At 27.8% G+C, this 112,157-nt stretch overlaps 4 protein-coding genes across 12 annotated transcripts in view; 1 reads left to right on the top strand and 3 right to left on the bottom strand.

Annotated features, from left to right (window-relative positions):
- LOC107448001 (uncoupling protein Bmcp mitochondrial) overlaps positions 1 to 4,162 on the bottom strand; it is a 43,678-nt gene extending 39,516 nt beyond the window's left edge. The window contains exon 1 of the mRNA XM_043054763.2: positions 4,041 to 4,162. The gene's annotated coding sequence lies outside the window, so the exon portion shown is untranslated. The remainder of the gene's footprint in view (positions 1 to 4,040) is intronic.
- A 6,446-nt stretch (positions 4,163 to 10,608) lies between these two features.
- Positions 10,609 to 55,053, bottom strand: LOC107445693 (Importin 9). The gene is made up of 25 exons (XM_016060163.3): positions 54,684 to 55,053; positions 53,847 to 53,995; positions 52,327 to 52,528; positions 50,243 to 50,331; positions 47,305 to 47,391; positions 45,700 to 45,819; positions 41,669 to 41,769; positions 41,412 to 41,470; positions 40,106 to 40,257; positions 39,924 to 40,022; positions 38,501 to 38,598; positions 36,936 to 37,075; positions 34,436 to 34,514; positions 32,794 to 32,874; positions 31,739 to 31,886; positions 30,371 to 30,449; positions 28,448 to 28,596; positions 26,144 to 26,272; positions 25,616 to 25,717; positions 21,956 to 22,129; positions 20,654 to 20,820; positions 20,433 to 20,566; positions 17,984 to 18,096; positions 13,304 to 13,397; positions 10,609 to 11,124 (listed from the first exon to the last, which is right to left on the bottom strand). Exons 1-25 carry the CDS (start codon positions 54,811 to 54,813, stop codon positions 10,928 to 10,930), a joined length of 3,072 nt encoding a protein of 1,023 aa, XP_015915649.1. The 5' UTR covers positions 54,814 to 55,053; the 3' UTR covers positions 10,609 to 10,927.
- Positions 55,054 to 62,921: 7,868 nt separating this feature from the next.
- LOC107445692 (Protein phosphatase Slingshot) lies at positions 62,922 to 83,099 on the top strand. The gene is made up of 11 exons (XM_043054727.2): positions 62,922 to 63,034; positions 64,037 to 64,215; positions 65,658 to 65,723; positions 67,282 to 67,416; positions 67,614 to 67,673; positions 67,789 to 67,882; positions 67,981 to 68,156; positions 70,061 to 70,207; positions 70,973 to 71,173; positions 72,987 to 73,219; positions 75,779 to 83,099. The coding sequence occupies exons 1-11, from the start codon at positions 62,996 to 62,998 to the stop codon at positions 77,983 to 77,985; spliced, it is 3,537 nt and encodes a 1,178-aa protein (XP_042910661.1). The 5' UTR covers positions 62,922 to 62,995; the 3' UTR covers positions 77,986 to 83,099.
- Positions 83,100 to 87,046: 3,947 nt separating this feature from the next.
- On the bottom strand, positions 87,047 to 104,102 carry LOC107448161 (5-aminolevulinate synthase). 9 transcript variants are annotated; one of them, XM_043054698.2, is made up of 12 exons: positions 103,859 to 104,062; positions 101,609 to 101,782; positions 100,748 to 100,783; positions 100,367 to 100,435; positions 99,778 to 99,885; positions 97,775 to 97,982; positions 95,257 to 95,621; positions 94,229 to 94,393; positions 92,390 to 92,529; positions 91,474 to 91,602; positions 89,271 to 89,495; positions 87,047 to 87,211 (listed from the first exon to the last, which is right to left on the bottom strand). In XM_043054698.2, the coding sequence occupies exons 1-12, from the start codon at positions 103,884 to 103,886 to the stop codon at positions 87,110 to 87,112; spliced, it is 1,749 nt and encodes a 582-aa protein (XP_042910632.1). In that variant the 5' UTR covers positions 103,887 to 104,062; the 3' UTR covers positions 87,047 to 87,109. The 9 variants fall into 9 exon arrangements, with proteins under 9 accessions (XP_042910632.1, XP_071037245.1, XP_071037246.1 ...); XM_071181144.1 differs by having other exon boundaries at positions 103,779 to 104,053; XM_043054695.2 differs by lacking the exon at positions 87,047 to 87,211 and adding an exon at positions 87,743 to 87,907.
- Between the last annotated feature and the right edge of the window lie 8,055 nt (positions 104,103 to 112,157).

Genomic DNA, 112,157 nt, shown 5'->3' with positions numbered 1-112,157 from the left:
CTAAATTTTAAAAAAATTATTAGCGTATTTTAAAAATAAAGAATAAATATTATTCTGTATTCAAAACCGTTTTTTTTAAATTAAAAATCATATATACATAAAAAAATATTATAGTATTAAATCAAAAATTTTTAGTGGCTCTTTAAAAGCGGAAAATTTTGTAAAATTGCAACTTTTGGCTCTTTCATTTCAAAAGGTTGCCGACCCCTGCACTAGGCCATTTAAATTTTTGGGGCCCTTAGATGAAATTTTTTTTCATATATTGTTTATTTATTGAAATATAAAAGTATCTATATATCTTTTCATTTAAGAAAGCATATTTAAAATAAAAATAAATAATAATAAATTAAATTTTACTTTATTTTATTAAGTTAGAACTAAAAACTAATCACAACATTTTAAAAAATCATTGTTTTGCTTAATTTTTTAAAATTTATTGTCAAAAAATCCATTTTTAAGGGGGCCCCTAATCGTTGGGGGCCCCAGGCCATGGCCTAGTCCGGCCTAATGGGTAATCAGGCCCTGAAACAGCTATATAAAATTGCACAATTACATAAAGCGGGGTCGAACTAGGAGTTTGAGATCCAGGGGGCACTTGAATGAGGGGCCCCTTGAAAGAACGAAGTGTCCTCAATTTTTTGTTGTTGTTGTAGTTGTAGTTCATTTACGTCGCACTAGAGTTTCACAATGGGCTATTGGCGACGGTCTGGGAAACATCCCTTAGGATGACCCGAAGACATGCCATCACAATTTTGGTCCTCTGCAGAGGGGATGGCACCCCCGCTTCAGTAGCCCGACGACCTGCACGCGAAGTCGAGCACTTTACGGTAGAACAGTTTAACGAGGACCCATACCGCACACCCTCGGTCCCTACGCAGACTGATCCAAGTGGTCTCCCACCCGCACACTTGACTCCGGTGATCTGCTGGGAACCGTGTCTTAACGATCAGCCCACTGCGGGACCTCAATTTTTTGGAAATGGTAATAATACGTTATTGATTTCGCTTAGTAATTTCATTTACAAAATTTATAAGAAATTTTAAACATTCTTTAATGAGACTTAACATTCTTCTTTGTTTTCAAAATAACTGCCTTTTACCCCCTGGACTCCATGTGGTGTGAGAAAATTGAATAATAGTTGTAAAATATTGTGCTTTTTCCATTCAAGTTTGACTTAAACCTTTTTTTGAAATTTAATCTGATTAGTTAAGCAGTTTCCTAGGGGTACGTAAATGCTGAGAAACACTGAGATAATTCCTCAATTTCCTATCTTTTTTCTCTTCCTTTTTGAAAAGGCGATAATTACATTGATATTGGCTAAAAGAATCAAGTGAGGCAAGATTTAGAACTACAAGATAAATTTCGTTTCACTAAATTTGATTAAAGATTATAAAATCTGTTAATTTTAAAGTTTTTTCTTAAAAATACATTGGGGGGGGGGATAATTCGATTTGTAGTGTGCTTACGCCAATGGATTACGCAAAATTGACTGCGATTATTCAAATTTTTTAAGGAGTTTAAGCTAATCAATTTTTCTTAAATTAGCGCTGATAAAGCTGTATAAATTTTATAATATATTCATATTTTTTTTCTGTTTAATATTAAATTATTTAAAAAAGAAGATTGCACTAGAGCTACACAATGGGCTATTGGCGACGGTCTGGGAAACATCCCTGAGGTAGATCCGAATTTGATCCTCTGCAGGGAGGATGGCTCTCTTGCTTTGGAAGCTCGACGACCTGCGCTCGAAGTCGAGCAGCACTTTACGGTAGAACAGTTTAATGAGGATCGATCAAGCGCAGTCTCGGTCCCTAAGCAGACTGATCAAATTAGCCACCCACCCACTTACTAACAGTAATGCTTGATTCCGGTGTTTTCCTGGGAACCGTCTTTACGATAAGTCCACTGCTTGACGATATTGTGATTAAAAACAGTGCACGTTAACTGAAACTTGTCGAATCTCTTAGAGGACCCCTAAGTGGGCTTTGTGCCAAGAACCGCGAGATCTAAAAATGGCGTCCTGCTTCTGAAAACTTCTGTAAAATATACACTTTGCAAAAATAAATTTTAAGCGGGACTATATATACGGAGTCATAAAAGTATGAAAAGAAATTTATGAAAATGCAATTATGATTATGAAAAGAAAACTATGAACAGGCAGCTCGAGAAGAGACATTGTAAATCAAATTTTCATCTTACGTAACGTAATCTAACAATGTGTTTAAGGAAATGAAGCGTTGTTCTTAAACTTTATTGACTCTTTAAAGGCTTTTGATAGTATTGATAGAGAATGTTTGTGTTACATCTTAAGATTCTATAGTATACCGGGCAAGATTATTAATATAATCTAAGATCTGTACTATGGAAGTAGTGCGCAAGTACTTGTGTCCTAGAAATTTGACATAAAACTGGAGGTTTCTGTGGGACTATTTTACCAAGTCGGTCATTTATCACCACTCTAGACTGGCTTTCGAGGACTAGAATGAATGACGGAAACACACACATAAGACGAGACTTCAATAGTTGCTTTGAGGAGTTCGCTAAAAATGTAGTTTTAGTGTCATCAAGATTTAAAAATCTCCAAGAAAAACTACAAAGACCTAGTAACAACTACTAAGTAAATTGACCTAAAAATAAATGATTTGATTTGTTTTGCTAATTTACGTCGCACTAGAGCTGCACAATGGGCTATTGGCGACGGTCTGGGGAACATCCTTGAGGATGATCCGAAGACATGCCATCACAATTTTGATCCTCCAGAGAGGCGATGGCACCCCCTCTTTGGTAGCCCGATGACCTGCAAGCGAAGTCGAGCACTTTACGGAAGAACATTTTAACTAGGATCAATACCGCACACCCTTGATCCCTACGCAGACTGATCCCAACTGCTCACCCACCCGCACACTGACCGCAGCCAGTAATGCTTGACTTCGGTGATACAAGAGTCCAAAGGGAGGAATTAAACAAGCGCAAAATTATTTGTCGATTCAAAGGAAATTGAAAGACAACGTTGGAGCAATTGTTTAGTACTCATGGTGGTAAGGACGAGGACATTAAGAGCACTCCTAAGTGGGCTTTCAGAATGCTTTTCAATAAATGGGCATCACAATGATTGAATATGAAATTAATAATGCATATATTCAATGCAACAGTGAAATCTGTTCTGTTATGCTTCAGGGAAAATTGGAAACTATCGAAGCAGCAAGAAAACAAAACCCTTAAAAAACATGTCTACGAAAATTGCCTTTGAAACAATGGATTACAAATTAATGCTTAAGAAATTAGCATTAATTCCAAATTACAAATTAATGTTTAAGAAAAAAATTGAAAATCTACTGGCCGAACAAAATAAGCAACAATGATATATAAAAAAAAGAGACGATGGAACTGGATTGGAAATTAAGAAAACATGCCAAGAGATCGCATTGACCTGGTCACCAGATGGAAAGAGGAGGAGAGGTAGGTCGAGAACAAATATGGCGAAATATGGTGAGAGAAACCAATTTAATCGACTGAGTTAGCCAAAGACACAGTAAACAGGAGATGAAGGGAAGACATTAGGGCCTTATTCGCTTTATAATTTAAAAAAAAATATTCAGTTTTACTGCAATGCATTGAATCAAATTTGCAATATAATTGCAAAAATACAGAAGTTTTTTTCTATTGTTTTATAGAAGACAAACTAGGCTTAAATGATAAGAAATGAATTATAATGAATTTGAAGATTATTTTGCTAGTCTTCTGATATTGCATTATAATTTTGTAGGAAAGAATTTTAAAATTTTCTTTTAGTTTTAAAATGCGGGATTTAGAACACAGTCGAAAATGAATCATTTGCTCTAACGTAGTACACAACATATAAAAAATTGTTTTTCTATGAAGTTAATATTGATGATTGACTCATCAAAAAAAATATTTTTTCTTTGAAATGGGAACTTAGCGAACAGTATAATTTAGTGATCTTGTGGAAAACCACAATTACTCTAGCACACGCTGCAATAGATTATCAAAAAAATTAAGGAGTCAACATTTTTACTTACTTTCACTTCTCCAGAGCAATCAAGAATTTCTAAATTTTTTCATTGATTCCGAGTTTGATGAAACGGAAAGTCTCCATTAAAGGAATTTCTAGCTTCGATTGACTACTACCTTAGGAAATCCATTATGGATAACACGTGAAACCCATTTGATCAAAAAATGACTGCATTTAATGAAGTTGACGCGCCGCCTTTTTTCTTTAAAACAAGAGAATCATACATCAGCAAACCATTCTTTTGGTTGCAAAATGAGTTAATAACAGTGAGAGAGAATTTTCAAGGTCATCTCATTTAGTAATCTCTAAAAAACACGTCATCAGATTTTTTAAATGGCCACTTTATTATTACTTTTTTTTAAAAAAAGAATAACATTAATTTATAGTTAAAATATAAAATAGACAGAATTCGTTTTCTCACTGCGTTACCATTGTAAAATGGCGGGGTATTTATTTATGGTTTGTAAACTATAATAGCTTTGGGGAAAAGATTGTTTTAATTTCTCAGTTCCAATTTATTATTATAGGGGGTAGTTAAAGTTTTATAATACTCATTTTTATAATAAACATTTTTAGACTAAAAAATGTGTTAGATCTTTTTCTAGCCTTTATTTTTTTTAAAAATTTTAAAACTAATTAGATCGCATAAATATATGTTTTTAGACCAACTTTTAATAAATTTAAAATACTTATGTTCAGTCTCATGGTTTCGTTTATAATTATTAGATTTGAANTCAAAAATAAATTTATATTGTAAGGACTAATATGCTTTCGCTATTGTAAGGACTAATATGCTTTTATATATTTGTTGTAATTATTTATATGTAGTGGTGGTCAAACTGATTTAAAATTATTATTATAATTCAAAAAGTTTAGTGAAATAACATGAATTTCTCTAGCACTTTAAATATTAAAATAAAATCTTCCGGAAAAACCGGAAGAGTTGGCAGCTATGTAATACTCATTTTTATAATAAACATTTTTACACTGAAAAATGTGTTTGATCCTTTTTTTTTAGCTTTTCCTTTTCTAAAAATTTTAAAACTGAATAGATTGCATAAATATATGTTTTTAGACCAACTTTTAATAAATTTAAAATACTTATGTTCAGTTCCATGGTTTCGTTTATAATTATTAGATTTGAATGCGTCGTATTTTTTTTTGCAAAGTTCAGGCATTTTCGCAAAAGAAATATATTTTTCACTTGATAAAAATAAAAATGACTCACTAAATAAAAATGACTTATAGGTTGTTATTTTAATACTTTATAAGACTTCCAATAAATATACTTTGTATATTAACTTCAAGTGCAAAGAAAATTTCGCGCAATTCCTATGATGTATTATTAAAACTGCCAATTTTTATAATCATAAGTCATATATTTAACAAATATAATAGTTGAAAATTAAAAACTTTAGGGTAGTTTCCACAAAGGAGAAATCTTCTGAAACTACCATAAAAGGGATGTCTAATGAACATGAGTGTTTTTTCCTTTAAGATATTTACTCTTGAAAGGAAAAACAATAGAAGAAATCTTGTAAAGACATTTTTAAATACGATTACAGCATGATTTCATAAAGTAAATTTTGGGAAACTGGCATGGCGCTGATAATTCAGTCACTAATACAGACGCTTTAATCAGAGTTTTCAGGATACACAATATAAATTTTTAGAAACTAATAAAAAAAGTAATCAATCCCGTCAAATCTATAATATAATCAAAGTAATCATATTTTGTTTACAATTGTAATCTTAATTACCTTTAGTTAAGATGATTACATGTGAGGATACATAATTATTGATGGATACATACATTATATCATAATCTTCGATAAATATTTGATAATATTTAGCCAAGTTTTTTACCCTTGCAAGAAAAAAATTATAATAATTGTAGCTTTGCGATCATCGTACAGAATGAAATTATGTTTCGAAAATTACAATCTGCAATAATAAAATAAATCGATTTAATAAACATTTCAGTTTTAACATTACAGATTTTTTTTAAAAAATTCTACGTATTTTAAGAAATTATCATTATATCATTGCAACACAATTAAAATGGCGATAAAGCGTTATTTACTTTAATGAAAAAATACATCGCAATAAAAATTATATAATAATAATAAATGTTTAAATAATAATAAATGTTTAATAATAATAGTTCAAGTTTAAATAATAATAAATGTTTAAAAAAAAAACATGCAAAAGGCCTCTATTGAGGAACACCGACATAACAGTATTTAAGATCTTGACGAAATAAAAATGCCGGGGACAAAAATACCAATCATCTCATTTTTAAATGCAAAAAGTATATGCTTACCAAAGAATAATAAAGCTGGAAAAAAAATATGGGGCGAAAAAGTAGGTTTTAAGTAAGGAAAATTTAAAGAAAATACTTATAACTATATACTGAGAAATTTTTCCTCCCAACTAATTAAAGCAATCGATATTTTAAGTGGCGATAAAAGACTAAAAATCGAACTTTTTCTGAAGTTTTCGTTTAGACGATGGGGTTGATGGCGGATTTAAATTATGCACTAATTTTAAGAGAAAAATTACAAAATTTGCATGAAATCATCTTTATACTTTCTGAGCAATAAAATTTAAAATAAGCCGTAACGAGCCTCGATGACTCAGGTGATAGAGCATTCGCCTTCCAATGAGGTGACCGGGTTCGAATCCCAGCGAAGGCTTGCACCAACCACAGTGTTGACGTGAAATATTCTCAGTGGTAGACGGATCGTGGGTTAGAGTCCCTTTGCCGTCAGGCTTACCGTGGTCTTCCTCTCCATGTAACGCAAATACGGATCAGTTCCATCAAAAAGTCCTCAACGAAGGCAAATTTCTCCCAATACTTGATCCAGGAGTTACCTTGTCTTCTTAATATGGTTCAAAATTCCAAGGCTACGGAGTAAAACATTAGTAGTCGTAAATCCAAAATTGGGTCAGCTGTTTAACGACGGTTATAAAATAAGTCGTATCGAGCCGCACTCGTTGCTGTCGGAAATTTTCCTCTCTTTGTTAAAATACCAGACGTGTCTGGTAGCTCCCGGTTCGCACCGATCACTATGTCGATGTAAATTATCCTTGATGGTAGGCGGACCATGGGTTAGAGCCCCCTTACCTTCGAGTTAACCGTGGGAGGTTTCTCTCCCCGGGCAACGGAAATGCGGTTTAGTTCCTTAAAAAAAGTCCTCCACAAAGGCTAATTGTTCCAATACTTCATCTAGGAGTTTCCTTATCTTCTGAGTCAAAATTACAAGGCTATGGAAGTTCAACATTGATAGTCGTGAACTGAAAATTGGGTCAACTTCTCAAAGCCGGATATGAAATATAGGTTTAGGTTCATGATTCATATCTTAATAATCGTGATCTAAAAAAAAGAGGGGGGGGGGAGGATCGGCTGCGCTAAGCTGATTATAAAATATAATAAAAAAAAAGTCTTATTAAATTTATATTTCTCAAAAACTAATCGATCAATTAGGCTTAATTTTTTTTTAAATAAACATTTTAATACATACTACAAAAATTTGTGCAGCATTGATAATTTTTTTGTTTGGCCTAATGAGTTTCGATAAATACATATGAACTAAAAGGAACATGCAATTAATGGCAGGAAATCGTGATAAAAAATAAAAAAAAAGCGATATCAGATTATGAGTTTTATAGTCTTCATCATTTTATTTCACACATTTAGAAATAGAGTGTTTGTAGTCTCTAAGCTATCTGAGACTACAAAACCCGAGGGGCTAGTACAGATAGTTGCACAACTTAACGTACTTTTTGCGTGTTCTTTGGCACCCAAAGTATCTCTATCCAGTTCTTGAAAATAAAGCTTGCTTCTTCCTAACCAGATTTTCCCAATATCTTGAGCTTACCTAAAATCGAATGCTGAAGAATAAGTCAAGATCTCCCTTTTGCTGATTTTCCTTCTGGGGCTCATGAAAGCATAATAGATGTTTTTCATTGGGCATTCTAAGAACAAAACCAAGCCAACTGTACCTCAATTTTATGATCTCTTCCTTTATAGTCAGCTTTTTTTTCCAAGAGATTTTCATTTAATATCGCCAGAAAATTAAAAAAAATATACATTAAGCATTTGTTTTGATAAGTTTTCAATTTTTTCTGTTTTCATGTTTCTGCATCTTGTAGTGGCACTGCTCTGAAAATAGCTTTGTAAATCGATATTTTTGCTTTATTTCAATATTTGGTTTTCTCCAAAATTTATTTAGCCTTTTATAAGAGGTTCTTGCTTCAGTTATTCTTTGTTTTATTATGTATTCACTAAAATCGCCATTTTTATCCACAAAGGAATTCAAGATAGCAAAATGATGCCATGATATTTATTTCTTGATTTTCAATTTTAGATCTGTCATTTTTATTTGATAAAATCTAATTACTTTAGTTTTTTTTTGTCCATATATAAATCTACACAATTTGAATAACAGTCAGTTAAGAAAAAGGTTTAACAACCTAACCTCGTAAAAATAATTTGTTACAAAATCAAAAGGAGAATTTTCTGGACTTACTGGGCTACAACATGGTAAAGAATGTTAAGGATTTGAGAACTGGGTCATGGAATTAAAATTCTATCATTTGTGAATCATTAATTATTATTTATTTTTTGATAAACTCCAGAAAGGGTGGATTCTTAGCATGGAAAAAGATTGCGACATAATGAAAGATAAAAAAGATGCAAAAGAAGAGACTAAGAGTTTAAAAAATTTTCAGAATCAGATACATCTTCTGTGCATCAGTTAACAAGAGCCTGATTATCTTTTGTGCAGGCAGAATAATTTGTCAAAAACAACCATAATTATTCTTTGAATCAATACATAAAATTGATAAATAAAAAAACAGAAATAATTTATATCCCCATTTAAAGATGTTTTTTCTTGAATTTTTTTTCAAAAAAGGGAAAGTACAATATGCATTTTTTTAATAATACAGTAAAACTTGTGTAAGTTGACCACTTGTGGTGCATTGTTTTAGTGGTCAACTTATAGAGGGGGTGGGTCATTGTTTACTTTTTCGCTTCCTATATCATGTTGCTATATATTAAATTTTTTTTTTTACTTGACTTAAAAATTTTATTCAGAAAATATGCAAATGAATATCTTAAGAAATGTGTTTAAACCTGAATGAACTTCTATTTGATACATATAATTCTAATATTTAAGTATTTTTTAAAAAAGAAATTATTTCACTAGTTATGCATGTGAAGTGTTTAATAAATATAATTTCTTAAAATATCAGAACACGAAAACATGTAATTTGAAAACTTTGACAAAATAAAATTATTTGAACACTTTGAAATCTATTTACTACACTTAAGGATCAAAGACCATAAAAAAAGGATCAACGCATATTTCAGAGCATTCATTTATTCAAATGCTCACTATTGCAACTGGAAGAGCAACTTTTCAACTAACACACCTGTTTTCAATTAACGGATGAAAGAAATGGTCAAAAGCTGACCCCTTACAGTTTACCCTGATGGTCAACTCACAAATGGGTTTAGATTAGCTTTTTACACTATTTCACCAAACAAGTGAAATTTTAACATACATTGCAAGAATGACAGAAAATTTTTTGAATTTTTTTTTTATTCTGGTCAACTTATGAGGGTTTTAGAATAGAATTTCATAATACTCCTAGACAAAATTGACTTATTTCAGTGGTCAACATACAAGATAGACAGGTGGTCAAGCTACAAAAGGTTTTGCTTCTTTATATTATATGGGAAAAATTCCGTTCTTGATAATTGAGGTCAACTTATGCAGGTGCCCAACTTACAAGGGTGGTCAACTTGACAGGTTTCACTGTATCTTATTTTTTCATTGTCAGCACATTATAGCTCCTGCGCAAAATAGTTCTACATTGTTTTAAATATTTTAAAAGAAATAAGATGATTTCAACACATCTTAGCACTAGCAGTGTTCGAATAGTTAGGTTAAAATCGGGAAAACCTTAAAGTCGAAAAGAAACAGACAGAAAAGCGATACTTTCTTGAAAATTTGCAAATATGCCATTTTTGATTATCGGTAAATAACTGGGTATCAATATCATACACAAATATGTGACCTGGAATTAACTACATTCTAACCTACTTTTTTTTTTAAATTTCTGAAAAAAACTATATATTAACATTTTTATAAACTATTCAAAAAAAAATTTCCTCCATTATTTAAACATACTAATGTCAAAAAAATTTATTTTGGGTTAATGAACTACAGAGTAAGTAGACCTTTAATGACTAACTGATGAACTACTGATAACTTCTAACATAATTATCAGTTCATTATTCATTCAGTGATATTGATAGACTTAACAATTTAGTTAATACAAAAGAAAAGGATCCTTGATCATAATTTTAAAAACTTCAAAGCAATGCTTATCTTTGTTGACTTTTTACTTCCTTCTTATTTTTATCATTTAGATGAAAATATAATTAAGTTTAAAACTACACGCAAACAACAAACAAATGATTCCAGAGGACTACTTAATAACTCATATCCATAATTATGGGATGTGAATAATTCGACATTTGTCAAACAAACAAACTAAGCATAAACATGTATAGAAATATTTATTTATTGTACTTAAATATATTCAAATTTCTATTTATTAAAGATTTTTCAAAAACATGAGCCTTAATTAAACATAACACAAGTCTATTTAACAAAATAAAAATTTATAACAAAACTGAGAAAAACATTAACTGTTGACATTTAAATACTTTTTGATTCTGTTGATAAAACCAGGAAGTAATGAATCAAGTTCTGTTAATAAGATTCAAAATGCAGATGAAAAAATAGTTTATCTTTAGTATTGTTGACACAAATATATGTACAGACACAGATTAAGACATTTTCAATTGGAATCACATATTCAAGAGGTTTTTTCCCTGATATCTTGAAGTTCCCTCAGTTCCATAGGCTGTAGATGTGCACAGAACATACTGAAGCAAGGGTGCTGAGATAGCTGCTGGAGGTAATTTGTGAGGTACGTTGTCATGTCTATGTTATAGAGGGGGTCATTTAATATGTCGGGGTCATCTTCCAAATCTGCATTCTTATATGAATTTTCTGAAAAAGTAAATAGGTATTAGAAAACCTTTTGAAGTAGTATACTATAACTTAAATTATGAATAAAAGTAAATATATATTTCTTAAAATACTTCAATATGTTGTCTTTTTTTAAACGGAAAATTCACTTTAGGTAAAGGCTTAATTTAAGATTTAATTCACTCACTTTAGATTTAATTTTGTCTTATAGCACTCCGACTAAATATATTTTATTACATGCAAGTAAGGTGAGAATATAAACATAGTTATTGCAACCGATTACTTTAAATCCACTCAATTACATTGAATGTAATTAACAAAAGTAAGACTTATTAACAATGAGAATTCATTAACTGTGAGCTGACTACTTACAGAATAAGTTTTTAAATCTTTTTGCTTTTAGAACTACAACTGTTGAAAAGTAGCTTTTCAGGGGTATAAAAAAGCAAAGAGAATGAGAACATTCATAGCAATTTTGATTTCAAAAACTAAATTTTTTTTTTTTTTAACGAAAGTTGCTATTTCTAGTTAATAGCAGATTTAATTTTTCCTAAGCTCAAAATATTTGTTTTCACACATGTTCTAATAGAATTATTATAGAATAACCCTTGGGTTCAGAATATAACAAATAACTTACATAAGTGGGAATTGTAAAAATAAAAAGATAAATTATATTAGGACACTATCTTCATAAAATTAGGATACTTGACAATTTTTAAAGCATTTATGTTATAAATTTCAAAAAAATGAAACTTTTTTTTTTCAATGCCGCCCTTTTTTAGAATGACCCACCTGCACCATAAAATAAAACTCATTTTTATTAATTTAACATACGAAATCAAACGCATATTTAAACTTTGATTAATATATTTAGCAGAATTGTACTAAAAGATACAAAGTCATTCAAAGAAAAAGTGTTTATTTAAACATTATCCTGACTTCAAAATTCAATGTTTGTTTGTAGCCATTCAGTGTTAGTAGAATATTAACTGAAGTATTTTCAGTATTCTTTTTTCTTTCTAATAAAGGTAAACTTTTTACAAGAAATCTTTCATAATACTAATAAGAATAAAAACTAAAAAAATGGAAGTATTTGTTACAGTTCAACTGTTCTTGCTTATTGCTACATTCTGAAAACTTTTCATTAATTGAGAGCATTGAAGACTGACTGCTTATTGTTAATAACCAGTTTACCAGTTATATGTTAAATAAATTGCATTAAAGTTGGATTTTATTTTATATTTACTATTTTTTATATTTATTATATATTTAATTTATAATTACCATATATATTTTTTTCATAACATGCTACAGCAGTTTTGAAATAAAAAAGTGCAGTAGCATAAAACAGAAACGTTTTTTCAAACTATGAATAAAACATTTATTACACATTAAACTATAAAAAAACAATTAAAAACATTAATATATAAATTAAAATATTAAATTTTTTTTTTAAAAAAATATTTAATTTTAAGTCATATGCCTCCTCTAGGAACTGTTTTTATTATTTAGTGCACCTTGAATTGAAATTATTTATTGCTAGATTACTAATTTGATGATATAATATGGTTTAAAATCATAATTTGGTTTGTTACTTATTATTATTTTATTTCACTAATTTTGAATTTCAGTAAACATTAAAAAAATTAATTTGTGAATGATTCTTCAGTTAACCAGGAAAATCGAATTCATGAAAATTTTATTATTACTTTATAAATTAGAACTAGAGAGAAAATCAATTCAAATTTTTACAACAACTGATCTTTATGATTTATGTTTGATTGCACCGTAAATAGTAAACTAATATGACACCCTAGTCCCCAATAAAAAATAACACAATAAGAAAATTTAACAGTTATTAGTTATTTTTTCTTATACTATAATTCAAGAGTCTTAAAAATTTAAAATAACAAATCAGGTAACACAGATGATTTCAACAATCACTTTTCACACCATCACTTTTGTATAATTTGTGTATGGTCCCATGTTTAACATATTTTCTTCTTTCACTTAATTAAATAGTTAATTATATTCATATCAGACTTTAATGGACATCCGCTCCTCTCTATCACACGTCAATTTTTGTTTGTCATCAAAATAAAAGCTATTGAAATTTGGCAATAATTATTAAAACTTTTTTTTGTAAAGAATTATATTTAATAACCGAGTTTTGATGTGTATAGTCACTGTGAAAAATTACCAATATAGTCAGAAACTATTCCGGATGAAGATTCACTTTCAAGAAAACTTGAGCTTTCACCACTGTTTTCACATCCATCATCAATATCTCCCTCCTGTGAAAAAAAAAATCATTGCAAACATTCTTACATTAAAACCATCTAATTGCAAAAAAAGTTTCAATATATTCCATAAAAACATTTTATCATAAGTTGCTGGTTTTTGTGACAGTTTTATTCAAAATAAAGTAAAATGCATAAAAATATGGAGATATGTACACAGAAGTTTAATTGAAATTAAAGAGATCTTTAAACAAGAATGCAGGAGCTAAAAAAACCTTCAAATATAAAAACTTGTAACTACTTTTTTTTATCAATTAGTTACAATTTATATATATTATTTTTAAATGTGCAATTAGTAAAACACTTATAAGATGATTATAGATTATACTGAATTGATAAAAATGTGATTACAAATATAAATAAATGAAAGAGATTCTCTATTATTTTTTATTTTGAATCATTATAAAGACTCAATGTAAAAATTACAAAGCTGGGAAATTTATATTTTATATATATATATAATAAACGGCCTTCCATCCATATGTGCAGGCTCTGACTTTTAAATAAGTCACCCTATGAATGATAGAAATGTGTATTCTATAAAATTATGTAAGGAAGTATGAATGAAGGATAAAGTCTATAAACGCATTTTTAATTCCCTTTTCTCCATTTTTGGGTTTTAATAATTTAATTTCCGAATTTTTACTAATTCTTCTCATCGATGGCAGCACTAATATTTTACTTACTTAAAAGTTTTTCTACATCGATCAAATATATATTTTTATTTATTTTATTCGATTCAAGCTATAAGCACCACTTAAAATATTTACCTCTTCGCTAATTTCACTAACTGTTTACTTATTATACTTTTAAATCTAAAACCGCATTTTACTACACGCCGTTAAGTTTGATTACTTTTATTTCATAATTTTTCAACTATATGTTTTTTGCGATATCGACACATATAAAGAATAATTTTTATCTTAGGATAATTATTCTTTATTCAGAAATATCGCATTTATAGCAATAGATGTGTCTTGATAACGACTATTGTTTTTACCATTCTTGTTTCTCTACAGTTTAGTTTTATATTTTATTCATGTTTTTCATGTTAATTTGTGCTTATATATATATATATATATATATATATATATGTAATATCTGAAATACTAGCTTAATAAAATTTAAAGACTTGATATGAACTATGCTTGCAGTTGAACTTTTTCGTCAAAAGTAAACTGGTATATGATTCATCAGTATATAACCTATTTCTCTGATTCATGAATTTTTAATTTTAATTATTTAAAAATTGAATGATCAAAGGTGTGAACTTTTTTGTCAAAAGTAAACTGGTATATGATTCATTAGTATATAACCTATTTCTCTGATTCATGAATTCTTAATTTTAATTATTTAAAAATTGAATGATCAAAGGTGTATAAAATAATTAGAAAAAATCTAATTCATGAAACATTTGTTAAAAATATAATAAATATAAAGAATTCTGCAATTTAAAAAAAAAAAATCTCAGTTAATTGCTATAATTGTTAATTGACTGACTTTTTTATACAAAATGATAGAATACTAGAAATTACGAAAATCAAGTTTAATAATAAGCCTCCGACACTTTGTAAAATAAGAAAATTTACCAGTAAACCTCTGTTTTTTAAGTATTGCAATTAAACCTTTTCTTTATTGAATCAAATTAAAAAAAGAAGAAAATTTCAAAGTAAATATGCGCTTGGGGGTTCGATTGCCACAGACCCTAAATAGAAATTAGTGATTGATTCTGAAGTTCAATAATTGTAGTTCTAATTTATAAATATATATGGTGGCCATGTGAATGATTGGAAAAAGTTTACACACTCCCAGAGAAAATCACAGAAGAAGGAATACAAAATAAACTTTTGAGGAGAAATTTTGGTAAATTTATGTTTGGCTTTCTGATAATCTAAAATTTGGGATGTGTCTTGATTAATGGACAATTACAGCACATCATAAATTTTTTTATTTTCATACCTAACTTATTGGAAATTCTCCCCGGAAACCGAAAATGTGATTGTTTTTTGCGGCAAATGTTAATTTATTTAGTTATTAAACATTTAAATTGCCCCAAAAGGCCTCCGTAAGTGATGCAATCAAAAACAGCCACATGATTGGTTATGACGTCAAATGTGCCGAAGGGAAACGTGCCGTCTTCATCCGCTAAGGCTATTTCAATGCTCTTTTAGTTTTGATATCACGTATATCGTATGAACATCCTTTGTAAATTATCAGTAAAAACTTTGTGAATTAAATTTACGGTTCTGAGAGGGTGTGCAAAATGAAAGAAAGATTTTAAAACTTCAAACGTTGTTATTTATCATTAAAATATCTGAAGAAATGATTATGTAGCTCTTTACAGCGAATCAAAATTTTTTTTCGGCTGAAATCAGTGGTGTTAAAGTTCATAGAAAATACAATTTTATTCCATTTACTTTTAAATTAAAATAATGCTTCATTACAACCTAATTACTTAATTAAAATAAGTCGCTGAATAGATAGAAATTTCATACATTTTGATATAGGATGGATGATTTTATAATTCGTTATTGCATTAAAACAAATCAGTATTTTCATAAATCTAGTCCATTGAAAAATATCAGTCCATCATCGTTACAATCTATGTGCTAATGATCAAAAATTGAAATAATGTAATTTAATGTTGCTTCTTTAATTTATTTATTTATTACTAGAGTTGAAGGATTTTCTTTTTAAATAAATATTTACTAATGCAGTTTGTGTTATCTTTTTTTTTTGTTTCACTATGTATTAAATATTTAAATACACACTAACGCTTATATTTATTATTCCTAGCTTAAATAGGAATTCCGTTACAGTTCGAAATTATTTTTATTTTTAAATTTTAATTCCTTTTTCTGCAATATAGTATTAATAAAGTATGATTATTGTTAATTTCCCTCCCTATTTTTGAAATCTATTTGTCAGTGCTTGCAATGAAGAATTCTAAAATAGTAAAATTAATACATTATACATTTTTAATTAAAAAAAAATAATAAAACAGTTTTAAAAAAATCTCAGGTTATGCATACGGTATAGCCGAAAACGTATCAACACTTTCAAGAATCTAGTCCATTGAAACATATCTGACCATCATCATCACCATAATCTAGTTATACTTAAAATTTCACTTAATTTCTCATTTATCCATATCTAATTAACTTATTTATCCACAAAATTTCAGCGAATATCATTAAGCTGGAAGTTTTTGTTTCACTAAAGCTAGAGAAGAAAAATAAAAAATTAACTTATACAAAATGGAAAGAAATTCTAATGCACATTCTTTATTATTTATTAAATAATTAAAAAATAAACAGTAATGTTGATATTTTTTCTCAATATTTTTATTCTTTGAGTAAATAGGAACTTTGCTATGGCGAAAAATTATTTTTATATGCATTTATAAAATTTTATTCCTATTTCTGCAATAAAGAACTAAATAAATGCATATGCTTGATTTCAAATACTCTTATAACATAGATTAAGGCAATTAAAGTAAAGTTAATAAAATCTGCAGGAATATATATATATATATAAATTTAAAGTTTTACTGGGATCACAAGAGGCTACTGCTAAGAATACAATTACATGCTTTGAATTCACGCTAGAATAAATAGATAAAAATTATCAATAACTTAAGCTGTCCTACATTTTAAAATCTAAAACTATTTATTCTACATAAGAAATTGATCCAACATTTCTTTCACTTAAGATGAAAATAAATCTTCCAAATGAACTTGAAGTATACATTAAAATTAAGATTATAGTTTAAAAATGAAAAAACGAAGTTATTTTGTATTTATAACGCATCATTTATAAGCAATACCATGCACTTTTTTTATTGAACTAAAAAATCTTAAATATTCCGAGCTACAAAATTTCGTCAAGTATTAACAATGTTTCAGTGGGTACCACTGAAATTTAACATTATAAAAATACGTTATATCAAATCCACATTTTTATTAAGCGATATTAAGGCGCAATTTTTTATACAGATAGCTTTAGACCATCTAAAATGGTTGGATTTAATTAGAAAATATAAACGAAAGCAAGAACGTATTGGTTTTCACAGCACAGCTATTGTAAGTGAACGGCAGATGGACACGTGTGACGTCAGCTCGTGAATAATCACGTGACTCCCCGTTTCAGGCGAAAACGAAAGTAAGCGTTTTTTGATTGAAAATAACTAAATAAATAGCCTTCTTAGAAAAGTAATAATATGTTTTCTGGGAGTTCTGAGGGATTCTGAATGCATTAAAATTAAAAAAAAAAAATTGATTGTAATTGTCCATTCAAGATTACGGAGAAAAGGCAAGAGTTAAGGAGCCTTTTCAGAAATTCAGAAGAGTTGGTATGTTTCTTGAAAAATTCACTACAAAAAATATTAATTACTCACTACTTTTTTGTTTTGAAATTTAATTTGTCAAATTATTTCATGAAGTTAACACTAAAATACAAGATTCATTGTCTGTTAATTAATTTTTATTTGGTAATTAACTTTTAACATTAACATTTAACTTTTTAACACTAGTTGGTAAATTTTAAATATTTTTTTCACTTAGTTAAAATTATAAACTTACATCGGAAGATACTTCATCTGAGCCATATTGTAGAACAGATGATGAAGTATATTCTTCCAATAACAATTTCAGAATCTTCACAGGAAGAGGTATAGTTGTCCACTGTTCAGGAGCTGAAATTTGAAAAAAGCATTTAAGTTAATCAAATATAAAATACAGAAATCTAATAAAAAAATATCTATTCTATACAAATTTTGGAGAAAAGACATTTTGAATTGAAATTAGAATTGGTAAAACGTATACTTTTTCAAACGCTTTGTATGTATAATAACATTAAGTTTGACGCTTTTTGCCGAAATTAATTAGTCATAATTTTTATATTTCGGCCATAATTAGCCGAATTCTGAAATATAGCTTTTCACCGTTGATAAATTAGAATTTATCAATAAAATACCTGTTTACAAAATTGTGCAAAATTTACTATTGAACATTTCTCTATAACTTGCAATTTAATTTCGTTTTCTCTTTATATCTTATTGACCTCACCCTTACACACTTCCCAAGAAAAAATCAGTTTCCACTTCAACAGAGGAGTGGGTATTACAGTGAGCCTTATGTCATGAAAAATGTTATACACACTTATTTCTAAATCTGCCAGCAATGCTCACTAGTATTTAAGAGTTTTTTTTAAAAAAAATTTTTGTTTCACAATAATAGTAATTTATTGCACGCGCGTCAAGTACCACAGGTACGCCATTTCTGAATTAGAACATCCTTGCATGTGAGAAAGGTACTCTATTTCAATAAATTCACGGCTTTTATAGTACAGTACGGAACCGATTATCCGGAACGATCGGGACCATCGCTATTCCGGATAACTGATTTTTTCGGTTTTCTGAATCGCTACAAAAGGCCATTTTTTTTACTGATAAACCCAACTAAAAAAAAAATATATATATTCGGAAATAGTCTTAAAAAGAGGAAAAAACGATGAAGTAATATACTAATGATTATTTCCAAATGATGGTAAGGTAAACATCTTTTAAAAAAGAAAGAAAAATCAAAAAATCTTATGAGGAAAAAAAACATTTTTTAAAAAAAATGGCGGGAAAATTTATCGAATTTCGTTCCGGTTTTTTGGTTTTCTGATTTCCGGATAACGGGTTCTGTACTGTATTAATAAATAAGCAGTAAAAAATTTAATAGTATATTATCTTGTTACATATTTTTGTTATAATAAATAGAAAATTATTTTAAATATATTTTAATTCAAAAATGCATTTATAACTGCCATTAGTTACCAACAGCAGTTCTTAATAAATAAAAAAATACCATACATTAGTATGTATTTTATTTGGTTTGTTTCATTAATGAAAGACTACTTATTATTCCTTGATTAAAAAAATGTATATTGTTTTTATAATTAGTAACATATCTTATGAATATAATTAGTATTACATTATAATTCTAGTATTTAGTAAGGCAAAATCTTATAATGATGAGATGATGTATTGTTGTTAACATGAACATCAAATTGAAGTACAACTGATTAAATTATCAACTAACGAATCTCAATGGCTCAATAAATAGAAGTTAATTTACAAATAAGTAATATAGTATAAAATGTTAAAAATATATTAAATTAAAATGTCATACTGTGAACAAAAGCCTGGTAGGTTATCAACAAATGAAGTACAACTGATTAAACTAACTGGCAAACTTGAATATGTATTTAATTTGATGTAAAATAGAAGAAATATATTGAAAATAAAATTTTGGTATTATTAACTAAATCCTGGTAGGTTTTTAAGGCATGGATCACATTTGCCAACACTGATGAAAATTATTAAAATTTTGAGGAAAAATATGATACAGCTTAAGTCCAGTCATCTGGATCATTTTGTTGCTATAAAAGGTGGACAATAAGAACAATGGAATTGCAATGAATTACGCAACATTTATTGGCTAGATTCAAAAAGCGTACACTAACAAGGTGATTTGTAATGACAGCCCTTAATATACATTTTTACATTCTTTGTCTAAAAATTATAAATATTAGAGAATACACACACATATATAAAGAAAATAATATATAATATATAAAGAAAATAAAACCCCACACTATTGAATAAGATGGGGTGAAAAACACCAAAACCATTTTAAGCGCTTGATGAAACTTGGTGTTTTTAATAATTATCTGAAAACTATTATTAGAACTCTAACAGTCACCTTCCTACGGAATGATTCATTAAATAGTCATAGCATTTTTGCTTTCTGTTTGTTTAACTATTAATTTTAAACTCCTAATGTGCTTATTTTCTGTATTTAATTTTTGACAAGGATTTTAAAAATATACATCAATGGCAATCATAATAGACCACACTGCATAAAAATGTGCCCTATTTTTTTTTTTACTATTTGAATTGATTGCAGATCTGAATTAATATGAATTAAGGAGTTTTATTAGTGTTAATAATTCAGGTGTAAATAACTTATAATTAAAAATTACTTTGACGAGTCTTAGCTCGAGTTTTAACTCCTTCACTTGAATCATGTATCTGGTCTCCTTTAACTTGAATGTTAAGAATTCTTTGGTCATTATTTTTTAAGGCATGTTGCAACACCAAGGACAGGGAAACTGCACTAAAATAAAGAAAATAAAAAGTAATGAGTATTGCCATCTTTGCAGTTTATTTAAAAAGAGTATCATAAACAATAAACACCAATCACCTGACTTTTTTTTCATAAGCTCCAAAGAATAATGAAAAACACTGACACCAAACATCGAGAACAAATTCTAAAGCAGACTGACCAGTTGGACCAGGTATGCTACTGAGAAATTCTAATGTTGGCTCAATTTGTTTACTAATTAGTTGGGCAAATACCATAATTAAGCTCTGTAAAAAACACAATAAATTAATTTTACTACAGCTTAAAAGAATAATATTACAAATAATAATAAAACATAACTAAGATTTGCTACATTAATTTAATTTAAAGGGAATTTACTAAAATACTTTTATAGGCAAGAAATATTGCTTAGGATCATTTTGAAGTTACTATTCAATTAATTTTCCGATCTACAAATATAATAATTTAATCAAGCAAAAAATTAGTGGCTGTATTCTTCGACGGTGGTACTTTTTTAAAATTAAATAAGAAAATGGGAAGAAAAAAAAACAAACATAAGTTATTATAAATAAAGAACAATTAACAGGTAAATTCTGCTTATTATACAAAAATAGAATTATAATGATCAAACAATTTTTTAAATTCTTTTTTCTTGATTATCATTATGCTTTTAATTTGGATTCAACATTTTTTTTGCACATTATTTGTTACACAAAAATTACATATTATTACATTCTTTTTTGAAATAAGAATCATAAATATTAACATTATATTTCCAAATATACACTGAATTTTATTTCAATTTAAACAAATCTGTTTTTCGTTGACATGTTCTTGTTAAGGATTTTTATGATTAAGTTTCGACTAATAGAAAAATAGTTTAGTATAAAGTTTCGACTAAATAATAGAAAAAAAATCTACAGATAAAATAAAATCTCTATTTTAACAAAATAAATCAGCAGGATAGCACTATAAATGTTTTAATTGATCCTAATTAAAGTTCTTGCAGATAAATAATTATATAGGAGAACCATTAACATACAACCAGCGATACTTTAGAGTATGAAAAATAAAATAAATTATTAATATAAAATGCTACAAAAATAAGTTTTTTAAGAAAGATAATTTATTGACGCCTTTAAAGAAATGTTGAATATTGTTTTAGTGGTTCATAGTTACTTTATTTCAATGTTTCTATGATATGAGGGGCTCAGTTTATCAAATACATAATAGTTAATTCAGGGTGAGAATTTTTTTAAAAACAATACTTTTATAATTCAACAATTCTTAAAGGATAAATTTATTATGAGTGTTATGAAGTTTGGATGCTTTAAAATTCTTTAAGATACAAAATCTACAGAAAAGAAAAATTTTAACTTTCTGTTACTGTTTAGTCATTACCTGGTGAACACTTAAAGCTTCAGATTTTTGCATTTTGCTAAGTACAGCACGTAATAATGATTCACTTTTCTCTCCAATGATGGTTCCTGCTTTTAAAATCAGGAGTGAAATTAGTTTACCGATAAATGCTGAGGCACACTCTGGAGTTTTAGGATCAAGTAACAATTGAACAACCTAAGGGGTAACACAAATAGTTATAAACCTAAAATATATGAAATTATTAAATAGAATTAATATTATGAATGAAAATAAAAAAAAGCCACAGTTTAATTAACAACGTTTTAATTTTGAGCTATTTATACTTCACAGGTAAAAAAAGAATTGTCTAAGAAAAAATAGATAATTTTTTTTTCTTTTAAAAAAAAATTACCAGTTTGGTGGTCATTGGATTATCATTTTTTTTTAAAAAATATTAAAATATTAGATCATAAACATTTTCTCAAAAATGTGGATATTTTCTTTATATTGACATTTTGCAGTATTTTTATAGATGGCATAGAGGAAGCTGGACGAAAAGAGACAAAAATTAATCAAATAGTAACAAAGTATTGTTACCAACTTAGAATAGTAATTAAAATAACACAGTTCTTGAAAAACAGTAAATTGGTAGTTTAGCAACATTTTGAATTGGTGGATAATATACAGTGAGCAAAAAAAAAAAAAAANAAAAAAAAAAAAAAAAAAAAAAAAAAAAAAAAAAAAAAAAAAAAAAAAAAAAAAAAAAAAAAAAATATGCTGAATAATTTTTAATGTGACAAATGTACTAGATATACCACTTTTTTAAAATTCGATTTCTCCAGAATTATTCAATCAATTTTATTTACATTTTGTATTTTGTCACATAAAATTACATTCTTTAAAATCATGTAAAAATTTTTTTTCAACTATCATTTAATAAAATAATAACAATTATTAAAATTTATTTTTTCCGCTAGAATTATCTTTGGATAAACGAATTTTATAATTTAATAAAAAATTTTTTGAATTCACTTAAAAAGTTCTCGAGGCATGACGAAATACACAACAAGAAAAATGAATTTTTCCTGTTGCGTATGAAAAATAATTAATTTTAAAATTAATATTTCTCAGATTGCGTTATATTGAAGGAGAGTCCGAAATCCAAAAACCATTGAAAAATAATGGCATGTCTATTCATAGAAAGTATGCTTTTGCGCCTAATTTTATTTGCACAAATTAATTGGTATATTTAAAGTTCATTATTATTTGGTAATGACAAGCACATTGGTATATTAAGGTAAGGCAAACCATCCAGTTTCAGTTCTAGAACGTGACAATCCTATATTAGATCAAAAGTCATTCAGAGTGCTTCGTTTCTTTTTCGAGCACTGTACTATTAACTATTTTTCACTTCCTATTTCTGGCATATAATTTTGGGAAAAGACATTTTTTACTAAGTGCATAATGAGATACAATTTGAACAGAATCCACTGTTTAGTGAATTCTGTTATATATAAATAAGTTTTATTCCACTAAACTCAATGTAAATATATNATATGTATATATATATACACATATATATATACATATATATACATATATATACATATACATATATATACAAATACATATATATACATATATATATGTAATGTTAAAACAATTATATATTAAATATAATCCATAAATAGAGCATTTATCTAACACGCAAATGTTTAAAAACCTTTCCCACAAGAAAGTAATAATATTGATCTAATTATCTCAAAAAATGTGAGGATGTGGCTTTAGTAGCTTGGGAAATTGATCAGTCCCACGCTACTGAGACCTATTAACATTTAAATATATTGTCCAGAAAGATATAAAAACCCTCTTTCCAAGGTCAAATGTGCTATTCTCTTCCTATCCACCAGCATGCAAGGTTGTGATTCTGGGGCTCTGGCCCTTACTTTAATAAAATTATATTATGATTCCTGAATTTTCCTGTATCTTTTTCAAGAAGCACTGGCCACACTACGAACTTACAATGTTTAGGCTTTCAAAGCGTAACAAATAAGTCGTCAGTGATAGTTTCCTGTCGCGAAAAATTATTATTGAAAACTGAAAATGCTATTTAATTTAATAATGGAATACATCTTTTGATAATCGACTTTCGCTTCTAAAATGATTCGTAACCTTGGATTAGAAATTCGAATGCGTGGGTGTGTTGAAGAGGAGCGAGGAAAGTAATTTCTCTCTTTATTATTTTTTTCCTTCTCGCTTTAATCACCGATTAGAACTTTATTTTAATGACTTTGGAATTAAGAAACAGAAAAATTAAACGAATAATGTCTGATTCTGAAGAAAAACAGGTGGACGCTCCAGCACGCGTTAATATTTCTCCGTGTGAGGATAAAAATAATTTCTCCAACTGGATCAAGTATTTCAATAAAAAATGTGAAATCCTACATTTGATATATATATATATATATATATATATCAAATGTAACATNTATATATATATATATACGGTGCTAGAAAACAAAAGTGATGAAAGAAAACTATCATAGCAAAAACAAAAAATAGTAGCTGATTTTTTTTTCTATTTTCCCTGACCAATCCCGCATATATAAATAATTTTCAATCTTCAGTACTAAAAAGTGTGGAGGGAAGGGTTAATAAATAAAAAAAAATATAAATGGTTGTAAAATAGCTATATATAGTTTCTATCCTTAATTTTATCTTCACATAGTTTCAAAATTAAAAACTGGATGACTTACAATATTGTCAAACTTTCTGTAAATTATTTAATTGGAAGAATTAACGTTTCAAAAGACGCTTTTTATATGTCTTTTAAAAAGAATTTTTATGCTCAAAATTTTGATTGGTCAGACTGGGTGAGCTATCGTCCCTCAGTCCAGCCCTTAATAATCCTTACAGAAATTCTTGATGTGAGGAGAATGAATCTCCTCATGCTTTAAAGAGACCTTTATTTCATGATTTTAAAATATGGCCATATTTTTTGTAATAAGATTTACAATATAATAAATAAATTTTTCTTAAATGACTTTTTGGGATAAATATCCCTCCTTCATTAGTAACGGAAATGCATTTGCCATGGTCAATTGTTCAAAAATACTGCAATGAAATTTACTTTCACTTAAAATTGGAGTAGTCATAACATCAATTGTTCCATGAGAAATTCTTTCATTTTGTTGAAGTTAGGACCAAACTTTGTGTATATATATATACAGTAGGGAACCGATTATCCGGAACGGTCGGGACCATCGCTATTCCGGATAACTGATTTTTCCGGCTTTCTGAATCGCTACAAAAAGCCGTTTTTTTTATTGTTAAACCCAACTAAAAAAAAATTTTTTTTGGAAATAATCTTAAAAATAAGAAAAAACAATGAAGTAATACACTAATGATTATTTCCAAAATGATGGCAAGGTTAACATCTTTAAAAAAAGAAAGAAAAATCATAAAATCTTATGAGGAAAAATTATTATTATTTTTTTTAAAAAAATGGCGAGAAAATGTTCCGAATTTTGTTACGGTTTTCTGATTTCCGGATAACGGGTTCTGTACTGTGTGTGTATGTATATATATATATATAATGTTTTTTTTTTGGCAAATTTTTAGTTGAAGAAGTATTATTTTTTTTGCATCACTTTATGATACACAATGAAAGCCGAATTATATACACAAAAAAACAATAATTACCCTAATAATATAATCTAAACCAGTTACTCCATTTTCATCTTGCCAAGATGTAACTTGCTCAAGTGCCACAGAAACAAAAGCTCTTAAGCATTCACCACCATTCTGAAATAAGAATTTCGAGTGTAACCTCCATAAATGCAAAAAATAATTCTTCAACAAATGAAAAAATTTTTTAATACTGCTTCTATACATTAATATCAATATCACCATGTCAAAATTGACCCTTTAAGATTGAGGGTTTATTAAAAAAAATTAATCAATTGTAGTGATAATATTCATATTACAAACTATGCTTTTTTGTCCCCCTTCTTTCTAATAGCAGGGGCCATCTTTATTTTCAACATTACAAACAGTGCCATTGGAAGAATTAGGATTGTGCAGCAAATATACTCATTTTAAATAGTGTTTTTTCTAAAAATTATTTTCAAACAAAGAATGGCAGAATTTTAATTACAGCAGATTTATAATAAAACTGAGATCATGCACCTTTCTAAAGCACATTATTTCATATTTGAAAGAACAACATACCTGAAGTATACTGTTATCATCAGTGTGCATAATGCAATGGATAGCTGCAGGAAAAGCATGAGAAATGAGTTGTGCAGGTACAGGCTGTGGACTATTTCGAACAACTGTATATAAAACATCCAGGGATGCCTGTAATAGATTTGGTTTATTAGACACACTAATTTCAACTAAATAAAACAATTATTAATAGAAAAAAATGACACGAAAGTGGTAAGAAATCGGAAGGACATTTAACTCAAAGAGTATTTAATGGATTATATTCAAGGCAAAAATGTTTCATAAGTCAATAATTTTTCAATTATATATATATATATATGCTTTAAGTTAAAATTCTAAAACATAACATAAGAAATAGAAAATGCAAATGATTCAGATAGTTTATGAATTAATTTCAGAACAAGAGTTATAAGGTGATACAGATCTGTTAATTGATCAAAACATGCATATACATTTTAGTTGATCAAGAAAATGCTGAGATCAACTAGCTATGTGATGAAGATTATGTTACTATTTTTGACAGATATTCAATTTAAAAACACTTCTGTCATAGAGGTGATTGAAAATTAGATATGGCAACAATTTGTAGTCTTTTATTTCTTCTTTCAAATTTAAATCTGTGGCAGCATTAATATTCATTTGGAGAGTTATCAATTCATTGTTATCGAAGTAAGCAAAAAATATACTGTAGAACAGAGATCCCCAATTTTTTTTTCACCTACAAAACACTAAATGATAAAGCTTCTACTGGCAGAACCCCCAATTTATAAATTTACCAAAGAAAACAAAATTATTTTGGATATCTTTAATTTTTTTAATCATTTTATCAATAATAATTTTAAAAAAACCAGTAATAGTTTTATCAATAATAGTTATGTCAGAGAGTGTAATTCACAGGTCAGGAGTCTCATCTAGTCTAGTTCAGAATTATTTTTTATTTGATGCATGTCTAAGCTATAAATGAACTGGCTGAATTGAAATATAGTGAAAACGAAAAAGAGGTGTTATTAACATTGAAATGGTTATCAGAAATTTGTATTCTATATTGCCGAACTCAGTTATATATTTTGATTTGAAAAGTTATTAGAAATACAAACATTTTTTATATTATGTCTTTTACAAAATTTTTTATTCATTGCAGTTAGAAAATTTGTCTGCATTTTTAAAAATTTAGCTATTTTTTTTCTCTATAGGCATTTCATAAAAATAATTGAAATATAGTATAAATAATGGCTTATTGATTGGATATAAATATAATTACAGCTTTCAAAAATCATTAGTAGTAAAAAAAAAAAATTCTAACTCTCAGAACATATATACTTTTCCATGGAATTCTAAGGTTCCACAGAACAGCTTTTGGAAACCACTGCTACAGAACACACAGCTTTAAAAAGAACAGTTTGGAAAACTTTCAATTAATTACTGTTTAATGAAGTATATATTATGTGATGTTTATTTTGATGAAAAGTAATTTATTTGCCATGAGCTACAAGAAAATAAAAAATAATAAAAATTTAAAGAAATATTTAACTAACGCCAAATGTCCATATCATGAATTTCAATCACACAAATTCTTTGATATCATGAAAAATTCTACATTTTCTACACATTTACTATGTTACTAATAGAAGAAAAAAAATCTCTTTTAGTAGAATACTACCATCAAAACACTTGATACTTTTAATTGAAATACTTTTAATAAAAATGAAATACTTTTAATAAAAAAAATTGTTCTTCTCCTTAAGTTCTGAAGAATTTAAAAATTTTTTTGAACTCCCATTTCTTTGAAACTTTTCTTAATAATTTTATAACATATATCTTGATGCTAAAAGAGATACTGCTATGCTTGGAAAGAAATTGCCTAAATCACTCATTCCTACAGAAGCAGATAAATAAGATATGTGTGCATAGATAAGAATGGCCAGCCAGAATTTAGGGAAAAACTTGCTACTAGTTTAATAAACACAAAAGAAACTGACAATTATTAGGAAGTTGATATTGAGGACAATATTGTAGAATGTGGTGATTGGGGACAACAAGAAATATTAAAAGAGGTTACAACATTGGGAAAATAAAAATTACAAAATGATGATTAAAATATTCAAATCTTGATGCTGTGAGGTTTAATATTACAAATTTTTATGGATTCTTTTCCAATACTTAATATCAAGGTTTGCCTGTATTTGATACATATGCATAAATATTGTGAACATATATTCAAAACCTTCAACTAACTGAAATTATAAATTGGATAAAAAAATAAAAAGCAAAAGACAATAAAACAAGATCTAAACAATAAGTACATACTGCTTGCAATCCTGAAGGAACTTTATTTGGTTGAGCTTGTAAAATTGAGACTAAAGTAGGTATCAAACGCTGTTGCAGAGGAGCAATCGTATTAGGACACTTGCATAGGTTGGTAAAAATGTCTTGAGCAATTGTAATTAAAACAGGATCTAAATAAAATTGACTCATTAAAAAGTAACACAAATATTTAAAACACATCTACACTTTCGAACAAAAGTTAGTAACTATCAGACACACATCAATGCCCAAATCACAATTTTGTAAATAATATTTTGCATATTAATAATTGTATGTCGAGACTGGAAAATTGTCAATTAAAAAAAAAATTAAGAATAAATTTTTATTTTGGAAAAGCTCGAAATATTTTAAGAAATTTAGACACACAAGTAAATTACAAATAAATAAATAAAACAGAACTACCCAAGAATCAAAGGAAAAAAAGTATTCTTATAATTGCATTTGCTCGATATTTGCTGAATGCAAATGACTGGATTAATTAATAAATTAACAAACAATTTTCTTCAGAACATTGTGTAAAACTACTTTCTAGTCGGATTGTAAATGAAAAGAGACTAGTTTACCAACCAAATCCTTGATAATGTAATCATGATGAGATGTGTCATTAAAGATTTTAGTACCTAAACAAGGACATTAAAATTCAGTACTAAAGATACTAGCCAGACTAAAATTTTTACTCTCCATAGTTTTACATTCATGAAAGGTAAGAACATTATTAAAATGTTAACAGATGTATTATGAAGAAATTTTTGGCGACCTAAACCCTAGAAGAATGTATAAACTTGAAAATTAAGCCGTATTTATAGCAATAATATTGAACTAAAATAATGCTGTCTCAATATTCAAGGTTTCTGCTTTAAAAAGCAATGATTTCACAGTAAAAAATGAGTAATTCTGCTTTCTTATTCTATAGTAAGGCATGACAATGTGAACATAAATAGGTAAATTTAAATTAATAGTTTTATTGGGAGACTTACAAGGCAGCATTAACTTGAGACTTACTTGCCAACTATAAACATTTGATTGCCAATAGCGAGTGGAAATACCTTCCATAAACATTGGAAGAATAATTTCTACAAGTAAATGATATATGAAAGGGAAAAAGATAAACTTATTTTTGAAAACTTTTTATAGAAGTGCTCCTCCCTAATTTTAATACATTAAAAACACAAAGTAGATATCCTTATAATAATATAAAAAATTCTACATCACAATAATAACATAAGTCTCATTATACAGAGTTATTAAAGATAAATAAGACTCAATTTAATTTTTTTTTTACAAAATATAAATTGGATATAAACATTCTACATACTGAGGGAACAAGGATGGTCCAATGTTTTGCTTACCACCAATTAGTAACAGCTGCATTAAAGTCACAGGTGCTTAGTGTGGGATGAGTTTAGTTGCTGTTGAGGCATACAAAACATTTGAAACCTATGCTAAAATCTTCAAAACTTAAACTTTTCCTCAGTATGTAGTTTGTTTAATTCATTCAATAAAATAAATTGAGTTCATCATTTTGAAAAACCTACATTTCTATTGTACTATTATAATACAAATTATTATTACGGTATAAAATTGAATATTTTTTTTCCTTATTAGCTTTATGTTTTAAGTTTTTCATTACGTGGATGAATTAAATGGTTTATTTAGTGAAAACAACCATCTTTCATGCCATGATTAAATAGGCAAAACTTTATATTATCAGAAGCAATTTAAAGATTATAGAACTCAAGAGTTTATAAGCAAGTTCAATATTTAAGTCCACTATGGATCAAAATAGTGATTGTTTTTAAAGAAGTTAAAAGATATATAAGCCTTTGAAATGAACAAGAAAAATAACTAGTAACATTTGAAAAGTAATAAGTTACTAAGTAATGTGAGAAATGCAGAAATACTCACCACTATTGTGCTTTAAAAATACAGCAATAGCTATAGGAGAGACTTTATTTTCCACTTGAGCAGTAAAGTTATTGTCAATCTGAGGTTGGAGAAAAAAGAAAACTTAAGCATCTTGATTTAAATAAGCCCGAGACATTTGGAAATGAAATAGTTCATACTAAGCAAACTTTTTTGTTTGATATATTAACAGAAAATAGTAAAGATTTATTAAGTTTTTCAAACAGAAATCTCACATTAAGGAAATGTTGGTACTATTACATTCAAGTGTTATTAAAATTCACAGGAATGAAGTAACAATTGTATGAAACTTAGGTTACACACTGATTAATAATGTAAATACAACCTGATTAATATGAATGATTTTTTATAGCTCAATTGCCTAATATTTCCGTACTTAAATTTGATTTTGTCTTCGTTCAGAAGTCATTTATATGAATAAAATTCTAATAACATTTATTTATGCAAGAAACCTTTTATAATACTGAGAAAATTTGTCTTTCAATGATTTAGCTACACTTAACATTTTTATTTATAGATCTGTATCTTTGTAATTGTAGTACACATTATCCAAGAAATCATTTGGATAATTTGAGTTACATTTACACACAATGTAAAATTAGTAAATAGTAAACATCATTATTAATCAGTTAACATAAAATCAAGATCTAATGAGCAATAAAAATGCATTGAAATCTCTGCTTTTCTGAGATTGATTAAGATTTATATAATAAATTTTTAGTAAGTAAATTTAGACATAGACAATTTGGTTTCAGTATCATCATTATTTCAAGTAAAATACGTTTGAAATCATTCTTATTTATTTATTTCTAAAAAATAACTTTAGGCTTGTATACGTAAAGATACAGTGATAAAAAGATGGATACAATCAATGCTTTGATATTATAGTACATTGTATGTGAAACATCTTGACTTTTCTTTAAATAGAAGAATAAAAAGCCTCCTAAGTTTTAACCCTAGATATGTGGTTGTGATCAATGTGACAAAGAGAGGCAAAAATATCTCTTTTATTTTGAAATAAAATAACTCGAACAACCAATGTCAGCATAAATAACATTTTCATATCAAAATATTCATAAAACATTTGCAAAATTTAATATCTTCTGCACTATTCTTCATTAAACAAACTTTGTATGGAATGTAGTATGCACATTGAAAATTTTTTGAAAAAGATTACTGCAACAGAGGCAGACACTAGATCTAGACACTAGATTTGTAAAAAAAATCTAGAGCCGGTAGATTTTTTTAAAATTCAAAACAATTTTACTTTCTAATTATAATAAAAAAAACAAAGCCAAATTCTTAATCACATTAAAAAAATTGCGCAAATTAAAATAAATCATATCTTACAGCTGTGACTATTGCTATGGCTTCTAATACTAAGGCCAATACTTCCGATTGAAATTGGACAGCCATGGAAATGAGCCCATCCACTATTCTTGGTAAGTACGGCAACAGGATATGAACATGTTTTGTAGTACTAAGATGATCACAATACCTAAATTTAATTTTAAAAAAACTAATTATTCAATATGTAGAATTAGTAAATAAATTATAAAAAATTGAAACTCTTACATAAATAGACAGAATTAGAATATTTATTTAGTTGATGGAAAAATTCCCCACACCTAAAATATGTTTCGAAGCTAGAATGTGGAAAATTCAATAATTTTTCAGAAAGCAATTATATAACAAACTCTTAAATACTTTTGGGGGGGGGAGCAAGAAAATTTTAAATAAAAATTTACCCTTAAAAAAAAAAAATTTACACAATAAAAATATAGTCATCCAAATCTTAAACACACAGAATTGTTTGAAAAATAAAGACATTTCAGCATAATAAGATAAGAAATGAAGATCTTGGTAAGACAACTATTGAGTAGAAGATATACGGAAGATGAAACTAAACTGGTCATGTCTCAAGAAAATCTAGAATGAATATCTAAGAAAATCAGGAGAAGGAAATAAAAAACGAATAAAATTAAGATAATGGAAGATTTTAAAATATTAGGCTGACTAGATTATAGAATGCTAATTTTGCTTAAAAGCTTGAGAAATCTTAAGTTGATTTTGTGGAATGTTTTCATTTAAGACTTTTGATGGTTTAAACAAAATTTGAAAAATCTCAAAATAAATTTTTTTTAACTGTCATGAAAAAAATATTGACCATGCACAATAGAGTACACCTATTAGTAATCAATAAGCCCCACACCTCAAGCACTTTTTACATAGCTCCAATACAAATTATAATCAGATATTTTTAGTTATAGGCCTTCTACAAAGGAGGATGAAGTCAATATTTATCAACAGGTAATATCCATTATGGAAGATTGCTAAACAAATTAAATAAATAATGTGATCAATTTTGAAATGTAATATATATATGAATGGGACAAAAAACATACCCAGCTACAGTTCTAACAGCTGATACTCGCACTACAGGAAGTTGTGTAGGAGAAAGACCAAGAATTGTTGCTTCTAAGAATCTGCAATAAAATGAAATTGTAATTGGCGTTTTAACAATGAACTATGCAAAATTTAAAGTTTGTTGTGATTAATCACTGAATAAAAATGTGCTATGTAAGTATACTTTAGTATTATAATTTTACAAAACTTCATAAATTCTTAACAAGTTAAAATTTCTCATTTTTCTCTACATTAAACTTTAATTAAATTAATGAAAAGGTTAGATTCCGAAATTTATGATTTGATTCTGGCATGAATGGAGAATAATTAAATTCAATTATAAATATTAGATGACAAATCGGATCTAACTTTGTAAAAGTTAAAACAAGATAAATCCTAATAAACTTTTATTTGCATAGATGAACAGCAAAAAAGATAAAATTTGAAAAGTGTAAACTATTAGAGTAAAGTCATCCAACACTACCTACATCAATGGGAAAGACTATTCAAAACCATTAGAGGATATTGTGCCCTTCGATATGACACACCCATATAACTAAAAACTTGAAGAAAAAAAGTTAAATAAATGGTTAAAAAGAAGAATTATGACATTCACAAGAAAAATGCATATTTTGTCTGTAACCTAGAAAACTATACATTTTAGATACACTGTGAAAAGGTACCAGTGCAACTATTTTCTGTAGCAGTAGATTAAAAATGATTGGCACTCGTTAGATGTTTTGTAACAGTAAGGATGTCTCAATTATATGATTTAATATGCCTAAAGAGTCTTTGGTAGTTTAAGAGGCTGGCCAAATAAATCCCATAGCGTAATTTCCAGGCTATAGAATTGATTTTTGAAATCTAGAAATATTTACCGAATATTAGGACAAGATTATATGTTGGCAATAACACTATGAATGGCAGGGCACCTTAAGAAAGCTACTGGTAGCAGAGTTTTGACTCAAACTGTTTCAAACTGATTACACTATATGTTTGTATAGAGATCTATTGTTTTCATTTAGTTGACAAAGAAAACAGGCATAGGAGCATCTCAATGTGTTCTAAAAGGAAAGTTCCATTTTAATGTACAACCTAACAATAATAAACTGCAGAGTATGTGGTACATGAAATAACTCTGCTATATTATGAATCTGGATGAAAATGTCTGGTGATTTAGCAATTTAGGGATGAGATTTACAGACCTATTGTGGTCATTAACTCTGCAGCAATCTTTGAAGAATGGACGCTAGGCCACATTGTACTCAGCTAGTAGAATTTACTTTTTTTGATGAATGAATTCTTCAATTAAATTGGCCAATGTTTCCCAGAAATGAATCTAATAAAGCATGTTTGCAACATTCTAATGAGAATACCCTTTGATAACCTCATTCATTTTATGTTTTGTAGAATTTGCTTTCAGGGGAAATAACCCTCAATGATACTCAATTTTATTAAAGAAATCACATTTTTTGTTTGCATAATATGTTTAAATTATGCATTTTAGCTTACTAACACACATAATTCATAGTTTATACACATAATTATAATATTTAATTCTTTTGAGCACTACACAAAACTAAATATTTAAAAAAAAATTTCAAATCTTTATTTTTTCTTTAAGCAATATAAAAATTGTACCTTTTTACTAATTCTTCATTCATGACTGTAGGAAAGCGACTTGCAAACCATAAGCATCTTCCATACAGAAAAGGTGATGCTGAAACATATATACACATTTAAAAATTCCTCTAAATGGAAAACAAAATACATTTGCAGAGGACAGAAATAGATTTTGTTTAAATATTTAACAATTTCAACTTCAAACTACTACATACTTTAAAAAAATATGGCTGTTTTAGTACAGAGGTTCATGTTGTTATGATTTCTATGAGTCAGTTACAAATATTTACGCCAGGTTATTTTATGCGTCTTAATTTTTTACCTCCCTGTGATATTTAATAATTCTCTTTCCCATTTTTACTTATTACAGATTAAATTGTACAAATCACAATTAGATAGTGTGACATTAGGTCACAGCCTAATTTATAAATATCCTTTTTTTTAATCAATAATACTAATTCTTTTAATTTTGTAATACATTCTTTTATTTCATCATCTTTCTTTAGCCCCTTAAGCGGTAGCGCATTTTGGACATTCTCCCCCTAAAATCCCTTACCAGCTCCTTAAAAGAGCCCCTTTATTTCGAGAAGTTTCCACCCTTTTTTTTCTGAGAATTCCACGGGTCGTCGGCGTCTTTCATCTCCGCGTGTTTGTTGTGTTTCTCAACCGTAACTTTTAACACATAATCAATTTTTCGTCTCAACTCGTGATTTTTAGGTAATTTAACTTTAACTTGCACAACATGCACTACAACTTCAATTTTAAGTTTTTGTATCTTATAAAAAGGAAGAGCGCGAAAGACGGATAGTTTTTCGATAATTTGATGTCATAGAATTTGCTGCCCTCCGCTTAACGGAGTTTTAACATTTTTTGCTCCCACCTCCCTAAGGTGGAGAAGCTTTTTTTTCTCGAAGATGGCTTCTCTGCGCCATCTTCATTTGATGTTGGGTTTTGTTCGCTGAAAATATCCCATCCTCGTCGCCAGAACTCTCCTGATAAATTCTCCAGCTTTTTAAAGGATGACCCGCTGACCAACTACCGTCAGGGATGGAAATCCCCCGCAGTCATTTGTAACTCCTGTTCCAGTCATCACTAGTTCCACATCCTTGGCATGAGCCATTCCTAAAATGATGTCGTGCCTCAACATGATGATGTGTCTAGTTTGTTTTTTCCTCCAATAAAACAATAGTGATTTTTTTTCAAAAAGAACTGGACTGATTCCTTTTTCACTAGCCAAAAAGTTTTTGTTTGTTTCATCCTAAACTCATCTCCAATCCAGGACTGGATATCTTTTTATGAATAAAAAGGTATGTGTTTTGAATATACTTGTTGTCTTCTAGAACTGTTTTTTTGAAGAAGAAGAATTACTATTTTTCTGGGTTAGCCAAACTTCGTAAAATGTACAACTAACTATGTTTCACCCGGCCATTATTTTTTTAGTTTTTCTCTTTCTAAATTGTTATTTTTTTTGCAACTTTTTCATTCTTTCTATACCCAACCTTAACAGGGCAGATAGTATAGTTTAGTTGAAGATATTTACCTCACAAAACTGACACATGTATTATAACAGTTTTTATAGATTATATAATTTTAAAAAAAAATCTGCAGAACAAGTAAATAAACAACAATTTCAGACAACTGATTTTGTTGTTTATTTAATACATGGATTAATAACTATTTGTTTATTTAATACTGAACTTAATACATGGATTAATATTTATGATAAATTGATTTTCAAATTCTTATAAACTTATACATATAATATATCTGACTCTCTATATTGTAAGAAGCTTTAATACAGTTTTTATTGCCTCTTTAAGATAAACTGACATTTATGAAATTGGCTTTATTAAAGCAAATGCATATGTGCATGATGGCAAATTATTTTTCATTAGGCATGATTCAAAGTCAGATTTCATTGATATTGATGGTTTATTGAGAGAAATAATAAGGGGTTTACATGTATGTAAATTATCACTTGATGTGAAAAATGAAATAAACTAATATAAAAAAGCTGTATGAGTATAAAAGATACATAAAACTAATATATGATAATTTACCGTTGCCAGTATGTAAAATAATATACTGTTTAATAAACATTAGAATTATACCCATTTAGCCTTATGTTAATTAAAATAAAAGTATTTTTAATATATATTAAATATATGAATACAAATAATAAAGAAAGACTTGTTTTATCAATAGCAATTAATAATTTTTTGTTTTGTTTTCTGATCTAAATTAATTTATTTTGTATCTCTCTATACATAAAAGTGAAAGTTTGTCTGTATGCACTCTAATAAATCAAGAATGGGAGAGTTATTCACATGCAATACTTGAAAAACCTGCTTTTTGATTGTTTTGACATGTGTGGTTATTACTATTTAAATATTACTTAATAATAAAAATTAACAAAATGTCACAAAATTTCTACACAAAATTTCTAATTTCTAAGATTTTGTAAAAAATCAGTAATGAGATACTTGAAAGTAAATTAAACAAAGTAAGATATCATTACCAGATGAGTTCAGATCTTCAACTACAACAGAATGTAAAAAACCAGCTAAATCAAAAGGTAAACTGTTCTGCTCCATACCAGAAGAAAATGCTTCAGATAAACTACCAATTGCAAGCATGCATGATTCATGCACTTTCCACCTAAAACAGATACATTGATATTAAAATTTCAGTTTATTTAATTGTTTCATATCAATCAACTTTAGTAAAAATAACATGAAATCATATTACAGGGATGAGAGTAGTCAGATAGTAAAAAAGAGGAAATCNTTAGTAAAAATAACATGAAATCATATTACTTATTCTATTCAAGAGCACAGTTGCTAACAAGTTGAGAAGATATTTCTCTTAAAACAAATTACACATACTTAAAAAATAATGATACAGAATGAAAAAAGGAATTTTTTAGAATGCATTCTTAACAGTTAATATTAGTAACAATTATACAAATTATTAAAATATTCTAAATAAATTTTTCATTGGAATTTAAAAATCTAGTACTTACTTCAGGGAGAATTTTTTTTTTTTTTTTTTTGAAGCTGAGAAAATAAATAAAATCATGAGCAAGTCGCTAATAAATAAGGAAGGTACACGAAAATATTTGATTTAAGATTAATATTTGAAATTTGATTAAGAAAATATTTGATTAAGATTATAAAATATACAACAGAATATTTAGTTTAAATGATATATTTTAGACAGAGTTTTATTGTCTATCACAAACTTAGCGTATCATCACTAATATATTTTTCTAGACTTCTAGAATAGCATAATTCAATAAATTAAGGTATCTATGAAAACAAGTTAAGCATTTATTTTAATACATACAACAGCATATCCATAGGATATTTCATCAGGTAAACAAAATTCTTATGAATTCTTTTCCCCCCCTTCAATCTACCCCTCATGTTTATAAATTAAATGCTTAGTTGACCTTTGGTGAAGTTATCTTTCTCCTAACAAAAGAAAATTTCTTCTATTTTTATGAATCTTGCAGCAAACTTCGAAGAATATGTGTATTTGTTTATAAAACTAAGGCCCAGATTTTGTTGAAATTAGCATTTTTGTAAATTTTTTCTTTTAGATATTTTTTATTTTATTTGCAAGGCTTTTTCCTCCGTTTTTTATTATGCTCATGAATCACTATGTTTCTCTTTTTTTGTTATTTTAGCACATAACATTTATTTCAAACTTGAATAAATGCAAAACATGTATTGCATCAGTTTACATATTTTGACCTGAATGAAAGTAATTCTAGATAGGAAAACATTGTTTTAGTTTTACTTTATTTAAATCAGGGATTTTTACAATTTTAATGGCATCTATAGGAATTTTTTAAGTCATTAAAATTCAGGCTCTAATAATGACAAGCTTGCTATAACAACAGTATGATTTGTTATTTAAAATTGTTATAATGTACTTTTACTGAATTTTGCTGAAATAATTTTAACAGCACAAAAATAAGCAAATTAACAATAGCATTTCTTCTTCAATGAAATAGCAAAAAGAGTGAGTAAAAACGATTATCAATTTTATTTCATAATTCAAACGGAATATTTTACTCACCAATAAGGATTTGCATTCTTATTTGTTTCTTGTATATGACGTGTAACAGCTGCACATAAGCTTTTAACTGTTTCTCCTTCAAATTCCACACCCAACAACTAATTGAAGAAAGTTGTATGAATTTTTAATACATTTTACGTGCATTCATAAAACACTTCAATTTGGTGATTAATAATTTATTTTGATTAACAAAAAAAAAAATTTTTTTAATAATTTACAATAGTAAATAACAAGAATTTATAATGTTAGATAGGTCTTGAGAGAGAAACATTATAGTTTTTTAAAGACTTACTCTTAAATTAGCTTCTAATTAGACTAAATTAGCTTCATTCAGAACACCATTAGAATAATCAAAGAGTCTATAAGCAGAATGCAGATATTTCAACTTGTAGTTTTAAAATTGGACCGAAATTTAGTAAAAGAAATTAAAATAGGTGTTCAAAATTTTGATTAGGAAAGATTTTAGAATGCGATAAAATGAATTTTTCTTTGTCTTTCTCTGATAAAAACTATCTTTATTTTAATGTAAATTTTGAGCTCTATAAAAATAAGCTTTCATTTGAACCCTCATTGTCATGTCATAAGCCAAGTAAGCTCAGAATTTCTTACTCAATAGCTTACATCATAGATTAAATCATTGGGAAATACTTATTTGTTTATAAAATAGTTAATTAAATTCATAAAAATTCAGAGGTTAACCTCGAGATTTTGAAACTAACACAAATATTAAGATAATTAAGTTAAAAATTATTATTTATTGTAAAATTCTTAAATCATTAGATACTTATTCACCACCACTTTTACTAAGTGGTTCAAACATAAAAATTTAGCATAAAAATTTTAAGACTTAAGGATTATAAGGGGTGATTGTGACACAAAATGAAAAAACCCTGAAAATTTTATGTGCAAAAACATAATAACAATATATCAATTTATATACCCTATTCATATCTAATATAATTTATTGAACTAAGATTTATAATTAAATTACCTACTAATAAATAATGTCACACTTTTAAGGTAACTAATTTAAGAAAAAACTTAGTTATTACAAGAATCGCGATATTGGGTTGAAACTCGTGTGAATAATATAATGAATTTAAGAATGTGGAAATACAAATCGGGATGCATGCAATTTAGATCCCTTGAATACAAATAGCATCATTGGATTTTTAAATCATGTGAACACGAATCGAGATGTACAATTTTTAAATCTTGTGAGTATGGATAGCGATATTAGTGGATTCAGTGGCAGTTTTAAATATTAAAAACTAAGAGGAGAGTATCTGATAAATCTTCCCTCTTTACACAAACATCAAAAGCATGTCCAGGAATATGAGGTAAAGATAACAGAACTTTATCTAACATTGTGTCATATGCCTGACTCAAAGGACCAGCTAGATCTAAATTAACAATATCTTACCAACAACAAATCTTGAGCAGAAATTCTGACAGAATATGCAAAAGAATCCTCATCTTCATCTTCAACAAATTGATCTGGACTGTTGTTCCAAATTTTTATCTAGTTTGATTAAAACTAATATTAATTTATGCTTTAGTAAGAATACAATTAGCAGGCATTTAAAATATATTTCTAAATCTAACCTGTTCTTCTGTAATCTGCATGTATAATAAAATGTAGTAAAGTAGATCAGCTAAGCTATCTCTAATACATTTTCTATACTTTTTGCCTTCAACCAGAGTTATAATGAAATCAAATATACCAAAAACAAAATTTTCAAAACCAAGAACTTCACCTGAAATCAAAATATAAAAACACCACATCTATAACTAGGAGTTTTTTAATGGAATGAATGTTCTGTATCATGAAAAAATAATAATAGAATAATATAAAATTAGAACTGAACGCATCAACCTTAATGTTGAATTTTCATTAAATGGGAGACTTGATATGTTAATAACACTAAATGGTAAGAATACAAACAATACTGGATTTAAACAAATTTTAATCAACAAAATTTTATCTTTGCGTTTTGACTAATCATATTAGCGAATGTTGTTCTTTTAATGTATCAAGCTACTGATATCTCATATGCTTATTTTTGATTTCTGAATATTTTTTTTAGATTTAGAATTCCAAAGTGGAAACATTTAGAAAAATTACAAAGCTAAGCTCAAAATAAATACACAAAAGATGGGAGACTATTTTAATGCTAAGCAAGTGACACACTTATTTCACTTAAGTTTTTGGTTCGTCACATGCTTTATCCAAAAGCCTGAAAATAGAGTAAGACTAGGACAACACACTAACTGCAAGGAGTGCATACTTGAGACCCACATGATTGTGTATAAATTAAAACTGTAGACACTTCATAGGAAAGAAAAAAGTTCACCTCAATGGGAAACAGTTCTTTTCATATAAAGCAATTAATTATAAATTTCTGTACAAGAAACACTGAAGTTTCTAATATGGTCAAGGGGACAATCTCCATGACTGCCCTTGTCAGGGGCTAGAGATTTAGTGGATGATTAGCAAAACATAACCTTTCACCTGAAGAGAATCTGCCTCCCAGGAATGCTGAATTCCTGTCAGTGTCTCCACGATGACGACAACTAAGAAATAGCTTTCTTTTTCGAAGAGGACTCTCCAGCAGTAACTAGGTGTTGCCAATGACATTAGAATCTCTAGCAAACAATCTTACCTAGATTCTGAAATTTACATTGGAATTGCCAGCAGATAATCCTACATGAATCTTGCCATTCACACCAGAATCTCCAGTAATAAAGACCATGACCATTTTATTTTTAAGAATTCAATCATATGATTCAATTTTTAAAAGATATCATACAGTTAATATGATCAAGTATATTGCTTGACTATATTATATTATTATAAATTAATTTTGAATAATACTTTCAAAACATAAAATTATAAAGAAAAATTAATTACCATCAGAGTCAACAGGATTGTCTGCTTCTTCAGAATCATTAACCACTGTTTGCAAGTATCTTAAAATCAAGTTAAAGGATTGAAAAAAAAATAGAATAAAAATTTCAATATTATATACAAATAGCAGCTAATATTTTAAAAAGAAAATATTTATAAAAATTGAAAATATATAAAAATTGAAAATTTTAATAAATTCTTTTTTTCTTTTAAGATCTATAGCTACAGTCTATATTTTTTGTGAGAAAAAAAAAGGATACATGTTAGCGCCCTGAGTTAAAGAGTCCCATAATGGTGGCAATATGTGAGGTAGGTAAGAAACCATCTGTTTGGGAAAATACTTTACTAAACTTCTTAAGGCCTGTAAAAGACAAACATTTTAATTCATTATTGTTAGGGTAATAATGAGGTAAATCAGTTAATTATTCAGGGTTGCCACAGTAAAAATGAACAAAAATAGTTGCCTTTAGTAGCCTCAAGCATGAAAATAGTTGCCTGTACAGGAACTATAAATTTATCAAAAATAGTAGCCAAATAACTAAAATTATAGCTTGATTGTCAAATACTATTATTAGGACTGGGTGATGCCTGAAATTTTAAATTGTGATACATCGTCAGTTAGACGTCACGATATAGTGATGTATCGCAATTTAGCATATGTTCAAAAATTACCTATGGGAAATCTTTAAATCAATCAAAAATAAATAAAAAGGAATAAATCTAGTACAAAAGAAAATATTAATTCTAAACTTATTCTACTATGACATCAATATCATTGTTTAATTTTTTCAATTAAATTAATAAAGAAGTCGAAGTATAAGCAAACCCAAGCTTTATTTCATTTTTCTTAAATTAAAAATGATTTAAGATTTAGTGGTTTAAAAATAATAATACTGTAACAAATTATTTTACAAACATGCATTAAAAATTAAAAGAAGAAAAAAAAACGAAAGTGGAAAACAAACCAAAAAAATGTTCACTTCAGAAGAAATTTTTTTAAATTTTTATTATTTGTTGAAAAAAAAACATGCTTTTGAAACATCATTAGACCCTTTTTTATTTACTAATTTAAAATAATAAAAAGTAGTATTAATTAATGATCAAATTCTGTACTTAATAAATGTAAAAATATTTTTACTTATTTATTATTATTTTCATTTTTGAAAATAAAATTGACTAAAGATTTATTTGTTTAAAAACGATACTGACTATCGAACAAATTATAAAACAAACAAGTATTGAAAGAATTTCAATAAAAAAATACTTTAAGTACTAATGTTAAATTATTAAAAACGTCAAAACATTACTAAACCTTTTATTTAATTTAAAAAAAATTTGTTTTAACTAATAGCCAAATTTTTTTAAAACTTTGTTTTCATTTTCTCAAAAATAAAAGCAAATTAAATAAAGGTAAGCTTTGTTTTAATTTTTTTTTATAATTAAAAACGACTAAACATTTATTGGTAGAAAAACAATCAAATTATTATACTTAACTACATTTAATAAATTTAAAAAAACTAACTTTTTATAATAAAGTTAAATACAAAATACCCCTATTAAATTGTATCACTTAAAATAAAACACAATAATTGAAAAAATCAATGATTTGATCTATTGAGTTCAGAACGAAAATTTAAGATAACAGCGATTGTGCAGCAATCGCAAAGTAACAGTAGGTCTACTAAAAATAATTGACAAGAATCGTTAAACCCAGACAGAAAAAAAATGGTATGAAATAATGCAGAACGAAACGATCGCTGCAAAAGTCTCACTGAAAATAATTTACAAGAGACCCGACAATTATTTCCAACGGAATCAAAAGGCACAACAATCGCAAAATGACTTAAGTCCTATTGAAAATAATCTTCAAAAAACGCAAAATCCCGAAGACAAAAATGGACATAAAGAAACTATGCATTGAGTTCTATATTACAACGCTGATCCTCGCACGAAACCAGGAGTTCTGATTCAATTTGGTCTTCGTTATTCAACATCATCTTAATAGCAAAATGCTATCTACATCTCTTCAGATAGACGAAATCAAAATAGTCTTTCTTAGCCTAGTCAAGGATCCTTGCATTTTAAATCGTTAAACCACGATTGTAATCTAATTCCGGCGGCTTAGATCAGATTTCTGATGAATCGCCTAAAACGAAAGTCACTACATCAGCCTACTGTTATATGCGTTAAATCGATATTTCGCAATACATCGATTTATCGCCCAGTCCTAATTACGCTCCAATTAAAAAAAAGTTTTGTACAAATATAAAAGGTATACATATTAGAAACTAGGTACCTAAATAAAAGTAGAATTCCAATTATGAATGTTAATAGAAGGAAAAAACAATTAAAAATAGCAAAACTGCCCCTCAGAGAGAACATATAACAAGTACTTTATTAAATTCAATGGAAATTTAATTTTTTTGGCTCTTTGGACATAAATGATTGTATAAAAGTTTGCTATCTTTTATTAACGTTCCGAAAAGTAACTTTCATTTTTGAGAAAAAACTTCGCCAAGAGTGAAAAAAATCTCCTAATAGTCGCCTATTCCTGAAAATAGTTGTTTTTTTTTTTTTGCCTTTAAAGTTTGATTTCTTTTATTAACGTTCAGAAAAGTAACGTTCATTTTTGTGAAAAAACTTCACCAAGAGTAAAAAAAGTCTCCTAATAGTCGCCTGTTCCTGAAAATAGTTGCCTTTTTAGCCTTTACAGGTAAAAAAAGTCGGCATAGTCGCCTAAGGCCGAAAATATTAGCAAATAGTTGCATTTTAGTAGCCTGTGGCAACCCTGATTATTAGACGTACATTGCACAAAATAAAAACAATAAATAGCAATAGAATTTTTTTATTTTTATTATGAAAATTTTAAAGTAAAGAATAATACTATAATTCAATAAATTATTCAGAAACACTTTTAAGAAGGAAGTTAATGGAAGTTAAGTTAATTTCAATAAGAATTTATCACATAAAAATGAGTACAATTTTTTTTCTTGTACCATAATCTTGTGAATTCTCAAGCAGCTATTGCAAATAAGTTCATATGCTTATCAACTGTAAATAAATAGATCATAAATAATAATACAGGTTAACATCTGTTTGAAGCTTAGAAGTGATAGAGACTTAGCAATCTCAAGGTATGACCATGAAACTTTGTATAAAAATGTATGCAATGCTATTAGATATTTTTTTTTTCTCTAGCGGCAGGTACTGAGCTTTTCGTTCTTCACCTCGGAAGATGTTGGAAGTGTTGCTCATTTAACGTTACCCAGTGGGCACCTGTGAACCTAAGTTACAGAGGCGGGCAACATTATTCACGCCACACTGCCACAAAAATCCGTTCATAGTGTGGGCCACTTTCACACATCACACACAACGGAGGACAACACATATAGAGAAACATCCATGACCAGAGCGGGATTCAAACCCGAAGCCATTGGTTTCGCAGTCAGGCACGCTAACTGCTCGGCCGGCACTATTAGATAGTAAATTAGTTGGTAGAAAATAATTCAGAATTTCAGAGCTTCTTTTATATGCACGCTAAGTCCAATAAGTAACACGAAGAAAAATGGGAAAAAAACAGGTACACTCATTTTGATTTCATGATTAAATATTAATGTTTTAATAAAAATCCTAATAGTTTTAAAATTCATAAATATAATGATTAATCAGTACGCACAATAATTTAAATTACATAAAAACATTTTTTTTTTCTCAATAAAGATAAATTTTTTAAAGATATATTTTCTACATTCCCACAGTTATTTATGCAAATCAAAAGTTTTTTTGCACATAATTTTAAAATTCCTTTATTTAAATGCAATGTCATAAATGTAATAGTTGCTTATTATTTCTTTTTAAAATTATGATCTAACACAACATTTCTGAATTGAAATGCTTTTTCATTGCAATTAATAGAAATCACATGTTGAACAGGATCGAAGAAATCATTCCTACTACAGAAAACACTCTTTAAAATTTCATTGCCCAGATACTAGATGACTGTTTCAACTTGAATCTTGTACACAAAGTTTGATTTGGTATTCATTACAAATTCCTAACTTTAAGGTACATTCATTAAGATTTGAAGTTTGTTTGATATTAGCACTTGACAAAACACAAGAAAGGTTTAATTAGTCATTCACTTGCATGCAATATCAGCTGAAAGTTAAGTCACAATGAACACACTGAGTGAAGCAGATATTACACAGTTAAAAAGTCTCAAAGCTGATAAATTAATAAAGTTAAAAAATACAATTTCCAACATTTATATTTTATTCCTTTTCCAACCTACATTCAAAATATCTTTCTTTAAGCCACTATCTGACGTTTGACCATCCGGTATCTTTAAGGCACTTACTAAGGCTTCAGAAAACTTCGGTAAAATAGGATATAGCAAGTCTTTGGGTGCCGACTGAAAATAAAAGTTAAAATAATTGCAGGCATGGTAGTTTGCTTCAAATTTATAAATATCAATAAATGTGACACAGTTAACTAAGTTGTAAGTTTTTAATAAGGATATATTTAGACTATTTAAGAGGCTTAGACAGAAGTTATAGAATGAAAATATAAAGTGGAAATTTACTGTATCTTAATTGCTTAACATATTCTTTTAACATTTCTTAATGTTACATAAACATAGATAAAATTCATTTTCACAAAAACATTTAATCAAGAAAACTGAAATTAACTAACTTAAGTATAAATAAATTCTAAATAGAACATTAGTATATATACAGTATCAAAGTTTTGCCAATGCCATATTTGCAGTATAACTCTATCAGAGGCTTCCTTATAAATACAGAAATACCGCAAATGCTCGAACATATTTTCTGATAATGTTAATCTAATCATCATATTGAAATATATTTTTTTTACAACAATTGCTTTCCCTCCCAGAAACACAAAATTATTTTTATTCAGGCAAGGCAAAATGCCATACAAAATTTTTTTCTGATACCTCTATTTTTGTGATTTTAATTGGCAGGCATAATTGTTTCAAAATACAGAATACAAAAGAAAGATGTTCAATACGATCACATCCAGCACGGGATAAATTACTAGAATAGCATCTTACATTGGTCAGAAATCAGCAGCAAATGTGTTAAAAGAAATATACAAAGCTATTTGAGTGAGTTTAGTCCAATTTGTATAGATTACCGAAAGTAAGAAGTCAAGATGATAACATTCCAGAAGAAATTAATTTTGTGTGATAGAAATAATGCAAAAATGACAGTATAAAAGTTTAAATATTGAGAATTGTGACTGCTTAGATCTTAATACCTTTAAAGATGTAAGATCTTGCACCATATTTTAGAGAAAAAAATTTTTTTTTGGACACTATTTATACATCTTCTTTAAAAACAATTACAAAACATCTAAAACAAGTTTTCAAAGGGTGACTTAGGAATAAAAATACTACTTATGAATAAAATAAATAAATAAAACAGTCATCTTTTAAAAGCAGTGACTGTAGTATTTAATTTGTACTTGCAATATATTTGATAACTAATAAATTTATAGCTTTGTAATTAATAACTTTCTTTTGAAATTGAGTTATAGTAAAGTCAGAATATTTTTAAGTCCATCTTTTAACTCACACAGACTGCTTAAGTTAGAAACTAAGAGCTCCCACAAAATCACAATACATCAAAAACAAGATTTAAAAATTTATTTTCATTTAGAATGTTATTCCTAAAATTTAAAGATTGTTAGTTGCAAAATAGCTGTTTTACTTTGAAATGTTTTTATCTGAATTATTATGTAAGAAAAAAATGTTAGGAGGGAAAAAATTTAATAGAAAAAAAATGTTTTGACAAATCAAACTCTTCGTGAATGAGAAAAAATCATTTAGAACTCAGTTTATGTTCTTTGTTAAAAAGAAATTTTTTTTGCTTACTTTGTTATAAGGTGCCATTGCAGCTATCAATTCTGTACAAGTTGAAAATATTTCAACAGCTCGTCCTCTTGTCCTAATACCATATTTCTTAAAAGAAAAATAAATAAATATTTTAATTTTTTTCTTTTTTTCAACTTTGAGATAAAAATGTACAAATTATTTACATTAAAATTATATTAAAAAATACCAAAAAACTTAACAACACATTTGCATTGCAAAAAAATTAGTACTTTTGTTCATTAACAAAATTAAGGTGATTTTTTTCAGTTGACTAGTAAACCTAGCATTACAAATTCAAACTAGAATAAAATTTCCCAAAGTTAATAATTCAATATTTATAATCAATTATAAAATCTAATTTTAAACATCTCATAAATCACTAGAAAAATAACCGAAAAATTAAATAAACAACTTAAATATTTTTTAAATAATTGTGAATGTTAAATAATTTCTGTACCTTGTACAGAACAGAGTCTATACACAAATAATTAGGGCATTTGGTTTAACATTATAACATTGCCTAACTTAACACAATATTACTTTCATTGATATCATTTTAACAAATTGGAAAATGATGAACAGAATTAGATTTTTAAAATAAGATAGGTTAAAAATTTATACCTTTGTTCACAAACGAATACATAATAAAATAGTTTAGTACAAGTTTTTCGTTAAAAGAGGCGTACTCAAATTAAAAGTTTTACTCATACACTGAGCTTCATAAGTTAAGGTATAACCAGTTTCCTCAGCCTAATTAAAAAATTATCAAACATCAGAATTGAATTCAATTTATTTTGAGAACAATAGTCTTTAACTAACACAACAATATGAGGTTGCACATTATCACTCAGAAGGAAGTTAATACCAATAACAGCAACATATTATATTAACATTTGAAATAAAGATCTCATTCTGATATCTCAAACAAGTCAAGAATTCCTCCATGGCAACATATGCAAGTTAATATGACTACCTAGAGCAGGGGTCGCCAAACTTTTTTGATTATCGACCCCCATATAATTTTTCGAAATCTCCATCGACCCCCGCAAAAGTAATTTTCTGTTAATTAAAATAAAACTCTATTAGATACTGTGTTTGTACATTTATTTTATGATTTTAAACATTTATTAAAGTAATAGTACATTGTGTAACAATAGTTTTATGAAAAATATATTAATATTGAAATTTAAATACCTTATTATTAAATAATAAGTAATTATGCATAAGTAGATATAATAAGTAAAGTAACTAAAGATTTACTGCTTCTTGATCAATGAGATGGGTGTGCCTGGTGTTTTTTTGCAAGGTTCGCTATATTGGGTTCAAAATTGGTCAATTTTAATTTTCGTCAAAATTGGTCAATTTTGTAATTTTCGTAAAAAAATACAAAGTGTGCTATAGTTTTGTCGCGGGCTGTACTAATCCATATCATTAATGCTTACCTTCTTTTTTGTGCATTGATAATTAAAATTGATATCTAAACCAAACGAATGGTTTTATCGAAACAATAACTAATTATCCAAAACTATAAAAGTTTTAATGATGACACTGCAAATATTCAACACAGTTTGCAAAGATAGTTGAAACTGAGTATGATATTTGCATTTGTAACGCCAATGCTCGTCACACGTGACATTTGGACAGGCGCACATATCATATGACTTATAAACTGCGCTGAGTTCGTGCCACTACGGGGGTGGTACGTACATACTCGTTTCACCCCAATATATATACGTTTATTAATTTATGTTTTATTAAGAAACTGATATTGAGTCATTTATAAAAAAAAATCACAAATTTTACATACTTAATTAGGCATGTGTGATTTGCGTATTGAGAACTGTTTCTTTTTTCGACCCACAATTGACCCTTCCGATTCGGATCGACCCCCATTCGCCCCCCTGTCTCAGATCGACCCCTGCTTTTGTTAAATAGACCCTTGGGGGTCTATATAGACCACTTTGGCGACCTCTGACCTAGAGAGATCTCTGCCCAACCCAAGTCTTGGTAACTGATTTTTTTCAACAATGTTGGATTGGTTACATCAGATTTCTTGTTTTATTAAAATCAGTTAAGCATCCTGAAACACTTTACAAAGTGAACTTGGTGAAGAGTATAGAAACCCACTGTTGTCTGTTCCAGAAAACATGAAATTGAGATATTCATTGTTTCTGATGTGACAAAATGATCTACAGCAAGCTGATGCACAGTAATTTTCTTTTTTGCACCCAAAGATCTGCAAAATGGTATCAAACAGGTGCTGCAACTCATGTTTAGCAAGAAACATGTCTTTTAGAAACTGTATCATCAAATCGAAACCCGCTAACATTGGACCATACTGCGTGATACAGGGAAAGGTCTAGTCACATCAGCTTGCATCAACTCCATTTCCATCCATCTAAACAATTTCACCCAGACATTGTTAAACCTTTTTAGATATTTTCCACAAAACTATCAATAATTGAATAAACAATCATTCGTAAAATTTACTGACAAAATTAAGATTTTTCCCCTCATTCTTATAAAAGTGCCTATTTAAAAAAATAAAAGGCTATCTTATTTGCAAAAAATTGTCTTAAAATAACAATACTATTATTCATATAAACTATGAATTTTCTCATGAGTGCCATTTTTTAGTGAGATTCGAAAACCTTGTTGTATCTTTACTTTTGGAGGGCAATGTATCTGTAGTAAACTGGAGAACTCTGCCCTTGTCTCACTAACGGTTGCTAACCTTTAAAAATAAGTTATGCAACAACACTTTTATTTATCTAATTTAATTAAGATAAAACATTTTTATTATAAAACAAAATAAGCAGTTAAGAAAAATAAAAAACAGGCATAAAAATATTTCATTCAACCAACATGCGATACTAATTTTGCTATTAACTGTAAAAATGTATAATATTTGGTTTCATTAGTATGATTAAGTACATACTTGGTCTTGCAAAAAGATTTTAAGCATTTCAGGTAATATGATTGGAGCAAACTGTGGCATTTGTGAATCAGAAACCTCATTAGAAATTTCTGAAATGAGAAGTTTAATATATTAAATGATATAATATTTTGCTTGTGAAATTGAAAAAAAAAACACTCATTAAAAATGTATGAGCAGCAATTTTTATTTGAATGAATGATTAAATAAAATTAATTAGAAACAGTTTTTCATAATAAATATTCAGAAGTGACATACGCATAATGGACTTCTTTTAAAAACTATAACTTTTTTTGTCACAAAAAAAATTGGACAATAATAATGTCTTTATTTTACAAAAAAGACGAATAAACAATCACAAAACTTTTGGAATATTATTAAAGGTTTGCTGTTCACACTATTTATACTTTAGCATAAGAATAAAAAATCATTACAAAGACAAAAATTATAAGTAGATTAACAAAGCATTAATAGAAGAACACTTTTACTTACAAAGTTAAAAATAAACATATATTATTTTTAAATTACAAATCTTTTTGGAAACTTTGGGTAAAAATATACTCAGTATACAGGTTTACAGGTATTCAAATAAATGTATACAGGTATTCAAATAAATGATATAATATTTTGCTTGTGAAATTGAAAAAAAAACACTCATTAAAAATGTATGGGCAGCAATTTTTATTTAATTTTTACTTGAACAATGATCAACTGACATTACTTATCAAAACTCAGGTGTTGTTTACTTAAGAGGTTTTTGTTTATACACGTTCCGGTAGTTGCACAATGATTCGTCAGGAGCAGAATGGTTGCAATCTATGTAATGGGTAAGAAATTAACTTACTTTTACTTTTCCTAGTAATTCTTAATAGTTAGTATTAAACATTTAGCTGTTTGCATGAATGTTATGTAAATTAGATTAAAGGATAAAAATTACAAGATACAGCTGGGTACCTCTTTCTTGGCAGATCCGTTTGATGAAAGAGGGCCTTTAGTTCTTAGCTATTACATCGTTACTTATACGCTCCCACTTTGCTCTACTCTGTCATTCTGATATGATGCAATGCTTTGTGCAGCGACAGAGAGCATTGGCAGTGATCTGATCAATGAACTCTGGTAACCATGATGCTGTGCAGGCTGATGTATTTTTAGTTCCAATGGGTGTTACAGTTGCCTGCTAACAGTTGGATCACTATACTGTGCACGGAACATTTATCTGTGCTGTGCCATTGTGAACTATGACTGTCGGTAAGTTTGTATCAAGACAATTGCTATCTACTATGTGTTAAATTTCACTTTTCCACATCTCCTGGCATAACTGTATGTGTGGTTTATCACAAAAACATCAATATGCACATACATACAAAGAAGCTTCACAAATTCTTTCGTATAAGACATGAACTTCCTTTTTTCTTGGGTTTTCCTTATCCCCTCCCTCACTTTTATTCCCATATTTTTTGCTGAATCTTATTTCCTAATTCGATTAGTTAATCCTCTTTATCCTAGTTGTAACTCATTTCTAATCCCTACTATATTTTTTTGCTATTTTAGAACATACCAAAACAATCGTACATCTGTTTGAGTGACATTTTTGCATTTTATATGCTGTTTTTACTATATTGATTATATAGTTAATTTCTAAGAGATTAATATTTTGTGATATTTCATCCTGATACTGACAGTTGAACCAAAATTATTAAAAGAAAATAATCTAAATTATTTTTGACATTAAATTTTTTAAAGTATACTATTAAACAATATTTTTTCAGGTTTGGAAAATTCTGCGGTATGATGTGATTTGAAATTTGAAACCATGCACTGAAAAATAAAAATAAATTAATTTGGTATCAACCTAAAACTTTAAAATAGAGTAAATGGAAAATAAAATCAATACAAATGACATACAATTACAAACTATTTTAAATATAAAATGATATAATGCAACGATGATGAATGCTGATGTAATAAGAAATTTAAAACCACACATTAAAATAATAAGCAAACGAAGTAGAACAAGAGACTAACAAAATGAGTAAAAAGGACAATATGCAATCAGAAACTATTTTAAAATATTATAAATTGTTTACCTTTCAAAACTCTCATAGCACCATGCACAGCACAGCTATTTTCACTGATTAAACTCTGAACAAGTATATTAAACAATTCGGGCCAATCTTCAGGCCAATCCCATTGAGCTACAGCTGATATAGCATATGCAACACTAGATCGTAATTTACTGATTGATTCTTGTAAGCCCATGGGAAGCATAGCACGGATGGCTGCTTTAGCCTAGTAGAAATAAAGAATTTAATTTTAAAACATAGTTTGAGAAAAATCATTATGAAAAGTAATTTAATTGTAAAAGATTAGCTTTATATTAGGGGGAAATGTTTAGAAAAATTTATCTTTAAAAATTTAATTATAAGTGTTACATCTTAAAAATAATTTATCATATAAGAAAAGTGTATTAAATGAAATGCAATACTAATAAAGATTTAAAACATTTTGTTTGGATTGGATACTGAAATACAAACTGAATATTAAATTGCTATTCATTAATTTTTAATGTATTAAAATTTTGAAATTCTGCTATTAATAAGAAAAGTTCAAACTATTGATTTCTTGATCATATTAACATTAATACTTGTCTTAGAAAAAAGCTTGAAGTTATTAGGAAATTATGAACTTTTACTTTATTATAAAATAGAGTGAAAAAATTTTGTTTTACTTTATTAATCATAAAAAATTTAACAGGGTGCGTAGCCAAATCTTTGAATCAAAAATAAGCACTTTTTAAAAACTTTTCAAGCACTTTACAAAAATTTTTAAGCACTCAAAAAATTCATATTCAATCAATGATATTATTGAAAAACAAAAACTTTTTATAAAGAGTTTTAGCGTTAAAAAAAACCCAAAAAGAAACGGACGTAAATCAAAACAATCAGACTTTCTCACATCACCGAGTGAATTCAACTTCACCCTGAACTCAGAACAAAAGTACCCTTACCCCCTACGTCAAAAAAGTGTTAGAAGTAAAATAAAATAAACAAGAATAAAATTAAATTAAAAAGAAAAACATTTCATAAGGATCTGATATTCTCGATCCGAATTGCAGCACTCGGGTATCGGTTTTAAGTGTGCGCGCATGCGCAAGTCATAATGTGGGTACGACATGATGTCCGCGTGAATGATTACGTAGCAAACACCCCATTTTTCGTGAAATGCATGGGATCCACCAGATATCACTGAAGAAGAAAAAAAATTTTGTGGAAAAAAAGCACTTTTTAAAAACACCAGCTGAAAAAAGCACCTTTAAAAGCTTTTAAAAACGAAATCCCCAAAAAAGCACCTTTAAGCACTTTTTACAAACGCTACGCACCCTGTTTAACTAGGCAAAAAAAAAAAACAAAAAAAAATTAAATTTGTTACTGGTAAGGTGAAATTTTTGACTCTATTATCAATCTTTTGTTATCATAACATCATCAATCTATTGATAATGTTCTTACCATTAAACAAATTGGTGCTCTGATTTAAAAGTTTTTAATTTATGAAAATATAAATTTAAATGATTATTTTGAATGTATGTATATTAAATATTTGTACTTACTTCAGGAGTAGTTTCAGGTGCTCTAAATTTATCAGTATGTGGGCTCCAATGACATTCCACATATTGTTTAAGAAGAACAGAGGCAAGTTGTCTAATTGCAAGAGGACCTTGAGCATCAAGCATCAGCTCAGTCAGATGCACAGGAAACTCTAGGAAGAAGAAAAAAACATAATTTTCATAATAATTCAATTGTTCTTAAAATGAAATAAGTACACGAAATATGATAACATACACACATAATTAGAATATTAGCAGAATAAAATGTGAAAAAAATAATAAGCTTATAAAATTAGATGCACATAAAATTATGGTTTTATGAAATTAAATATGCAGAAAATTCTGTTAGCTTATAATATGAAAGAAAAAATTGCGCAGTAAAATTCAATTGTTAGTCTTGTAATTGAGTCTCTAATTATTGGAGACAAGAATGTATCTAGAGACATAATAAAATTGAAAAATTTATGAATTTAATCCGATTCATGAAAGGGTATGATATAATATATTTTAATCAGATATTCATAAATAAACCTTAAAATAAGGCAAAATACATTTATAAACAAAATAACTAACAACTCATCTATAAAATGAAAATTTCCTCACTAGTGTGAGCATATAATAATTTGATACTGTGTGAAACTAAACAATTTTTATTTTTGAAAATTTACCGCATGTTAATTGATTATTCAATTTTCGAAAGCATAAAAAATTACAGAACATAAACATTTAATACACATTTCTAAATTTGTAAACAAACACATTTCCCGCTCTTTTTATAATCAAATAGGCACACTAATATTAAACAACATGATTCAAATTAAAATGCATCCTTCAATTTACCATCTGTAACTTCTAAAACGTTGATTTGCTGTTCAGCATTAATTCTAACATCATGCACTGGAGATAAAATAGAAGATAATGTTTCAAAAAGTGCATCTTTTAAGGTTCTGCTAACATCTTGAGAAGCCATCTTCACATAAACATACAATATGAAAAGGCATGTAGAGTAGAGGGAGCTGAGAGAATGGGAGTGCTTTAAAAAGTAGAGCTATCGTAATCTGACTGAAACTTTCCAACTTTTCCGATTAGTTGGGTTTGAGAAGTAAGTTAAACTGATTTTCCATTTACGAACGTACGATTTCAGTGCATCACATTTTACATTTATGAAGAGCACCTCGTTATTTGACAGACGAATTTTCATGCGGAGTTGCAGTTAAAAACTTGGACTTTTTTTAAGTTGAAAATATGTTTAAAAAATTAGAAACAGTACTCTTAAAAATTATAATTATGCTGAAAAATTCCCATATTTGACATATTTTAAATTGTTTAATGAGTTGTGGTTATTTTAGATCCTGCAAAAATCAACGTGTAATCACCATTAAACACGCAAAACCAAAACCGAAACAGACTTCTGTCAATCGATTGATGTTTCTTTGGATTAAGAATTATCATATTATTAATTAATATCTCTCTTTTGATCCATAACTGATAGTTTTTTGAATTTTTTTGTAAAAAGCTTTTATAAGGAGATGATTTCAGAACAATTAAAATTTTCTACTCCTGATTCCTGAAATGGAAACAGGGAAAACGGAAGTAACCATAAGAGCTACATATGCGCATGCGTTACTTCTGTTTTGGAATAGCTGCTATAATGGATGTGCTGGGTGGATGACAAATATAACAACATAAACAAAGTAGTATTTGGCATTGTGATATGGGCCTTACTAGTTTGCGATTTTGCTATGGGTTACTGAAGTATACATGATCTATAAAAATACTTAAAATTTTTTTGATTATGGCTTTAGTAACTGTTCAAAGGTCACCGTGTGGAAGCAACTCAAACTCTAAACATGAAAGTCTATCAGCTGTAAGTTATGGATCTAAATTTACTTTGTATATTTATCAGTCTTTAAATTTTTTTAAAACTAGCATTTTTAATAATTGCATATTACTTTTGATATTATAGAATTGAATCAGTTATTGCTGTGAGTTTTTTGTAGTTTATATTTAGTTGCATTTATTATATATTTATCAGTTTGTTAGACGTAGTTTCTATTGTTAAATTCTTCACGCATTTTCTTTCGTTGTTTTAATACTGCGATCGTATGAAGGTACTTTAAGATAATTTAAATATCATAGATTTATTTATAGGATTTAGACTGAATTTCTTGTAACAAAAGTACATTATTTATTGATAATGCTTAACTTTATTTATCACAACTGTGCATCTTAACTTTATTAACATATTTACACGAGCTTTTGCTGAAAAAGTATGCATGTTTAAATACTTCTAGTTCTTTATTATTTTTTAATTTTTTTTAAGCAAGCTTAATTACTCCATTTGAGGGAAATGTTCCCCAAAACAGGCAATTTTTTCGTAAATCAAATTTGCTCTGCTCCAATTCATTCTCTCTTTGGAGGATCTATCTTCTACAGGTAAGTATGGACCCTAAATACGCAAGTTATCTTTACTCATCCTTTTTTTTGTTGTATTTTTTGAGGAATATTGGAACTTGATCTAAAATAATCGGCAAGTTTAGCTAACAACCTGGCAGTGTAACATGAGAAACTGAGTTAAGACATCACATAAGATGACAAATAAATGATAATTCATACCATTGCATGTTTACACTAACTAAACTTGCCCAGTTGCTTGGCCTTGAAGAAATTAAAGAAGTATAAACAGTAAATAAACATTTAGCAATCTTTCCATATTGTGATTCGTAACGCAATCTACAATCGCTAAGGCGCCCAGTGGATTTTAAGCTTGCAGACTTCTTCAAAAAACTTGATGATGTTTGCTTTGCTTGGGGGTGACTAGGAGTTGAACACTTTAAGTGCTCTCTCCCCCCTTTTTTTTCTTAAGTTTCTTGCGGGCTGCTGCCTGGAAATTGCCAAGGCCTGGCCAGGGTGTGTGGCGTTTTTAACAAGTGCTTAATTTTTTTTTCCGGAGATTTTTCCTATACCATGTTGATTTTCGCTACGAATTATGCAAAAAGACGCAGTTCCATTCAACGTTTTCACAATTAATTCAAAATCTACTTCATCGTAATGTCAGTCCGTAGCGTATGAAAACGCCATTCATTTCACATGATTCAAAATTTCATGATTTTTGACAGTTCTCAGAAACAAAAGTTTTTTTTCTGACATAACGGTTAAAACAAGATAAAACCGTCAATTGTCAAAAAGTTTCCAACCTTGCCTGGTTATATTATTTTAAAGTGCTTAAAAATATTTTTTTTTGAGTGCTTGAAAAGTGCTTAAATGGTGCTTATTTTTTGTTGAATAATTTGGCTATGCACCCTGCTATCGATTATTCTGCCAAGAACATTCTACGGAAATCTTCCCAAATACTGCAGCTATTAAAGAAATAAGTTGGTTTGCTTAATAGTTTATCGCAATCGCAGATGGAATTGTAATTTTAGTCAACATATCCTAGTAAACAAATACACAATCTAATGTTTAAGCAGCTGTAAAAATAATTAAAAGATGTAATAGATCCACCTCCTTTTTTCGAGTGACTATTTTGTTTTAGAATGTGTGTTTAGAACGCAGACTATTACCTACTGATTATAGACTAGAAATTTTTTGAGAAGTCCGATGGCTGAGCGGTAGCGCTTCGTACTGTCGTACCACAGGTCCCTGGTTCGATCCTCGGGCCAGGCAAGGTTGACTCAGCCTTTCATCCCTTCAGTGGGTCAATAAATGAGTACCAAGCATGCTTGGGAACTAAACACTGGCGGTTCCGCCTTCGGCTGACCACCTGACCGGAACATCTGCTCCTGCACCCTAGAGCCCAAGGTCAAGAAAACTGAGATGGGCACAGTAGGCCTTGGCCCTCTAGGACTGTCACGCCACTGAGTTTAGTTATGAAATTTTTTGAAGATGCAAGGAAGAAAAAAAAAGCCCAACTGTAATAGCTATTGATGTGATCAATGACACTGAATAACCACTCAAGATGGGAAGTCGAGTGGCTTTGTAACTACAACAGATATTTCCATATGGGTACATGGTTAAGCCAACTACAATGGTAAAGGCATTAAATGATTTATATGCTTGCAAAATTTTTACAGAATTTCTAATAGATTTTATTTCATAGAATTTTTCTTTTATACAAAGGAAAATAACTGAGCCTACCACATATAACTTCATAAACAAGGTGACAATACTTAAGGCATAAAATAAAATGAGGTTTGACTCTTTTTCTGTTTGACTTCTTTTTAACTAGAAATGGATAAAAATGTCTCCCATTTTATCTTTTTTGAAATTATATTGTTCACTTAAATAGTAGAAAAATTAAAGTCTTTAAAAAAATTGTCTTAATAATGGAAAGCTGGTGGCAATTTTCAGCTCATTTTAAACATAAAAGTTTTAAATATTTAATATTAGTATTTAAAAATTGTAATATTGAGGGGGATTTAAAAATTTAATATTTGATTTCTCATAGAATGTCAGACTCGTTATGTCATTCTTTTACCGAGTACTAGTTCCCTTCCAGAGAGTAACAATTTTACTTTTATAGTTTGCTCAATTTTATAATTTTTTTTAATTAACTTATGTGGTATTGCTCGAAAGTTGTCAAAATTTGGTTGATAAATGGACAAATTTTGGCTTAGACAATTATGCTTTAACCTGTTATCTCTTTGTAAAACACTATATATTCTTTGGAAATTTCTGTATGCATGAACAGTACCAAAAATAATATAATATTCATTATATGTCTCTAAACTCTATGTTCAAATCAACCTAGTTTATTCAAACAGTGCATTTTTTCTGTAAACTTTGTGTAATTTTTTAGTAACTTGCTTTTTAGTGGGTATTTTATTTGCATTAAAAATAGGCTAAATTAATTGATAAGTTAATGCTGCATTAAACCAAAAATGAGTTTTTTAAATACAGTTTCAAATGTTCCACATAGTTCTGATAGTATGAAATCATTGATCTAATTGCAATTTTTTCTGATTAATAGGGCAATTTAAAACACATTGAGTATATACCTTCAACCTGAATCTGTTCGTTTTTTGACCTAGAAAAATTTACGTGTTGTGAATAACCCATATCAAAATAATTGATCAGTTTTTATGACAATCAGGCTGTGGCACATAAGGAACTTAATAAAGTAAAAGCATCTAAGCTAACTCAATAAATTTGAAAGGTAAAATTCATAGCCTTCCTAAGAAAGCCGCAATATACTTTTTTCTATTTAAATTTGTGTGAACAGTTTTATTTGGCCATTTCAATTTGCCGAATAGGTACTGATACCAAAGCATCTCTATTACAGCTAACATTTTTTCAACCTTGTATTAATAGTAACATGTTTAAACTTCTTGGTGTGCATGCTGATAATTTTAAAGCACAATTAAATAAATTTTTAAATGCATTTTACATTTTTATATAGTAAATAAGTTCCCTCAAGTTTTTTTCTAATTTTACAGGATTGCATTGATGGATGTAATATTAGTGAAGAAGAAAAGGAGACAAAGGATAAGAAAGGGTAATTAAATCTTTTTTAAAAATGCAATTAAATACTTATCCTCATATCTCCCCAGCCACCCAGGTAGAATGGTGGATTAAGTCTTCCACTATCCTGGCTTGGGCCAAAGTTTGATTCTGCAACTATGAAAAAACACATCTACAGGTTTGCAGATGTGCTTTTTCTGATCAGTTGGATTCCTTCGATTGTGTCTGAGTGGGGCTCATAATTTACTCTAATGGAATCTCCAGAAGTTTCAGAGACAAAAAAGTACAGGCATGGTTTTATACTGTAGAGGCTGGCTGGTTAGCACCAATTACCTAAGCTGTGGTAGTGATGTGCACACACTTTACAGTGTTGTTTTTACATTGCCATTAAGGATAAGACCCAGGCTTTAATCAATACCTTATTAGTGTAGCTCTACTGTAACGTTAACAATGAAACCATTTCTTCACTGTGATAAATTTGGTATACTATTCTAATATCCCTTTTAATTAATTACTTATTATTAAATATATATATGAATTTTATTTCTTTAAAGTTGATTTTATTTGATAAAGAAATGAGATTAGTTCTTTATTTACATTCTAAATTGTGTAAAAATTTTTTCATAATGTTATTTATTTATTTATTTTTTTCCCCGAATGCACTTAAACTCTTTAAGTTGAAAAGATGTTTTGTATAAATTTTTTGTTAAAAAGATTGTTAAAATAACCTTCTGTAATGTGCTTGCATTATATTGGGAATATTTTTCTAACTATTATATGAAATTTTTTGTATTTAAATATACTGTAATAAATGTGACCTATAGAAATTGTGTTACAGCCTAACTTTTTATGCATGCTTTATAATATCTGTTTGTCTCGGTCTGTTCATTGAGATTATTATAAATTTTAAATTCTATACACTGTTTCGAGTTTTCCATGAATTAAAAATTTTTATTAAATTAATAGTCATATCCAGTGTATCTATATTTTTTTTTCAGTGTTTGCTACTTATATCTTTTAAATGAGGGTAACTTATAAATTTTTTCATTACAATTTTTGCATCAATTAACTTGTTGAATTTTTTAAATATGGTTAACGTTGGTAAAATTGAAATAAAAAAGTAGTTTGCAGCTCAATTTGAGTTAGGAATAAAATTAATTTTTTTTATGGTTTTTGCCATTTAGTCGTAGGTAAATGAAACCAGACTTTTTATTTGTTGTGTTGTCAGTTATGTACAACTTTAGCCTAAAGCAAACCAGTATGCTATGTAGTAGATTAACTTCATCTCCCTCTGAACTTTAAGTTTGGCTATAATATTTTAAGGGTTAATATAATCAAGAGTTTTCTTTTTGTGCTTGAATTTTGAGAAATTTTTTTTATAAAAGCTATTTAAGTCTCTAAATTATTTTCTGAAAATATGTACCTACTGAAAGAAATGAAATATAATTGTAAAACTCTGTTGTAAATGTATAAAATACGAATAAATTAATCAGAGTTATTCTTATTAAAAATGTAATGGTGATAAATCTCTATTTAAATATACTAAATTTCAATAATTTATTATTATTATTATTTTTTTTTTTTGTAAAACCAAAAGAAACTTGAAGCAAAATATTAAATTTAAACTCAATGTGATAATTTCGTTGGCACTTGTTTATGATGTTTATAATTAAATATTAAGATATTAAACATGAAAATAATCAAAATGAGTAATCGAGTATTATTGTTATTAGATTTTATTTCGCCAATTGAACTTTTTATAAATGGTTATATTTCTTTTTATGTAAGGGGTGCGATTAAGAATTGACAATACAGTATTATTTTACAATTGAAAATTATAGAGCAATTAAAATTTTTAATCAGCTTTTTTTATTGTAGAATTTTTCCTTCCTTCTTACTCTTATTATTGTTTTAAAGTTCATATTTAAGGATTTTTCATTAGTTAAAATCCGAAATTCTATTTGATTGAAAAATTTAAAAAGAGGAAATGATGTTTTAAGATTTGTTTAGACAATGATTTTAAAATAAGGAGATTATTTTAAATTAAAATGTCCGATTAATTTAAAAATTCTACAAAGTATACTGTATGGTATAATTTATTAAGGAAATCGATAGTATTAAATTTTATACGATTTTTGTTTTATTTTAATGAGTTTATCTGACACTTCATTTTATATATTTTGAAATTTCATTTAAATTTATATGTTTAATAAATTTCGTTACATAATTACATGCTTTTTATAATTTATTTTTTATACTATTCAATTAAAAAAATGAATTCTGAAATAAATACACACTTTTACCGTATCTTTTTTTTAAATTTGTTATTATTGAAATTCNTTTCGTAAAAAAATACAAAGTGTGCTATAGTTTTGTCGCGGGCTGTACTAATCCATATTATTAATGCTTACCTTCTTTTTTGTGCATTGATAATTAAAATTGATATCTAAACCAAACGAATGGTTTTATCGAAACAATAACTAATTATCCAAAATTATAAAAGTTTTAATAATGACACAGCAAATATTCAACACAGTTTGCAAAGATAGCTGAAACTGCGTATGTTATTTGCATTTGTAACGTCATTGCTCGTCACACGTGACATTTGGACAAGCACACATATGCATATGACTTATAAACCGCGCTGAGTTCGTGCCACTGCGCGTTGGTACGTAAATACTTCTTTCACTCCTATAAATATACGTTTACATTGAGTTTATGTTTTGTATAATATAATAATTAATAATATAATAATAATTTTATGTTTTGTAAAGAAACTGACATTGAGTCAATTATAAAGAAAAATTCACAAATTTTACATACTTAATTAGGTATGTGTGATTTGCGTATTGAGAACTGTTTTTTTTTCCCGACCCACAATCAACCCTTCCGATTCGGATCGATCCCCCATTCGCCCCCCTGTCTCAGATCGACCCCCGTTTTTGTTAAATAGACCCCCTGGAGGTCTATATAGACCGCTTTAGAGAGTCCAAACTTTTGTGTACAGAGCCAACGAGCCAATTCACTCTGTTGTTTTCCTTGCTTTAACAGCTCCAAAATAGTAGATATTTTGTTTGGCATTGTAAAAAAGCAAATAAATGGACAAATAAAATAAATAAGATAAATAAAACAAAAATTTGTCAACTAAGAGATTATAAAATATCTTACTTATAAATTGATAGACAAGAGAAAACGATCACACAAATTGAAAACAATTAGTTTTCTATTTTATGATGCAATAACTTTGTATAAGTTTTTTATCTATGCTTTGTACTATTGCTTTTTTTTCCATTACAAGGTTCATTTTAAAGGAGAAAACTTTTTTAATAATTTAAAAAATTATTTTGGAAACAAATTTATAACTATTTATATCTATCAAAACAGTCTAGTTAGTGATTTTTTATTTGTGTAATATTTGTTAAGCAGCCTTTCATCTCTTCAGTGGGACGATAAATGAGTACCAAGCATGCTTGGGTTGGGAACTAAACACTGGGGGTTCAGCATTCGGCTAACCACCTGCTGGAACATCTGCTCCTGCACCCCAGAGCCCAAGGTCAAGAAAACTGAAATGGGCGCAGAAGGCCTGGGCTCTTTATGGGCTGTTGCACCACTGAGTTTAGTAATATTTGTTAAGTGTTTAAATCTTTCTCTTTTTATATTTAGCCTGTGATATCCAGCAACATTTGCAGTCAATGCTGTACTTACTTCACCCTGATGATATTTTAAAAATGGTAAGTATTTTCTCCACTCTTTAGGTTTTGGTATCAGATCATGAATTAGTAGAATGAGATAAACTGAATTGGAATTACTAAATAGTAAAGATGTTTCATGGATTGATTTCTTTAGAGAGTAAATACTACTAATTCAGTTCTTTTAGTCATTTGTTTGGCATATTTTCCGGTTTTAAATTAAGCCCAGTGGTCAGAACAAGTGATAAAACTAATAAAACAACACTATAAACAACATATATTACTTAAAAAAAATTGTGTAATTAATTTTGAGATGCAAAAAACAAGTATTTTGTAATGATAATTTCCAATTATTTCTAACGTTTAGTAAAAAAACAAAGTTCAAATGCAACTAATTTTTTAAATCTGATTGGTGCAATTCTTGCTTGAGATAACAGCAGAACATATTTTCTTGTATAACTAACTCTTTGTGTACGTTGGTTCTTAGATGATGTTAAAGAGCTTTAGACAATTATAAAAAAATCATAAATATTTAATAGTTTTCTAGCATCTCTTGAATTAATATTTCCTGTCAATAAGGCCAATTTTGTTTGCTAAAAGAAAAAAAAATCATTAAAAAAAATGGTGTTGAATAAAAAATTGGCTTTTATACACAAAAATTAGGTATTTCTAAATTTTCTGTGATTAAAAAAAGCCTATTATTTCTCTAAACGATTTTTTTGGGAGGGAATATTTTTCAAATTTTGATGAGAGTGCACTGAATCGTCTAGTAAAATACATTTCCTAAAAAAAGAATTAAGTGGTGAATATATTACAAAAGTAGCTTGTAATCACTACATGTTAAAAAGCTGTTGTTGCTGTTAACTACATTTGCAATAAAATAGTAGTAGTTAACTACAATGAATTGAATTTCAGCAATGAATCTATCAATCAAAACCTTCAGTTCATTTGTTTTCTTTATTTTAAAAACATAGACAAATTTGTATTATTTTATGAAGTTATAATTAGTATGTTTTTTTTTTACATTCCTTTTCTTTCTTTCAGGCTGTCAAATTGGAAAGTATGCACTGTGGTCGAACTCGATATTTAGTTGTAGTATATCACACTGGGAAATATCAAATGGAAGAAAGTTGTTTGTTGGGTATCGACTGCAACAAAGATACAACTATTGGTTTAGTACTTCCTTTTTGGGCTGATACTCGTATAACTTTGGATGGGGATGGGTTAGTTTTGATTTTCATTTTTTATGTAGTGATTTAAATTTTTGTAATCACTGACATTATATTTTACTATCATAGTTAATAAATGTTTTAAATAGTAAATAACTAATCTTTATGCATCATGTTTAAGTACATAATCGGGTATTTTTATTCCCTCATGTATTTTTAATTTTTGAACACAAATTTCTTTTTTGAAAATACTTTTATTGACAAATAGTTATTCTACATATGTACAACAAAAATGATATTTAAAATGGTGGATTTTCAAATCTGTCCCTATATACATTCAAGCTTGTTATTGTTTAAACAAAGTTCATCATAAATTTTGATACTGATATTTTTTGATTTCTGAAAATCAATTTGGTTCCATTGTTTGTAAACTTATAAATGTAATCATCAGAGATGATAGTGCTCCAGAAAAAATCTGGATTTCCGAATTTTTCGCTAACCGCGATCCGGAAATCCAAGGTCCAGAAGTTTTAAGAGATCATCCATCACATTTATGTATTAAAATTCTTGTATATTTTATTTAAAAATATTAGAACTAGAATTTATGTTTGGCATCTCTTTTATTTGGAAATTTTTTTTTTCTGGTAGAATAATAAATGTAATTAGAGATAAAAGTAAACTTATACATAATTATTCATTTAAATTATACTGCATATAATTTATTAAGAATTTCATGTTTTGAAAATATCAATGATTTCAATTTATAAGGACATTAATTTTTTGAGATGAGTCATTAATGATTTTATTCAAGACATTTTCAGGATTTTTGAGTTGGGCTCACAATCACCCCTGAATCATTGAAATTTAGTTTGTATTTACGCAAGCGATTTTGTTTTCCTTCAGTTTTTATGGACTTAAGCGATCCTTTAAAAAATACTTCTTTATAAATACTATTGAAATTGATTTAAGTATTCTACTGTGTACAGTACTATTGTGTCTTGGTTGCAGTTATGCTGTCATAAATATGTTTTTACATATTTTCTTTTCTATTTGTGAGAAATATTAGTTACAGATAGTCAAAACTTATCCATCAGAGCAAATTTTTATATCTTCAGTTTAATTATAAAAATAATAGACTTATTATTTATTGAAAAGTTAGCAATACACCATAATTATTGTAGCATAAGTATTTAACTGTTTACGTTTTTTATATTATGTTGTACGTTATTATTTATATATTTTTTTATATTATGCAAGTTGCATTTTATTTTTGTTACCTTTATTAAAGCTGTAAGTACTATTAATGCAAAGAGATGGCTTTACTAGTCCAAAATGATGTGCACATTGAATCTATTAAACTTGATGCATATCTTTTTAAAACAAATTTGTAAGTGTTATGCTTGTCCTATAAAAAAAAATTTTTTTTTTTAGTGACTTACTCTGGTTTTCAATATATTATGTTAATAACTGATGTGTTTATGTAATTTTTCCTTTAGAGGTTTTAGTGTCACTTCCAGTGGTAGGCATCATATATTTAAACCTGTTTCTGTTCAAGCTATGTGGTAAGTTTCTAAATTTTTTTTCTTCAAATTATTCTCTGGTATTTTGGAAAGTTTAATATTTCATTATTACTTTTTACTTTCTATGTTTTAATTGAAACCTATTTTACATTTTTAAAAATTTTTATTGAATTGTAATTAATATTTTATTACCAATTAATAATTTTTAGCATTTTATCAAAATCATCTAAACTGTCTTTTTTCTCCTATTATATTTTTATTTTGATCACATTTATTTATTTATTTATATTATATACGCTATCTTATCTTATTTTATGAAATAAATCAAAAAATTTCTTGAGAAAGGAAATTTTTTGTGTGCAACTTTTTGTAAAGTTTGTTAACTGAGAGACCATCAAACTTACGGTGTTTAAATCTTTTATTTTACAATTAGAAATTACATTTTTTAAAATGATTTAAAAATTTCTCAACCTTTCAATTCCAATTTGTTTTGACTTTTATTAAGTATATTAATGAAAAATGATAAATAATTATTAAAAATCCTTTAATTATCTTTGGATAAAAAAATTTAAGTTTAGTTGAAATAGATAATAATTAAGTGAGTAAAAAAAATTGATTTTGTTTCTTGCCTTTTTTTTTCCCTCTAACCAGTTTAGATTTTTTTTAAATTTTTTTTTTCAAAAAATTTTTAATGCTGCTATTTTTTTTGTATGAACTATTTTTGTTCCCCCACTTTTATCTTAACAATTTTGATAAATGTATGTATGTTGTTGGTATACAGAGTGATATGGACTTTAGATTTTTGATGTTAAACTATTAAAACAATTAGGTATAAGTGTTAATAATTAAAAAAAAAAATTCTGTTTCTCTTATACATGTTTTTTTCTTTCTTCACCAATGACAATATCAGTCTTTTTATTAATCTTAACTTTTGTAAACAACTATAAATTTTTTTTTATAGTTATATATTCTTATAAACTTTTGATTAATTAAGCCAGTGTACTTTTTTACTAAAATAAGGTAATATAGAAAACTCAGATTTTTGGTTATGTGGTGTTTGCTGATTTCTGACCATTCTATATTGTCGAGATATTATTATAGTAACGTATAAAAATGTTTTATATGTTATATAAATTTGTTTACGAAGTTTGTTATTATTAGTACTTCATTAAGGTTCCTATTTTGTTCTCTCTATTCAAATTCTAAAGCATGACAAATTTTCTTTTTCAATGTTTTTTGCAAAGTGATTAATTTTTTTAAAAGTCAAATCATTTGAATTGACACCCCGAAAAATGCCGAGTTTACATTTTATTTTTCTAACATACTGTCTATAATTATTAAAAGTATTCCAACTTACACTTTTATGCTTTTTTTATATCGAATCTGATTTATATTTTTATTAAATATAAACATTGTTGGAATTCTTTTTAAGCCTGAATTTTTCCTTAAACTTATCTGAAAAGTTTAGGGGAAATTTTTTTTTCTTTTTTAGTATGAATCCTATTTATTTTATTTTTTATTTGTTTTCTCCCTTGAACTGAATTTATCTTTTAAAATGTTTTCTTCATCATATAATTTAGCATAACATTAATCTTCACAGGTCTGCTCTCCAAACTCTCCATAAGGCAAGTTCTCAAGCAAGAGAGTGCAATTATTTTAAAATTGGAGGAACTCATCAATGGATTGAATATTATGAGAAGAAAATTAGCTCTGACAGATCATGTCTGAATGAATGGTAAATTTATATTTCACTTTAACTTTAATTTTTGTATCTAAATTTTAGGGTGCTTAGATACATTTTCATTCTAATATTTTAAATTTATTGTAAAACATGACTAAATAAATTATAAATTTTTATTTAATTTTTACTTCTATTTTTATGTCTAAATTTTTTCCCAAATATGTTTCATACATAAACCTTTGTTTTTCTAGGCATGCAATGGATGATATTGTGTATAGAAGGCCTCCTTCACCTGATACTTTACGTTTACAGTAAGTATTTTAAACCAGCGTTTATGAATCTCAATGTGATTAAATAGCATATTTTAGTTTTTCTGTGCTTAAACTTTTTGTTGCTTTTATTAATTATTGTATCACTTATATTCAGACCTACGGAACGAGAAGAAACCGAAAGACATATACGAACTAAACTGAAGGAGTTAATGATGTCAGTGGATTTAGATGAAGTTACCAGCAAATATGTGAGTTTTTTTTAAAAATTCTTTTCCACCAACAATAGTATACTTTCTTTTTTGTGTGAAAAATTTATTTTGAAATTGAATTTAAAATTATGTTCCAGATACGAACACGTCTCGAAGAAATATTGGACATGGATCTTAAAGAATATAAATCATTCATTGATCAAGAAATGCTTACTATTCTTGGACAAATGGATGCTCCAACAGAAATATTTAAATATTTATATCTCGGATCTGAATGGAATGCATCTAATTTAGAAGAATTAGTTGTAAATGGGTGAGTGTTAAGTATTGATCTGTGATACAATAAGTTGCGCTTTTTTTTTAAAATTACAATGCACAATAGAGAAAAAGTAATAATTTATAATCTTATAATTTGAGAATTAGATTTTTATGTGTTAAACTGAAAAAATAAAGATTTGACAAAGCGTTACAGTTTACCTTAACTCAAATGCATACACACACTTGTGCATATGCAGTGCATGTGCTAGAAGTTCCCTATAAATGGTAATATCACTAAGGGGGTTTAAAATTAGAGCATGTTGATGTAACTTATAACAAACGCTTTTCAAAATATCAATTGAATACTTTGCCACTTTTTCCATAGTAAGCCAAATTTCTCCCAAAAAAGTGACGACATTTTTGAGAAAAATTAGGTTAAATGAAACTTAAAAAGGTTGAATGAAACAGTTTACACTAACTTGTAGAAATGTTTGTGTTTTTAATTTCCTAAATGTGAGAAAATGTCTTTTAGAATGGAAAATTACCAATTTTTAAGCATTTAATTTCTGGGTTATTTTAGTGTTTGCGCAGACAATAGAAGTCCTACCACAACCTTAACCTCTACTGGAATAAGTGATACTCATGGTAACACACATTAATATGATAATTGAAAAGCTTAGGATAAAAAGTTTCTAAGTCGCCTTTTTGAAAGAAATTGAGATTTTTCAAGGAAAGATATTATTTTAGTTTTATTTACTAACTTTTGACAACTCTTTAAATTTAATAGAAGTCAAAAAAGTAACCTTAGTATGCCTTTCTTTTGGTAGCAAATTAAAATGCCAAGAATGTGAATTTTATGAAGCAAACATTTTAAATGAGTATTAGGTATTCATAGATTTGCAAATAAAAAGTAAAAGTATGGCATAAACTTAGTTTATGATTTTGTTTTATTTTTTTAACTGGCATTGAACAGCTGACCTAATTCTGAGTTTATGACTATCAATGTTCAACCCCATAGCCTTGTTTTTTTGAACCCAACTCAACCAGAAGACAATGAAGCATTGGAAAAAACTAGCTTTCGTGGAGAACTTTGTGATAAAACTAACCTGCATTTATGTTACACGGAGAGGAAAATCAAAAGAACCTCCCACTGTTTGCCTAAATGCTAGGGAATTCTAAACCATGATCTGTCTACCACTGAGGATATTTTATGACAGCATGGTGGTTGTTGTGAGCTATGGGCAGAATTCGTTTTAACTGGCCGATGTTTGGATTCAAACCTGGGTCAGCTTATATGAATGAACGTGAATGTTCTATCCCATGAGCCACCACGACTTTTTAAATTATGATTGATAACTTACAAACATTAAATCTAATTTGTTCAAATTACAGTATACTACTTTATTTCACTGAGCTGCATTGCACCATGAAGAGGCATAAATATTTTTAGCAAAATAATTTCATTAAAATTTGTTTACTAGTGTTAAAAATTCTGAACTATTTTGCTATTCGGCTTATTAAAATTAATTTATTTCAAACTGTTATGAAAAATAGAATAACAGGAATCTTTTTTATTTAATTTTGAATGTCGTAAATAACTGTATTTTTAGTTAAAAAAGAGTAATATAACAAATGCTTCTTACAAACCATCATAATTATTATTGCACAAAGAAGATGTGTATATTCAAAAATAAAATTTCCCTCAAACTTGTTTGTTAATTCTTCTGTATTTTTTTTTATATATTATCTAGCTTTAAATTATAAGCATTAATTTATTTAAATATACTATGTCAAGTAAGGTTTGTAATGAAAATTGTTTTATTATTATTGTTATGTATGAAGAATAATTCTTTAGTTTTGAAAGATTAGTATTTTTTTAACAAATGCTGATCAAAAACTATTATATTTATTTAATTGCATCTGTATATCTTTAATTGTTATTCTTTTTTTTAATTTCAGAATTGGGCATATTTTAAATGTGACACGAGAAATTGATAATTTCTTTCCTGGCATGTTTGATTATCAAAATATCAGAGTTTACGATGATGAATCCACTGAAATATTGCACTATTGGGATAAAACATATCGTTATATTCAAAGAGCTAAGTAAGATATTTTTCTGTACAAAAGCTTTTTAAAAAAATTACATTAAAAAAAAAACAACACCATTTTTTAGAAATTGAAACTAAAATCTCTTCTTTTTTTATACCTATCTTTTTTTATTATATTACCTTTTTCTTAATGAATTATTATCATGCTGAATATTATGTTACTTGAATATTGGGGAGTTATTTTAACTATCTGTGTATTAAATTAAATAAGGTTTTTAAACACTTTTGAGTCAAGTTGAATTTTCATTAACAATGAAATGCTTTTTTTTTTAAAAAAAATCCCAGATATGGTCGGAATAATATATTTTTATCTAGGCTTTTTAACATTAATCCAACTATGCGTGAAAAATTTTCCTGTTAAACCTGAGCTCTTGTTAAATCGGGGCTCATAATGACTGAGTTTGATTATATATTTTATTAGTTGAATAATTGTACATTTATTTCAAGTTTTACTCATAATAGTAGGAAGTAAAATCAGTTTGATTTTTTCATTTTAGCATCATTTTATTGAACATAACAACAATGAATGTGGAATTTTTAAAAAAAAAAATTCTGCATTATTTTTAAGGACTGGAGAAAATAAACATGCAAAGATTTTACTTAAGTTCCTCATAAATAGAAAATTATATAGGAATCATTTAAGTTAAATTATTAATCTTAAATGTATAATTTATTGATTTTGAAAATATTTGTATTGAATGAGACAAAATATTTCAATTTATAATATCGAATTAATTTGCTTTTAATCTATTTATTACAGGAATGAAGGTTCCAAAGTCTTAGTACACTGCAAAATGGGGATTAGTCGTTCTGCATCCGTTGTGATAGCCTATGTAATGAAGGCCTATGATTGGGATTTGCAGAGAGCCCTTGACTTTGTGAAAACAAAAAGAGGATGCATAAAACCAAACTCTGGCTTTTTAAAACAACTTGAAATTTATCAAGGAATATTAGATGCAAGGTAAATCATCCTACCTTATTGATATTAATTATTTTTGTTTAGGCTTAGAAAAAGAATGTACTTTGTATTATAACAGTGAGAATATACAAAAAAAAAAAAAAAAAAAAAAAAAAAAACAATGGACATAACACATCCAATTTTCATTATTAAAGGAAGTAACAGTAGTGGGTGCATCATCCTTTTAATATGAAGAAGTCTTCAAAATCCCCTCATATTTTAGAAAAATTAAAAGAATTTCTTGAATCTTGCTTTTTTTAAATTCAAATAGGGATTTTATTTATTTATTTATTTTTTTTTACGAAAATCAAAACAGATGTCTTTTTTCAGATGTTAACAGACGGAAGGGAAAGAAAAGATTTCTGCATTAGTAAAAATTAAGAGAACTGTGTATAAGCTTTTTATATCCGTCACTCTCTCTCTAAAATATGATTCAATACTTAAGTCGCTCATGATGCTAAGTAGTTTTCATTTGGCAATTCAAATACAAGATTACTTTGGTTTTATTACAAATATTATAGTCTTCGTAATTTGGATTTGTTGTTAAAATTTCATTTGTAGTGAATATCTATACTGACTGAAATTCTACTACTAAATAAATAAGGAACTAACAGGGATAAATATTCTGATACACAGTTAACTAAAAAGACTAGTACCCAGTTAATGGATTAATGGAATCAATTTATATAAATATGATTTATCAAACTTTGAATAAGGGAAAAGAAGTTCAGTAATAAATTTCACCACAATTTCGATTGTTGAGTAATAGAAGTTTGACTATGTCTGTGTATATGTATAAAAAAAATCAGTTTTTCTTTTTAAAAGTTTAAAACTGACAGAGAAATTTTAATTTTTCTGAGTTAACAACTAGGTTAACTGATTTGTATTTAAATTCATTAATTGGCTAGTGAGTTTGAAACTAAATTTAACTTGTTTGAGTATAATAGGCTACCCGAAAGTGTAAAAAATCCACTGTGGCATGTAAGTTTAATCTATGCATAAGTAAATTTTGATTTAACTTCATATATGTTTAAAATTAGTTGCACACTGAAAACTCATAAAAAATTAAAATATACTTAATGCTTACAATAAAGAGTGTTGGAAATTAAAATTTTTACAATTCATATGTGTAAAAATATTCAGTAATTGGATTCCCTGATTGTTCCAACTGCAATTGTAATACTTGCATTAAATTAAGATTATGTATACAGTGGCTTGTTGGGAGGTTGTTGTGCTTTCTTGCACTCCCGTGTTTTTGTCAAAACTTGTCCCCAGTTCATAGCAGAGTTTAATACAGATTTTAGCCTGATATTCAGGCAGTGGATAAGTACTATTTTAATATCTCCTTATTATTTGAAAATTCTCATGGTTTAAGTATTTAATGCTATATCTTACTTGTTCGATGTATTGTGTGTATATTTATCTTAAATTACTGTTCTCAGAGCAACTCTTTTTAGCAAATGTAAACAGTAATAATTTTACAGTAATATGTAATAAATATAATTTTTTTTAAATATTAATAGCTCAATGCAAGATTCAATAACTTTTCTTTTTGGAGATTGTATATGAAATAATTAAGATGCGGAACTTCTTTCTTAGATTTTTGTCACACTTTTTGCATCTGTTTATCGAATTCAATGATAAGAAAAGATCTGGTCGAAGAATTGTTTTGATTAAATTAGTGCTATTTCATTACTATGAAAAATTTAAATTTTCATTCTTTTTTAATAAATTTTTATGCCATAAAAACTTTTTTTTAAATGAAAGATTTTGTTTAAACTTGCTGCATATTTGATATTTTTAAATTGTTTCATAGTAAACAACGCCACAACAGTTTATGGCGTTCCAAGTCGGAAACAAATCTCAAAATCTCCGGAAAACCAAAGAAGAAAACTGACGATAGGAAACAGAAGCTCCCAGAGAAAAGTGAATCACTCCATCATCTAACTATCAGTAATAGTTTATCATCTAGGCCTAAATCTTGGTCTCCAAGTGAAGCTGTGGCGGACATGCTATTTCCTCCTCAAAACAAAGGACTGACAGATATTTGTAGGTATTTTAGCTATTCAAAAGCAATATATACTTTAAAAAATCTGAATTGTATGGTAGAATTAATCAGCACATTCCTTTGTTTTCTAAACGTCTGATAATATCAATGTATTGGATAGTAATTTTATGTAGGTAATAGAAAAACATATTTGTGTTTATAATTATTTTTTAACTTGTATCAATGATTAGGTTATTTAATGGTTATTTAATAGTTTTGTACTTAATGTGCTGATAAGAAATAAATTATCAAAAATTTGTTCTGTAATTTTGAATTTCTACTCACTGAACCTCAAAAAGTCACTTATAAATCAGGCTGAACTTCTTTTCAATAAGTAGTATTTTTTATTTAGAAATAATCTATACATAATTTTTTTTTATACTTCTGTTGTTAAGATATAAATTGTTGAAGTTGAAAGTTGAGTTAACTCATTTTTAAAGAATCACAAAAATTTTGCCAAATGAGTCCAGTTGGAAGAATCACATTTAAGATGCCTAAAAAAATTTGATTTCTTTGACATTCTCAAATTTTAATTGGAAATTCTTCTAAGAGCTCTAATTAAGCAAATAATTTGTAATCTTGAAAAAGTTGCTTGTAAGACCAATCAAGTCACTAACTTATTATTTAAAACAAGCACTTTTTTAAATTTAATCTTTTAATTTCCATAACATTATTAATTAAAATCCTACTTATTTCAAATTTTAGCTTAGATATAGATTAACATAATTTAAAAGTTCTGTTTATTTTGAGCTGAAAACTTTAATCTTTTACTTGATATTTTGACAAAGCGCTCTCAACAGAGCTAATCTTTTCAGGGTCTAGGACCCCATATAATTTGATAAAAGCTATTTATTCTTGTATCTTTTTACTATTCTTAAAGTTTTCTTTAGTATTATTTAAGTCGTCTTCTCATAAAAACTCTACTTGTAAATTCATTTATACTTCATAAAGATATTTTTAGTTTGATTTCATGTGAGAGTGAAAGTATGCTAGAACACTCATAGTTAAAGCAATATCATTGAAATTAAAACCTTATTTAAACTAAGCAGGGGTAATCCATTGTAATGCAAGTTACACATGAATCACCTAACCATTTATGAAGCATCTCAAATGCAACAATTAAATATAACTGTGATTAGGAAAAAAACTTAACTAATCTATATTTCTATCTATGAAAATTAAATTAACAGTTTATCCAATTCATTTTTTTTTTTTGGAATTTAATTAATTATATATTTGTAGTAAAATAAATCAAGATAATAAAGATATAAGCCATGATGCAGTATGTGATTAATTAAAAATCACATTCAAATAACATATTTAGAGCTTAATTGTTTAAAATTCTTATTGAATTGAATAAACTTATTCAATTAAAAAATATGTCTTTGTATTGACTAATTATTTACAGTTAAAAGGTGCAGTTGCCCTTTTGTTACCTAAACAAAAAAACATATGTTCGTATTAGATATGTCTTACTCATTAGATATGTCTTACTCATGTATTAGATATGTATTACTATTGCCATGCTCATGGTAATGAAAATAATAGTAATTAGCTGTTCTCAATTAAAAAAATTAATTAATTATATCTACTGATTGATTAAAAAATTGTTATACTGTTTCAGTCTAATTTTAATTTATATTTCAGGATATTTCTATTATAAATGGTAAGTTAAGCTTTATGTGACGCTGTTAAGTTATTAGTATTGATTTACGATTAAGTGCATTTTATGTTAGTAGTTAATCCTGCTAATAGGATCAGTTGATTTTTTGGGGATCAATGAACAGTCTAGCATTTGTTTACACCGTTGTGTTCTTTTGAATAGATGGTTCATTTAGACGTTTAAGTATTCTAGTATAACAAGCAAAGAAAAGAAGAAAAAAAGCTTGATAACTTTTGATATAATATTTTAAAGGCAGACTTTAAATATGCTCATTAATTAGTAAAGGCAACGTATAAAGATTCAAAATTAGACATAAAATTTTTTTAAAAAAAACTAATCACATTAAAAAAAAACTAATCACAACTTCTTTGATTTAATTATTTTGCTTGCTGACTTTTAAAGTATGGTAAGTTGCTGATATTTTGAGGAAAAGGTTGTACTAATTTAATCAGAAGTCTGATTGGTGGTTTGTGCCTATTCATGTTATTTTTGCAGTTTGCAATTTTCCCTGTATTGTCAAAACTATTTGTGTAAATCAAAAATTTTTTTGCACCCATCACCGCATTTAAGTTTTCTAAGTATACATTTATGGACCCATAAATTAATAATTAATTTTATTTAATTTATCTTAATCCTTTAAAATTATATAGCAAATAAGTTAGTTGGTTTCAAATTAATGCCTTTTTTTCTATCTTGTTTAGCTTCAAAAATGTTTCTTTCAACTTTTATCAAAATTTATTATAAGTTACTGTTTTCAGATGCAATTTTTTGCTAAGTTTTAGATAAAAACTAGTTTTTGAAGCAAAAACGAATTCTATGATATCTTTTTGTATCTTATAACTCATAATTATTATATTAGTATGATATTTTCTTTTAATTTCATTATTTCTTTTTACAGATTCTAAAATTAAAAAAGTAAATGAAGGGAGCAAAAGTACAGAAGTTCTAAGTTCTGATCCATCTTTACCTAGAGTTTCATCGATTAAAGATAGAATAAATGAACTAGAATTACAAGTTACATCTGATAAGTTAACTAAGCAGGAAGTGAAATCACCCACATCTCAGAGTAGATCTGGTCTTGTTTTCAATCTTGCCAATCAATTTGAGTCAGGATCTAAACCTTCATCTCCAGTCGATGAAGGATTATTTATGAAGCCGCTCTCTGGTGAGGAAATAGTTCAGCCTGTTTTGTCACAAACTAAACCTCCTATTTGTAAGCATCATGCTGTACTTGTAAAGCCTTCAATGTGGTCAGATGATGGAAAATCAGTGCCGGAATGTCCTGCTTTGTCTCCTAATTTATCTCGAACTGAAAAATATTCTGAAATAAATCTTCCTCAAATTCCTAGCAGTATAAATAGTAGTTTATTAATTGGCCTTGGAGATAATTTTGCGCAAGATGTGCAATCAAGCGGGAGATCTCAACACTCTTTCAAAACTAGTCATTCTTGTAATGCAACTGTCCCATCACCACCCAGTATAAATAGTCAGTGTAAAGAAATTTTCAACACAAATTTGCATAACTCTTCAACTAGCCAAATTATTCCAAAGTCAATTACTGGTGAAGAATTATCTCCTGCTAATATTAGTGATAGAAATACTAAATCAATCAGTGCTCCTAGAATGAAAAACTCAATTACTGAACTAGTAGCAACAGGTAAAAGTCCTCAAAAAAATTTTGATGGTTTGTCTCCTGAAAAATCACCTATTTGTCATTCAATTAGTGAAACTGTGAATTATTGTGATAGTTTAAGCTTTCGGAATACGAGAAATTATTTTTATGATAAAGAAGATATTCCTTTTACTCCTGGTAAGGTCTTGAGAACGAAGCGGCAGATCGAGGAAAAGAATTTAACTCGGACGACGTCTTTCGACAGTGGTTTTCCATATCGAGCACGCTCTAATCCGTCCACGCCACCTGAATCTGATGTGGGTGTCGGTAAATTGATTCGAAGGTCGCACAGTCTGAGAAGTGACTGCAGACCTGCTATGCCTTTTTCTGGCAAATGGTATCCCCTTCCTGCTTTAGCTTCAAATGCCCCTTTTACAATTAAGAAAAACAATGCTATAAGTCCACAGAATAGTGCAATCAATCTTAGTGTCAGTACCCCTTCAGTTGTAGAGGCTGTAAACAGAGTTATCTGTGGAACTCAAGAAGTCTTGTCCAGTGCCATTCATTTCATGCCTTCAGAAAGGAAAGTGTCTTCCATGCATTCAAGTTCAGATTCAGACTTTGAATTTGGAAGTGCTACATCTCTTCCAGAAGTGGAAGCTAACGATTCCACTTTTGGGAGTCCCCCGGTGCAACGTGAAAGTCCAATACCTGGATTAGTGCGTCTGCAGTGCGAACTTCTTGAAAATAAAAACATGAAAACTGTCAAAGATAAGTGTGGTAGTGAGCAAATGAGAGTTAAGAAAGATGTGTCAAAAGTATCCTTAGAACAGGGATGCTCTCTAGTCATTTCCGAATCATCAAAACCAGATGACATCAAGGAAAGCGGCATAGTTAAGCGACTTAAACAAGAACTTGAAGCCAAATCCGTTTCTGAACACAGCAAAAGGGAAAGAAATTCTCTTTCCGAGGTAGAGGGTCTTGAGCAATATGAGAGTAGGCTTGCAATGGGTAGTTTACAACCTATTGAGCGACAAACCTCTGCTCCCAACATGGACTCTTCCTTTGAAAATCAGCCACCTAGACTGCGTCCACGATTGTCTTCCTCTGTCGGTAACAAAGCAACATTCGAGGATCAAAAAGCTCCTCCCACTCCTCACAGAAAAACAAGCTTGGACCTCAGTTTTGTACAAAAAAGATTCCCGCTCAATGTAAAACTTAATTCTCAGTCAACCTTGCCTATGATAAAGCCAAATTCTAGAACTACATTTAGATCAGACTCTAAAACATTATGTGAACAATTGGTTGATGATCAATCTGTACCTTCTATAAGGTTAGCTGCCAAATCAAGTACAGGTTATATTGCAGCAGAAATTCCTCCTCCGCCGCCAATATGCTTGCCTAGAAAAATGCGAAAACAACAAGGGAGCACACATCCTTTAACTAAATTAATAAAACCGAGGCATCCTAATCCACTATATAACACAATGTAAAAAAAAGTAAATTAAAAGCATATTTTTGTATATGATATTATAAAATTTTGCTAAATTGATTAGTATATAGTTTAAATTAATTTTTTTTTAAAAATTGTTAAAAGTATTGTAAATCTTATTATTCGCAATTTCAAACATTTTTCATGGCTGCTTAATACAGCAGAATAATTTTTTTTTTTTAAATTTCCTCTAAGTCTTTTTTCCCTTTAGAAATGTATGAATTAGATACAATTTATATTTTTAATATAATCTGTTTATCTCCTTCATAGTCTTTTTGTTCCCCTTGAAAGATATATATTTAATTTAATCTGGATCGTAGTATGCTGAAGGGTCACTTCGAAAATTTTTTATTTCTTCAATGTTAACCCCTGGAAAATTTTATGAATGTAATTTTCTTATTTTTTAAATAACATATTAATATTTTTATTTCATCTTATTCATGGAAATGTGATTTAAGGAAACTAATTACTAATTTTTATTGTTGTAACTATGTTTAAAAATTCTAAAAGTTCAAATTTTAAAAAACGTCTTACAACCTTAAAATTTAAATTTTGATAAATAAAATCAATCAAACACATTTCAATGGATAAATTGAATCAAAAATTGTTTCAAAAGTATTATAATGTTATTTAACAAATAAGGAAATAGTGTTCTTTTCCATATGTTTAAATGGAGATCCTAATCTGTTTGAAGGGGATCTTAAAAGAAGCAGGATAATATATTTCAACTTCCTTAGAATAATTTTTTCCCCTAGAAAAAAATATACCTGGATCAAGTATTGGTAAAGTAATTTATTTTCTTTCTTTCTTTCTTTTCTTTTTTCTTTCTTTTTAGTTATGGAATACAATCTGAAATAATCTTTTTTCAGAGTATTTGTAGCTTTTTTTAAGTAGTTTACACTTGAATTTGTGATGAAAGTTAATGTATATGGCTGCGAATATTTTTCAATTGGTAAGGAAATATTTTTTTTTCATCCTAAATTTTTATTAAAAATCAAATGTGTTTGAAATTTTGCAAAAATAATCTAATAATTATTTTACAGCAAAATGTTGGATATTATTTTTGTTTTCGTTTCATTCTCCAGTTAGATTAAATTACTTTTAATTCTTTATCTGAAATTCAATTATGTAACATTTTAGTAAAATCATATGTTTTCGATGTGAGATGAATTTTTCTTAAATGCTCTTTTTCGGATAAAAAAGAAATGCTACTGTCTACACATAAAGAATTATATGAATCCTATTTCTAGATTTATGAAGTTACAAATAAATATTTTGACGTATTTTTAGTTTTAATTTATTCGTCGAAATGTGTTCTGTCGAACCTAATTATTACATTTTAAAGTTGAGACTGGTTTAAAACCTTTTTTGAAACTATTATAAAGAAAAAATTTCAAAAATACCTGCAACTGTGAAATTTAAATTATGAAAAATTTACTTTGAAAGTTAAATAACTTTAAAATATATTAAATGGACACAGTAATGTTTCAATGAATAAAATCAAATTAAAAATATTGATAAGTATTAGTTACTTAAAAATAAAGAAATTGCATTACAATTATTCTCCATTGGTTAACATGGAGGAAGTAGAATTATTTTTTGTCTAATGGATACTGATAATATAAGATTATTGTTTAGAATTGTTTTATAAAATGAATTATTTTTATACAATGCTGGGAAATAATGTATAATTACAATTTTTAAAATGCATGCCAGTGACCTAAGAGTTGTAAATATTTGATAATGCTTTGTCTTTATTAATTAAACTCCCTTTTTCATTTTATTATTATAAAATAAATATTAAAAAGCTAAAACATTTAACTAAAAACTGTTGATTTCTTACAGAGAGATTTGGCTGATACAGAATTTTCACCTTTATCATATTATAGCATGTATTTAGAAAAGTCGGGTTTTGAATCACTTAAGTGCTTTGTTGGTCTGAATCATCATTAGGACATTGATTCAAGTCAGTGATTATCTCTTGATTTGAATCAGAGGGTTCTAATAAATGAAATAAATTGACTAAGATCAATTTCAAACTGAATGAACAGGTATTGATTTGAATCATAGTATGTTTATTTGGAGCAATGAATTTAATTACTTTCTTTCTATTCATTCTGACAGTAATTTGAATTGCTGTATATTTGGATCCATTGATTTGAAAGAAATATGTTGATCAATGTATTCAAATTGCTTGCTTTCACGATTTATTTTATTGTAGTCACTTAGGTGATCCATTTTACCCGATTCTAGTATTTAATTGAATCAGAAGACTTAAAATCATGATATAATCTAATGAAAATAACCTTAGTTTTACATATTTTGATTCAACAATCAATAAATCTTGAGTCAGCAGCTATTTCATGCAATTTATCTAATAAAACTCAAAGGTATTGTCTACAATTATCAAGGCATTTTCCCCCATCACTTCGGGAAACAAAATTAATAAACTGACAATTTCTTATCTGTCATCTTTTATCATCTCTTGCATGGTAAGTACCTAGCAAGTTAAAATCGTGAGAATTATTTTTGTCACACCAGCAACTTGATTTCAGTCCCATCTCTAAATTGCATAATTAAGGTTTAATGACTTCTGTCTCACGATTTATTGATTGTATATAATATATTTTATATTTCTGACTGAAATTCTACATAAGTATTGAAATTTTTTATATTTTATTAATATGAGATGCCAGGTCTTAATATGACTTTTTCTAATTATGTTTAGTGTTAATTCTAGAAGTATGTTTATTTTTGTTTTCATTAAGAACAAAACTTAATTACTGAAGTTAGCAATAGATATTTATCGTATTCTTTGATCTATGTTGAAAATATTATTTATTTCTGTTAATAAAGGGAGATTCTTTATAAGGATTTTGCTTTACATCAAATATTTAATATAATTTGTTTGTATTGTGAAATATTTGATTTGTTTATAAATATTTTCTCAGACTCAATTAATGCTGCATGATATAAAAGAGCTGTGACCTCTATGCTGTTTGTTAGTTTCTTTTTTTCCGGTCTCTATATTATATTGTAAATATATTAAGTTATGGAATTAGCTCTCACAAAGAGCTTTTTTTTTCTAATTTAAGTGTGGATGGTTTCTGTAGCGCACAGTTATTTATAGTTGTATTTTATAAAGTGCCTTTGTGTCGATAAAGTGATCTTGAATTGTAATTTATAAGTATCAAAGTTAATTTTGACTGCTTTTCTTAAAGTTATAAATGTTTCAATATAGAATGTTCTTTCCATATTTGTAAACATATCTGAACTGCTAAAAAATAGAAGTTATGTTTTTAATAATTTTTGTTATAATCATGAAAATGAAGGATTCATTTGATCTATGTTATTTAAAATAAAATTTAAATGAGATATTGCTATTTCATTAATCCTTCATAAAGTTAATTGCGCTAATCATTTAAAAAAATTCTTTACAATATTTCATAACTCTGCCTGTGGAATGTTACATGGACTTATATTCGATGCCACAGTAAACCTGTTAAGAGAATCTAAATGTAGTGATACTGTACATTGCAAATGATGTGATATAATACAATTATTTAGCTTCAAAAATAGACTTTTCTTTTTAAGGAAAAAAATTGTTATGTGGTGGAAAAAAGCCTCAAAAATATTACTATAAGTGAGATATAATCTTCGAAAGTCATGTATAGCCTCCAAAAATTGTTTTTTAAAAAAAAGGTCATTTTAGGTACAGTTACCATGCTGAGCATGGCATCAAAGTAGAAATACTGTACTTTTTAATTTTTCTTCTAATTATCTCTATCATATACACTATTTCTATTTTCGCATCAAAATTTTGGATTTATGTTCGCAATCTATTTATTCTTTTCCTCATATTGTTTGTTCTCAAAATAAGCTATTTAAGAAATCAATAAATGAGAAGGAAATAAAAATGTATAATTTTCTGTAAGCCTTTGGAAATCAGAAATATAATCTCATGAAGTTTAAAAATCAGTTACTAAGTTCATCAACAGAACAATTATAAAATGTTTTCAATGTAACAATCATTTGTAAAAACAATCTAAGACTGCCTGGCCAAAATTAACAGATGCTAGTGCAAATATTTCATTTGGACATACATCATTAAACATTGTCCATAGTCTAAGTCAGCGGTGCCATCTGTTGACAAACTTTTTAACTAATTTTGAAACTTGGCAAGAATAAATTTCTTGCTCCCTAAACACTATGCAGCAAACTGTAGGTTTCTATTTCCTTCTGCTTTTCTCTGGGACACCCTGTAGATATTATATTTTGGATTGGAACTTAGAGGAAAAAAAGAACTGATGTGTCTTCAATGACAATTGACGGGCTTGGTGGAAGGCGGTTCCAAGAAACATTCTAAAAAAAAGAGCAAAATTTTGGGTTTAAAAACTTATGGTCAGCTGTATATATTGAACTTAAATTTTCTCTGCCTGGTTAATAAATGATGTAGTTTGTTATGTGGAAAATTTATTTTGTTGATAACTTTCTGCTATGGCTATATTTTATGTAGCTGATGTTTGGCAAGTCCATTTAGATACAACTCAATACCCTTTTCCACTACAAATCTAAATTTAAAAAAAAAAAACTGTAATTTCCTAAATTTTGACTATTATACTACAGAGAATTGGGATTTTCAATATATTAATTAAATCAAGAATTTAATTTACTGAAGAATTTTGATAGTTTCTATTTGGATTAAAATATTTTTCAATTTTGCGAGATTTTTTTCTTGGTCCATCTCCACCCCATTTTTATGAAAAGTAACTTTATGAAATATAATAAAACTTTATTGGTGGACAAATTTCATATATATAATTTATGAATGCATCAATTAAACAAAAATGTTATTTTTAATGTACTATTTATTTTTAATCCTTTAGGGAAAAAAAATGTTCAGCTTCATACTTGATCATAGTAATTATTTTATTTTTTTACAAGTTAGTTTTAATTTGAATTTTAAAGAAATCCTATTAGTGTGATGTACAGAATTGCTTGCTTTTGTGTGGTCAATTTTATGACTACCTTAATGTTTTGTTGTATGCAATTGAGAGATTATTTAAAAGCAGTTGTAATTAAAATGTATGAAGATTCAAAAAAAAGTGTTCATTATTTCTTTCTGACTTGTACATTATTTAATTCTAATTTGTCACATCCCATTATCTGACTTCAACATTTATTTTAACCCCATTTCCGAACTTTTAGCCGCAAGCTTACCTACATCAAAAGAATCTGTTACTGCCACGTTATTCAAAGAGTAGGGCGTAGTAGGAAAACTTTCGTACTATTTCATCCAGGGGATCAACGTTTGGAGGGTAAAAGATAATGAAAAAAATCTTTCCTTTTATCTCTCTCTCAACTCATGGTTCGATGACTGTTTTCTAATGATTCATTCCAATTTAGATGAAAACTTAATATGATTGAAAAAAATATAAAATAAAGCAAAATTCCTGGCATTTTCGTGTGCTAAATTTATTGCTTCTCTTCAATGAAAGATTTAAATCAGAGTTGGGAATAAAGATATTTTTGGGAATCGGCCAGGGGGGAAAATGGCCAAATTAATTTATTCTAAGACTTTAAAAAAGAGTGTAATGAAGTTGGAAAAAAATGCAGGTCTTATTTTAAGACTGAGATAACTCTAAAACAATTTCAATGTCGAATAAAAATTTTATTCAATGTGTAGTGGATAGTTTCTCATTTTTGCTAACCTTTTAATTTTAAAATACACTTTTGACCATAAAGTAAGGATAATTCAGAATCATACGGAATTTGAACTCTTAAAGTATAAATTTCACCTGTAGAATTATCACACACACCTTCTAGAACATTGTGCAAATCCACCAGATGACGCTGATAGTAAGTTATAGTGATGAAAGTATAAGAAAGGGGTATATAATAAATGATGGGAAAGAAGCAAAATTTTTCACAAGCGTTTTGTAAGTTCCTCAGTACCATAAGCGAATGCCACAAAGGACGCATGTGGAAGATTTTTTAAGTGGTAGAATTATCAGCCGCTTAGAGGCTTACTCAGGTGGAAATATTCGAAGAACTTGGATTTGCCCCTCTCTAGGCTTTGGCAACGATTTTAAGAAGATGGAAATATCAGTAAACGTTACAGTACAGGTCTCCCTCGGATAGATAAAAATGTGTTCAGACAGATTTGCATGTTAAAAGTAGAACAATGACAGGCCAAATTTATCGGGACGTCATTCTGGGAAAACATCTTCGTTTGTTTAGGAGTACCATGGAAGCAGAATTTGTGTTTATGGATGACAGCCAGCCTTCACAAAGCAAACATCGTAAATAAATGCCTTCAAACTGAGAATATCACCTGTATAGAATGGCCAACATTCTCACTTGACTTAAATCCGACAGAACTTGCCTGAGACATGCTTAGTTAACGAGTTGCAGCTCATCACAACTCTTGCANAAACAACAATTCCACCATGAACAGTATGTTGCCGTATTTCGAGATTAGAGGGTCATGTAAGATAACAAAAATTGAAAATGGATCACGAACATTAATGGGGAAAAAGGGCCGTCCGCGCGGACGTTGGATTCGAGAAGCTTGTTGTCCGCGGGGAATCTTTGACCGCCGAGGACGGGCTGTTTTTCGAGCCCTGTGCTGTGGTGTTGTGCAGACTGCATTTTATCGAAGATATAATATATTAATCATCATACTAACCATATAATATGAAGTTTTTATGAAGGAGGATGTTGTTACATATGCCACTTGCCAATACAGCCAGCCTGCTTGAAATCAAGCAAATTTTAAAAGCAGAGGATACGCTTCAGTGTCGCCATCTATGGCCAAGAATACGATTTTGCCACACACGTACGTCACAACCCGTTTCACAGAGAGGAGTCATTCACTCATCTTTCTTCCACCCGCAGATTTGACCTGAACGAGAGAACGATCAATAATTCAGTACCCTCAGAGATATTGATTTGTTATAGGAACTTGGACTTAGTGACCGCGACAGATTTCTACGTGCACCATTTCATACATGGGGATTCTTCGACTGGCAGGATTCGAACTCCCGTTCTCACGAACACGAGTACAGCGTTCTACCAACCAGACTAACTCGATGCATATGAAATAAGGTTCAAAAATTTTAGTTTTTATGAATGGTATCATACATACACCAACTTTGTTTTGTTTATTAAATGGGCTTATAAATAAGTCACACTTGTTTTGTTTCTTAATCTTTATTAGCTGGAGCTGGCATTATTCTTAATTTATGGACATGAGTGTAACTCAGAAGAATAAACATATGTTATTTATTCTTTACTAAAGTTATTTTATGTCTTAACTTCGTCAGACTAGCCTAGAACCAACGAATAGTGCTTAGAAACAAGGAAATTTTGTCTACCTTCTTATATTTTTCACAACGCATACCATTATTGAAAAAGCAGCTTATCATTGTTTTATAACGAACCCTTTAAATGTAAAGCAAAGCAGATGTAAATGAAACTGCACTTTTAAAAGTTCCTTGCAATCAAGTTCGAACTGCAATGTGCTAACTCTGAGAAGTGATACTATCGTTTCTAATAATTCACAGTTGAAAATACTTGTCTAATTATGATGAAAATATTCCTATTTTTCTTGTACGTGATATGTTGCAGGTGAGAGAAATTCTTATATTTATAAATTTTTAAAGACAACTGCTTGAAATAATTTGTGGGTCAGTTAAAACTTTAAAGTAGGCAAAGCTGTCCTGTGAACCGTAGTTCGCCCATACTCAATTTAAACGACATCTTATGGCTCAAAGCTGAACAGTGTTGCGTGAATTTGAAAAATATCTGATCGACAGTCTAATCATTTTTTAAACTGTGTCTTTTGTTATTCTAAGAGTTTGAGAGAGTCTCTAATTCTTGAAGTCAGATTTATAAAGTTGATAAAATATGTCGGTGAAAAACGATTATATGGACGATGTCTTTCTGTATAGGGTAAACTAACCAGTGAAGGAACACTTAAGCTTGCCTTTTAAAATATCATATTAATTTCAAAATTCGTAATTTTAGTTAAATGACAGGGTCAACATATTTGTTACTAATTGCAAATTATGCAAAAAAATGGTAAAGAACTTACATAATATTGTTTTAAAGGTTCAAATAACAAGTAGTAAGAAGACCAAGTGAAGGAACAACTCTTACCAGTGAATGAACACATAATTTTGGTTATTTTTTAATGCTCTTTATGAATTTATAAGCCATACAAATGTTTAAAAACAAGCCTATTCTTGAAATTATAACATATAAATACTTGGAAAATGTTAACTTTTTTTTTGTAATCATGAATTGAAAATTAAAGTGTCAACATATTAACACATACTGTTCATTCACTGGGAAATCTATGCCCAGTAAAGGAACATGCCTGTTCCCTCACTGGTTAGAAGTTGTTTTTCGTATCTTTAACATACTTTTGATGCAGAACATCACTAAAGGTACATGATAATTAAAGTTTATCTCTTATTTTCATTAACTTAGAAAAAAACCCAGTAAAGGAACACTTGTTCCTAAACTGGTTTTTCATCGTTTGGCGATCCAGTGAATAAACACCCCCTTATCTCAGTACTTTATTATGCTATGATGGTTAAAAAAAAATGTAACTTCAATAACTATATTTTGAATTCTCTTTTTCACAGTGAGAAAAATAAAACTATTACATGCAATTAATTACACTTCAAACATATAAATACAAACACTCACCTTATATAATTTTTTCAAAGAAACAAGGTGTTGCAGGGATAATAAAAAATTCAAAAAATTTTCCAGAGAAGTCTATTTGACCAGGTAATCCAGAACATTGCTAGATGACTTCCTATTGTTTGGCAGTAAGCTATTGTTACCAATCAATCTAAAGAAAAACTTTCAAATTCTTATTTTTAATCAATATATATGAAGTGTTCCTTCACTGGTTGGTTTACCCTACCTTAATACGTAAATAAACGAGTCCCAAAAACGATCAATAGAAAACCCAAAAATAAAGACTTAGTGCATTTCTTACTTGTGATTGTAGGGGATGATAAAATTTAAAAAGACAAAGTAGACACAACTAAGTCATAAAATCTATTTATTTATATATATCTCATTTTTCAACAATATATAAAATGTATATTTTAATGGACTGCAATTTGAGGACATTCGCCCAATCCTCCGCAAGGATAGACTCTTGATTCCATGGCTTCAAAATAAAGAGGCTTCTTGCAATAGTCACACTCCTAAAAAACAAAAAAAAATTTTAAATATTTTTAGAGAATTTAAAAGAAAAAAAATGAGCAACAATACAGAATTACATTTTCTGTTAAAATAACAGAAAATAAAGAAAGAGTAAGTAGAAAATAATTACATCTCTCTCTATACATAAAAGCGAAAGTCAGTCTGTATGTATGATCGTTAATACTTCGAGATCGGGAGCACTGATTTGGATTGTGTTTTTTTTCAAAATGGGGTAATTTGTAAACAATCACCACTTTCCAAGGTCATTAAGTTCGATTGCAAGAGCAATATCGAAAATACGAAATTCCATTGTTNGCTATTGTTACCAATCAATCTAAAGAAAAACTTTCAAATTCTTATTTTTAATCAATATATATGAAGTGTTCCTTCACTGGTTGGTTTACCCTACCTTAATACGTAAATAAACGAGTCCCAAAAACGATCAATAGAAAACCCAAAAATAAAGACTTAGTGCATTTCTTACTTGTGATTGTAGGGGATGATAAAATTTAAAAAGACAAAGTAGACGCAACTAAGTCATAAAATCTATTTATTTATATATATCTCATTTTTCAACAATATATAAAATGTATATTTTAATGGACTGCAATTTGAGGACATTCACCCAATCCTCCGCAAGGATAGACTCTTGATTCCATGGCTTCAAAGTAAAGAGGCTTCTTGCAATAGTCACACTCCTAAAAAACAAAAAACAAAATTTAAAATATTTTTAGAGAATTTAAAAGAAAAAAAAAATGAGCAACGATAAATAATTATATTTTCTGTTAAAATAACAGAAAATAAAGAAAGAGTAAGTAGAAAATAATTACACCTCTCTCTATATATGAAAGTGAAAATCAGTCTGTATGTATGTTCGTTAATAACTCGAGATTGGGGAGCACTGATTTGAATTGTGTTTTTTTTTTTCAAATTTAGCAAATTCTAATGGGGTAATTTGTAAACAATTACCACTTTCCGGTGTCATTAAGTTCGATCGCAAGAGCAATATCAAAAATACGAAATTCCATTGTTAAAAACCACCATTACAGATTAAATTTTCCTTACTATCTTTTGAATTACTTTACCAATTGACAAGTCGTTTTTTTGTTACAGATGGCGCTAATATTTTATGGATTATTTTGCTATATTTTCAATCCCTCCATGTGAAATTATTAGCATGAAATATTGAAAGTTGTTGTTGTAGTTAATTTACGTCACACTAGAGCTGCACAATGGGCTATTGGCGACGGTCTGGGAAGCATCCCTGAGGATGATCCGAAGACATACCATCACAATTTTGATCCTCTGCAGAGGGGATGGCACCCCGCTTCGGTAATTCGACACCTGCACATGAAGTCGAGCACTTTACGGTAGAACAGTTTAAAAAGGACCCATACCGCACATCCTTGGTCCCTACGCAGACTGATACAAGTGGTCACCCACCCGCACGCTGACCGCAGCCAGTGATGCTTGACTTCGGTGATCTGCTGGGAAAGGTGTCTTATCGATCAGTCCACTGCGGGACGAAATATTTAAAAAAAAATTCCTACATTTTATTTTTTGGACTTCCCTAGTAGAATTTTTTAAAATTTTTTAATGCTGATGGCCAAAACTTAAAAAGTCAGGAAAAAACTTAAACCGGAATATTCAACCTTACTCTTTGTTTTTTATTTATGCTAGCTTTATTTTTTGAACAGATATTGTTGTTTAGCAGTTATCTATGTGCAATGTATGGGCAAACTCTAGTTATTATAAGACTGAATTAAATATAAGAAGTAGCCATATAAAAAGTAGTTGAACCATTCAACCATGCCTTAAAACTATTAAAAAAATATTACTTTTTCGAAAGAGTTGTTCAAACTAATAAATAAGGGAATACATGAAAAGTAATTTTAAAAATATTCAAGATCACTATTATAATTTTAAAATGTCCATTTTGTTTACAATTTGAAAAATGAGTAAAGTTTTATCTTATATTTTTATAATTTATTGGAAGCAGTTTTTCTGTTATTTCCTCTTACTTATAAATAACCATATAATATAAAACAATTTTATTCTTACCTGGCTACAGAAATCATGACGTAATTCCAATCCTACGTATTTCCAAGTGTCAACTAAATCGGCCACAAACCTGTCCATTAAATCAACAGTATGGAAAGGAGTTGGGGCGATTCTAAGTTTCTCCTCACCCACAGGAACAGTGGGATGGTTTATAGCCTGAACATAATGACCATATCTTTCAATTAAGTCATTACTAACTTTAGTTGAAAAATAAGGATTTCCTACCTGAAAAAAAAACAAAACAATAATTTGATATACAGTTAATAATTGCAAAAATTAATGCCTTATTTGAAACTTGATAAAACACTGTCATGCCATTATCAGCATTGCATATTTTTCCACTTTTTAATTCCTTTAATAAAATATGTTGCATTCTTAACTATGCAGCAGTTCCAAAAATGGGAAAATGTAGAAGATCGTTTCTAATCTATAAAAATACAAAATTAACATATTTTATATTTCAATAATAATTTTTATTTAAAACTTTTTTAATAAAATTTTTTTAAATTTCAATTTTATAGACATAGAAAAGGTGTAAAAGATGTGATATATGTAAAAAGTAACAATGATGTAAAACTATGTTAGGAAAAAATAGTAAGGAATGCAACAAACGATAATGACAAAATAAATAAAATTTTTGCTCAGAATGAATAACCATCTCAATTATTTTTTTTTACATGTATGCCAACAATGAATTATAAGTAATGCTTTTGTTATTAAAAATTTACTATTTTTATGACATTTTAGGTAGTATACATATATAATGTAATAAAAATATGAAATATGAAAAAGCTTAACAATTTTGTCATTCAAAGGTAAATAAAGATTATTTTGCATAATACAGTTTTTATTTACACTTTTATGTTTCATAATTTTAAAGAATAAAAAAGAATTTTGTTGATAATTATTATTATAATAAGTATATTTTTCACTTTTAATTATATTACTCATTCATTATTCATTTGTAATAAATCTGAAGAAAAAATATTTGTTTATAAATGTTTGTTTAAACAATGTTAAACGCAACACTTCAACAAATATTAACAATGCTTTTTAAAATATTACTTTTTATAATCGTATTGAATCAGTTAATTTTATTCTACACATAATAACTATTTAATTTAGAACATTCAGTAACACAACATGTAATGAACATGTCAGAGTAACTGATAATTTTTTTATACGATGCATTTTTATATGAAAAAAATAATTACTAAACACAGTTTTTATTAATCATAATTGCAAAGAGAAAGAAAATATTCAGTAATACAACTAGTTACTACTACAAACAAATTATATATACATGTAAATATTAACAAATATAATTTATGAAAGTCTCACAAAGATTATTTTTAAAACAGGGATTTTGACAAAATTGCTAAACAATTACTAGAAATAAGATGTTATTAACAAACTGAAAAAAATATTCAGAAAAAATATAAGGAACCATTTAAAAAGGCAAATTATATTTTTCTGTAATCTACAAAAATTTTCAGTAACCAAAATTAAATTCAGTAAAATCAGCAATTCTTAGCATCCTTGTATCTGAATAAAGTATAATACAGTACAGAACCCGTTATCCGGAAATCGGAAAACCAAAAAACCGGATCAAAATTCGACAAATTTTCCCGCCATTTAAAAAAAAAAATTTATTTTTTTTTCCTCATAAGATTTTAGGATTCTTCTTTCTTTTTTGAAAGATGTTTACCTTACCATCATTTTGGAAATAATCTTTAGTGTATTACTTCATTGTTTTTTCTTCTTTGTAAGATTATTTGCAAAAATATTTTTTTTAGTTGGGTATAACAATAAAAAAAAACGGCTTTCTGTAGCGATTCAGAAAACCGGAAAATTCAGTTATCCGCAATAGGATGGTCCCGATCGTTCCGGATAATCGGTTCCCTACTGTATTATATTTTTCTAGTACATAGTATAGGATATATCCCATTTAATAATATATAACCTAGAAAATCTTGTGAAAAAGGAGCAGGGCATATGTAAAAATTCTTAAAAACAGCTAAAAATATTCAACATTGTATTACATTTTATAATATTGACATTAAGTGATTCAAGTGTTTTGACATTAAAACAAACTATATAATTTTTAACATTGTCTAATAAAATATACCCTTATTTTCAGTGAAGTAAAACAAAAGCAAGTGCTGAAAATTAAAAAAAAGTCTAAAAACAAAAAATTAATTACATGAACTGGAATTATATGGCTAGGGCAGTGCACAACAGGAATTCCGGCTTTCTGCAAAGATGTCCGAAGATATTTAACATTTTCTTGATGTTTTACCCGCAACAATCTACCTTCATCACTTCTCAGTATCTGAAATAAAAATTAATAATAGATTTAAAATACAAACTCTAAAACAATATAAAATTAATACAAACAGAAAATAATACATAATACTTAATTTTCCTTGTTAAATCAGCTAAAAATTATTTCCCATCGTTTTACAGACATTTCATTTAACAAAAATTACTATTAAAAACTATTAAAAAAGCAAAAGAGCATTAGACAAAAATTATATTACAACCTTGATACCCTTAATCTTTAATAACAATTTTGATACCGAATAAAATTTTGTTAAATCTTTGAAATTGTATATGAATATTAAGCAATTCCAATGCAAAAATTTTTTAGGAGTTCAAAGTTCACATAAAAGGTGCACAACCTATTGCCTAGCAGCCAAATGTGGCTCTTGAAGGATTTATATGGAATTTCCTGATTTTTGGCAAAAAAATAGTTTAAGAATTACTCAACAATTTTAGTAAAAATTTTTAAATATTTTTTTAATAACATCTGACAAAATCTAAAATTATAACAAAGAAATTTAAACTTTATTAACAAATTTAGTTAAATTGCATAATCAGAAATAGGGGTTGGACCCATACATCAGGATATAAGGTAATTAAATTTTGTTTAATTGATATACAGAGGACTAGGATTATATAAAAGACTTTTATATTGTCACAGCCACAAAAGCCTAATTATTTAAATTATTGGTCTTTTTCTCAAAAAGGTTATGCACCACTAGTTTGCATGACAAAAAATTGTAAGAGTTTCAGATCTGTTATATTGCGTTTTAAAATGTTTGCTTTGTATAACTTACCTTTATAGCTGCTAAGGATCCCCGTAAAACTGTAATAGGCAAAGAAGTTGTAAAAATAAAACCTGCAGCATAACTTCGAATCATATCAACAATATTTGCAGAGCCTGCAATATAACCACCAATGTTTCCAAATGCTTTTCCTATAAATATAAGCAAAAATATTATGGTTTTCTTAGATTAAGAAAGCAGTTTAAAACACAGAAAATAGATATATTATTGTGCAATAAAGAAAGACATCTCATATTACTCTCATGAGAGTTACATAAAACATGTCTCTCAGTTCAATAAATAAATATAGTAGAAATAATAGTAATTACGTACATAAGACCTTAAAAAAACTTTTTGTAATGTACAACTACATGAAATTAATCACTTTACGTGAGTTAATAGTTAATGCTTTGTTAGTTGGTGAAGTGGGTTGCTTTAGTTTTGCTAAGGAAATCCATAAGTTTTGTTGTTAATCCGTTTATTCATGACCATCATTACTTGATACATGCTATGCTATCTGTGTAAGAAAATATAATGTAGTAGTGCAAATGGAATTGAAATAAAGTCTTACAAAGCTTGCAAAGGAATATGAATGAATACACGAACTGCTGGTTGTTAAATACTGCTTTTTACAAGTAAATAATTTTTTTTTTTAAAAAAAGAGCAGCAGTATTATATGGTGCAAAATTAGTAGTTAATGTTAAAATATCATTATATTCATTTGATAAAAAAAAACTTTCATTAAATTTAAAGCACGGTTATTTAAGAAAACCTTCTAGTTTCCGACTAAATTGATGAAATTAGATTCAAAACTTTTGAAATGTTACCACTGTAATCAAAATATTTAGATTTTCCAAGTAAGTCTGGTCCTAACTAGTATTTCAGATAATCAAGGTGGGTTCTCCTGTGATTTTGTCTGTTCCCCCATTTCAGATGTATAAATTAATAAAAATACTGTTCAATTTCATGGAAAAAATTTTGGGAACTGATGTTATTCGTAAATATACAAAATGTCTATAGAAAAATTCAATAAATTAACTGTCTGATTATGATAAATTGATGTTCTGAAAATGTTATTTTCACACAAATGGAAAATAATTCAGAACTATCTCTTGTCAGTTGTTTTCAAAACTATGCAGAGCTATAGTATAATTTTAAAACTATTTGTTCTTTAAACTCAATAAACATTTTACCAAATCTGTTTACCTTTTTAATATTATTAATAAAAAAAAATAATATACATATATTTTGCATACTAATTAAAAACTTATCTAAAAAAAGATTGCTTTTTAAATGAAGTAGTACATTCCTAAAAATAACCAGTACAACTACAAAATATGAAATGCATTATTTTTTTCCCAACAGAATTGATAAAATTTTATTCAGTGTAAACTACAACCATCTCAATTTTAATTAACTTTATAATTTTCCTAAATGTAAAAACTAAATCAATTATGGATGGTAATATAATAATAAATAAAGAAATATTAAATAATCTAGTGATACAGTTTGTCAAAAAATAAAAATCTATAGATCCCCCCTAAAATATATTTCTTCTATCACACACTTTATAAAATTATTTCTTAGTCTAAGCTCCTGAACATAAAACTTAACTTATAAGATATACCTTTTAACTGTCAAATTTAAGCCCAAGAAATAATAAAAATTTTATTAATTTGTATATAATTGTAATCTAGAAGATCAAAAACAAGTTTTCCACAAGTGTTACTAATTTTATTTAATTTTTTTATCAATTTGTTTTATTTGTTCTTATTTCCACTTTGAAAAAAAATGAACTCTTTACTTTCAATGAACTATTTTAAGTTCAAGGAAAAAAAGTGACATACTAACCTAGAGTTCCACTAATTATATCCATTTTATGAAGTACACCCTCTTTTTCCCCAATGCCAGCACCATTTTGACCATATAATCCAACAGCATGCACTTCATCAACATATGTTAAAGCTCCATATTTGTGAGCAATATCACATAACTTTTCTAAAGGACAAACAGCACCTGAACATAAAATAAAAAAAATATGTACATAAATAAAAATATAGCAGTGCAAAAGTAAATGACTACATTATTAATAAGTTTAGATGAAAGCTAGTAAGTTTAGAAGAATTATTTAAATTATTCTCTGTTTAGAATAACAGAGAATATGTACAATTTTGTATTATTTACAGGAAGATAATTTGATATAATGATTGATTGAATGCTATAAAATGAAATAACTGTTTAATAAGACGAACTATAGCAGTAGGTCAATAAGGAAGATAAAGTATTTTAAGCAAATTTCCACACAAAGGCATGATGATATTTTGTTGAAATTTGTTTTTGGAGTATGAAAATAAACATTCTATTTTACTTTTCCAGATTAAATGCATTATTGATTTTGTGTTCAAACATGTGAGTTAAAAAGTTATCATTCAAATACGCAGTTCAAAATTCACTTAATATTTTATTTCAAATATCAGAATTTCAAAAAAATTATATAAAAATCTGCAAAAGTAATTGATGCAAAACTGATCTGCAAATTCTTCAGAAAATTACAACAGATAATATGAAAATAGTTGTACTTTATAAAAAAAAAAGTAAATGTACTTTTTTTTAAATTTTTCATAAAATATTAACTTTTATTTGTTTAAAATTTGTACCATTTATTTATAATTAACCATTAAACAATTTCATCGATCAAATTTAGTTTAATTTATTTCAGCTAGTTTCCTCAACTTTTTTTATGTGTCCTCGAGGAAATAGGTTTCTTTTAAACAAAATGAAAACCTTGAAGGTAATATGGATATGGATCAAGGCAGAATGGTTAAGTATTAATAAGGTGATTTATCAGAATTATTCGAATAAATTATTCGCGAACATACCTGTCATGGAATGAACTGTTTCAAATGCAACAATCTTGGGAATATTAGGATCAATAGTCTTTAGCGTTCTCTCCAAATCTTCAGGATCATTATGCTTGAATATGTGTTTAGGAACACCACTGTCTCTAATACCCTGAATCATAGATGCATGATTGCCTTCATCACTAATTAATTGGCAGTTTGGCAAATGTTTAGCTAAAGTATAAAGCGTTGAATGGTTGGCAACATAGCATGAAGTAAAAATTAGAGCTGCTTCCTTTTGGTGTAAAGATGCCAACTCTTTCTCCAACTCTTCATGGGATGTAGAATTACCAGAAATATTTCTTGTACCCCCACTACCAGCTCCATGGTCAATAACTGCATCACTAAAAGAAGAACAGAAAAGTTCTAATCGAAATGTTTTTTAATTAAATAAAAATTCAGTGATAAAAATTCACTATTATATTATATATTCCCCTTATATTTATTATATATTATATTATACTATTATATTATAAAAATTCACTAGTTTTTGGTGCATTAAAAAAATGTGAAACCTCTCTATTATGAGAAAAAACACTTTTTCAAACGAAAAACTTGGATAAAATTAACGGACTTTATCACCAGCAATTAAAATTAAGAACGCATGTGATAATTTATGTTTAAAATTCCTTTTATAATAAATGCAGCAATAATTTTAATATATAAAAATTTAGCTTTTTTATTCAGTGAAAAATACATGTAGCATGATAGTGTAACACTGGATAGTGTTTTGTTCTATTCTTACCTTCTTTGCAGATTTTTTTTATAATTAAGATTTATAAAATAAATAATAGATAATAATTTACAAGATGAAGGTGTATCAATTGCAATTTTAATTTTTTCTAGTGCTTATGTATTTAAAACCTGTTTTGAGTTGTGTAAGTATTTCAAAAGGTGATTTTCTATTTAACGAATTTTCCATATAATGAACTTTTTTTCGGGATTTAGCGACTACATTAAAAAGAGGTCCAACTGTATATATATNTATATATATAAGAACCTTAAGTTATTTGCATCACTTTTCTTACAAGATTATTGTAATTAAAAAAGCATATTTAAGAGAAAAATATTTTTTATTTCTTTTTAACAGTAAAAATTTTTACTTTGATCTCTTTTTAATGTTTTATATTCTAAGCATACAATAAAACTCCAGCTCAAAAGGAAAATAAACTAAAGAAGGCTATAATAATAAAGAATATAAATAAAAAATCTTCACAGTTAACATAAACAATGTGTTGCATTATTTAGTTTAAAAATTATTATTAAAGTTTAAAACTATTTTAAAATATTGAGTTAAAGTTTTTTTTATAGGAAATAATTATTGATTAAAGTCTCAAAGAATAAAAAGAAAAATCTTTCTTATTGTAACCACATATGAAAAAGTGATGTGAATAGTATTTGTTTGTTATCGGATGAGGAAATCTTCATAAGCCTTCAGAAAGTTAGGAATAATTTAATGAACTTGAAATATGAATTTTACATAGGAGTTCCTTCACCCTTTTTAAAAAATTAGGTACGTAAGGACACACATATTAGGGGTAAAGTTAGCTCACACCAATAATCTGCAATATATGTAATTATACAGCAAAAATAACAAAATTTATAAATCAATTTTAATAGATTTCTAACAGAATTTTTTAAAATCAAATTTAAACAGAATTTTTTTTAACACAATCTATTTTTAATTTAATAGAAAAATGCCATCAATGGGGAAAGTCTATTCAAAATTTCATTGCGTAATATCTGAAGAAAAAACCAGTTTCTACATCCAGAAAAAAAAAAGAGAAGCAATGAAACCGAATAACAACAGAAACTGGGGCAACTGCTTAAAGGGATTCCAATCTTGTGAAAGTAACTGATAATTAGGTTACAAATATTGATTGCTTTCATAATTGTGAGAAGTTCTATCAGTGATTAAACCATTTTGTGTTTTATTTCATACATTTTAGGGCATTTTTCAATTAAATTGATACTTTATTATTATAAATTTATCGTCATACTTTCGAATGAACTAAAAATAAATAATTAAATTTTTCAAGTTATATTTTTTAATTTAATTTATTTAGTTTAAAATATTGTGAGGTAATTCCATTGCCAATTAAGCTCAGCATATAACACATAAAAATTAATTCATGTTTTAATTTTTTTTTAAAAAATAAAGATTTGTACGTGTCTGAAATATCATTGCAGCAAATGTGTAAGAATAAAAATAGCTCAGTTCATGTTTCTATGCATATAAAAAAAAACTTTAGTATAACAAATTATAATGCTGAATTTACCACAAATGGTAAATTCATTTGTGTTCCCTGTGATAGTAAATTACAATGTGATAATTTTAAAAAAACATTATAAAACCAAAATTTTATTTAAGAATTAAAATATTTTTATTATTAAGTAATCTTTTATAGCTCTGGTTACAAATATATATATTTAAGAATTTCTAGAAAAATTTAACTATCAGGATCAACATTTAACAATAAAAAAAAATCAAACTTACATAACAGCTTTCCTAACAGTTGGATGACTACTCATCCCGAGATAGTCATTGCTGCACCAAACGATTATCTCTTTTTTAGAATCTGTGTATTCATTAGCACATGGAAAATTGTTGGCTAAGCGATTAACCTTTTTAAAAATCCGATAAGAATGGTTTTCTTTTTTCTTTGCAATTTTTTCAAGAAAGAAGTCTTCATATTGAAAGTGATCTAAAAAGAAAAAAATTCAAACTATATGCTAAAAGTGAGATGAACAAAAATTTAAGATTTTTCATAACAGCAGTATTAGAAGAAAGAAACAGAAACAGTGGGAAAATGTGAAAAATAATGGTCATAAAAGAAAAGGCATGACTTTTCATAAAAATTATTTTAAATTCCTTAATTTTTTATTTAGCAAACAAAATTTGATTTGTTGATATAGATCAAGTGCCTTTAAAATTAAAGTAGCTCTATGAAATATGATAAAGTTACTCTTGTATAAAAATAATAGACAATTAAGTAATCTTGAATAAATATTAAACTTAATTAAGGGAATAATCATTAAATTGGAGATGAAATATGATGAACATCCTTATAGGACGGATTCAAAGATATTGAAGTCGTATAATTTATTTGTTTACACTTTGCATGTCCATTTTTAATTGATGAATATACATCTATATGCAGAGAAAATGTTCTAAAAAGCTAATATTATGAACACGTCGCAAAACAATAAAATTTAATAATCAATATTAATAATTTATTTTAAACTGAACTTTGCAATTAATTTTAAGTCTCTATAGTTTTCAGGAGGAAGTAGAAAATATAAAAATAAACTTTTTAAATGAATTCTATTNCCCCCCCCCCCTTTTTTTTTGGATGATTCTAATTTTTCATACAACTGAACTTAAAATATTATGTAAAATTTGATCCTAAGGCAGTGTTTCTAAAGAAAACAAAAATGAGATCTTCTTTGTATTGCATTCACTATTGATTGGTCATCTGAAGCTTATCTTTAAGTCTAATATTAGTTGAAAAATTATAACAAATTTAAAAAAGAAATAACATCTGTTGCTCTCACGTGGGCCCTAGGGGGAAAAAAGAACTAGAGGAGGAGGAAAGCTTACTTTACATCATGCAATATTAAATGAGTAAAAGAACTTAGGGATTTCTTGATGGGAACAGTCTAGGTCTGTTGTTAAGGAAAGAATTAGATAGAGAAATGTGTAAAAGATACATCAAGGATAGGTAAAGTAAAAAATTTTACAAAAAAAAAANAAAAAAAAAAAAAAAAAAAAAAAAAAAAAAAAAAAAAAAAAAAAATCAGAAACCTCCATAAAATTTGAAATTTCAGCTAACTTGATTTTAACATGCTAGACAAACAAAAATAAAACTTTGAAACACAAAAGGGTGCAAGAAAAATTAGTAAAGAATGAAGGCATCCGCTAGCCTAGAAGTGGATGGTTATGTTTTTATTGCTGAACAGACAGTTAACAATAAAACAGGACAGACTATTTGGCAATAAAAGAGAAGTAGAAAATACAAGAGAAGCACTGACTTGGTGTGCCTGAAGCTATAGTCAGAAACAATTAAAATTATCTCCCATTTTTCAAAACTGATGAATAATTAATTCCAAAAGTGATGAATAATTACGCTAGTAAATAATGTCTGATTAAATAAAATAAAAATTCAGCAGTATTCTTAGATACATAAAATTTAGTACTATTCTTAGGTGAGATTTATTTATGTGTTAAATTTTTAATTGCATATTTAATCTTCATAATTATCTCTTCTATTTGAGGTAATATATAAAATGCAAATTATTAGATATTTTGAATCTTTTCCTTGACAATTTAACTTGAAATTATACAAGTTTGAAAGCAGTGTTAAATTCTCCGACATTGTGATGACTTGTGAAATAAATTATAGTATATAATAACTACAAAATCAGAGAACAGTAGTTTTTTTCAAACTGCAAAGGAATACAAAACTAAGGAACAATGAAGTAGAAAACCAGAAAGTTTACCAGAAAGTTTCTCTTTCTTTCCCGAACTGATAGCATCATCAATGCTTACAGCTTTCACAGTAGGCTTTTCATTCTCCATAAAAGGACATTTGCTCACGGGAAATTTTTCTAAAAAGAATGAAAACAAATAAGTGTTAAACACTTCAGTAGAAAACTTAAACGGTTTTATAACCGTCGTGGAACAGCCAAACACTGTTCAACTCTGCAGCCTTGTAATTTTTAATCCAATCCAGAAGACAAGGGAACTCCTGGATTAAGTATTGGGAGAAATTTTCCTTAGTGGAGGACTTTTTGTTGGAACTAATTTGCATTTCCGTTATGAGGAGAGGAAGACTGCAAAAACCTCCCACAGTTAGTCTGACGGCAAGGGGATTTAAACCCATGATCCGTCGACCACAGAGAATAGTTTACGTCAGCACTAAGTTCGGTGCAAGTTGGGGGCAGAATTCGAATTTCAGCCACCACTGGAATTCGAACCGGGCCACCTTGTTAGGAGACGAGAGCTCTATCTTCTGAGCCACCACAACTCAACTTAAATGATTTCAAATGATTACTACTACTACTTACTAATTCATTTAAAAATACTCACTTTTGATCTCTTCTGCTACTTGAGGAGGCGGCACAATTTTTGACTGTAGTTCATCTAATAGCGAAGTTCCTACATGAATAATTGTGGAAAAAACAATATAATGTTTAAATTTACGATATATATTTCTAAAATACAAAAAAGGATACTAAATTTCCTCATTAATGTGAAAAGTAAATGATAAACAGAAATTTTTGATAATTAATTAAAAATTCATTAATGAAAATCTAACTAAATCTTTAAAAAAGAAATGTGTTTTTTTTTTTGTTAGTCGGCACAAATAATTTCAGCTATTTTTTTCATTTAATTTTTTTATTTATTTTAAGACATTAAAAAATATATATATAATAAAAAAAATTTAATAAAATAGTTGAATTTACTTACGCTTGGCCAACCAAAAAGTACCGAAATGTAAATTCCCTGAAAAAACTTCATTTATTGAGTCTTAAGTAAGGTGGTTTACAGTTATAAAAATTAAAGAATGGATAATGTATCAATTTCACACTGAACTCTTCAACTGTATATATAAAGAAAATTATATAGATATAATTAAACTAAAACATATTTAAAACAGAATAATAATAATGTAATTTATAAATCATCAAAATAAATTATTACTTTTCTTCATAAAACTGTGCTGTACAGTTTGACACAATTTTAGAGACTTGAGTAAAATNGGGGGGAAGAGGGATTATGCATGCATTTTTAATTTTTAAAAACCCTTGAACTATATTTGTTGTGAACATGTTAACGAAAATTCTCCTTATAAAATAACATTGCTGAAAAAATTTAAACCTTCTGATCCCTTGATTTGCAGCTCTACATTTTATAATTTTGCTGTTTTAACTTTAGTGTTTTTTTCTAATGAACATGAAAAAAATTATAAAATTTCCTATGTTTTTCTTAAAATTAATATTTGGTTGGATAATAAGGATCACACAGTTGTCATTAAAAGCAATACCTCAGATTTAACAGATTTTTTCCAATAACACATTAAAATTTTTTAAATCTTTATTTAAAGAAAAAAGTAGGCTTTAAATATAATTAGATAGAGAAATGTTATAACACACATTTCTTTTTTTTTATTCAATAAATTTAAATAAACAGTAATAAATTATAAAAATATAATACATACTTTCATTGTATTGACAAAAATTAAATTAATTAATATTAATCAATATTCAAATTAGTTTTCACTTTAAAAATATGCAAAATTACGTAGCATAGCAATGAATTACTTAATACCTTCAAAGCCTGTACCATCAGAGTTGGAAGCAGATGCATAATGTCGCATAAAAGGACATTTATCCCCATACATTTTCATTATCGAAGCTCCATAGTTTTTCAAATATAAGGGGCTCAACCCAGAAAGAAATGGGCAGTTCCGTACAGACACATTAGCAAGATGGCGAACACTCCCTAAAATTTAAAATTGATTTCAAAAGATTAATTTAATAAATTGAAGTTTTAATCAAGAATAACAGCAAGGAAAAACTATATACTTATAAGTTTAAAGTTTAACACACAAAGAATGTGGGTATTTTTCCATTTCGGTGGCACATGTAAATGTAACTATTTCATTTATAAATTTCTATTTCTTAAAAAAATAGCCTTCCTAAAAAATAAATTGAATTTACTTGTGCCTGATGACTTTGGATTGGCATCTCTATAGCCTATGCTGCAGATTTGGAAAAGTACCAAAATGTGAAATTAAAATTCATAGTAGATTATTAAAAAGGAAAAATCTTTCATATATATTTAAGCATAAAAAAGAAAATAAACCTATCTATGATTTTAATTAGAGTAATAGTTTCTTATAAAAGAAAAGATGATCTACAAAAATAAATAAAATAAAATTACAAATATAAAGACTTTTTCTTATAGGAAAATAAGCAAAAATAGTAAGAAAAAAATTATTTATTTTAATTGTATTTTTTTTATCTAAGTAAAATTATCTTCACACTTATCAAGAAAAATAATCTTTATAATTTTAAACTTTTTAAACACAACATGTATATATTGTATAACAACTAAAAGAGGAAGGTTTTTAATAAATTTAGGTATAGAAAAAATTTACAGCTTTTTTTAAACAATCTTAACAGACAATGCAAATAAATAAAGAATTCTTTTTAGACTTGTAAAATGTAGTAATTATCTAAGAGTATAAACCTATAATACTTTTCTATTAAAGCTAAGTGTGCAAGATGAGAAGATGTTCAATAAATTAACACCACATTTTGAAGGAAAAAAAAGTTTCAAAATTTAAATTTATTTACAGCTAAAGGCATCTGTTCAGTAGCAAACTAATAAAAAAAAGTTGAAAACAAGCTTATTTTCCAAGCAACAGACAAAATTCATTAAACCATATCGTAAAGATGAGTGTTAATTGCGGATAAATAATAAAAAAGAAAAATAAGATTTCTTTGCAAAAATTACAGAAATATTAAAATATTTCAAATCAGATTGATATGTCCAATTATTACATTAATGAAATCAAAAATTGAATTGGTTTTAAAAGGCAGTCTTACATCAATTATCACGCTAAAGGGTTTAATGCCATTCCTTCACTCTTCTGTTCCATTTAATCATATTTTTAGAGTTATTAAGCATTTTTCTTCGCATTTAAAAAATTAAATACAAAACAATATCTTTATTGGTAACTCAGTTAGTAAAGTTTCGAAAAGATTTAGATAAAAATACAAAGTAATAATACACATCTTTTAAAACATTAATGATGGCAAGCAATCAGTAACTATCTGAGAAACTAATCAACAATATTATTCAATTCATAATTAAACTTTAAGTTGTGCAATAAGTTAACAGTGTATTCATGATTAAAAAGGAACAACAGTATCATTCAATTCATAATTAAACTTTTAGTCATGCAATAAGTTAAGACTGTACTTTGAAAAAGGTAAATAGTTTCAAATTTTAACAACATTTTGATAGTTAATTCTTACTATGTGCCATATCTTCAAAAACAGATTAATAAAAGAAAAGTAGAAAACAAGTTTATTTTCCACGTCACAAGTTTAGTTTCCACGTTTCTAAACAATTTTGCAAGGTAGATTATAAAATTGACTACTGCTATATAAAAAATATGATAAAAAAGGGAGATTTTGATATGAAAATAAAAAAAATTTAACTCTAAAATCTTGAAAATGATTTTTTGTTCAATCACTAACAAGGAAATGAATTTCAATCAAATATTAAGATAGGAAAAGGAAGTTTCAAATCAATTTTCCTGCTTACGGCTTTCCTACCATTCCTCCATCCTTCTATTCCATTTATTCCCGTTTAGCTCATTGATGTATTTAAGATATATTATTAAATCTATAATCATAATTATAAATGAAAATATGAATTTAAAATTTACATACAGCATAGAAATGATTATGAAAATGATAATACTGACTCATTATTAATTGAAATCAACAGTTGTCTCAATAATAATAAAATTCAATCAGATAATCAAGTTTGAAACATATGTTTTACCCGCATTCAGCACAGTGGCAGTAGACATTCTTTAGAATTAAAGGGTTTAAATATTAGAAGAAAGTGAAATATTAAAATAGAGCAATATCCTTATTGGCTGATACTCCTTCTTCATAAACGATATGAGATAAAGTCAAAAAAACTTGTTTAGGTTACGCAACTAGGTCTTTGTTTACGTCATTGGGCCCTCACCTTGAAGCAATTGGTGAACTAAGGGTGAACTACTTTTACGTCTCAAATTCGTATCGACAGAGGGCGGTACGTGTCCACCCTTTTTACTAAAAAAGGATAAAAGTTGTCCTGAAGGATAAAAGGAAAAGAAACCTGTAATGTAGGTTTCGTTTTCAACCAAGAAGTTTTCGCTTTTGATTGGGCTTAGTCCGTTTAAATTTCGAATTCCGTAGCAGATGTTAAAAAGAAATAATTTTTGTGAATTAAATGTATCAGAAAAGTTATTTATTTACCTATTTATTTAAATAAATTTGGCTTGGATTCAGTTATTTTAAAGGCATTACAAAGGTTGAAATAAATAAATAAAATTAGCGAGAAAAAACATTATAAGAAGATGCTTCAAATTTGCTCTTAATAATTTTATTTTATTTATAGAATAACTATGATGTTGTTTAGTTCAGCCAGACAAGTAAGGTCCATGCGGTTGAACAACGGAGAAGAAACACTGAAATGTAGGCAATCATATAGGTACCATAACTTTTCCATACGAGGTTGTTGTTCAAAAATTCGAACTTGACAAATTGAATTGCAGTTAAATTTAAAATAGGGATCTAATATTTTATACAAAATGAATTGAAGTTAAATTTAAAATAGGGATCTAATATTTTATACAAAATGAATTGAAGTTAAATTTAAAATAGGGATATAATACTGATGCTTTCTGGATATTTTAAATAGACTTTGGTTGCGTTTAAATATTTAAAATTTATTAATGCATTAATAAATTTAAAATTAAACCTGGTTTTCAACCTGTGCAGAAAATTTATTGAATTTGGAAGAAAATTTTTAAAATGCGATTTTCTTATACCATATCTTTTCCTAGTCTAGTGAAGTTTGACTTTTTCGTCGGAAAAGCTTTGTTATGTGAATAAATTATACCTAAAATCTCCGGTACTTTCTTCTGTACGCTTCGCCTTTGTTTAGTAAGTGATTTTAAGAGTAAAATTGAATTTTTTCTGGACAGGAAAGTGAGGCATATTTTCCGATGTATGTTTTTCCACTGAATGAATGAGACTAATCTCGAGAAGATCGGACTCAAAATTTAGAATTTTTAAGGGTTTTATGTACAAAAAGTACAAGTTTGTACTGGTATCTATTTACGAATCTGATATCTGTGATATTGCTATTTATATAAGTAAGACATCGTTTCCTATGCATACTCTTANTCACCAACTGGTCCTGCAATTCCCTCGCATTGCGAGGGGGTAGCGTGGCAGCACAAATTTGGTTTTCCAAGTAGGACCACAAATGCTCTATTGGATTAAGATCACGTGAATTTGGGGGCCAAGACATGACTTGAAAGTCACTGGAATGTTCCTCGACGATTCGACCCTTATGACATGGTGCATTATCCTGTTGGTAAACACCATCCCCGCAGGAAAAATTGTTACCATGAATGGGTGAACCTGGTCTGCAACTATGTTCAAGTAGCTTACAGACGTCAGGGATTGTTCTATGAGAATTATGGGTCCGGCGCCCCATGAAAACATTGTTCCTGGGCGAGAAACCATTGTTATAGATGGTAGGTGGTCATAATGTAATGGCTCTTCGGTGTATAATGATTATATATAATGATTATATATAATGATAATATGTGTGCAAAGCACTATTTTTGAAATGTATTTATTATGAGAGAAGCCCTTGTAACTTATAAACTATTTATTCTATCAACTCAAATTTTATCAAATTTCCTCAGAAAATGTCTCTCATTTGGTCAGATAGCGAAGTAAAAAGTGTGCTAAACCATATCAATAATAGCACTTTTTATGCATAAAACAGCCTTCAGCTTTAAAACTATTAGTTCGATTGACTCGTGTCTAGTCTCATTCGATTTAGAGTAAAAAAATACACAGGGAGCAATGTCTCGCTTGCTTAGATAGCAATTTCAGACGCGTAAATAGGTACCAGTTCATCTTTGTTCTTTTGGTGCTTAAAGCCCTAATAATTTCTAAACTATTAGTCCCAATTTCAGCTAATTCAAAGACATTTTTTTAAACAAAAAATCGCCTCTCTCACAGCGGATACTATTGGAATCTATACTTTACTGACAATACTAAATTCACTTTGCAATTTCTGTTGAATCCTGGAAATGTTTGTTCTTAAGTCCCTGAACTATTTACCATTTCCTTAATTTTAATAAATACTTTCTATTTTATAAGACTGTTCAAACAAAATTTTAGGCTAGATGACATGTGGATTTTTTTTAAGGGAGAATAAAATATCATTGATATTGTTACTTATGTGCAAAGAAACTGAAAGACGAATAGAATTTGAGATAAAAACGATTGTTCTATGTATCTCCCTACTCTCTTAATTTATTTGCTAATTTTGCAATAGGGTAATTCTATATAAAGATGTAAGGTATATTGATTTTAAAAATATATGAATAATAATAAATGATAATCGAAAAAGTGAATAAAAGAACTTGTTTAATAGATATCACTTTTAATGAAAATTTATATAAAAAATATTTTTTAATTTTGCTAGCTATAGTTATTAAATTATAGTTGATGACATGTGGACTTTTTTAAGGGAGAATAAAATATCATTGATATTGCTACGTATGTGCAAAAAAACTGAAAGACGAATAGAATTTGAGATAAAAACGATTGTTCTATTTATCTCTCAGCTCTCTTAATTCATTTGATAATTTTGCAATAGGATAAGATATATTGATTTTAAAAATATATGAATTATAATAAATGATAATCGAAAAAGTGAATAAAAAAACTTGTTTAATAGACATCACTTTTAATGAAAATTTATATACAAAATATTTTTTAATTTTGCTAGTTATAGTTATCAAATTATAGTTGATGACACGTGGACTTTTTTAAGGGAGAATAAATTATCATTGATATTGCTACTTATGTGCAAAGAAACTGAAAGACGAATAGAATTTGAGATAAAAACGATTGTTCTATTTATCTCCCAGCTCTCTTAATTTATTTGATAATTTTGCAATAGGGTAAGATATATTGATTTTAAAAATATATGAATTATAATAAATGATAATCGAAAAAGTGAATAAAAGAACTTGTTTAATAGATATCACTTTTAATGAAAATTTATGTAAAAAATATTTTTTAATTTTGCTAGCTATACTTATTAAATTATAGTTGATGACACGTGGACTTTTTTAAGGGAGAATAAAATATCATTGATATTGCTACGTATGTGCAAAGAAACTGAAAGACGAATAGAATTTGAGATAAAAACGATTGTTCTACTTATCTCCCAGCTCTCTTAATTCATTTGATAATTTTGCAATAGGATAAGATATATTGATTTTAAAAATATATGAATTATAATAAATGATAATCGAAAAAGTTAATAAAAAAACTTGTTTAATAGATATCACTTTTAATGAAAATATATATACAAAAATATTTTTAAATTTTGTTAGTTATAGTTATTAAATTATAGTTGTGTGAGGAATGAAAACAAATGTCGAGAACTGCATTATAACATTAGGAGAAAAATAAACATTGAACATAAAATATAGTAAAAAGAACATTTTTATGATGTTATTTCAAACTGAGATTTTTTTAAATATATATTTAAAAAAATTGTCATCTATAGCAGTATTTTTATTCGTCGAAGAGTTTACCTTTTTTTTTAGATAGATACGTGTCATCTTACCCCGAGTAACATTAGCTATTTTTTTTCTTTTTATTTTTTTAATTTCTCTCTTAAACACCAGACTTAGTTCCTAACTCCATTTGATTGCATTTCATTGAGTATGAAATGCAATCAATTGTATTGTACGTACAATAATTCAATAATCAATTGTAATGCACACACAATCAATTGTATGAACAATCAATTGTATTGCACGTACAATAACAATTCCGTTTAGAGCACTATAACAGCTTTCATCTCGAGAGATATTTTCTACATTTAGCCAAATCATGATTTTTATAATATAGATATCAATAAATAAAAGTTTTAGGAGAATTTTAAGGAGGATGAATATATTGGGGGTTTTAGATCTGCATTTTTATAATTAAAGATTTAATTCGTTCTAAAAACATAATTTCCCGATAGAGCAATGCTGATAAATAATAATTGTGAAATTTAAAATATTGGATATCTCAAAAAAAATTACTTTTGTTTCAGTCATATAAATTAATGACTGAAACAATATAGCATTTGAAATAAATTAAACATTTAATTATAGCTAATATAAATAATAATTGTCAAAATAATAATTTAGTATAATTATAAATTAAAAATATCAAAATAGATTAAATAAATAATCTTTAGAAACTGAAGTGATAAGATATTACTTTATTAAAATCCAAACTCGTTAAAAAAATATACAAATTGAAACGTGTTACAAGCGCTCAGGTCGACATGTTACAAGCACTCAAAAACAGACGTCCATTTTCAAGACTTGTCAGAGAAAAACAAAAGTGATTTGAAATATAAAACGTTAAGTTGAAAATGGAAAAATGAAGGTGAGAAGCAAAACTATAAAAATCACAGTAGTTGAGAAAGAAAAAGGATGAAAATCGGAACAGGAAAAACCACAGCGGCTGAGAGGAGCAAATCAGGGTAAAATGCATTTCCACTCGCTATGGAGAGGTCGTGAGGAACTGACATAAACTTGAATGACATTATTTTAAATTATAAATGAAAACATTTTTATTTTCATAACTGTCATTAATACAAAAAAAACATTGCTCTTTTTACTATTTTAATCACGCATTTAAATGAAAGAATGCTAGTACGACTGGCTAAGTCTTTTTTCTTCTTTTTTTTTCTTTCTTCGTAACAAAAGGAAAATGTAAAGTTCTACCGCTATTTTTAAAATTGCTGCCATGAACTTTAAAAAGATTGCACCAGGCGTTGACCACATGTCTATCAAGTTCCTTTATTACTATAAATGACAACTTATAGAATTATTTTCCGTTATCAATGACGTCAAATACAGCAATTTTGTTTTATTTTCTTCTTGCAAAAACTTGTTACGATTTGGAAACTTGTTATTCAAACATTTCTTTTGTTGAAATTTTTGTCTTTTATGAATTGCGGAGTCACATAAATCAGTCTGCAATCTGCAGACAAAAGCAAATAAACTCTAAATATGTGTTCTAAACCAAAATCGTTGTTCAGAATAAATGAGAAAGACTCATTATAACACTTTTATTGTAAGTTCTCTAGAGGAACATATGTTTTTTAATGACAACTTCAGATGTTTTTAAGAAGTTTTACGCCTTTTGTTGTTGTTGTTTATTAGCGATCGCAACTCTCGAATACGCCATCTGGAGAGATATTTTTCGTATTTAACTGGAAAAAAAAAATTTTTTTTTTTTTTAAATTTCTATCGCGCTTTCATTTAGAACTATGTTTAATGTAGTCTTCAGTTCCATATAGTTTCCTAACTTAAAATTTTTTAATCTATTTGAAAATCAAGGTAGAAACTATCATAATTCCTTTTCTTATGACTTTCATGCAGACTCCTTCATGCAGACTCCATCATGCAGACTTAAAGCTGGTATTGGCAAGTGGCATAAATAATAACAACAACTACAGTTTTAAAACTGAAAAGAGTTTTATTTAAAAATTAAGCGAATAATACGTAGACAGCGTACGTAATATGTTTTCAGCATTTTTGAACCTCCTTTTCTCAGCATTATAAGAAAATTACAAACCCCTTCCCATGATTACGTAAGAAATGGGCTGGGAAAGCTTGGTCGGTAGGGCATTGGGCCCATGTCCGAGAGTTCGTGGGTTCGAACCCCGTCTCCCCGTGTAGTAAATGGTTAAATCTGTCTAGTCCCAAGGTCCTCCATGTTCCCATAACAAATCAATATCTCTGGGTGTACTGGATTGGAGATCGATCGTTCTCTGATCCAGGTCAAAAATTACGATCTGTGGATGAATGAATGGATGTATGAATGGGTCCGCCCTATAAACGGGTGTGACGTGTGAGTGGCTGAAGACGAATTCTTGGCCCTAGATGGCCCCACTGAAAAGTAAGAAACGCATCCTGAGTCTTATACTTGCTCGATTTCACCAAGCAGGCTTGCTAGTGGGGCAAGTAGCATTAGAAACAACAACAACGTAAGAAATTCCCAACACTATTTTCTTTTTTTTTCTTGCTTTTACTTTTACAGTAGTAATCTAATTTAAATATTAATAAAAAATAGAATAAAATAAAATAAAATTTAAATAGAAATAAATTTAAATAGAAATAAATTTAAATAAAAAATGTGACTTTGCATCAAAGTAACTTTGCGTCTTAAAATATTTTATAAAATTTGGAGTTTTCATGATTTTTTCGTGTTATCCTTCGGTGGACTAAAGTCTTGCCTATTTTTTCCATCATTTTCTTTTCCCAAATTAAACTCTAATTGCAAACATTAAATTTTCAAAGTTTTTCAAATTTCTCCTGTTCCTTTCTTTCAATAAAAAAAATGAATATAAGGGGATTTTACTGTTAATTGTAGCATTAATTGTTCATACTTGTAAGCCTTTTTGCTTGTTAACCCCTTTAGGTGATCCAGCAACACTTGAATGGCCACAAATTAAATATTTAGTTAGCTTTCGTAGACGATGCAAAAGTTTTGACTTTGTAAATAGACTTATCTCCTCGAAACAGCAAGAAATTGTGTTTACGGCGATTTGTAGCTACGATTAGTTGTGGATGCCACGAATTGTGCCCACGACGAAGTGTCGATGCGATATGTTGTGCCTGCAACGAATTGTCTTGCAGGTCAGTTATTCAGGTTAGCAAGATAAGTTATGCCAGCGATGGATTGTCGCTGTAACGAATTGCCCCACGACAATTGAGTCAGAACCGCTGGATTTCTGTGATCTACTGGGAACCGTGTTTAACGATCAGTCCTCTGAGGGATGCATCAAGTTTCAACCAACAGTTCAACATGTTTTGACTTTTGTTGTTTATGACAATTGGTCCCAATTATAGGAGATTGGTTCCGTCAACAATTACATTGTCGTTGGATTGGGTGAGCATCCATAAACGACGTACAATGCACAAAATAGAAAGATATATAGATCATCTTAAATAACTTTTTGTTCTTATGTTCAAATTTTAACTAGTGCCAATCTGAATCGTTCAAAGAGGTTCTAATTAATAAATTCAGACGCTAATTAATTAGCAAATATGCCAATTAATAAGTACAAATGGTATTTCAAGTCACTAAATTAGACACAAAAACGTACTTTCTGTGAATAAACATACCTTTTCTTTCCAACCGACAGATTTGGATAAAGGAAGTAGCCCCAATCTGGGAAATATAGTTCCAATAGTTGGATCAAGAGAGCTGTCCAAAATTTGGATCCTTTAATGTTGAAATATTACTTTTTGCTTACATCGCCATATCTCACAACTTTATAAGCAAATTGGAAAAGATTTTGCTCACAAACTTGGTTTTTCCAAGAATAATTCGCTGCAAGAAATAACTTTCAATAAATATTTATTATTTTATTTAATAATAGTTGAAAAAGTTTTGAATCATGAAGTATAAAAATTTTTAAAATCATTTTAAAGAATGTTATTTTACAATGCAAAGTTACAAAGTTTTAGTGAAATCGGTCGAACAGCTCTTGAGACATCAAATTTTATGCATTTGACTCTTAAAAACCAGTATCAATTACTTAATATTCTCTATAGGGATACATAGTTTTTCAATATTTAACAAAATTTTTTTAACTGAGTTTAAGATTTCCTAAATCAAATAAATTTAAAATAGGGTTTCAACAATCTCAAAATGAAAACAAAGAATATGCCTTTTAAGGTGCTTATATAAAATTAAGTTAAATGGATAATCGTTCAGTTCAGCATTTAAAAATTCTGTAATATCATTACTGTATTGTTTATTAGAATCGATCAGTTTTCAAATCAAATGAAATAGATGAATCAATAATTGAGAAGCTAGAATAGTCCTCCCTTTATGATTGTATGTATGCATTCATGTATGCTATTTTTTTATTATTAATATATTCTGAAGTTGACTTTTTTCATGGTTGAAGTTCAAGTAAAAGTTTTACTAAAAGCTCTACGGAAAGAAAAGCATATATGTATATATATATATATATA

Source organism: Parasteatoda tepidariorum, chromosome 5, assembly GCF_043381705.1.
Source record: "Parasteatoda tepidariorum isolate YZ-2023 chromosome 5, CAS_Ptep_4.0, whole genome shotgun sequence".
In the NCBI taxonomy this organism is placed as follows: domain Eukaryota; kingdom Metazoa; phylum Arthropoda; class Arachnida; order Araneae; family Theridiidae; genus Parasteatoda; species Parasteatoda tepidariorum.
This window is presented reverse-complemented; position numbering and strand designations above follow the sequence as displayed.

Excerpts from the sequence above, each read along its gene's own strand:
- LOC107448161 (XM_043054698.2), bottom strand. The coding sequence starts at position 103,886 with ATGTCTACTGCCACTGTGCTGAATGCGG. Across the intron at positions 94,394-95,256 it reads AACAGTTCATTCCATGACAG|GTGCTGTTTGTCCTTTAGAA; the intron begins GTATGTTCGCGA and ends TTTTATGTTCAG. Across the intron at positions 87,212-89,270 it reads GTCATGATTTCTGTAGCCAG|GAGTGTGACTATTGCAAGAA; the intron begins GTAAGAATAAAA and ends TTTGTTTTTTAG.
- LOC107445692 (XM_043054727.2), top strand. The coding sequence starts at position 62,996 with ATGCTGTACTTACTTCACCCTGATGATATTTTAAAAATG. Across the intron at positions 64,216-65,657 it reads ATAACTTTGGATGGGGATGG|AGGTTTTAGTGTCACTTCCA; the intron begins GTTAGTTTTGAT and ends TTTTTCCTTTAG. Across the intron at positions 70,208-70,972 it reads CGTTATATTCAAAGAGCTAA|GAATGAAGGTTCCAAAGTCT; the intron begins GTAAGATATTTT and ends TATTTATTACAG.
- LOC107445693 (XM_016060163.3), bottom strand. The coding sequence starts at position 54,813 with ATGGCTTCTCAAGATGTTAGCAGAACCTTAAAAGATGCACTTTTTGAA. Across the intron at positions 31,887-32,793 it reads GCTGTTAGAACTGTAGCTGG|GTATTGTGATCATCTTAGTA; the intron begins GTATGTTTTTTG and ends AATTAAATTTAG. Across the intron at positions 11,125-13,303 it reads AATAGTTTCTGACTATATTG|AAAATTCATATAAGAATGCA; the intron begins GTAATTTTTCAC and ends TTACTTTTTCAG.